General features: G+C 39.1%; 10 protein-coding genes, 2 long non-coding RNA genes, 1 other non-coding gene and 1 pseudogene across 16 annotated transcripts; 4 read left to right on the top strand and 10 right to left on the bottom strand.

Moving 5' to 3' along the window:
* Positions 1 to 9873: 9873 nt before the first annotated feature.
* Positions 9874 to 11004, bottom strand: LOC131304212 (uncharacterized). Its single transcript, XM_058331361.1, has one exon. The coding sequence runs from the start codon at positions 10846 to 10848 to the stop codon at positions 10267 to 10269; it is 582 nt and encodes a 193-aa protein (XP_058187344.1). The 5' UTR covers positions 10849 to 11004; the 3' UTR covers positions 9874 to 10266.
* Positions 11005 to 19237: 8233 nt separating this feature from the next.
* TRNAK-CUU (transfer RNA lysine (anticodon CUU)) lies at positions 19238 to 19310 on the top strand. The gene has a single exon. It is a non-coding gene; the product is annotated as a tRNA-Lys (tRNA).
* A 696-nt stretch (positions 19311 to 20006) lies between these two features.
* Positions 20007 to 24516, bottom strand: LOC131304720 (mitochondrial phosphate carrier protein 3, mitochondrial-like; annotated as a pseudogene).
* Positions 24517 to 24649: 133 nt separating this feature from the next.
* On the bottom strand, positions 24650 to 27625 carry LOC131304715 (pentatricopeptide repeat-containing protein At3g26782, mitochondrial). The gene is made up of 2 exons (XM_058332055.1): positions 26601 to 27625; positions 24650 to 26387 (listed from the first exon to the last, which is right to left on the bottom strand). Exons 1-2 carry the CDS (start codon positions 27543 to 27545, stop codon positions 25344 to 25346), a joined length of 1989 nt encoding a protein of 662 aa, XP_058188038.1. The 5' UTR covers positions 27546 to 27625; the 3' UTR covers positions 24650 to 25343.
* A 595-nt stretch (positions 27626 to 28220) lies between these two features.
* On the bottom strand, positions 28221 to 28882 carry LOC131304718 (uncharacterized). The gene has a single exon (XM_058332057.1). It carries the CDS (start codon positions 28716 to 28718, stop codon positions 28383 to 28385), a length of 336 nt encoding a protein of 111 aa, XP_058188040.1. The 5' UTR covers positions 28719 to 28882; the 3' UTR covers positions 28221 to 28382.
* Positions 28883 to 29021: 139 nt separating this feature from the next.
* On the bottom strand, positions 29022 to 33239 carry LOC131304717 (uncharacterized). Its single transcript, XM_058332056.1, has 2 exons — positions 32285 to 33239; positions 29022 to 30126 (listed from the first exon to the last, which is right to left on the bottom strand). The coding sequence occupies exons 1-2, from the start codon at positions 32828 to 32830 to the stop codon at positions 29407 to 29409; spliced, it is 1266 nt and encodes a 421-aa protein (XP_058188039.1). The 5' UTR covers positions 32831 to 33239; the 3' UTR covers positions 29022 to 29406.
* Positions 33240 to 35330: 2091 nt separating this feature from the next.
* LOC131304719 (putative pentatricopeptide repeat-containing protein At2g01510) lies at positions 35331 to 49293 on the bottom strand. The gene is made up of 3 exons (XM_058332058.1): positions 46949 to 49293; position 46373; positions 35331 to 36304 (listed from the first exon to the last, which is right to left on the bottom strand). The coding sequence occupies exons 1-3, from the start codon at positions 49238 to 49240 to the stop codon at positions 36111 to 36113; spliced, it is 2487 nt and encodes an 828-aa protein (XP_058188041.1). The 5' UTR covers positions 49241 to 49293; the 3' UTR covers positions 35331 to 36110.
* A 1375-nt stretch (positions 49294 to 50668) lies between these two features.
* LOC131304714 (uncharacterized) lies at positions 50669 to 56811 on the bottom strand. Of its 2 annotated transcripts, none has more exons than XM_058332053.1 (9): positions 56456 to 56811; positions 56256 to 56302; positions 54783 to 55985; positions 53291 to 53379; positions 52324 to 52426; positions 52135 to 52239; positions 51608 to 51725; positions 51340 to 51516; positions 50669 to 51100 (listed from the first exon to the last, which is right to left on the bottom strand). In XM_058332053.1, the coding sequence occupies exons 1-9, from the start codon at positions 56661 to 56663 to the stop codon at positions 50946 to 50948; spliced, it is 2205 nt and encodes a 734-aa protein (XP_058188036.1). In that variant the 5' UTR covers positions 56664 to 56811; the 3' UTR covers positions 50669 to 50945. The 2 variants fall into 2 exon arrangements, with proteins under 2 accessions (XP_058188036.1, XP_058188037.1); XM_058332054.1 differs by having other exon boundaries at positions 51394 to 51516; positions 56456 to 56765.
* Positions 56812 to 59142: 2331 nt separating this feature from the next.
* Positions 59143 to 61053, top strand: LOC131303971 (uncharacterized). Of its 2 annotated transcripts, none has more exons than XM_058331056.1 (2): positions 59143 to 60225; positions 60543 to 61053. In XM_058331056.1, the coding sequence occupies exon 1, from the start codon at positions 59157 to 59159 to the stop codon at positions 59958 to 59960; it is 804 nt and encodes a 267-aa protein (XP_058187039.1). In that variant the 5' UTR covers positions 59143 to 59156; the 3' UTR covers positions 59961 to 60225; positions 60543 to 61053. The 2 variants fall into 2 exon arrangements, with proteins under 2 accessions (XP_058187039.1, XP_058187038.1); XM_058331055.1 differs by having other exon boundaries at positions 59143 to 60249.
* Positions 61054 to 62164: 1111 nt separating this feature from the next.
* Positions 62165 to 63433, top strand: LOC131304453 (uncharacterized mitochondrial protein AtMg00810-like). The gene has a single exon (XM_058331695.1). It carries the CDS (start codon positions 62165 to 62167, stop codon positions 63431 to 63433), a length of 1269 nt encoding a protein of 422 aa, XP_058187678.1.
* A 700-nt stretch (positions 63434 to 64133) lies between these two features.
* On the bottom strand, positions 64134 to 76165 carry LOC131303236 (alpha-mannosidase At3g26720). 2 transcript variants are annotated; one of them, XM_058330013.1, is made up of 29 exons: positions 75726 to 76165; positions 75476 to 75559; positions 75228 to 75316; positions 74856 to 75030; positions 74468 to 74587; positions 74183 to 74266; positions 74036 to 74107; positions 73509 to 73622; positions 73299 to 73399; positions 73115 to 73208; positions 72841 to 73008; positions 72613 to 72702; positions 72189 to 72254; positions 72020 to 72076; positions 70330 to 70549; positions 70064 to 70197; positions 69697 to 69765; positions 69529 to 69588; positions 69377 to 69448; positions 68464 to 68511; positions 68258 to 68377; positions 67904 to 67969; positions 67217 to 67329; positions 67025 to 67109; positions 65814 to 65924; positions 65639 to 65734; positions 65459 to 65506; positions 64662 to 64730; positions 64134 to 64571 (listed from the first exon to the last, which is right to left on the bottom strand). In XM_058330013.1, exons 1-29 carry the CDS (start codon positions 75930 to 75932, stop codon positions 64353 to 64355), a joined length of 3051 nt encoding a protein of 1016 aa, XP_058185996.1. In that variant the 5' UTR covers positions 75933 to 76165; the 3' UTR covers positions 64134 to 64352. The 2 variants fall into 2 exon arrangements, with proteins under 2 accessions (XP_058185996.1, XP_058185997.1); XM_058330014.1 differs by lacking the exons at positions 75476 to 75559; positions 75726 to 76165 and having other exon boundaries at positions 74468 to 74540.
* A 4701-nt stretch (positions 76166 to 80866) lies between these two features.
* On the bottom strand, positions 80867 to 99019 carry LOC131303880 (histone-lysine N-methyltransferase, H3 lysine-9 specific SUVH4-like). The gene is made up of 15 exons (XM_058330941.1): positions 98223 to 99019; positions 97668 to 97748; positions 95237 to 95305; positions 94469 to 94523; positions 93853 to 93959; positions 93109 to 93285; positions 89809 to 89907; positions 88562 to 88660; positions 87070 to 87119; positions 86888 to 86976; positions 83490 to 83649; positions 82804 to 82909; positions 82518 to 82700; positions 82183 to 82413; positions 80867 to 81247 (listed from the first exon to the last, which is right to left on the bottom strand). Exons 1-15 carry the CDS (start codon positions 98766 to 98768, stop codon positions 81134 to 81136), a joined length of 2166 nt encoding a protein of 721 aa, XP_058186924.1. The 5' UTR covers positions 98769 to 99019; the 3' UTR covers positions 80867 to 81133.
* Positions 99020 to 100726: 1707 nt separating this feature from the next.
* Positions 100727 to 110302, top strand: LOC131303904 (uncharacterized). The gene is made up of 6 exons (XR_009192254.1): positions 100727 to 100970; positions 103487 to 103805; positions 104399 to 104503; positions 104622 to 107609; positions 109880 to 110215; positions 110250 to 110302. It is a non-coding gene; the product is annotated as an uncharacterized LOC131303904 (long non-coding RNA).
* A 5090-nt stretch (positions 110303 to 115392) lies between these two features.
* Positions 115393 to 116356, bottom strand: LOC131303970 (uncharacterized). The gene is made up of 3 exons (XR_009192273.1): positions 116336 to 116356; positions 115754 to 115920; positions 115393 to 115652 (listed from the first exon to the last, which is right to left on the bottom strand). It is a non-coding gene; the product is annotated as an uncharacterized LOC131303970 (long non-coding RNA).
* Positions 116357 to 128604: the final 12248 nt, after the last annotated feature.

Genomic DNA, 128604 nt, shown 5'->3' with positions numbered 1-128604 from the left:
TTATAAATTACAAGATATAATTAATTGAAAAATGACATGAACTCTAAAAATGACAAGTAAATTGGGACGGGGGAGTACGTACTAGCTTCAACATAGATTGTAATGCGATTTTTGAATAAAAATTACAATTATCATCTACTCCTACTTAAGAGTTTATTAAGAGTGGAAAATCCTCAAATTGTAGGTTCCATACAGTTATAAATTATGTTAGTTTATCTTCGGTTTTGGAACTTATGGCTCTCATGGTAATGCACATACCATTTGGCGTTGTGGGGTGTTTTTTTATTTTATGTTTAAGGTGTAATTCTTTTTAAAAGTCTGATTTTTTTGGTTTTTCGATCTATATTTTACTCCTTTCGTCTCTTTTTAAATGTCCAGTAACTCCACCTTATTAAAAAAATATCACCATTACAAATTTCACATCAACTTTTACCTCTATTTTTCCTATTTACCTTCTATAGAGACATCATCATTACATTTTTACTCTTTAACTTTTCAAAATAGAATCCACTTTTAAAGATAAAATAGAAAATGCACCAATTTTTACCCTACAAAATGGACACTTATTAAAGAACAGCCCAAAATAGAATACTGGACTCTAAAAAATGGACGGATAGTGTATTATTAGTATTTTTTTTTATCTTTTATCTGTTTTTATATTTTTTTGATTTTTCTAATCCTGACGAAAGATGTGATGTAAAGATTTGATCCTAATAAAATTAAAAGACAACAGCCGAAAAAATCAAGTCAAAGTACGCCCCGGATGAGATCTCGGTCGTTCATTGCCGAAATAAGATCTGAGCTGTCATATGGCCTAACAGTAGCCCAATTGTGCACAGCACGGTACCGTGGGACATTTGAGTGCATAACACGTTACTCCATAATCTTTGTTCTTAGGAATACTTGTACTGGATTAATATGGTCTGGTCTGATCTGGTGGTACACACCCAATAGTACATAACTAGTTGTGGCAAGACATGTTGGGGGCATATATACTCCTAAATAGTACAGTAGTAAAATCTGTCGCATTAAAATTTCGGTTTTGCTATTGTCAGCCCAAGCTGACGATAAACACATTAAAAGACAAAAAAATATGTATTTTTGTGTATTTTTGATACCCTTTAATATACATTCACATATTCACTATTGTCGTTCCATTGAGTTGATTTTAGAATTTTCTATAAAACTTTACTTGTGTTTGTTTTTTATGCAGCAAGTATATAGTACTAAGTTGTCCCGTCCAGTCAAAATGGGTTAAGATTAGAGAGTACTAGTGCTACTACGTTGCGCCTGGAGGGAGAGGGAGTCCATTCTTTGAGGGACGATTCCAGTTGGCCAGTGGTGGTCCACTTGGTTAGCAGCCAAGTGTGAGATCAAAATGAAATTAATATAGTAGTACTACACTACTTACCGAGATTCTAACTTTATGGTTAACATTTGTTCATAAATAATTGACCAACCCCTCCCTCCATCTAGGCGCAGTTCAAAAAAAAAAAGAACCCCTTGATCTAGGCCAAGAGTGAGATCTAGGGGTTTTTTTGTGTGTGGCAGTTGGGTCATGTCCAGAATTGGAAAATATGCGTTTTCTCTCTCTCTCTCTCTCTCTCGGTAAATGAACGATGTGTTAAAAAAGACTTATAAAAGTTTACATGGCCGTTCCACTTGTGTGGAAAAAGAAGGCAATTTCAATTTTAAAAATTATGTGTTAACGCAAATAATTTTTGTATAAATATGAATCTTGTTTGATAGATCTCATTAAGATCTTAACGGTACGAAAAAAATTGAAAAAGTATTTTTCGTTTTCATTATATTTGAATTTGAAATTACCTTCGTTTGAAAAAAAAAGTACTTTTTGAAAAAGTGGAACACCCCCGTAAAAGTTTACATACCTGGGGTATTTAACCCTAATCAAATCTGCATAAGCTAAGCTTGCAATACAATTAGAAATACAATGGTAAATGTATAAATCTTCCATCGAAATCGGGACATCATTTGCCAATTCATCCACATAACAATTTGTTTCACCGTAGATATGCTTGATCGACACTGTTTTAAATTCCTCCATGAGTGACCTGCAATCAAGAAGAATATTACAAGTGGATGATATGCTGTGTTGCGATCGTTTAGGAGTTGTAGAACACCCAAAGCATCAATTTCGATTTCCAGATTATGCACATTTCTGTCCTTCGCAAGAGCTAGGCCGTCGCACAAGGCCCAGATTTCAGCCATGAGGCTGGAATTAGCAGCCATATTCCGATGGAAACCACCAAGCCAAGCCCCACAGTGATCACGAAGAAGACCACCCGTGGACGCTGTCCCTGTTGCCAAGTTAAAAGCTCCATCCGTGTTTAGTTTGAAAAAAATTTCTCTTGGTGGAACCCAACCCACACCAACATCATTCTTTTTTCTAGAACCCTTCTAATGCACAATGAAGAGCCACTCCAAGGACTTACTCAAGATCGACTTGACTGTTGCTTCCGGTGAAATCGAGTTGGAATTTGGTTCAAGAGACGTTTGTTACGGTCAATCCAAATGTTCCAACTTGCAAAGCGAGAGATTATACTCCAAGGGGTACCCGAACAATGGGAACCCCCAACATTTGAATTGGACAAAATCCAATCAAAAGGATTATCAGAGTCATTGATCAAAGGAAATTGAAGGGACGTCCAAATAACCAAGGCACGGTTGCAGTCGCGAAGGACATGGCAGGCTGTTTCCGTAGAGGAGGTGCACCATTCACAAGCAGGAGAGGTGATAATATGGCAGAGACACAAGTTGTTACGGGTTGAGAGCCGATCCTAAACCGCAAGCCAAACAAAGCGTTAGAGCAGTAAGAGCAAGGAAGCCTCCAAGTCCAAGTCCATGGGCTGATTTGCAACTGAAACCATTAGAAGTGAGATTCCAAATGGTGTGATCAGGGGACGGATTAAACCATTGGAAGGAGATACTACGGATCTCTCTCTCTCTCTCCCCCCGGCAGAATTTTAAAAATAAATATATTTTCAGTTTATTATTTTGAGTTAACAGTTCATCAGATCTTGTAGTTTGAGAAAAGATTGTCTAAATATAGCCATATAGGTGTATTAAATCAAGGTTGATTCAATTTCTTCCATTTTATAGTATATGTTTTACTTCATCTACAAGACTAAAATTTTGGGACCTAAGTTTAGTTTCCTTTTTGGTACTTTTAGGAATCTTTCACACGTTAAACTGTATGGATGTTAGTTTAAGACCACTTGAGTTTATTGTCAGTAAATAGAACTGTTGAAAGTTTTCTCTTTATATCCCAAATTCTTTGTTAATTTGGCGAATTGGCAAATGAGAAAAGTGTTTAATTAATGTCTTTATTAGCAAATATTCTTACACTAATAAACAAGCTTAGAGATTTTTTTTAATACACTATGTATTCCTTGTGATTAAACGGATTTCAGACTCTCTTCAAGATTGTACTACATCATACACACTCACTCTTTCTACATTTATGTCGATAGGTAGATAAACATTTATTGCTGAACTATTCAACATTATGGGATCAAATAATCTAAAGTAAAACAGTAAGTTGCAATAACTTAAATAAGCGCAATGGCAACATTAGTAGCCATCCTTGCTTTGATGGGGTAAAAATTACATTGTATTTTGACGAAATTTTATATATATGCAATTGCCTGAATGCAACATGGGCGATTAACTCCTCTTTGACTCTCTCTTTTTTCCATATAGAATGGTGGGGAGAGGAAGTCGGCATAACGAGTCCCTTGGGTGTGATCATTAGGGTTTTCAACCAATTATGAAAAATACTCTTAAGAGGTAGCCACTGAACTGGCCGAAACAACCCATCACCAAACCACAGCCCCATTAGGACACGAGCTGCATTCGGGTGTCGTCTCAATCGGCATCCATTTCACAAAAATTACTACCATATGCGAATTTGAACTTGCAACCACATAAAGAGGGAGGAAATTTCACCTCACACCCTTGCCAACTCGGCCACCACCCTTGGTGGTGGACCATTGACAACTCAGCTCTAATTAAAAATCTCCTACCGATACTACCCCCACTGTTATCAGCGCTGCTTATATCGGGCGCTGACAACCATACTCTCTCTCTCTAGAGACAGCCTGAGGTTTATCAAGCTAAGAACAAAGTCCATTTTGACGCTTGGATTGGATCCCCGGGATCAAACTAGAATATGAGACTTCTGTACGCAAGCTATATAGCTACATGAAGAGAGGGATATGATGTCACAAAATTCCTCTCCTTTTCTTTTCTTGATAAATTAAGAACTAAAACAGCCGTAAAGAGTATACATAGGGTAAAGGAAAAATGAATCATATCACACTAAGTGATCCTCTTTGTGTGCTTGTTAAATAAAGATATCTTCGATAGTAAAGAAAAGTGAAAAAGGTACAAGCCTAGTTGGTGTAGTTTTCAACAAATAAACTTAAAAAAATCAATCTTCAGCTGAGTATTTATATAAATATCAATAAGAAGAAAGGAAGAGCATTTGCATATTGGATGAATACAAGGAAGTTGATAAAAAGATGAGTTAAAATAACAGGCATTGGCAATCACTTTGTTTAAGAATGAGAGAACAATATAACGTGTGCTATAATATGAAGGAAGGCATTTTGTTGATTAGACAAAAGAGAGTTTCCTTTGGGGATTGGGAAATCCTGTAGTGCAAGGCCCTGCAAAGCACCATGTAGGGCGTACACGGGCCATTGATCTTAACAATAAATGGTTGGATATAATCCGAGCTTCTACAAATCCTACCCATCTATTGTTTGGATGAAGATCATAGCCGTCCATTGCCGAGATGGATGGCCGGATTGGCCACACTACACCTGCAGTGCGGAAGGTGCACTACTGCACCTCCGGGTCCCCAAAACTGGAGGGGTTTTGTAAGCTGGCAAAATTTGTCCTGGCATGCATTAGACAAATAGATAGTATCTGCACAAATTAATCAACTAGGAAGATAGATACGTAATCAGTGATGACGATGATTGGAGCACGAATTAATCAAAACAAAAGGATTAATTAATGTAGTAATTTATAATTTTTGCAATGTAAAGGGAGCAGAGTGGTTAGGCCTAAAAGGAAGTAGTACTACATTAGTAGTATTATTATCATTATCATTCATAGCCCCTCACTACCAAAATTCTACTAACAACTAGAAGAAGGAACATCATTGATAACGTACGCACGTAATTTAAGGCCGCCCAAAATGGAGTACAAATTAATACTACTACTGGGCTTTTATTTAAAGGAGGGCTACTTAAGAGTCGACTAGCTCCTTGACTCATTATCATCTCCATCTCCCATCTGCCCTCTTCCATCATTTGGTAGAATTGCAACCATGTCAATTATTATTAATACTAAGTAAAAAAGGTCATAGCGGCTTAATTAACTAACGTAATTGAATTAACAACTCCTTAATTATACACAATTAAGTACATTAATTACATGACAAGTAAGAAGCCGTACGTCTATTAATTTTGAGAACCAATAGCTATAAGATGCTGTTCAAATTGGGGACATATGTAACATAGTAATAATTTAGATGCAAAGGGTGCACGCACCTTTGCCTTTGGTACCCACCCCCACACCACAAGACATCCAAGATTTTGCATGCGCCAATTTTTAGAGCGCATGGTTTGTGTTGTGGTCCTAAAAGCCAGAGACATCCGTATGGTATATATGTGTTGTCCCCGAATTGCTAGCTGAATGAAACCTTTGATCAGGATTCATAAATAAGGAAGTATACTGTTGTATTGGACCACATATGATCAGATGGCTAGCCCCATTATACACTCACACACATGTTTCCAATGGTCCACGTTGTTGCGAGTTCAGTTGGACGATCAATTGAAGTTCGTTATTCCAAGGAAACAAAACAAGTGGTGTGTTCCTTTGGTTTAAAAACTAAAAGTATGACGCAATCACTTTACATTACAACGTTGTATTAGGAAGAGAGAGATGTTATAACTTGTTCAAAAAGCAAGATGTAACATAACTAGTTAATCGCTTGCGGAAGGCTTTTCCAAATATTGATCTTTTGGCTTGTGATAGAGATGCAAATTAGATTATCTTCTACTTTATGATGGGGCAACATTTTGGGACATCCGGTTGAGAAGGCATGTTCACGATGGGGAGGAGGAAGAGTTGTTGACCTTGTTGTCTAGAGTGTATGTCATGCATGGGATAGGAGAAGGGGGAGACGAGATGCGCAGGAATCTGTCAAAATCAGGATTTTTTTCAAGTGAAGTTTTATAATCAAGGTTTATTTAGGAGTGGTAACTCTGTTCTTCCTTGACAAGCGATTTGAAAAACGACAGACATCATTAAAATTAAGTATTTTTGTTTGGTGTGCAGCGCAAGAGAAGATTCTTACCATTGATAATTTGATCCGAAGGTGGAGAATTATTGTTAATTGGTATGGTATGTTCATAAGGGATGCATCTCTTAATCCATTGTCCGATGGCTTGAGATCTTTTGTCGGTTGTGTTGTGTTGGTTCGCTTTACAATGGGCTATTTCGAGGAGCGTTATGGAACTTTTTAATAACTTGAAGGGGTGCTAAAGGAAGGAAGCGAGTTTAGGACATGATTCCACTTTGTTTAATGTAGAATATCTAGAGTGAGAGGAATTTGAAATGCTTTGAAATTTAAGAAAAACTTTTATTTAAAACTAAAAGTTTTGTACTTAGTAGTTTGTATAGCTGGGATGAAGAAGAATGTAGTCCATCTCTTGATCAATTTTGTAGACTGGTTTGAGTGGTTTACCTCACATGGTAATGTATAGGGCCTTTTTGTCTTTGACCCATTTTTTTGCCTACGGGCAGCATTTTCTTAATGCTTTTTTTTTAATATAATTATTTACTTATAAAAAATACTCCTAAAAAAGGAAGAGGAGGAAAGGAAGTGTACGCAAAGTAGCCGACGGCAGCATGAGACTTTTTTGTGGACGTGGAGAGCATTAGGGGTGAGCATGGATCGGATTGGTCTGATTTTATAGTAATCCAATAACCAAATCACTATTTACGGATTATGAATTTAGAGAACCAAATCAATCCATAAAATTTATAAAACCAAATCAATCCAAACCATTCAAAGGCGGTTTGGTTTCGGTTTTAAACCACGGTTCGTTTAAAATTGAAATATCATTACTATAAACTATTTTAAGTACTTAAAATTGCATAGATAACTTAAACTAAAAGTTATATTGAAATTAATATATTAAAATCATCAAATCTCACTAACATCAATCAACTAAATAAGAATAGAATACATTAGAAAGTAAGTTACCGAGATAAATGAGTAGGAAATCACTTTACTAAGCCCAAACCATGTATGTTTAGCGTAATGAAATTGTAGGAATAGGAAGTTTAGGAAATTAATATTGAAAGTGAAAGAAAAGAATAGGGTGGTGGAATAGAGTATTAGATAAGGAAATTAAGTATATCTAAACAGATTATATACTATATGTGTGTGTGTCTATCACACGGTTCGGATTGGTTTGGAACCAGAACCATTAACGTAAATTCATAAACCAAACCATTTAACACGGTTTTTATTTTTTTTAAACCAAGACCTAACCACATCATTAAAAAACCAAACCAAATTATTCGGTTTGGATTGGTTTGGACTGGATTCACGGTTTCATGGTTATTTTGCTCACCCCTAGAGAGCATCAAGTCGCCGGCTGCCGGCCTAATTAGGCCTTGAGTAATCCCAGGAAAATGGATTTCGACTTTATGCAGGCTGAAAGTGGGCCTCACTCAATAATTATTAGTGGGCCCAGATCCACCATTGATATTGTCCCCACAGTCACAAGGCTATTACAGAATCAGATGAGATCAAGACAAACCCATGGCCCATACATATGACTCTAGACCAACTACTGCCAGGGAAAAAGGGGATGAAACCGAACATCAAACGACTTATGGCTTCATGTAAGGATGGAAACAACTTCTCTCTAATAGTCAGACTAAAGCTTCCAAAGAGAAACCAGTGGCCAGGTTCGAGATGTGTTGATTTGGTCCGCTTGAGCTTGAGTTGGATTGGGTTCACAGAATTAAGCCACAGGCCGACAGCATAAGCAAGGGCCACCATTGGTGGTAGTAAAGATTAAAGTTGGTTTGAATGGAATCAAATAACAATGCAAAGTGTGCCAGATACATGAAGTGGTGAACTGAACGTAATGCAAATAACCATCCTTTATTTATGGCAAACATTCAATATAATTAGACTTATGAAGGGCCATGAATTCACGAAGGTGCCGGAGCAGCAAGAAAATGATGGAAAGTAGGACTGCATTGGCTCATAGTAGGGCAAGGGGTTTTGAAGGGACAAACTTCAGGCATGTAATGAAAGTTGACCTCTTAAGATAGAGTGACCCTGCTTTGATAAAACAAATCTTAACAGTAACAGGTAACCCATGGTCAAGGCGTCAAGCAGTTAAAAGTTTCACGAAACAAAGAATGACTTCATGAATCACTTAAGTAGATAAAGTGATAAACCCAAACAAAGGGGGAAAAAAACAATAAATCGTTTGTCACAACAAATATATTGTGCCTGCTTGACCAAACTAATGTAGAAAGGGGCACCATAGCATTGTGGATCAATCCCCATCAGCTTAAGTAAAAACTTTTGCCACCAAAGCTGAAGTCTCAGGTATCCGAACTTGCATTAAGGCAAAGTATCTCAAGGAGACTGCATCGTAGAATATGCCCCAAAAAACAGGCCAATAGCATGAGAAATGAGGTCAAGCTTCCCCACAATCAACAAGTTTTTACGAGGATATTAACAAGTTTTTTCATGAAATCCTCCACACGAAGGTCAATATTCCCCTTCATGTTGAAACTTTTAATCGTTTATATTGTACGACTGAATAATGCTAAATTTTATGATGCATTGAAAGAACTTTTTAGATGTTGATTTAAAGCTTGATGACACTTAATAGAAGCAATTTTTCCATTCTGAATTGAGTGGACGTGTTAGAGTTTGACAAGGCTCTTTTTCAAGGCAAAGTGCCAACACCCTTTGAGAGTGTGGATTTCATAAATCAGCAAAAAGAGTGTTGACGCCTCCAGTAGTATGTGTCAACCACATGTTCAAGAAGATGGCTACCCAGAAAGAGTAGCAACACCTTTGTTAGGAAATGTGAATTACGTTTTCCAGAATGCCAAAAAGGTGTCAATTTTGTTGAAAAAATAGAAATAAAAAGTCGTCAATGCCTTTTGACGAGTTATAATATCCTCAATTGAGGTCATTTAATCTTCAAACCGCTACTAAACAAGTGGTTATACACTTGGTATAATAGTTGAGTGTTTTGAGATTAAAAAAACAACTTCTTGACAGATCCCCGGACCAGATCAGTTGAGTTGCTCCCACTAGGATTGCTTCTCTAAAGGGGTACCCCGAAATGGGGGTACCCAGAACGGGCATTCCTTCCTGGTTGCTAACTTTGCAATCTGAGGGCTGAAATACTACAATACAAGTTGAGAGGCCCAAGGGTGGCTGAGAACCCTTCCTCACTCACGCCATCAATAAGATAAAAAAACTGAGAAGAAGATCCATGGTGGACAGAACAAATAATCATGATTTAGGAGTGTGCAGCTCTTTCTGCTTGCAACTGAAGGAATCATGATTTGTTCCGGAAAGAAGTGTCATGGATAGGTGATATATATAGGATTTTAGAAGTCAGACCAGAGAAACATCTCGGAAATTTTTTCAATAGAATCTAGAATCTACAAATCAATCTTCGGTGCAAGTTGCAGAAATTACTATGTGCTAACCAAATACAACTAAGGTTGCACAATAAGGACCCCAAAATCAAACAGAAACGACTAATCTCAAAACATCTAAACAAGTAGTTTGGATGAACATTGAATCAGAATTCCTCTTACTAAATAACAATGTCACGTGTTGTTGACAACACTTCCTTCCACCCATCATCATACTGTCTTCAGAGTGACTACCACAGTTGATAAAAACAACCAAATTGCTTAGTCCAAAACTAACTAAAGAACAGGCTGAAAGCCAAATTTAAGCATATGAAGAAGGGGACATTGGATGAAACAGAAACTTCCCTCGCATAAGGGAAACTCACTAAACGAAATTGTCAAAATGCCCAATCTGCATTGCATATGAAACCACCACATTGGCTGATACCCATAACAAGCAAGCAATTCGCAGAATCTACCAAACTAAAGTTACCTCAGCATGAAAATACAAGTTACCGCTTAGTTTGTACTAACCTCCTTGAATTAAGCATCAGCATTTTTGCGGGGATCCTTGGAAAGGCAAACTCCGGGGTGATAAGCGGTGCTGCGGCGGCGTGTCCTGGAGGGAAGAATGTTGTCCAAATCGACCTCTGCAAGGGGATCTTCAGAGAGATCGCTGCTGTTTCCGTCAGATTCACCACCACCACCACCGTCGTCGTCACTCGAATCATCATCGTCAGACTCTTGAATCAATTTCCCTTTCCCCTTCTTGTCTTCTGTCAAAATACCTTTGCCCTTACGATCAATCTCTACTACTTCCCCGTTCGAATGCTCCTCGTCGAAGTCTTCATCCTCATCCTCATCGTCCTCATCTTCGTCCTCGTCGTCTTCTTGTTCGTAGTCCTCTTCTTCGTCGTCGTCTTCCTCATCGATCTTGGTCTCAGAACAGTTTTTGTCAGCAGAGGAGTTTTCCGATCTCTGCTTTTTCCCGTTATCGTCAATGTCTTGTTCGTCTACGAAGGTGAGTTCCGTTTTTCGCTTCGGAGGGATTCCGTGTGCATCATGTTGTTGTTGCTGCTGCTGCTGCTGCTGTACTTCTTCGTCTTCGTTCTTTAATTCTGCCATTACATCGACTAATTCTTCTTCTTCTTCTTCTATCTTCGACTCTCCTCCTCTAAAATTTGTAGGGTTTTGGGGGGAGTGTTCTAAGTGAAGAAAGTGAAACCAACCATTCAGGAAACGAAAAGGGCATTGATTTCGAGTCAGTGATAAGTGATTGTCTTCGCTGTTTATGACGGGCTTGGTCTTCTGAAGCAACTTGGTTCACTGGGCCGAGAGATGTTTTGGGTTGGGTTGTCTGGAACTCGAAGCATATGCCCAAATTCAACTAACAAGTAGTAACAACTAACAAGCAAGGGTCAGGTTAGTTTGGGGTCTGGAAATTATGGGCTGGTTAAATCTCAAGTTTCGATCTTAGTCACATACTGTAACTAATTAAAATATTCTACATTTCCACTCTCATTTCTCGTACTGCAATCGAGCTCTAAGTCCTCCCTCTCACGACTTTAAGTAATTTGAGATGTCAGTAAAAGACGCTTTGTGCTCGCATTCCCACACTTGTACTCAAATTATGTGATTTAAGTTTGAATAAAGTTCTCTCCATTTCGAAAATAAGTTAAGAAAATGGTTTCCCATGACGAGCCACACTTTCCATATTTTAAGATGTTACAACTTACACCAGCCCTTACAAGATTTTGGCATCATCGAAGCATCTTTGTTTTTTTTTTTTTTTTTAAACTATGAGCATTGAGCGATGATCAAGATTTTGACATCATCACCTTAATATTTGACATCATCACCTTAATATATAGGCACATATATGACTTACCATTTGCTCACCTCATGCCTTTATTTTTCGAACATGACCTAGTTTTGTTTACTACTCCCTCCGTCCCAATTTAAGTAGTCAAAATTTTTGCTTTAGATTTTCAAAATTAACCTTACAAATTATGATGTTAATTATATGAATTTAAATTGCTTATATCTTTCAATATGAATCTTAAAAAATATGAATCTTGTAAAAAGTTCACACATCTACTTTGAAACTATTTTATGGATTTGGCATTTCACAATGCCCTCAATGTTGCATATTTCCGGCTACTCCACTGTTTTTTATTGTGTGATGCTCTCGCCTGTGAAAAAGGTGTTATAAATTACCTACTGCAGTAAAAAACACATTTGAATATCTTCTTATGAATGGATTCTTTCTTAACTTCTAAGTTCTGACATGCCAACGTGTGAAAAGATATATGGGTGATAAGTAGACAATCCTCCTTTTGAATTTGCTGGTCCATCTTTATAATATCCTAAATGTGATAGTGTGGGCACGCGCCCCCGGAAATTCCATTTGTGAAATCGGGCGCGGCCCCCTTTGTGTTTGGAAAAGCGCGGCGAAACGCCTCGATTCAGAGTCGCCACTCGAGTTTTAGCGGTGAGAGCACCCAAGGAACCGAACTCGAAAACGTTTGCCACGTTTGTTTGATCTTTGAAAAGGCTTGTAGACTGGACCGTCGTCACCTTCGATATCTGAGGTTCGGAAGCCAGATTACGAGAGGGGAAGGGTTTTATGGCACCCCTCTCGCCCAATCCGGAGATCGGTCTCTACTCGGGCATTTTATAAAACATTTGCATTTTTCTCTCGTTTGATCATTTTTTAGCCAGTTAGAGCGGGGAAACAGATAATGGGGATTAAAGCACTGTAACAAGTTGCAATTATGTGACGAAATGTTTACGAATGGCTTGATTGCAATGCTAAATATAGATTGAGAACAAACACTGAGCAAACTGGACAAGTTGCAGTACGCTGCCCCGCAGGGGCGTGAGCAAGTTCTACCAGCATGCACTGGCCGAGCCACTGCATGTTGATTTGACTTGCGCACGCCACAATAAGACTGGCGTACTCCACTCATCTAGTTTCACAGTCCTTGTTTGCAACCCTCTGGGCTCTGGAAAAGGACCAGCGCACACCCAGGACAGACCATGCAGTTAAATAAGCAGGGTATATATATTTACAGACAGATGAGATGGCTTGAAGCCATGAAAATAGACAAGAGACCCCCTAAACAGAGTGGGGACAGGAAGGAGGCCAAGACTGAACTAAGATGCAAGGGCCAGCCACTGGATCCTAGCTTTAACTGCCGTACGCCAGTCATGGACTGCCGTACGCACGTTTGACTCTAATCCAGTGCTTGGCTTTTGCATCATCTGGGCTCTGGAACATGACCAGAAGGATCCCAGAGGCCTTTTAAGCAGATAAGAAGTGAGTATTGACTACTACATCTAAACAGTTCTAAATATACAGAAAGCGGTAAACTGGTTATTTAGCATGCAAGGGTGATTGACAGGAAGATAAAATGACAGAAATGGTGATCCATGATCCCCACGCCAGTAGTGCTCGTTCTACCATGACTGGCGTACGGCATATGGTTACTGGCGTGCGCCATGTATCACCTCATACGTTTGTCGTATTTTGCCAGTTTGAGGCCAGGACTAGTATTACTTACCAGCCTGGGCCTCACTGGTTCCTCTCAGGGGCCCAAAAACAGAAAGGGACACAAAGGTGGTATACCTTTTTGTTTGAGGAGTGAAGGTAGTGTTGAACTTAAAGCTTGGAGATAGAAGCCTAGATGGTGACTGGATGTCAGTAGGGTGTGTGGAAGTGGGCTGTTTTTCTTTCTCTTTCAATGGGAGAAAAAGAGATGGAGAGCAAGAAAGGAGGAAGAAGAGAGCTTTTTTCTTCTTAATGAGGCCAACCCCTTGCAAATGAATGCAAGGGGGGTATTTATAGGGGAGAGAGACTGAGATCAGTCTGGTGCTAGGGCCTGTTTGGCTGTCTTGGGGCAAGGTTGGAGCCTTCCCATGCATTAAATGCATGGGACTAGTTGATGGGGGGTGTAGGAGAGAGGGGGAGCGGGCCTGGCCGATAAAATCATCAGGGACGCTGTAGCCGACGTCAGGGTGGCAAAAAAGTCCCGCCCAAGTGGCTGAATAAAGTTGATTTGACTGGATTTGACTGGCGTGCGCCACTATTAACTGGCGTGCGCCAGTAAAAGATGGGCCACTGGTCGATGACTGACACGTGGCAGATAACTGGCATACGCCTTCAGGACACTGGCGTATGCCAATTGGGTTTTGCTGGGGCTGTTTGGCTCTGGTTTGAAGGGTTTGAAAAGGGTTTTTGAGAGAGGTTCGGAACGCTCAAAGCTCAACCACACATTTGTCCTTAAACTGTTTTCGACTAAGATCATCATTGGAAAAATAAAAGATCGATAAATAACGCTATCTGGACAGTCTAGAATGGGGTGTCTACAGATAGTCCTCTTGAATAAGTCCAAGTATGAACTATTTAGTGGTGAGATTTTCATAACTTGCCCCCTTTTACTCCCCTTCTTGACCATTTCTAAGAGCATCCGCAATGTAATAATCAAAATTGGATAACCAAAAGTTGCCATATCATCTTTTGATTATCCATTTAAGACATTGCTAAGGTTAGCAATGTAGAGGTCCACAATGTAATAATCAAAATTGGATAACCAAAACTTGACACATCACCTTTTTAAACTACAAAATTCTAAAAACTATTTTTTGACAATAATTTGAATACTCTTTTTGAAAAAAAAATAATAGTTTTTTTTTAAGAAAATAGTTTAGTGAAAAAAAAATTGAAAATAGTTTTTTTCAAAAAGAAAAAAACTGTTAGAATCCGTTTTTTTATTAAAAAATATATTATTTTTTGTGTAAAAACACTTATAATTTTTTTTTTTGTAAATACTGTTTTTTTAAAAGTTTCTGAAAAAAACAGTTTTTAAAAATATTTTTCTGGAAACATTGTTGAGAGAGAAGGTTTTTACGTAATGATGGTTGTACTTAAGTGAGAAATGTGGGGACCATTAAATTTGATTATTGGCAAAAAGGTTGCTAGTTTTGATTATTCAAAGGCCAAAATTTGATGAGTTGCTAAGTGTAACGCCCGATATTTTAAACGAATATCGACAGCATAAATTATTATTTTTCGAAAAAGATTTCTTTAGTCAACCAAATAAACACGGAAGTATCAACATAGGGATTTCTTTATTTTAACTCAAATTGAAAATACAAAACTTTTATTCAAAGGTAAATATTGGTCTGACAAGCATTGAGCCGATTTCTTATGGAAGATACTGACTAAAAAAAAAAAATTATTTAACCTTAATAAAATCTGGCAATTTATTGAAATAACTTCAAAGCGACTCTAGTCCTGATACAGATCCCAAGCATACTCGGTCTCCGCCCCTAGTATTCTTCCTGTGTCAAACTGCTCCACCATTGAATCCTGTATACTCTGGCAAATTGATCGCCGAAGCAACCGATTTACCAGGATACAAACGTATCCGTGAGTGATAATTCACTCAATAGAATAATCCTAACCCTACCAACCCCTTACTTTACAGCTAAGTCGTCTTATCACAATTCATATGGAAATAATAGAACGACCAGCATTAAATAAGTAAATCTATTAGCAAGCCTTTAAATTACCTTCTTTTGAATCTCACATTTTATAATTATACCTACACCATAGTATCCATCGTCTTACGAACTCATATTTTAAACAGAAATGATTCGTGCACAGCAAACTGTGCACAACAGCCCTTTTCTCCCGCCCCGAGTCGCACAAAGATGATCGGAGCCGCTCATTTTGTTCAAAATATGTCATTTAAGGTCTCTATGAAAAATGAGCTTCGTTCGATATAGTTAGAGGCATTAACAAAACACCCAAAAATCACTTCAGAATTTAGCCGTGACTCGGGGCGGGAGAAAAGGGCTGCTGTGCACGTAGCACAGCTCTATTTTAAATGTCCTGTTACCTTCAATATCACGAGGTATTAGTAGACTATCCACTCAATTCAGGTCCATCAGGCTGCCCTCAAGGTCCTGCTAGGCTGTCCTCAATACCTGAGGTCCTGCTTGGCCACCCTAGCAACACCGGGTCTTTCAGGCTACCCTCAAGGTCCTACCAGGCTACCCCCGATCGATACGGGGTCCTGTCAGGCTACCCCTGAGGTCCTGCTAAGCCCACAACCTTCATTTGTTTTTCCTTTTTTTCCTTTTTCATTAACAATTACAACGTCTGCAAAATTCTCATTTGAAACCACCAAGCGAACCAAGTTCTGATCCAACAAATACAACAATCAAGAATCCATAATAACGTAATCAATAAACATGATATGTTTCTATGTGAAAGCAAGCATGACAATTGATAGTGTGCAAGTAAATAATTCCTTAATATTTTATGACTAGGCCGATGCCCATACATTACTACTTGTGCAAGCAATTTTTATTAAACAAGTGACTTAACTTAACTTGTTAATGTTATTAACAAAACTAAACATGATTTCCTCGCATTATAATAACAAAAGGACAAAACTTGTTATAGTCCGAAATTCTAGAGTAAGAAACACAGGAATTAAGGTTAATATGTTATTAATACATCTGGGCTGAAATCATAAACTCAGAAAACCCAAGGGGATAAGTGTAATATCAGCATCTTCTTTTCCAAAAAAAAAAAAAAAAGCTACACATGAACAGTAACAGTTCGAAACAAAAATAGGAAAATACCGTGAGATATTGTGCAACGTTGGGATTGATTTCTCCTACTCCGAAACGTTAAACAACAATATATAAACACTTATTATACTTAGGAGAAGGTAGGATATGGATTATAATACTTTTAATCCGAACAAGGCGATTCGGTGGAGTCCGGTGGATTTTCGTTTAGTGACGAAAGATTGATATTCTAGCAGCAACTTAAAGCTGGAATAACTTGACCAAACATCTGCCGTTTTGGATGATTCTTGTGTCTCTCGCAAAGATCTTGAAACGCTCTACGACTTTCATGAAGAAGTCTAAGCCCGAAAACCACTATAAGTAGTAGAAAAATTGAAGTTTAGAAGGATCGCTAAATCTGCCTGGAAATTAGAATCCGAGAATTTTACCTAACTTTGAATGGCGATAACTCTATCAATTCTTGACCGTTTTGGGCGATTCTTGGGTCGAAATCGAAGCTCTCAACGCCCTCTATAACTTTCGTGAAGAAACTTAGGCCTAAAAGACAGCAACTAGGAGGAAACAGGGACCTGGAGACTCTGCCAAGCAGGGGTGCTTGGCAAGGGTGCTGAGCACATCTCGGCCGCCCAAAAGTGTTTTGGACGGTCCAGATGTAAAGGTACCGAACGGATTTAAAAAAAAAAAAGGAAAAGGAAAAAGATGTTTCGATCTGGGCCATCGATTCCGAGATGAACGACCGGATTGGCCGCTCGGCACCCGCTTGGTAGGGGTGCCGCTCGGCAGGGTCCCCGGGTCCGAGGAAACAGGCCGTGAATAGAGGGACGTGATATGGACGAAAATCGAAAGGGTGTGATCCATCTTTTCTTGTTTTTTTTTGTTTTTGTAGAGGACTAGGAGTGTTGTATTGTGAGAGAGGAGAGAGGTATTTATAGAGGAGAAGTATAGAGGTGGTGGAATTCGGGAGGAGAGAGAGATATAGTTTCAATAGAATTCTAATTTGCGTTTAGATACGAAGTATAAGGGAAGTATAATATGTTTCGAATACGATTTTTTTTTTTGTAATATCAAATATACACATAATAATGAAATTTAATTAATAAATCTAACTAATTATTGAATTAGTTTTAACATTTCAAATTTGTATTAAAAAAAAATAGGACAAAAATCCGGGTCGTTACACTAAGAGGTTGCTAAGTTTGGTTATTACAATGTGAGTACTTTTTTGAGCAATTATTGCTAACTTTAGCAACCTTTTGATTTTGATTATTACATTGTGGATGCTCTAAGCTTTCTTCCTCGGCTTAATTGCACTTCATTCCCACCTTGAATGACATTTGTTGAATTGTTGTAGGTAGGCGAACTTGTGAGTACCCATGGCTTAAAGCAGGGAGACTATATTATAATGTATCAAGATAATCAAAACCACAATTACGTGTGTCAGTGTGTGTGCAGTTCTAGCTAGATCTTTATAACATATATGGAAAACATTCCCAAATGAGAAAAAATTCCGTCACTTATGTTTGCTTTTTAATGATATATAGGTCATCCAAGCAAGGAAAGCTTACAATCAGCATTGACATATTGATTTTGTATTGATTGTTGTGGATGATTTTTTTTCCCTAAAGTTGTTGAGATGAATGACTCTGGTCATGAGATATATTCCTGTGAATCTCTCCACCGTGGATGATAACGAGATGCATTTTGTCTATGAAACTACCATCCCAAGTGATTATGAGACCACCTCCTCCAGGCTCCAATGACCCTATCTAGCTTTATTTAATTTTTGGAGTGGATCAATGGCCTACAACCAATGGCGGAAGTACACTTAGGCTGCACTAGGCTATAGCCTAGGTGCAATTCCTAAGAATTAAAAAAAAAAAAAAAATTATGTATAAAGTTTCGGTCCAAATGAATTTAGCCCAACCCACCATCCTCCCATTCAGCCTAGCTCAATCCACAATCCGTTTAAACAGCGTGAAAATCTTATTTGTTTGATCATTTTATTATAAATTGTCATAATTAATTTTTGTCTCTAGAGCTCTTGTAATCAAGTTTCTACTCTTTATTTGAGATCCTATAGGGTAGATACTTCATTATGAGAGTTCTAGATGAAAATATTAATTATGACTTTTTAGAACAATATGATCAAAAAAATAAGATCTTCGCACTGATTCAAACAGATTGAAAAATGGAGTACTTAATTTTTTAGATAATTTATATATTTAAAAATATGGTTAAAATTAATTATAACCATTTAGAATAATATAATCAGAAAAATAAGCTCTTGAACATATTCGAACGAATGAAAAATTGGAGCACTTAATTTTTTTGAGACTGTTTAATAATATAAGAGAAATCAAGAGAGAGAAGTGAAAAAATAATATAAAAGAAATTGTTAATGAACAGTCGTTCAGTATATATACCGAAGTATTGTAGCGAATGTATTTTACCTAAGCTTTTATCTAATTGTTGCAGGTGGATTTTCTCGGTTTTAGGTGGGTATAATAGCTAATATTTTATTTTTGCTACTCTAGTGTACGTGCTCTAAAGGAACGACAAAATAAAAAAGGAGGAAAAACTCTTTTGTACTTTTGTTTTGTTTATTTTAAAACATTTATATATTTATATACGAGTTTGCCTTCTTTTTGGTTTACATATATAAATTTTGGTTAGCCCAAGACGAAATAAATTCCTGGTTCCGCCCTTGCCTACAACTCAGATGTTGAACCTGTTGGAAGCTATGAAAAAAACAGCTAAAGTAGTGCATGGTACGTGTAAAATGAGTTCTGAACCTTTGCTCTGTTGAACTGCAAACTACCGTACCCAAACGTTTCCAGTATATACTGGAGTAGCTAACAGTTTCTCGAATTCATTGTTTTATTATTTTTAAAAACCATTGACTAAGCAAGAAGCCCGTCTAGCTCAGTTGGTAGAGCGCAAGGCTCTTAACCTTGTGGTCGTGGGTTCGAGCCCCACGGTGGGCGTTCTTAAATTTTGTATTTTTGGAGTTTAAACATAACCTCATTCAACTTTGTGTCAGTTTAGTTTATGTAGCCACCTTCTATACTTGATGTATCGTAATTTAAATATAACCTAATTGATTTTTGCCCATTAGCTACTTTTAAACACTCTACTCTCTTTTCTTCTTTTTCCTTCTTTCATCTTTTTCATGCTTTGAATTTTGAAGTTCATTATATACCACCATAATCTGTTAGTTGAAACTCTATAATCTCTTGCTATTCACATTCAAATGTGCAGTGGTGATTTGGCTCAGTTTATTTATTGCCTCTACACGAGCATCAAACTGGTAGCCTTGCTTAAAAGCAGGAGATTCTGAAACATTTCCATGAACTATAATTTGGAAAATGTTAGCTCTGAGAAAAAGCAAAACTATGTAAAAGTGAATTGACGAACATTACAGACCGGTAAATCACATGTTTGTTATAGCAAATAGGAAGAATGTACTTCACCAACTCTGAGACCCTTCTCCTCAGTGGAGAGCAGATTATAGGGGATTGACTGAAACAGTACAACATAAGAACACTCTAAATAGAAGGGAAAAAAAATGCACTTACAAGAAGAAGCAAAAGAAAAAGGACCACCTGTCGTTACACATTCACATAAATAACAAGCTTGCTAACCCTACTTGATATGCATTGGAAAAATACGAGCACAAGCTGAATCCAACTTGTATTATAATTTAGAGGAGTCCTTAATCAGAACATGGCTCAACTGACAGCCACCCACCCACCACCAGGAACTTCAAAGAAGGCATAAAACCAAATGAGCAGGAATTGAACTTGCAAGCTAACCCAATTCATTGAGTGTTTAGCTTAGTTCATCTATGTCAGGGGTTCAACTCTTGACCACATTCCCTAAACCTCTAACGTCCTAGGTTGTGTTGATTTGTTTGGTCGCAGAGAGAGAGAGAGAGAGAGAGAGAGAGAGAGAGAGAGAGCTGAAGAATGGCGACTAGTATAAAAGTGGAAACATGAATACCTCATATTCCTTCCAATGGCCAAAAACCAGACCTACACACAAATTGTCAGATGGACAAAACTAATGTATGAACCCAAACCTTCCATTATTTCTTCATCTTTCCAGATATAGAAACTTTGAATTTGTTTCTAATCTAGCAACCAGACCGTGCCCCACATTTCGAAATTAAGGCTAGTGTCATCCTCACAATATATCCAAGTTAATGGAAAAGAAACTGTAAAGAATTTCAGGTGCAAAGAATACTCTCGAAAGCTTAGAGGCCATACAAGCAGCACCAGCTATATGCTATGTTGGTTGACCCTTTGGAGAGCTATTATCTCTGGTTCATTGATGAACAAACTATCCACATTGGCTCTAGAACTATGCAAGCTCAGTAGCAGGTTTAGCAGCAGCAGGAGCAACACCACCAGTGGTTGGCCTAGACATCACATGATTCTCCATCAGAATATATGATCCAATTAAGATGCACACAAGATAAGCAATGGGAACTTACAGCCCAACGAAAACTTTGAAGGCATCATATATTCCCCACTGGGCTCCAGTGAGAGTTCTGATCATGACAATATGAAAAGGAAGACCCTGAGTAAAGAGACCCCAGAGCCCAAGCTGCTTCACTGCCTAAACAACAAAGAGAAATTAAATATGCATGGGTAGCAAAGTACATACAGGCCAAAACTATTCCCCAGGATAAGGGGGTCAGTACATGAAAACAAATGTCCAATTCCCCCTACCCATGCATGTTTGTTCGCACAAATTAGTCCCAGGATAGGAAATCTAGATTGGCACTCACATCCCCCGTACAATGGCTTAATGCAGGGGTGGGAGTCCGTCTATGGCGGAAGGCTAATTATGAAATTGCCTTCTCCGAATTTGAAGTCTCTGGATTTAACATCTGGGGATTCCTTTTCCTGCCCTATCCTATTCTGTGGAACAGAGGTGGCCATAGTGAATGGAAGGGCAAGATTCTCTCAAATATATTGAAAAATATCACGAACATCACCAACAGTTGCCCCTTGGCACTGTTAAGGAAAGAGACAAGATTATCAGCGGGATGAGAAAGTACTATTGCACAGAAAACACCAGCAACATATCCACCAGCAAAGCTAACAGCAAGCTGCAGGGGTTTGCTGCACTCATTTTTCGGAGTGGGGATGGCATACTTGTAGAGCAGCTCTACAATGGTCTCAAAGGAGGCAAACTTCATCATCGTATCTGCAAAATAACCAACTTTATTTTCAGAGATCCAAGAACTTGCTAAGTACGGTTGTGACTAGAAATTAAAGACCCACCATAACCTGTACAAATCAGACAGAAATTAAGATAGTAACTCGTAGTCATAACTAATATCAGGGTTTGCTTACACGGAATTTGATGACCCCACAGAGGAACAAGTCCCTTGTACAACCTACACGGGTTGGAAAAAATGTAAACTGCACCTTTATGTTTTAGCAAGCAACTACAAAATATTCTGGCAAATAGCTTTTTAAATGTAAACGAAATATTTCACAAGCATACCCAAGAAGGCCTCCAGATTTAACAAGCTTAGGAAATCCATCAGATAGTCCTCTTGTAAAACCAGGTTGAGTCTGAACACGAACCTTGACTGCCTCAAAGGGGCAAAGAGCAATATCTGCAATAAACTCTGCAGATGCCGAGGCAGCAAGGTAGATTAGAGTTTTGTATTTCGATACATACTCTGGTCCAGCTATGTCAGAGTAGTACTTTTTGAAATACTCATAGAAGCCAAACTTGCAGGCAGCCTGAGCACTATAACCAATCAGCATAGGCGCCCATCCTCTGAAGAGGCCCCTGACACCCTGCTCCTTCAACAACACTAGAAATCCAGACAAGATGCTCTTGTACTTAGAAGGGTCAATCTAGTGAAACAATGCATGGGTTAATCTGCTTGCTCGAGGAAAGAACATGTGAAATTCGTAAAATCAAACACAACTCCTTCATGCACAAATACACAAAACTAAATCGTGATTGATGAATTTCCTCGAGAGGATGAGAGCACCCTAATGAACTAACCAAAAACTCGACATGAAACCATAAAGAAGGAAGAAGGGAAAGGATAGTGTTTCAGTATTATCTTATGTAAAGCCAGAAACAAAAATGATTATCACAATGAAAAAATAAAGAATATCATCAACAACAGGAATTGCTATCTCAGAATCACTATGCATTGAAGCTGAGAAGCATGAGCAAAACAAATTCAACAGATTTTGTTACCTATATAATGAAAGGGTAGAAAAACAGGATTGCATCTTGCTTCAATTAACATAGTTTTGCTAGCTAATTGTGGGAACTGGCAAAGTTGCAGCTAAAATTCCTTCTTTTTTTTTGGAAGGCAAATCGTCATTAAGAAATCCAAAGCGGATCAGAGAAACAAGAATAACAGGATTACAGGGAAGGACTTAAACAAAGCCCACCTAAGTCTACTAGACTTGCAAGCACACCACAAGCAAACACAGAGACTAATCCAAGCTGAAATAGACATCTCTGAACCCTAAGAATTCCTAACAAAGACTGCAAGAGAGGCTGACTCATCCGTGTACAGTTGAATTTTCAGCAATCGTGTAGGGTTTGTTGTAGGAATCTTGAAGGGATCACTGATCATTATTCCCCCATAATAACACACTGGATCATTCGCCTGAGAATAAGCCGACTCCAGGACCACCAGACACCAGCGCAAGGCCAGCCACGACAGAAAACGACCAGACAGACAGCCTTCCGGTTCCATGGACTACTGTCCTGTTAGCTAATTGTGGGAACTAGCAAAGTCGCAGCCAAAATACCTTATAAACACCTTGTAGCAATACATTTAGCTACAATTTATGCTTATTTCAAGGAGAGAGACACAAAAATCAATGCAAGAATGGCATAGGAAGACGGCCTAGATTAAAAAAGAATTTAGATACTACTCCATATTTTAAAAAGTTAAGCAAACAAGGGCCACACCACGGAGTATTACATTTGATTTGAGGAATAGATGAAAGTAGGGACGGAAGTCGGACCTGCATATTACATTTGACGAGGTCAAGAGGAGTAACGGCGGTGTGAGTGAGGCCGCAGCTCAGTATTCCACCGGCAGCAGTACAGGCGGCGTAGTACTAGGGCGAGTACAGCTCTATCTTGGTTTCAGGAGGTTCGATTGGCGCTGGCATGAGAAAGCTGATGATGTTGGACGACGAGAGCCCCCCAGTTCCATTTGCACAAGGTGGTGGCGAGGGACAGAGGGTAGAGCTTGAACATTTCTCAAGAAACAGGGTTGAAGATGATGTTGAACAAGAGTAGAGGAAGCTTGGGATGAGAGATGGCCGACAATTCTCCGGAAAAGCCATGGAGAGAGAGAGAGAGAGAGAGAGAGAGGGAGAGAGAGAGAGAACAAAAGCAGCTTAATGGGTGGGTGGGTCCGTCCGAAGCTGTAACAGAAGTCGATGTGCGGTTTCCCCTGGGCTGGCCAGCCCACTTTCCGCAGTAGGGGAGGAGTAGTACCTGTATGTATGGAGTAACTCCAACGGCCGACCAAAGTGACAAACGACGCAAGCGGTGGTGATGATGTTTGCATGATCAACATATCTATATAATACGAAAACAAAGAAAATGAGTCACCGTCGGTGGTGGAAGTCACTGGCCATCCTTTTCGTGTAAAATTCTAGAGAGAGAGAGAGAGAGAGAAACAAATGTTGTCGTCACCTTTCAACGTGCTTATTAATAAACCAACAAATTAAACTACTCCTATTTAACTTCTCAAAGCATAACAAAAACTTGTCAACCAATATGTCCTTTGACTTCTTTCTCAGTTAGCGGCCCCGGAAGGACTAGAGTTCATCTGGCTATTTGGAATTCAGCTGAAAAATAAGAGCTAAGTTCACAATCATTTACTATTCAATATGCACTCATCTTCTACTCGTAGGTCCGGATAAGCCAAAACAAACAAAATACTACTAGATGGCCCAAGACTTTGGACCCATATCGGAGATCTTTGATTCGGAGCCCCGTACAGTTGACTGAGATTTGAACAAAGGATGTCATAATGACGAGTATTGATTGAGCTAGGAGATGATTAGATCAGGTGACTAAATTTCTGAGCATGGATTTAGGCAGGAAAAATGTACTTGGAGACAATGACAAGGACATCAAAATCCGCCAGTTTCCTCAACAAGGATGATGACACCAGCAACGTCTGTAATTTAGGTAAAAAAATATGGACGGAGATTCGCCTCTGGCTAGTTATGGAGGAGTATCACTTCCAAATGTCAATATAAAATCACACTTTCCAAAGCCCACTCCAATGAATAAAGAATAATTTCAGTTGAAGTGATAACAGTAACAGAATTTTATAACATGAAGGAGAATTTGCAGCAACAGGAAAAAATGGCAAGGACAGACAAGTTCCCAATGATTTACAATCTATTGATTGGAGAAGGATATATTATCAATGATATTGCTTTTCTTCCTTTAAACTTCTACATGAAGCGAGAAGCATCTCAGGTGTTGAGCCTGCACGGACTTCATCAGACTTCAGAGTTTTTTCACCTTGCTCATGATGTTCTCCCTCGCGCTAGGACTTTTGACAAGTCCTCAAATCGTATTCTGCTTGGGAGTTTTGGGTTTCATAATTTACTCCAGGGTCAAGCCAAACATTTTATTCAAGTAGTTAGGTGATTGGTGATCTGCAGATCAAACCCTCTTCTCTATGCTTCATTGTCATCCTCAAATCCCCAAAACACAATGTAGCCAATCCAAAAGTCCAACTTCTATCCAGAATTATTAAAGGAAATGCCAATGCTTCCCCAATGGTTGCTGCTAGATTGAGGAACTGAATTGCTGCTGATTCTTCTATACCTAACAAAATTGACTTGAAACCTTCAGGGACAAATATACCGGCATCTGATCATGGACGCAAAATAGGCTTAAAAACAGTTCTCCCTCAACAAGTCTGGTGAAGAGGTCAAAAATGATCACTTGGTGGCAGTTAACATTAGCTTAAGTTCCCCTTTCTTGTTCAAATATCACCAATAATCCCCACATGAACATAGCCCAAGCCTAAAATGGTGAAACCGCTTTGAATCTCTGACTACTATTTCCCGATTAACAATTTTTGAAATCAACTTAATAGCAGTATGGCAGTCACCACAAACCCTAAGATTCTTAATGACCTGGACTGTGGTGCCAGGAACTGTACTCATTAGTCCAAAGGCTACTGCCAACTTTTCACTGTGAACTCTTAGCGTCATTTCCTTCTCTTCCTCGTCCACGTCATGGAGAACTGAGGTCATATTGGGTACATACCCGACTTCTTGCAGCTTCAGAGTTAATTTTTCCCAGTATTCGTATATCTTCTCATGTTGAGGATGCTCTTTATCGCCAACCAAAAACACATGAATCCTACCTTTAACTTCAACCAAACTGAAACCAGGTGGTTTAACCAGTCCATGATTCTTCATCAATATTCTCATCCTTTCTACGTCTTTCCACCTTCCAGCATCAGCATATACATTTGCAAGCAAGACATAGTACCCACAATTACTTGCGTCCAATTGAAACAATTTCCTTGCGGAAATCTCTGCAAGCTCCACGTTCTTGTGAATCCTACATGCTGCAAGAAGAGAGCCCCAAACCACAAAATCAGGTCTGACCTTCATTTCATTGATCAAATCATAAGCCTCCTTAAGAAAACCAGCACGGCCAAGTAGATCGACCATGCACCCATAATGTTCCAATCCCGGTTCTATACGAAATTTGTTCTCCATGGTTCTAAACCAATGCCAGCCTTCATCCACTAGACCAGCATGGCTACAAGATGCTAGAACTGACACAAAAGTTATATAATTAGGTTTGACCCTCGTCCTTATCATCTCATTGAAGACTTCCAAAGCTTCCCTCACACAGCCGTGCATGCCATAACCAGCAACCAAAGCTGTCCAAGATTTCACATTCTTCTCCTTCATGCGGTCAAAAACTCTCCTGGCCATCTGTACTCTCCCACATTTGCAATACATGTCGACGATTGAAGTTCCCACGAAAACATCCTCTTCCAAGCCCATCTTTATCACCTATAAAATGAAGTACATGGGAGATCATTACACACAAGTTAGGACTAGGAGAATTGCACCGTGCTGATAATGTTATGATGACCATGCTAGGCTTGCAATATTGACCAAATTCACATATCAAAAAGTACTAGTATTTGAAAGTAGTTAGACAAGAGAATTTGCTGATCAAAAAAAAAAAAGTAGCAGTAAGACAAGAGAACAGACTCAAAATACCTGATCATGTATACACTTGCCCACTTGAAGAGCCCCCGAATGTGCACAGGCTAACAAAATAGCAGACAAAGTTACGGCATTATAGCTGACATCTCCATCCCATACCATGTCATGAAAAATTTGCAGTGCCTCTGCTGACAACCCGTTCTGCGCATATACTGCAATCATCGAATTCCAGGACACATCATCCCTTGCAATCATCCGATCAAACACCTTTCTAGACACCCCTACGTCACCGCACTTGGCATACGCATCCATCAAAGTATTCCCAACAACCAAATTGTCCTCAAAGCCCCTCTTTATCACAAACCCATGAACCCCTTCAGTAACGCTCTTCCCTGAAACACGAGAACATGCTGATAGAACTGAAACCATAGCTACTGAATCTATGCACACTTCTTTTACTCCCTCAAAACCACTCTGTTCGATCAAGAACTTTTTGAAAAGTAATAAAGCTCCGGCGGCATTGTCATTTTGGACATACCCAGTGATCATTGAAGTCCAAGAAACGACATTTCTGTGCGGAATTTCATCGAACAGTGTCCTTGCGTCCTGCAATTGGCCACACTTAGAGTACATGTCAATGAGAGCAGAGGATACAAAGAGGTCCAATTCAAAGCCGAAGACCAAAGCTTGTTGGTGGGCTTGTTTGCCCGAATGGAGATCGGAGAGAGCGGAGCAGGATTTGATGGCGCAAGGGAAGGTGGAACGGTCCGGCTTGAGAGAGAGCTTTTGCATGGAGGCGAAGGCTCGGAGGGCTTCTACGGAGTCGCCGCCCCGAGCCAACTCGGCGATGACCGAGTTCCATGAGGAGACGCTGGTTTTATCTACGTATTTGTTGAACAAGGTTGTGAGGTTCTTGGAACAACTGGTTGAATAGCGCCGGGGCCGGTAGAGCTCGCCACGAATAGTGAGTAGAGATGTACTTGAATTTACAATCCTCATTCACACGTTTATGATTAATAATTGATTATTGTTGATAGCTAAGCTTATCTCTCTTCTCATGCTTATTAATCTGAGGAGGAGTAGTATATATATATATATATATTTTTTTTTTGGTGAGGATTTGAACATTCAGTTTAACTGAATGATAATACTCCATAAAACAAGTTAACAACCACCGGACAAAAGGTGAATAATAATAGTGACTTGCTAATCTCCATTTTTAGCTTTAAATTTCAAAAAGGTATAAAATTAGATTAAGAGCAGCGCCGGATCAAAAAAAAAAAAAAAATTATTCATGACAGATTTTTTTGTAAGGCCCACCACGGATCTCACATAAACGATCCGAGTTGTGCATTTTTGTCTGTGTGGGTAGCAGCTTTCTATGGACATGGATGCGAATCGACCATCTAAGTACCATCTTTCTCTTGGCCCCGTTTCACTTAAGTTTTTATTTTTTAAGTATTTATTTTCTGCTTTACGAGACAAGTCATTTTCTAACAATATATCACCTTTAATTAAAAAAATAAGTATTTGTTTTTCAAAATAATACTACGATTTTCTGAGTATTTAATTGCTAAATTAGTGTGGTAAGTAATCATGTAGACACCGAGCTTTCATTCTCAGATGAATCAATGTGAGGAAAGCAGTTGAAGAAGGGAGAGGATAGTCCAGATCTGGACAAAATAAGGGGCTTCAATATTGAAATCATGATTACCATATCTCAGCATATATAAAGAAAGGAAGGAGTGAGTGCTAAATAACTCCACATAAAAAAGCGAATGGAAAAACTCCCCACTCTGTTATTGAATACATCTGATGTGCTCAAAGACCCGAGAACTACTGTCCAAACACCAAATACACCACCAGCAGACCAAATATAGCAATGCTGCTCTCAACCTCAGGCGAACCAGCACAACTCTTCCCAATAAACTCTCCTGAACTTGAAATCGGCACAAGTGCCCCTACACTTGGAGCTACCGCTGCCGCTTCTGGAGGTTGATGGACACGAGGAGATGGGAAAAAAGAGGTCATGTTGGGTGCAGTCGCATAGGGCATAACAGACGGAGAAGCTGAAATAGTTGTAGGCAAATTTTCTGATAACAGGGGATTCAATTTGGCAAAGAAGATAATGAGAATGGATAAGATACCAGAGAATTTGGAGAGAGTAGCCATGGAGATCTAAAAGTTTTAGCTGACAGCTGTGGTGGGAATGTATGATTGAGAGACCACCTGTTTTTTACCCTGACTGATATAATAATGGATATCACGGGATTGACAGTGTCATTGCTTGCTTATTTATGGCATCTGTTTTGTCTCTCTTGGTTTGTCTGGTGGTGAATAATCAGGTATATAAAGATCATATTCTTTGGGTTTGTGAGAGTAGCCATGGTGGACTGAATGCCCACAAAGAGAGTAGTTCTTTCCCACGCTGAAAAGATGCTAAACGTTTATCACACATGATTAATCATCAACCAATGCCCAAAAAAGCCGCTTGAAGATTGTATTAAGCAGAAATCAAACTTCCAGAGGACCGAAACAAATTCCTTATATGCGAAATAAGCAAATATGTCTCTCACTCAAAATCAAAAATTATTGTTAAGGTTACAAATTGAAAGAATCACCCAGGACCAAGATCCAAACTCTGGGATTAGTTATAGTAATTGTCATGCATTCTCTCTCCTTGTTTCTGATGACATATTTGAAGAATCATTTTCTTCTGCGGAGGTGGTCACCCGGAAATAAATCTGAAGTGGTCACAAAGAGCACAAGCATTCCTACCGTGTGAAGCAGCCCTTGCAGAGTTCACTGCAAAATTAGTAGTCTTTTTCCCCTTTGGATAATGATTCTCAAAATGCTCCGACTAGAGAAGCCTAAGATGTGCAGTATCGTTCAATCTCTTAATCTGCCAACCCGTCTTCCAAGAATGTTGCAACACTGTTACGGAAGAATCTTCTATGCAGATCCTATGAGAGATTGCCGGGCTGCACCCAAGGAGGCCAGTTACAAGACATTTGATTGGCACCGAGTGAGAGAAAACGCCAATAGAAGAAGATACACAAGATGAGGAACTCCTGACATTCATTTCGTTAAGACAGTTTTGGGTTGGGGGCTCTCGAGGAGACATTTCGTCATCAGCCTCATGATCTCCAGTTGTGGTGACAATTTGTAGCCTGCTCTTACCGGACTTCTTCTTTGGGAAACTACTTTGCCGCTGCCTGTGAAGCAAGTCCCATTGGGGTGGAGGGAGAGAAGGTCCATCCCGGTCATGAATGGAGTTTGTGGGAGTGTGAGAAGTGTGGCGCGAAAACTCTTGGCTCTCATTCTGAGAGGGTGGGGAGAAATCTGATCTGAATTTTTCAGGCAGTCCGAGAACTGTCCCGTTTAAGAACTGGACCATTCGGAATTCCACCTGCCTCAGTGATTCCCCTGATGGCGCAGAGAAATCAGGCTGGAACCTGTCCATTAAGCTCATTATTTCAGGGGTGTAAACTTCTGATTGGTGACAGCCCTCCCAATGTCCCTGACTCATATCCACAAGTGCATCAGAGGACTGAATTTGTTCCTCTGCAAGTTTCATCTCCTGTATGGTATAAGGGGTGGACATTTAGATCAAATAAAGCTAACAAGTACTAGATGTCAAATGGTAGCAATTTGTATGATAACACAACCCCATGTCATATTCAACTGATCATGTCATAACCACGTATGAAAAGAAAAAGCAATAAATCACAGTTGTTGACAATCAGTCAACTTTCCCAAATCATCCAACCAGTACCCACTAGCCGGTGATTGTCACAAAAAGATAATATATCCATAATGCCCTGATCTTCACAGCCATAAAAAAAATGTACAATATTGATTTAGCTGTGAATTATTTAAGCAGATGCCTGGCTGAAAGCAGGAGGTGAATGCCTGAATGGAGAGTGCCAACAGCATCTATCATCAAATAGCACCTAGCTGATATCCCAAGAATTACAGACACTTTTATCACAGAAGTGTTTGTGTTGGCTGTTTTGGATTTTGCCCAACACTTTGGCTCTCCACCTGAGCTAGATAAATCATGAACTGGTTGACACTTTTAAGAGGCCTCTAACAAATCTTTGAGATTTACAATTTCATACATAATCGCCTATGATGAGTAGCCCCATCGCGCTAATAGTGCAGGGTTTGCAAATTACTCATTCCCCTTGCTATAGTATTTCCCCTGTTTTTTGTGGGATTAATAGTCCAATGGCTAAAAAATCCCTCCTCTAATTGTTGCACTCAAACACCAGAAATGGAGTCCCCTACGATTTATAGTCCAACGGCTAATAAGGCCAATCAAATGGGCCCAGAGATCATACTTTTGTAGGCTGTAAGGGGTTACACTGCTCCAGAAATATTGGTGGAAGATATAGACTGAATAAGTTCGAATGAGTGCCAAAAATTGAAAATAGGCTGTGATTGTGTACTCTAAACTTCCATTTGCCACGATATCTCTAAGAAGGAGGCCCAGCCTTCAAAGATGGGCATGACAGTCTCCATGCAAATCTACAGCTTGAGCTGCTGCAAGCCTGCAACACTGCAACTAAGCTGAAAACAAAAAACATTTACAAGAAGAAATCTTCCATGGGCATTCTACCTTGTAGCTTCGCCTATTAAATGTCATCAAGACCTGCAGGCTGTAGTACATCTCAACACAATAGTGCAGGAAGATACAATCACTAGTTATGGCGATGGAACGTAGAACCCCAGTGTCACTTTAGCTAGAGCCAAAACACTCTTACACATTCAGGAGCTGTAAGTTGGAGACTTGTTACATACTTCAGTCAGCCTTCCCAAATGAAGTACAAACATCAAATGCTTGGCTAGACTAGATGAAGCGTATGTATGGAATTTATCGAAGAGTCATGTAACTTAATCCCTACACAAGATACTTATAAACCTTTTTTTTTATAAACCTATATGCTTACCTAGGGCTACATTTCATATATGCTTAACTAGGGCTACTTTTCATTTCACCAATTCCAACCATACAGTCGCAAAATATTCCCCCCAAGTGAGAGTTGATGACAAGAGGGGGCAACTTTCTAAGGAAAATAAACTCGATTGACAAATGCAACATCCATTTAACAGTGGATGTAATGAAAGAGCCTAGGAAAGAATCACGAAATTTGCCATGCTTTACTGCCAGCGAAAGAATGTGTTGCACCAAAACTATGATCAGGTGTAGCCTCATTAAAATGAAGTTCCATCAAATTGAAGGCAAAGCATAAAGTTGCCGAGAGGTGGTATTATCCCTTAACCGAGGGACTTTATTTTGGGCGCAAATGTTTCATTAGGAAATGTACTTCAGCTAATAGAAGTTTACATTTCTGAAGTGAAGAATCTGAATTATTTCTAAGCTAAATATTCCCGCTCGACACGCTCTATCCTCCACAAGATATATGTCGATTTTCAAGTCCTTATGGAGAAATGCTCAACGTGTCATCACTCTACAATATTTCTCTAGCTTGTAGATGACTAGAAGGTTCATTTCAACCTGAACAATTGAAAGGTAGTATTAATTTCAGCACTCAGCAGTAGAAACATCTGGGCTCTGGCAAACTGGATTGATTATAATTCATACCTATTTACGGATTGATCACGTTTGAACCAACAGACAGATCTACGCCCAAGATGAACAACAAATCAATTGCCGAGAAACAAATGTAACAAAATCTTTAACAAAAAAAAAAGGTAACAAAACAGACATCTACCTGACAAACTGAAACAGCAGTTGCTCGCGCCCGATCCAACGGCGATGTGTAAACAGCACTAAACCGAACCCCGCTCGATTTCAAGAAGACAGCCAAAGCTCTAGCTTGCCGCTTCCCGTTGGGCGTGAGTGCAGCCTCGGGACACCGACCAGCTATCAAATCCGGCCTTAGATTCATGTGCCAGTCTCCGTGGCTGATCAAGAACACCTCTGTATTCGTCTTCCGATCATCGTTGACCGCATCGGACGAGAAAGTGCGCGAGAATGGCGGCGGAGGGGGAGGCGGAGCCAGAACATTGTAAGGGTCCCACACCTTGATGGAAGGACCAAGACGCGGCGTGCCAAAGGAGGAGAGCTGAGGGGAGAGTGGCGATGCGGATGCGTGGCAGGGTAGCATTTCCGGCTCCTGTTCTAGAACCTTCTTCACCAAACTGTTATCTCCTCCAAATTGTCTTCTCTCTTTTTCGCCATTTTCGTCGTCCTCCTCATTTTCGTCTTCTTCTTCCTCCTCATCTTCCACCACTTGTGCGGACTGAGAAGCACCCATCTGAAAGTTTATCGTAGGTAGATGGATCTCTTTGATCAATAAAAGTTACGATCTTTTTTTATTAGATTTGAGAGCACTGCATATTGCAGCATACGATAGAATGATTTCGGGCTAAATTGATCCGCAGGTGTATATGATTATCTATGGAGATGAATAACCTAGGATTGGCGCAAAGATTGAAGCTTTATAATCAGAATATTGCAAAAAAATGCGCAAATTGTGTGCTGCTTTCTGGTATTTGCCCCCTTTTACTTCAACAGGAACAGAAAATGAGATCTGACGAGTGTATGGAACTCACTCTTTCTCTCTCTCTCTCTCTCCCCTGTGTATTTCCCGTAGGATTGGCAGAACGAATCCAATCGGCAAAAGAAACGATAAATTGCAATGACTTCCCCTAAGGTATATAAAGAATACAGATTCAGTCCACTTTCTCGAAATAACACGCCTAATCAAGTTTGTAAATTTGCAGGGTTTCGTGGCCCGGAATCGACTTGGCTTAACCAAAAGGCCTCGTTTGTAGAAGCCCCGCTCGCGAGGAGTCCCACTCGCAGTAGGGTGACTCTCATGTGCCAGTTTGTGGATCATGGTCTCCTATACTCCCTACTTAAAATCGATCATCACGTCGGTCCCTGGGCCACATTCCTAGAAAGGCTCGGCTTCAAAACTCCGCTCCATCTCATACGGCTCCTTTAGGGATGGAGGTAGGCCCAACCCAGGCTTATACAATTAAAGTTGTTTAACACAACCTCAGTCATAACACACACAAAAAGATGCAAAAGACACGATAGAGAACACCCCAAGATATTTGCCTAGTGGTTAAAGTCTAAAACTTAGGGGTTTGCTCCTTCCTAAAGTCTCAAGTTTGAAACCTTACATTGTTATCAACTCTATTAGGATCAATCCATTCGGAGTAATTGCTCAGAGTTTAGTTGGGCTCCCAGCAAGTGAGTGATAGGATTTAGCCCCCATGATTAGTCGAGATGTTTGTAAGCTGAACTGGACACCTTAGTTATAAAAAAAGAAAAGAAAATAAGACATGATAGGGAACATACTTTTCAGTGTTCAAGCTTCATTCGGTAAAAGATATTTTACGTGGCATTGTATAGCATTTTGTTTCAATGTCTTACTAGGAAAATGACTCCATTGCTCAAAGTCATGGCATCAGTGACATGTATGTTTGAATCAGGATCTGGAACCATGTAACGTGTACAGTGCTCAGCCTCTATACCTCAACCTCTCGGAGCCCTCTCCAATATCCTCCTTAATATCGTTAGTGGACGGAGTTCCAATCTAAAAACGTGAGCGGTACACGGTACAAGGTTCGCAGCATAATCCCCAAATGCCCTTTCAACGAGGTGCCATTGGCTTCTATTAGGAACTAAAATCTCCCTCAAATTGAACCTTTAGCTCAACGCCGCAACAAAAAAAAACTCTCTATAGGTTTTCTGCAACCACGCTTCAATCTAGATGACTTAGAAGTTGTCGCACCAAATAAATGTTGAAAATAAATTAAAAAGATCATCGATAACAAAAATAATTTACTGTAAAAGGTATCAACTTGAATCACGTGACGTCGCATTGTCCTGGGGTCCTGAATTTTTCTAAAGCCATAAATTGGCCAATGCAAAAAAAGCTGGAGGGGAAGGAGCGGATGTTTAAAGTCCATGCACATAATTTCGTAGGTACAGGAAAAAGAAAAAAAAAATCAGCAGGGTGAAGAAACTCGTTTAATTATGAAGGTCCAGACAACACACTAATTATGAGCTCCATGACGTGGATTGGGATGCAGGCTACTGGAATCTGATGAGATTCGATAATGAATCCCTGCACTGCAAGCTAATTGTAACTTGTATTTGATCTTATCACAAGTATGTAATCGTTGATTACAGCTTGCTGGATGTCCAGCCCAAGGTTGTCCATAGTCTTCAGGATTGAGAGAAAGAGACCTGATCTGCGGGCACAGACCACGTGGATGTTGCCATCTCTCCCTTTCCTTACAGTAAAATCAACCTACAACAAACATCATCACAAAAGGAAAATGAGAAACACAAAAGGAATGCTTCATTCATCAGACAAGCCAATTACGCATTGCATCAACCTATTTGACTAAATACTACTCTACATTCAGCTAACAATCCAAAAAATACTTGATACATCTTGCCTATCAAAGAATCCGTGTTTCAAGTTAAAGGATTCCACAAGTCCACATGACTCTGAGTGGACAAACACCACTCAATAGGGATCTAAAGTACAAGACACGTTTGGGGGAGAATCAGAGTCTTGAGATGCATTTTCTGCTCATATAATTACATAAGCATCATGCAGCACTGAAAACATGTATCGATCATTGTCCTTGTAAAGGATCAATGATCTCTATAATGAACTTGAGGCTCTCTCTCCCTCTTTCTCCTACTATTTCACCATAGTTCGACTAGTGGCAAAACTTGCCCATAAACCCTTGCAAGGCAAACATTATTTCAGTGCCCATAAACCCTTGCGAGGCAAACTTTATTTCAGTAAAGCATTCTACAATCAGCTGGATACAACGAAGAAATACCCAAGACCTACCAATCTCCCATATGGTGGCTTTTATAAGCTAATTATTGATAACGATCTTACTAACGACTGCCCAATGTGCAGTGGCATGTCCGGTAAGTGGTAGATTATAACTCATTTGGCTTCTCTAGTTTATTTGCCCAAAATAGTGAGACTATTTTAGATCTACTTTGATTTATTTCTTGAAAGTTACTTGGAGAAGTTTGAATAAGTATAGGAGAAAAGGTCCATGTTATTCTTTCTTAATAACCGGAATTCTGGCCACCTAGACAATGAAAATGCTATTTGGTGTCTGGGGGCACATGATTTGTTCTAGAAGAAGGTGTCAATCTTGTTGGGATGATCACTTCAGATCGTTGATGCCTTTTCCTAGTCTCCGTTCAATGTTTGTAATTGTTACTGAGATAAATAAAATTCTTTTCACTGTTCCAATAAAAAAAAGAAAATGCCATTTGACAATTTGTATAATGTTCAACTTCCAATATTACTAGGCATAAAAGTACAACACATTGGAAGTCCTATAAGCAAATAAAGAAAAACGTTTTAGTCTTAAAGGTTGATTTATAAATGGTACTGACCAACTACTTGTTAGACCAAACATCACTGGTCAGCGGAATTTCTGCAGAGCAAGTCATGGCTTCTGCTGTCCCTCAGCTTTACCCTGCTGGTCTGCTGGAAAGGCCTGCTCCAAGGGAAGCAAACCCTCCGATGCGGTACAAACAAATCACCAATAATCGCCACATGAGCAGAGCCCATCTCTAAAATGATGGAACCTATTTGAATCTCTCACTGTAATTTCTCGACCAACAATCTTCGAAATAAGCTTGATGGCAGCATGACAGTCTGTACATGCCCTCAAGTTCTTCATCACCACTATTGGCGACCCCTCAGGTGTACTAATTAGAGCAAAGGCAATGGCTAAGTGATCGTGTCGTTTCCGTATCAAAAATAATTAATAAAACAGAATAATTACTACTACTTAAAAGATAGTGGTAAGTACTCCGAGTATCGTCCTCAGGGATTACGAAGGCTGAGTTGCAATTGTTCTAATCAATTTCTAACTTAATTCAGAAAGAGATTTGATTGTTGATTTCTAAAATATTTAAAGCTGAATAAAAATAAGCAATAAAAAGTGAGAATTTATGAGAGAAAAGATCTAGAGTTTCGAATCCACTCGACCCGTTGTAACAATCTCTATATGATGATAAAGGTCTATTATTCGAATCAATCCAGATATCGTTAGGGTTCGCGGGCCCTCACGGTATCGCCAAAAGATTTCTATGAATCACCGAATAGCATGGGGTATCGCCGCCTAGAACGAACTGTCTTACTAGTACGATCCGTCTCTATGACACGGATCGTCTAATAGCACAATGCGTCTTACGGAGCATAACCCATCTTACCTAGCTATCACAGAACAATTAAGAACTGTTGCATGAACGTGCATAAAAATCTAGAAAATTATACACAAGATTTGATAGAGAAAATTAATACCGCAAATAAATCTTTATATCATACAACCATGATTCGAATAATAAAACACTAAATCAAAGTATAAACATTATTACTCAGAGATCGAGTTTCATCTATACCCTAGAAACGAGTTTAGCCGGACATCGGAAGGGAAAGCATCGCGCTATTGCTTATGTTTTCCAGCGTCTGTCGAAGAAACAATTCTGATCGGCTCTTCGTCTCTGCTTTTCGTTCTCTGATCGCGTGTCTGCAAAAAGTCCCCCCGTTATGCGCATGGTGATTGCTTTTATAGGTTTCTGGAGCCGACTTCGTAAAAGCCCTTGCTCTACTTTTTAATTCCCAGCCGAGCTACCTATTAAAGCCTTGGCCCACCAAGACAATTAACCATTGGGTGGGTATTAAACACTGGGCCCACCATCATGTAGTAGAAGTCCAAGTCTTGGGTCAAAATAAGAAATACTACAATACAATCCTTGGGCCACCAAGACAAGTACTCAAATTGTATTCATCTGTTACACATTCACTTCCAAGAACACATGCACTGCAGGAGCAACAATATTAAAGCCCCTTCAAACGTAAGAACCTCCAAATACCTAAAACACAAAAATCAAGCATTAAGCTCCGAGTAACAATATAAATAGACTTAGTAAGGATAAATTAGTGGGCGCTTATGCGAACATTTACGCGCCTATCACACCCCCCAACTTACACTTTGCTAGTCCCGAGCAAAGAAAACAAAATGCAACTAAAGAAAAGAAATTAAGACTGATAGTTCTTTTAAACCCCCAGGCAGCCCCGGTAGGACGAGTGAAGTCTCGTGAGGGTTTTCAGCAGTGATTACCCACAAAACACAGAGAACCCTTTCACATGGTATCCAAAATCTGTCATACAACTTATTGGTTCATCAAGCAAAGAATATGCAACTACCAGAATGATATAAGAAGGCACAAATAATTCCAAACGCTATCAAGTCCAAAAATAAACCATGGCACATAGTCTTAGCATGTGTGTGATATGGGCATCAACCACAAGTTTGCAATGATTAACCGCTCTTTTCGGTCCGAGTCTCGACTTCAATTCTCACCATGTCATGCACTCACAAAGAAAAACACTCGAAACAAGGTGCATAGTATGAACTCTCAAGTGTGCGGATAGAAGTAATATAAATGAAAGCAAAGCACTCGCACACCATGACACGAAAAGAACGCTTTATATGGTGGACACACGGTCTCATGAATGGAACACCAAGCATTGGAACTCTCTCTCATCCATCAGTCCACTTCCCATCACCCCAAAGATCAAATAGGACTGTAATTTTGGTTCTAATGTGGGGTAAGGAAAAATATTTCAAGGTTAGGGTAAAATATCACGTGTCCGAGAATAGGCAAACAACTTAGGGCTAATTTAACAATGTGAGCCCAATTTTTTTACTTTTTCAACTCTACCTTATCTTTCCTTCTAACCTTTCAACATTTTCCAACCATAAAGCATAATTCCTCCTTTTCAAACATATTGGTGCCCCTTTCATTCTTTTTTTTTTTTCTTTTTTTTTTTTTTTTGTGATGTGTGTTTCTTTTTTAAAGGGGTATCACCAATTCAAGCACAAAATATCTCAATCTATCCAAAAAATTACACCTTTTGCCTTTCTCCAAACACAATATGGAAGGTGGAGCTAACCAAGAAAAGGCTAAGTATATAAGGCTCAAAGTGGCTCGCAAGGGATAAATGTGAACACAAAGGAACGAACTGGCTCAAGCATCAAGAAAATGCCTATAATCCTCTCCCAGGGGTGTAACATCCACATGACTAACCAAAATCGAGAGATAGTATTATGCATTCAAATTCCAACACTCAGCAATTAAGAATAATAAGACCTCAATAAGTTGACTCTTTCCATGACAAACTAAGAGTTTACTTGACACCACTCCAACAAAAAGATAAGGCACAAAAGCTCACTAGGGCATAAGTCTCCACTAATCTAGCCATCAAGAACAGTCAATTCACAACTCACTAGTGATCAAAGCCCAAGTATACGTGAAGTGCAAGAGTGCTAAACCAAAGTGCCATAATCAACTTCTTAAGACAAGCTAGCAAGTAGAACTACCATGCCAAAAACAGATATCATTACGGTAGGCAACACACATCAACTCAGTTTTCCAACAAATAATCACAACTGGTTCAAACCGCATGCAAAAGGGTCCCACTATTTTTTAATTTTTCAAAATTTTTAATTTTTAAGATTTTTAAGAACAAACTACAAAATAGTCCTTCTCCCCAACTTGAACCATTCGATGCCCTCATTGAAAGTAGAAAAATAAAAAGATAGGACAGAAAAGTAAAAGAGAGGAAAGGTATCACCTCGAAAAGGAGGAACATAGCAGACTATTATAGCAAGAGGGAGACCCCCCAACTTAGATTGAACAACCTGCAAAATGTTAGCCTCCAAAACAACAAAATATATACAAGAAAAATAACTAAAGAACATAAATAAAGGCAAGAAGTACAAATAAAATAAAAATCCATCCACTTTCTTCACGCGAAAGACACGGGTACTACTTTTCTCCCTTGTCAAAGACTGTGGTTCCTTACTTGTTGGAAGAGCAATATGCGTAGGATTCAACGATATCTTGAGAAGTGGTGCCATCATCTAATAGGCTGTCACTCCCTCTGGGGCTACCAGATTCCTTACCCACCACTCGGCTTATGAAGCAATCTCCGCCAAGCTGGACACTAAAGTCGGATGGTTCAGACAGATTTCTCGCTGCTAACTACGCGCCTGCCGCCAGACCCAACCTCCTAAGTACTACATACGTAGCTTTGACAAGGTGGCTATACCAGACCGTTGGAAACCATTCGAGCACGGCAAACACTGGAGATATCACAAACTCCATGGATTTTAAGTCTCCTAGACTTCCAATGAAAGCCTTAATCTATATAAATTGGGTCCATCAAAGTAATGGACTCCACTGTAGCACCATCCACCACGCCATCACCAATTCCTTCCACGTAAGGTTTAAGCAATTGGCCATTGATCTTGAAAACATTACCAACACGTGGATCCTTAATCTCTACAGCTCCGTGGGGGAAAACACGAATGACAACATATGGACCATCCCACCGTGACCTCAACTTACCCGGAAAAAGTTTAAGTCTAGAATTAAAGAGCCACACTTTTTGACCAACTTCAAAGGACTTTCTAACAATGTGTTTATCATGAAATGCCTTAGTCCTATCCTTATAAATTCGTGCACTCTCATATGCTTCATTGCGCAACTCTTCCAGTTCAGCAAGCTGGAGCTTACGATTTAACCCGGCAGCGGCCATATCGAAGTTAAACTTCTTAATGGCCCACATAGCTCTATGCTCTAACTCAACAGGCAAATGACACGCCTTACCAAAAACTAACCGGTAAGGAGACATGCCAATAGGGGTCTTATAAGCTGTACGGTAGGCCCATAAAGCATCATCGAGCCTTAAAGACCAATCTTTTCGATCGGGCCTAACCGTCTTTTCAAGTATGCGTTTAATCTCCCTATTTGACACTTCAACCTGCCCACTAGTCTGAGGGTGATAAGGTGTTGCCACCTTATGAGTGATAGAATACTTTCGCACTAGGGCGGCGAAATGTTTATTGAGAAAATGGGTGCCCTCATCACTAATAATCGCCCGCGGATAGCCAAAACGAGTAAAAATATTACTTTGAAGAAACTTGACCACAACTTTGTGGTCATTGGTCTTGGTGGCTACCGCTTCCACCCACTTGGACACGTAGTCCACGGCCACAAGAATATACGCGTTCCCATGCGAACATGGAAACGGACCCATGAAGTCGATCCCCCAAACATCAAACATCTCCACAACAAGGATGGAGGACAATGGCATCATGTCAAGGCGCGAAATATTGCCGGTTTTCTGGCACTTAAGGCATGCCTTGCAAAACACATATGCATCCTTAAACAGAGTGGGCCAATAAAAACCGCTTTGTAAGACCTTCGCCGCCGTCTTCTTCCCACTAAAATGCCCTCCGCACTCAAGTGAATGACAGAAGGTGAGAATGCTATAGTACTCAGTCTCAGGAACGCACCTCCTAATCACCTGGTCCGAACACAACTTAAAGAGTTCTGGATCCTCCCAAAAATAGTGCCTAACCTGCGCAAAGAAACGGTCCTTGTCATGCTTGGACCAATGAGGGGGAAGTGCGCCTGTGGCTAGGTAGTTGACTATGTGTGCATACCATGGGGGTCGCACTTGTGACACCTCAAAGAGTTGCTCATCAGGGAATGAGTCCTTAAAGGGCAAGGTGTCACCAGAGGCATCCACTAGGATCCTCGATAAGTGGTCTGCTACAGAATTTTCAGATCCTTTCTTGTCTCGAATCTCCACATCAAACTCTTGGAGGAGCAGAATCCACCTAATCAACCTAGGTTTGGTCTCCTTCTTAGAAAGCAAATGCCGCAAAGCGGCATGATCAGTGTATACTATGACCTTCGAACCTAAGAGGTAGGACCGAAACTTGTCAAGGGAAAAGACCACAGCGAGTAATTCCTTCTCTGTAGTGGTATAGTTCAACTGCGCACCGGAGAGGGTCTTACTCGCATAATAAATGGCATGAGGGACCTTGTCAACCCGCTGGCCCAAAACTGTACCGACTGCGTAGTCGGATGCATCACACATAATTTCAAATGGTAGAGACCAGTTGGGGGACTGCATGATAGGTGTTGTGGACAACGTCTCACGGAGCTTCACAAAAGCTCTCATACAAGCCTCATCAAAAATGAAGGGGGCGTCCGTAGCCAAAAGATCACACAAAGGCTTAGCAATTTTAGAAAAATCCTTGATAAAACGCCTATAGAACCCAGCGTGTCCCAAGAAAGAGCGAATTTGCTTAACTGATGAGGGGGGAGGAAGTCGAGAAATTAAGTCAACTTTTGCCTTATCAACTTCAATCCCCCTCTTGGACACTACATGGCCCAAAACAATCCCCTCCTGAACCATGAAGTGGCTCTTTTCCCAACTTAGAACCAGGTTAGTTTCCTCACACCGTTTAAGCACCTTTGCAAGATTTTGGAGACATGAATCAAAGGAGGCCCCAAAGACCGAGAAGTCATCCATGAATACTTCTAGAAATTCCTCCACCATGTCATAGAAGATAGCCATCATACACCTTTGAAAGGTCGCAGGTGCATTGCACAAGCCAAAAGGCATGCGCCGATAAGCATAAGTACCGTAGGGACAGGTGAAGGTAGTCTTCTCTTGATCCACTGGGTCAACGGCCACTTGGTTATATCCGGAATAGCCATCCAGAAAACAATAATAGCTCTGGCCCGCTAACCTCTCTAGGATTTGATCAATAAATGGAAGTGGAAAATGATCCTTCCTAGTCATGGAATTGAGCTTCCTATAATCAATACACACACGCCAACCAGTTGTCATGCGTGTGGGCACAAGCTCACCCTTGTCATTCTCAACGACAGTAATGCCTGACTTCTTGGGCACTACTTGAGTGGGACTCACCCACTTGCTATCAGAGATGGGGTATATGATACCCGCATCCAGCAATTTGACCACCTCCTTCATAACGACCTCCTTCATGTTAGGGTTCAACCTCCTTTGCATCTCTCTTGATGGTTTTGCATTTTCCTCGCAATGAATGCGATGCATGCAAACGGAGGGATCAATACCCTTGAGGTCGGCCACTGACCACCCTATCGCACCCTTGTGCTTTTTAAGCACTTTAAGTAATTGACCGTCTTGCTCGGAAGAAAGGTCAGAGGCAATGATCACGGGCAAGGTGTCATCGTGGCCAAGAAAAACATACTTCAGAGAAGCCGGGAGAGGCTTCAACTCAAGCTTCGGTGGGGCTTCTATGGAGGGAAAAGCTGGAGTGCTAGACAAAGCAGGCAAAGGCTCGAAAGGAGTTCGCCAGGTAGGTTTGGCCATACAAGGTGCGAGGTCTAATAAAGAATTGACCTCAGCAATGGATTGGTCAATATCGAACTCCTCATAGCCAAAATGGGCAAGACATGCCTCAAGAGGATCCTCAACCAAAATGTACGGCAACACCTCTTCTACTAACTCATGAACGACATTGACTGCAAAGCAGTCTTCCTCCTCGTGAGGCTGTCGAGCGGCCGAATACATATTCAGACTCAGTTTCATATTGCCAAATGATACCTCCATCACTCCACTCCTCACAGAAATTTGTGCATTGGCCGTGGCTAGAAAGGGACGACCTAAGATGACAGGTGTTTGAGATTTAAAGGATGTGGGATGGACTGGCTCTGTGTCGAGGACAATGAAATCAGCAGGAAAGTAGAAATTGTTCACCTTGACAAGGACATCCTCTAACATGCCTCGTGGGGCTTTCACAGAACGATCGGCCAACTGTAGAGTAACCGATGTGGGCTTCAACTCACCAAGCCCCAACTCCTCATACACAGAGTATGGTAAAAGATTGACACTTGCCCCTAAATCTAAGAGTGCCCTACTAATAAAGTGATTGCCTATGACACAAGAGATTGTGGGCACACCAGGATCAGCAAGCTTGGGGGCAGTGTTAGATTGAAGAACAGAGCTAACTTGGTGAGGAATGGGGATGGGCTCTAAAAACTTGGCTCGAGCCTTCCGCTTGTGAGTGCACAAATCCTTGAGGAACTTGGCATAAGATGGGATTTGCTCAATGGCATCGAGCAATGGGATGTTCATCTTAACTTGCTTGAACACCTCCATGATATTATCAGTGGATACTCCTTTCTTGCGAAAGGGTGAAGGTGCATTCAGGCAAATTGGGAAAGGTGCCTTAGGAATATAAGATGGGGTCTCAGATGACCCCGGAACAACTGTAGACACTGGATCGGTCTCCTTCTCCTTAGACCTCTTATCAACCCTAGACCTCTCAGCGACAGGTGGAGACACTTTCTCCTTCGCTTTGACCTCCTCCGGTCGGGTCTCTACATCTCTCCCATTTCTGAGGGTGACAACTAATTTTGCTTGTTCATGACCTTGCGAATTGTCAATATGGTGCATCCCTCGTGGGTTAGCCACTGGCTGACTCGGTAATCTTCCCTCATCTCGATGGTTAAGAGCATTAGCTAGTTGACCCACTTGGGTTTCCATCTTGGCAATGGATTGAGAGTGGGAGTAAAGCAATTGAGAGTCAGCTTTCATTTGTTGGCAATCTGCTCTCATTTCAGCCATGGCCTTCAACATTTGCTCCTCAAAAGCTGGTGTCCTTTGGGAGGACGCAGGAGGAGCATGAGGTTGTTGGTACTGGGGTGGTGCAGGTGGTGGACAATAGGCCTGTGTGTTGGAAGTATTAGAAAATGAAGGCCTCATAGGTTGGGCAAATGGTTGCCCTTGGTCTGGCTGTCGCCATCCAAAGTTGGGATGTTTCTTCCAGCCGGGGTTGTAAGTATGAGAATAGGGGTCATTCGCTGGCCTACCAAACCCCTGGGCTGCGTTCATATGCTCTTGAAGAAATTCTGGAAATTGAGATGCCATGTGGCACTCATTTATTTGATGGCACGGACTGGAGCACAACTGACAGACCTCCGCAACAGCAGCAGGAGGTGAAGAATGTGAAGGACCATGACCCAAAGATAAGAAAGTGTCAAACTTGCCGGTCAATGCATCTACCTTATAGGAAAGATCATCAGAGCGGCCCACCTCATGAAGACCACTATGTTTTGAAGAGGTAGAAGTTGTCCTATTTGTGCGGGATGATGAGGCTCGGTGTCGTGAATTCTCCGCTAACTGCCCAAATAAATCCCACCCCTGATTCTCGTTCTTAAGCATAAATGTGCCTCCACATGAGGCATCCACCATATATCGGTGTTGTTCGCATAGTCCATCGTAGAAACATTGGACTAATTGCCATTTAGGAACTTGGTGGTGTGGACAACTCCTAATGATATCATTAAGCCTTTCCCATGCTTGGTGAAATTGTTCGCCTTCTTTTTGATAGAAACTAGTGAGTTCTTGGCGAATTTCTTTTGTTTTGCCTATGGAAAAGTACTTTTTCAAAAACTCATTTTTCATTTGATCCCAAGAGTTGATGCTATTCGGTGTCAAAGTATTAAGCCAGTATTTGGCTTTATCTTTAAGTGAGAACGGGAATAACTTCAACCTAAGGGCATTATCAGTGAAGTGCTGAATTTTAACAGTGGAGCAAATCTCTTCAAAGTCCCCTAAATGCCGATATGGGTCCTCGTTATCAAGTCCATAGAATGATGGGAGTGTTTGTAACAAACTGGACTTGATTTCAAATTGTGTTGAGGCTGTGGTAGGCAATGTTATGCATGATGGCGAGGTGTAAGCGGATGGGAGAAAGTACTCTCCGATCGCAGGTGGAACCTCAGCCTCTATTCTTTCAGCCATTCTAACAAGTGAAGTGAGTGAAGACCAAGGGTTACGAGAGGCTGCTCGATTAGCTCTAAAGGTCCGTTCGATCTCTGGGTCAAAATTATCAAGTAATGGGTCCAATGATCGACGACCAAACATATAACACAAAATGCCCCTAACTCAAATAAAAATAAAAACAAATAAATAAATAAAACAAACAAAACACTAAAACCAAGAACAATAAGAAAACTCACAGCGCCTGGAAAAGCCAATTGAATTTATTGTTAAGCTGCAATGTTGCAGCTTACTTCTTGTTCCTGTGTACTACAATTTCTCGATTCCTGTGCTTGACACAATAAAATGCTAACAAAGAAAGAATGCAATTAAACAAATATGAGGAATAATAAATAAAAAAAACTAAAAATACCTAAACTAGGAATTAAAATAAAAATTAACTAAAACAATGCAATCGTGTTTGTAATCCCCGGCAACGGCGCCAAAATTTGATCGTGTCGTTTCCGTATCAAAAATAATTAATAAAACAGAATAATTACTACTACTTAAAAGATAGTGGTAAGTACTCCGAGTATCATCCTCAGGGATTACGAAGGCTGAGTTGCAATTGTTCTAATCAATTTCTAACTTAATTCAGAAAGAGATTTGATTGTTGATTTCTAAAATATTTAAAGCTGAATAAAAATAAGCAATAAAAAGTGAGAATTTATGAGAGAAAAGATCTAGAGTTTCGAATCCACTCGACCCGTTGTAACAATCTCTATACGATGATAAAGGTCTATTATTCGAATCAATCCAGATATCGTTAGGGTTCGCGGGCCCTCACGGTATCGCCAAAAGATTTCTATGAATCACCGAATAGCATGGGGTATCGCCGCCTAGAACGAACTGTCTTACTAGTACGATCCGTCTCTATGACACGGATCGTCTAATAGCACAATGCGTCTTACGGAGCATAACCCATCTTACCTAGCTATCACAGAACAATTAAGAACTGTTGCATGAACGTGCATAAAAATCTAGAAAATTATACACAAGATTTGATAGAGAAAATTAATACCGCAAATAAATCTTTATATCATACAACCATGATTCGAATAATAAAACACTAAATCAAAGTATAAACATTATTACTCAGAGATCGAGTTTCATCTATACCCTAGAAACGAGTTTAGCCGGACATCGGAAGGGAAAGCATCGCGCTATTGCTTATGTTTTCCAGCGTCTGTCGAAGAAACAATTCTGATCGGCTCTTCGTCTCCGCTTTCCGTTCTCTGATCGCGTGTCTGCAAAAAGTCCCCCCGTTATGCGCATGGTGATTGCTTTTATAGGTTTCTGGAGCCGACTTCGTAAAAGCCCTTGCTCTACTTTTTAATTCCCAGCCGAGCTACCTATTAAAGCCTTGGCCCACCAAGACAATTAACCATTGGGTGGGTATTAAACACTGGGCCCACCATCATGTAGTAGAAGTCCAAGTCTTGGGTCAAAATAAGAAATACTACAATACAATCCTTGGGCCACCAAGACAAGTACTCAAATTGTATTCATCTGTTACACATTCACTTCCAAGAACACATGCACTGCAGGAGCAACAATATTAAAGCCCCTTCAAACGTAAGAACCTCCAAATACCTAAAACACAAAAATCAAGCATTAAGTTCCGAGTAACAATATAAATAGACTTAGTAAGGATAAATTAGTGGGCGCTTATGCGAACATTTACGCGCCTATCACTAAGCGTTCGCTGTGATACTTAAGGGACTCCACTTTCATTTCCTCATCCTCATTGTGAAGGGCACAACTTAAGTCGGGCTTGTACCCTTCGTTTTCCATCCGCTGAGTCAACATGTCAATCTTTCTCCTTATCTCCTCTATTTGTGGGTGCGTCTTATCATTTGCCGAGAATACGTGAACGTTGTGCTTAACATCAACCCAGCTATAAGCAGGCACTTTTTTAACTCCTCGCTCCCTCATGGCCTTCTTCACCTTTCCAACATTTTCCCATTGCCCTGCTTCTGCATATACATTAGACATGGTGACATGAGCAGCAGCGTCTCTAAGCTTGTTCATGTTGAATAGATTGTCTGCTGCTCTTTTAGCAAGTTCTTTGTTCTTATGAATTCTACAGGAGTTAAGAATTGATGACCATATAATCTCGTCAGGTTCAAATGGCATATGAGCCATTACCTTCTCTGCTTCATTAAATCTTCCACTTCGGCACAACATATCAACCACCGATGCATAGTGTTCTTTCTTAGGACTCACTTTATAGATTTCAGTCATGGAATTAAAATGCTGCAAACCTTCTTCAATGAGGCCTCGGTGGCTGCAAGCAGTTATCACAGCGAGGAAGCTGACTGAATCTGGTTGGAGACCTGACTCAAACATCTGTTCAAATGAGCTCAATGTGGCCTCGCCGTCGCCAACTAGAGCATAAGCTGAGATCAAAGCATTCCAAGAGACTATATTCCTATCTGGCATTTCTTGAAAAGTCTGAATGGCATCTTTTATGAATCCACATTTTGCGTACATGTCTAAAAGTGCACTACCTGAGAAGACGTTTGACATGAATCCCGATCTGATTATGCACGAATGGAACTGCTTTCCAAGTTGAAGTGAAGCCAAATTTGCCGACGCTCTTAAGACGCTAGCGAAAGTGGCCTGGTCAGGGCTTACACTTGCTCTACTCATATCTTTGAACAAATTAAGGCCTTCTTCAGGAAGTCCTTTTTGAATATAAGCTGAGATCATGGCTGTCCATGGAACTGAGTTTCTGTAGGCCAGATTAGCAAATACCCCATGGGCTTCCTCAAATCTGCCGCATTTAGCATACATGTCAACCAGTGAATTTCCCACCAAAAATTCGTTTTCAGCTGTCGTCACAATTGCTTGTGAATGAATTTGCCTGCCCATATCTAAATCTAAGGTGTTTGCAGCTATGCTCAACATTGTAGCAAAAGGAAATTGTCTCCTGTCGAACCTAGTGTCTTGTAATTCATGGAAGAGATGAAGTGATTCTTCATATTGCCCATCCCATGCATATCCCGTTATTATTATGTTGTAAGAGATACCATCCAATTCTGGCATCTCATCAAAGAGTTTTCTAGTGTCATTTCTGCAATCATGCTTCGAGTAGAAATCCAGCAAAGCATTACCTACAAACACATTCCTATCGAAATTGGTCTTCACCACAAAACCATGAACTTGTTGTCCAAGAGCAACGTTCTCTAGCCCAACGCTGGCACATAACACCGCTGCAAAAGTAAAATCTGTTGGCTTCAAACCCAAAGTTTGCATTTCTATAAATAGCAGTATGGCTTCTTGGTTCTTCACATCTTTAGTGTACCCAGTTATCAAGGCATTGAATGTCACAGAATCTCTGGCTGGCATTTCCTTGAACAGGCCAAAGGCCAGATCAAGACAATGACATTTGCAGTAGGAATCAACCAAACTATTGCAAACAATAAGGGTTGAACTGAGTCCGAATTTGACTATATCGGCATGAACTTGAACCACAACTTTCCCCGATATCGAATCATCACATCCTGATAGGAGAGTGGCAAATGTTACGTGATCAGGAGGGTCTGTACCCCAGCTGCGCATCTCCGCGTAAAGTTCAAAAGCCCGCTTGGGTTGATTATGCTGAGAATATCCACCAATAATAATCGTCCAAGTGACAGCAGTGCGATCAACCATTTGATCAAACAGGTCTTGTGCTTTGGAAAGATTGCCGGACTTAACATAAGACGAAATCAACATGTTGGTAGAGACTACATTTTTGTGAGGCATCTGATCGAACACGTTGCGGACGAGTGAAAAATCGCCCCTTATGAGCAAATTTTGGAGTTGGAAGTTGGAGCGACATGTGTTGGGGTCGAAACCTGTTTTGATCATTCGAGCGTCGACAGCCAAATTGCGATTAGGGTGTTGCTGGTGACATGCTCTTGCTATAAACAGTCGATGAGCAGCAGCAGCAGCAACCAGTAAACGGCTTTGGAATGCTAGGGTGGTGTTACAGCATCCCATGGAGGATACAGCAACAGCAGTCTCATATCACAGGAGGAGGATTAAACAGAGAATCCTTCGATAAAGTGAAATGTTATGTTATATGATATGAAATTCCCTAACCCAAAACGTCAAAAATGCCGCACTAATCTTTCCAGACCTCAGTGGCGGTCCGTCTTTATTAGGGATGGAATTAAGATATGTCCCCGTCCTAATTATGTCCTCTTTTTTCTTTTTTTCTTTTTTCTGCTGTTATGTATGTCCTCTTATTTCTTGGATACTCCGACATGGGATAATTATCATAGGCTTCTTTATTTACTTAACAACACTAATAGCTTAGCTCGCAAAGATTTTTGGTAATTCGTAGTTTCAGAATTCATTTGAAAACATGATCTGCAATGTTTTGAAAATCTAGTCTAATATACACTTATGCAGCGCAGCCTCCTTTTACAAAACTATTTGCAATAAAAGATCACAAACTTGCTTATGTTAAAGATTCTCTTTTTGAAACACAAACGCAAATAAGTATGAACTAGAGATATTCTATATTTGAACACACAATATGAGATAAATCTCAATTTTCTTTATTCAATAACAACCACCTTTAGCCCCTAGGCTTACAACTTAAATAGGTAGAAAATCCTAATCTTAGTTGATTCGTCCAAAAAGAAAGCCGAATCAACTAATTAACAAAAATTACCAAAAAAAGAAAATTCTACTTTGACTGAAAAATCAAATACTAAAAAGAAATATAAGATTGCAAAAACAACTAAAACGAAATTTTCTAACAAAACAATAAACTCAAAATATCGCGTAATTATTAATTAATTTATATTCTTCTATTTCCATTCTGCATCAAACACCCAAACTTTCATTTGTAAAGTTTGGAAGGTATTTTGAAATTTCTCTGGAATACCTTCTAGGATTTGATAACTGGTGCTCTAAGACCTAATTAACAAGCTCAAAATGGTCGTACATTCTTCATGGAAGTGTGACCTAAAAAGAATGTACAATTCCAGTTCAAAAAAAAAAAATGTACCCAAAACCTTTTTTTGGGGGGTAACTCAAATAACCAAAACTTCTATCAACTAATCCCCAAGTTTTTCCTTCTTTTTCACTTTGCAAAGAACATTGCCATTTAGGGTTAAACCTCAGGACGAAAGTGACTATTGCCCTGCGGTAATTGGCCAACATGTTAGGACCCAACTCATACTTGAATGAAAAGACAAACCAAAAAGATATCCTTCCCTTTGCTTGAATAAAGTTCATGACCTAAAAAATAATACACAAATTGCACCGTGCAGAGGCCATAGGTAGTAGCAAGTTAAATAAGTTCTCGCAGCAAGTTAAATAAGTTCTCGCGTCTAATGACACCTTATGATGACAGGTCATGCACAGTTCAGGAATTATGGTCCGAAAATTTGTGGCGCCTATGGATAAAGCTGGAACTTGCGCACAAAAGTGGCGCACTGCGATTGCATGATCTATTATTAATCCGTCAGACAGTCCCCTCAGGGTACTATTAAACAAACATAATCGCTGTTGGTTCCCCCACGGGTTGTTTAATGCGTACACAAGTTTGTTCTTTCTCTTGGCAAAAAAGAGTCTGTTCTTTCTGGTCACATCTTAAGTATGCCTTAGAGCAAACACAAGTATAAGAATACAACTACCATCAGAATTTACAACTTCAAGCCAAGGGCGGAATATCGTTTTGAGGCCATAGTTTTCAGTAGCGACGACCACCAGCTGTTGACAGAAGAACTCTACTCGGTTTCTTCCCTTTCTTCACCATCTCATTCATTTTTGGTGCATCAACATCTTCGGAAGTTTTTGCTCTTGATATTATGTTCGCAAATGACGAGGGACCTGCATTCCTCAGGCCTACACACAAACAAAAGCAAGCGTTGGTGCACAAGTTTTTGTGGAGCAAAATTTCCAATTGCAACCATGATACAGTTATACAAGCTACCAGAATACCATTTGGTATGCTGATTATAATGCCACCTTCCATAATCCATTGCAGGCAGCCAAAACAAACACACATTAGAGGGTTACAAACTACCGTGTAATCGGGGACAATGGACACCTATACATCTGTACTATGGAGAATTAGAGAGTACCATTTAGACCAGAAGAATCACTTGCCACTTCATGTTTAGAAAGAGAATGTGCACCGTCAATTTTCAGTGCTGGAGAGTCATGCCCTGCAGCAAAACCAAGCTTTGCAACACTTGAGAACAGCTTCCTTTCCCCAACAGGAGGAGGACTTGATGACGCAACAGCAGAACTTCCCAAAGCTAAAAATGGGCAAAACAAGAGCAACACGGTATTAGTCATTTTGCAAAAGATGAATCCATCCAAAACTTTGTGCAAAGGAACATAATATACCTTCAAAGTCATCCATGGAAAAGGTAGGGGGATTGTCATAAGAGCATTGTGCAGAATTAAATGGTATGAGCAGAGAGTGAGACAAAGCAACTTCAGCCCTGATTTTCTCCTCCCGTTCCTGGAAAAAGCAAAGGATGTGGAATATAGATTTCCCAACACATGACAGCAGATGCATTAACAATCCCAATGTGCAAAACCAAAGTAGAAATAGAAATAATGCAGAAGAGTCTGAAGAGCATTGTAAATTTGTAATCAAACACCCCGCAAATTCCAACCACCAATGAATAACAAGTGCACAACTACAGAAAGTACAGCTCGGGCAGACAACTATGATTATAATTCATTCTTATGGCACTATGATTATAATTTTGCTTCAGTAGTGTATATTCGTCTGTTTGTGAAAAAAAAAGAGAGGAAATTATGTGCTGAAAATCATTTTGGTTGGCAATCGAAGTCCTTTCTTTTGTACTTTTTTTTATATGCCTTTCTTTCGAACTCTGATACGTGTATCAAACAAGTAATGGTACCTTCCTTGCAAGACGCTTTCTCTGTTTTTCTCTATTCTTAATTTCATCCATATACGGAGAAAGAGCATCAGGAGGCAACAGCTCACTAAGATCAATTTCACAAAGCTGAAAAACAAGGGAATAACCAAATAAGTTACTAGACATGTAAACCCCACCCTGGATTAGAAAGATACTATACAGAAGGCATACCTGAAAGGTTGTCGTCAAAGTGAAATGGCTTAAGAAACGGTAACGCCTCCTTATGGCCTCTGATTGAGTCACTGTCTCCAACTGTAAAATCTTCCCACTGATTCTGCAGTTTATAAATGTAGTTAACAGAACTGATTACCAAAGTAGATCACAGAAAAGACTTTCATCTCATGACACCCAATGACAGAACCCAAGAGATACCTTCTCAGCCTCTGCCTATACACTCCTAATAAGCACACAAATTGAGCAGAAGATGTTTGTAGCCTTGTGGATCTATTGTAAATGGGGAAAAAAATGACACGGAAAACCACCCCTGATCCCCATGTTCCCCTCTCGGACACAAATACAGAAAGTCAGCTACTATCCGATCACTCATCAACTGTGGTTATCCTGTCCCTTGCTTCAAAAACATTTGCATTTACAAGCAATTTAAAAAAAAAAGGCCAATAACTCGTCCCAGAAGAAAACACTGCAAGACCAAAAAGAAGAAAAAGGAAGAGGAAGAATATATACAAATCCCACTTTCAATCTACAGCAATCGTAATTAACTTACATTGTTCGTAAGACTTTCTTCATAACTAATAGTATAATACTATTTTAAAAATTTTCAATTAATGGGCAAATTTAAATCGCCTCAGCATAGGGGGGTCAGAAATATTTCCTAATCTTGATAACATCATGCCTAGAATGTAGAGCCTTCAAAAATTTAGAAACCAGCCCCCACTGGATGCAGGTACTGTTATCAATATTCTAGTCAAATCACCCTGGAGCTTTTTTTATCAACAGCGAGCATGTCAGGTAAAAAAATTACTAATGAGTATACAAGGTAAAACTTCATCAAGAACATGTTACAGCTGCATAAAAGATAACGATAGATGGAATTCTGAAATATACAAGAAGAATCCTATCTTCACTTCCAGTCGAAAGCCAGAAAACATCTACTTGGTAGTATATCAATTCCACAAACCTGTGAGGAAGCATATCATAGCTCCCATAATGATGTAGAAGACACTTCATGTTTAAAGGATGAAGAACGAGGTGCTGACCATCTACTGCCTGAAATAAGCAAGCACGCGTTTGCATGTAAACAAAATGGAGTGACACAATACTATTTAAGTAGGGAACAAAATGGACCTTTATACTTTTCTTTTGATAGGCAACGGGCATATAACAACAAGAGTACATCAACTTATGTAGCCTAATAGTAGGCCAGCCTGCTTACAGAATATAAATTCTCAACCGTCCCACACTAATATCACAAATCCTACCTAATGGATGAACTACCTCCCAAGCAGAAGAGTTGACAACAAGTAGTTACTTGGTTATACTAACAAATAAACAACAGTGTTATGGCCCTATGGGAAAATGTTGTTTGCTAAACCAAGAGTCAATAAAATGTTGTGCCCCTAGATCTCACTACCCTCTCATCACTTGGCACAAAGTAGTTCGGTTCTCAAAAAACTTTCCTAGACATAGTTTTATCCTATGGATTACTGCTATTGGAAATTTAAGAACCAAACACAAGGTCTAGGTACTGGGGGTCATTGATAGTTCTACCTGCTCTATCTGTGACCAGTCTTCTGAAACCCTGGACCACTTCCAACCAAGTATGGGCTGAATTCCATAAGGCCCTGCTCTCTAAAAGTGGACTGGTTCTCTTCTGATTTCAAAGGGAAAGATTTCTCTGACACTCTAAGAAGGCTTGGGCGCAAAATTTTTAGAGGCATCCAACAGCTCCCTTCAGCAGTTGTTGGTCAGATCAAGTATGAAGTCAGGACCAAGCCTTCTCAATGCAGAAATATCAAGCTTACTCCTTTATCTTCTTTGCTCTGCCAAAATTGGTATATTCCCCCTCGTGTATTCTAGCTGTTTTGGTTTTTACTTGTATAGGCTTATGCCTTAATGATTTGTAACTCGTGAGGATCTCCTCTAGTTTGAGCATCCTAATAAATGGTTTGATTACCCAAAAACAAAAAAATTGGCATTCTAACAGAAAAATAACATCCAAAGGCAGTTGCGAAATTAAGGAAACTGTGGTCAAATAACGGGAATTTCAATCAGTTGAAGGATTCACAAAACGTAAATATAGAAAGATTCTGATTTCAAGTATGACAGTACAAAGACATTATTAGACTAGACCGAATCCCACGCAGAACCAAGAGATTCAAGCCTTTACGCATACAGAAGACATTTTTCCGAAAGACTCCTTGGACTGCTCTCAAGCAGAAACATGCAGCAACATCTACTAGTCTAAAGTTTAAACATAACACCTCCAACTAGAAATGCCTTATCCGTGGATACAAATTGGACTTACCATCTTGGAACACATACGATCACCACCCACTATTGGGACACATCAATCATATGAATAATGGTCTATAAAACTCAATGCGTTCTCTCTCCTACAGTGGTAAATTGGAACAATTGAAGATGAATACATGATTTTGATTATCATTTACCTGATAGAAACTGTATGAATCCTTCTCTTTTATATCCCTGAAGACATCAAAGTTCCTTTGCATACTCTTACTATCTTCATATGAAGAAGATAAAGCACCCTCTTGGTCTTCCAATGGTTCAATCACATCAACAATTTGATCCAAACAGACCTCAGCATCCAACTTACCGGGAGTTGGATATCCCACCCACGTGGCTTTACCATTATCACTGGTAGAAAGTGACCCCCATGCAAACTTACAGGATTCGTGATCTGAAGTTGTTGGAGATCCATCCGGTCCTGTCTGAGAATCACTAGATTTATAAGAGGTATTCCCCTGACAAACCCGCTGCTCATTCCAATACTTTCTCCGCTGTTCTAACTGTTCCATTGCCGCACAAACATAAGGAAGTTTCTCCAAGTCATCCACAAGTCCTGAATCTGCTCTTGCTAACCAACTATCTAGATCTGATATGGCCTTCCTAACTGACAGGTCCACATCTGATGTGAAAGTAAACTTGGAAAAGGAATCAGAAGATTCCTCGTTCATACCCACTCCTTGTTTATTTTTCAGAGATAAAGTAAATGAATCTTTCTGACGGGTTAAAAGCATAAATTCAACAGCATCCCCAATGCAGTGCAGCTTAACACTGTCAATGTAGATTGTGTACAAATCCTTTGGAGATATCATCATAAAGCACAAGGGGCACTTTTTCCAGCATTCAACTTTATGATCATCTTCACCCATCGAAAAGTATCGTAAAATGCAAGGGAAACAAAATATGTGGCCGCAAGAGGTTATTTGTGGACAAAGTGGATCATCCAAACAAACAGGACACTGTACAGGAAACGGAGTTGAAAACTTCACACATACAATATCTTCCCACATCAACATTTTATCTGGATCCAGCTGCTCTGGGCCATAGTTTCCACAGTCTAAGACGACAAATTTGTAATTTGCTTGGAGGAACAAATCTTTGTTGTAAGGCTTCCTCTTTTGATGCCTTCGGGGAGGAGGAGGAGCCCTTGACTGTGGACGAGAAATAGGATCATAATAAAAATTTAGCAAGTGGTTTCCATTCACCATCTGGGTTTTCCTTCCAGCAGCGAAAGTACTGCTTGCTTGACAATCGATAGAACCAGATGTCCTTTCACTGTGAGATTTCCTACCATTCTTTTGGTGGGCTACAAATTTCTTACCATTTGGCTTCCCAGATTCATTCACCTAGAAAGGTAGAATGAGACTTGGTAAATGGACAGGTGAAGTGAACAAAAAGTAATCCAACATTAGCTTAGAAAAATAAAACCCACCGTCAGAAATCTAGCACACTGTTTCAACACCATAATCATGTCATTTCAGTGTGGAACGGAGAGGGAAGAATAAAGGCGTATAAACCAATTAATAATTCGTACAAATATAACAACTTGCCGAGTGGATTTTCACAAATGGGCGTCAGACAAACATAAAATTCCAAGTATAAGTTAATCATCGCACCTTTTTGGGAGATCCACGAGAATCTTCTGCCGCTGGAGCAACCGGTTCTGCGAAAAAATAAGCAGAAAAATCAGATAACATAATTCAAACGGTAGCAGGACATGGACGATCTAATATCTCAAGCAATAAAAAAGAAAAAAGCCACGAAAGGCCAAAAAAATCTGAAAAACTTGATTCTTTTCAACGCGAAAAAACAATACCTGAAATAGGGGTGGGGATGTCGATGGAGTTAGAGATCTGGAGAGATGTGGATTGGTAGAAGGGAGAGATGGGAGGAGATTGAGAGAGTCGTTGTCGATGATGATGACGTGGAAAGACGAGTCCATGATTGGAATTAGGGTTTGGGGAAGGAGTCTGAGACGAAGAAGATGATGCTGAACTTAGATCCTTGGAGGGCAAGATGGACATGAAAGTACGCTCTGGAAATTTTGCGGGATTCCTTCGGGGTCGCTTTGGTTCTCTCTCCGTTAGCTTAATGACATTTATTTGGTAAAGGAACGGCTTAACAAAAATACACTTTTTATAGGAGTAGTACTCCTTGCATTTCCAAATCTTGTTCTTCCCCAAATTACACCAAACACCTGTGCGCATTTGACAACGGGCCGACTATTTGCTTGCAGTCTCGTATTTTTTCTTTTAGTCTGTTAAATTTTTTTAATTATATTCAATAATTAGTTATCGAAATTAAGATACATTTTCAGCATATAATTATCGAAATATAATATTTTTTTCAACAGCTATTTATCAAAAATGTATGTTCGACAGTTGTTTACCGAAAGTTGAACATATTTTCGACATGTAGTTACCGAAATATAATTTTATTTTCAATAGCTATTTACCGAAATGTTATATATGATTTTCAACAACTATTTACAGAAATGTAATGGGCTACGGAGCTCCGAATGTCGCCCTCATTTGTCAACCGAATACTATCTCTTTACATAATTTAATGCCCTAACTGCATCGTGCCCCTTGAACTATTGCCTTCTTGTAAATTACTCAATAAACTATAGAACCTTACACTTGACTACCTTAAACTATCTAAACCTTCTAACTCGGCCCCTTATTAATCTTAAGTCGCTTATTGACTATTAAAAATCCTAGAACAAGTTTGCAAATGTTATTTTCCTCTAAATATAGCGAGAATGATATATCTAAATCTGCATATCTCTATCAAAATCAGGGAGTACATTTTTCTCTTTCTTACATGAAACCCTATTTTGCCATCTTGATTAAGGATGCAGGAGTATAAAGAGCTGTTAGTGAGAATAAAACAGACAAAAATTAATGGATGGGGGTAGATGGAAGAAGACAGTTCAATAAATATCTAGTATGTAATTTTGTTAGGTAGTATGAAAGTTTGTATGCATGTCATCATGGCATTAAGCACGAAGTGCTAAACCTTATGCGAATCACCAACTTCGAAAATTGTATGAACCTTCTAAGAATGGTTGAGCGTACAAAGATTCCAGAGGAATGTATTGGTTTCATAGGAACTCCTCACACCACTATAAAGCACAGATTGATAAAAGAAGTATGACTTATATATGTCATATGAACTCTTTACACCACTAATCGCTCCCTGTTGTAATAGATAAATGTATATACGTGTTTTTTGTATATATAAACTTATTTATGTACATAAAAAAAATTATTTGCAGCTCTAGAATTGTATAGAGCATAAATAAATTCTTGGATCGTTAAGACTCATAAACGAGCTCGATCCTTACCTAAGCAAGGTCAGCTCATGCTCGGCTCGTTAAATTTTCATAGAGCAAGAACTTGAGCTTGGGTTCGCTTACTTTTTAACAAACAAACACGAGCATTCTAAAACTTAGCTTGACTCATTTGCAGTCCTGGTGATTTGGAAGCAACCTCCATTTTTATTTAGAGAATGATCTCTTCGATCCCTACTGCTTTGAACAAAAATCACTCCGACCGCCTTAACTTGGGAAAAAAAAAATACTCACCTTTAAAGCCTGCAATTTACATGTGGCACATTCGTTGAAATTGTCGGTATTGTAACTTTTTCAATATTTGTGGTAAGTATGTTTAGTTTTTAGCAAACACACATTGTATCTGTGATAAGTATGGTCACTGAAATTGTAAGTACTTCCGGTTCAAAATTTCAGACTTTAGAAGGTAAACAGGTATAACCTCAACGGTCAAGATTAAATTGCAACATTCAATGACCAGGAACAATTGGGGGCATGTGTGAATATATATTGCTGTATGGGTTCTTTTGTAATATTATTTTATGTTAAGGGTAGTTTAGTCATTATAGTTTTAGGGCTTTTTCCTATGTATTTATCTGGGTTCTCTTTTATTGTAAACTCAAGCCATTGTATTTGAAATGTTCAGTTTCAGTTTCATGGTATCAGAGCAGATTTTCTTGGACCCATCGGCAGCCATCGCCAGTGTTGCACATTAGCATCTCTCCTTCTCTCATACGATAGCAGCATCTCCCTCTCTCTTTCGCTCGTACATCACAGTAGACAGCCTTCATCTCTCCCCATCTCTGGTTCGATTTGATCAGCACCACCACCAACAGCACTGACCACCGACGACCAGTCTCCGACCTCCGGCGACTCTTGTTGGCTCCCCGATTGCACTGGGTCAGCACCGATTGCACTGGGTCAGTACTTTATGCATTCGAAATCAACTGGGCAGTCTTCGATTGTTCTCAAAATCTTCTCTTTGCACTCGAAAATTGACTGTTTGGGTCTCTTAAGGTATGTCGGTCACTACTCTTGCTCCTCTGCACTGTTCATTGCCTGGTATTGTTAGTTTCTGATGTAGTTGAAAACCCTATTCTGGAATCATCTGGCTGTTATTTTCATTTGGTATTAGCAATTTGTGTTTTCATTACTGGTTGTGACTTGCGAGATTTTAGTACTCACTATGTCAAAAGATAAAGTAATTAATGTTCGGCTGAATAGTGGTAATTATTCGTATTGGGCAAGTGTGATGAAAAATTTTCTTGTCGGCAAGGAAGTGTGGGGTCATGTGACGGGCCTTATTGTGAAACCTCCTCCTGTGAATGTGAAAGATGATGATCCTACATATGCGGCGAAACATGCAGAGTATGTCAAAAATTTTGGCAAATGGGAAGTTGCAAATGCACGAATTCTTACATGGTTTCATAATTCTTCCGAACCTAGCATCGGCATGAACTTTTCAAGATATGACACTGCCAAAGAAGTTTGGGATTACCTGAAAAGGATGTATTTTGAGTCCAACTTTGCAAAGCAATATGAACTTGAGGGCTCTATTCAACGGGCTACGCAGGGAGATAAAACCATTCAGGAATTCTACAATGAAATGACTCAATATTGGGATCAATTGATGCTAATGGAACCCGTAGAATTGCAATCTCTTGATTTCTATGTAGCATACCGTGAGAAACAACGTCTTGTACAGTTTCTCATGGCCCTCTGTGATCAATTTGAGCCTCTTCGGGGGGCCATCCTTCATCGTTCTCCCCAACCAACAGTTGATGGTGCCGTTCATGAGCTCATAGCTGAGGAAACTAGGTTCAAGGTTGCATCTGTTGCAGCTCCCTCTCAGTCTGTATTTGTTGCGCCATCGGTTCAGCCTACTTCGTATATGACACCTCTCTTGCTTACACCGTCCTCTCACTTGATTCAGGTTACTGGAAAACCTAAACCTCGTGTTGCTTTGGATGAGTGTAGCTTTTGTCGCTAAAAAGGGCACTGGAAGCATGCATGTCCGAAATTGTTACATATGACAAGTAGCACTCCTCGTTCGAAGCCCACCTCCTCTAGGCCCGCACAGCAACATTCTCGGCCCCCACAGCAGTACGTTCGTCCTCCGGCTGCTTTCGTAGCTCCCGCAACTGATAGTATTCCACATTATCCCTCTTTTGAGCAGTATCAAGAGTATCGTGCATATTTGGCTGCCACCCAAGGAGGTCATTCTCAAGCTTCTGCTATGACCACTACTCCGTCAGGTTTGCATGGTTCCTATACCACATGTATTCTATCTACCACATGGATTTTTGATTCGGGTTGCTCCCACCATATGACTCCTGCTTTGTCATTATTAAGTCATTGTATCTCTCCTGCTTCTCCCATTAGTATTTCCACTGCAAATGGCTCCCCTATGCATGTCGTCTCTATAGGTTCTATTATCCCATCTCCATCTTCCTCCCTGTCTATACCAAATGTGTTCTATGTTCCTCGTTTATCTCTCAGTCTTATTTCTATTAGTCAATTGTCTGATTCCGGCTTTGATGTCTTGTTCTCTTCTTCTGGTTGTATTGTGCAGGATCAGATGTCGAAGAAGCAGATTGGGACCGGGCGTAGAGTTGGCGATCTATATGTTTTGGAGACTTTGCATGTTCCTATTGAGTCTACTACCACTGCTATGTCATCCTTTTGTTTAAATCAGAAGTCTTCCCCCTTTTATCTTTGGCACTCTCACTTAGGGCATTTATCTAGTGAACGTTTGAAACTTTTACTTAAGTCTGGCTATTTGGGAAACATTTCTGCAAGCGATATCTCTTAATGCAGTGGTTGTAAGTTTGTCAAAATGTCTGTTCTACCTTTTAATAGAAGTACTTCTGTTTCTAATTCTCCGTTTCAGCTTGTTTATACGGATTTGTGGGGTCCCTCCCCAATTGTTACTAAAGGTGGTTCTCGATATTATGTCTCTTTTGTTGATGATTATAGTAGGTTTACGTGGGTATATTTGTTGACATGCAAGTCAGATTTTTACCAAGTATATCGCAATTTTCACTCCATGGTTCAAACTCAGTTTTCAACAGAAATCAAAATTCTCCGCTCTGACTTAGGCGGAGAATACTCTCTTGGTGAGTTCACACAACTCTTAGCTTCTCTTGGCACCATTCATCAATCTTCTTGTACCGACACTCCTGCTCAAAACGGGCGTGCTGAACGCAAGCATCGTCACCTTTTAAATACTGCACGGTCTCTTCTTCTTTCCTCTTCTGTGCCTGCTGCCTTTTGGGGTGAGGCTGTGCTCACTACAGCTTATCTTCTCAATCGGATGCCTACTCCGCTTCTCTCTGGTTCCTCTCCTTATGAACGACTCCTTGGTCAGGTTCCTAACTATTCTCTTCTTCGTGTGTTTGGATCCACTTGTTTTGTCCTTCTCCCTAAAAAGGACCGCACTAAGCTTAGTGCTCGTTGTGTCTTATGTGTCTTCTTGGGGTATGGAATCCAACAAAAGGGTTACCGTTGTTATGATCCCGTGACCCGAAAGTTGTATGTGTCTCGGCATGTTACCTTTCTCGAACGGCTCCCCTTCTTCTCTCTCCCATCCAAAGCCTGTTAGTGTTGTCAAAGAGGATCTTGTGCATATTGATCCATTTCCCGCGGATGTTCCTACAGATGAGTATGTTCGTACCCTCGAAGAGCCTGATGTTCCCATTGCCCCTCCTGCTGCTTCTAGTTCCAACCGCATTCCTCCTCTTCCCAAGCATTATGTCCATCGCGATCGTACAACTCCTCGTCCTCCCTTTGCTTCGGAAAACTCTGATCCACCAGAACGCCGCCGGTATCCCTCTCGTGATCGTCGTCCCTCGGTAAAACTTCTTGGCTTTACTAATACTTGTTTTTCCTCTTCTTATCGCAATTTCTTATCTCGCATACATACTCATTTTGAACCATGTTCTTACAAAGAAGCTTGTAATGACCCTAACTCGGTGACTGCCATGAATGACGAGCTCACTACTCTTGCTACTACTCAGACTTAGGACTTGGTTCCTCTCCCGGTTGGTAAGAATCTCATTGGATGCAAATGGGTTTACAAAGTAAAAACTCATTCTGATTGGTTCTTTGGAGCCGTACAAAGCCCGCTTAGTTGCTAAGGGGTTCTCTCAAGAATATGGTATTGATTACGAGGAGACTTTTGCTCCTGTTGCCAAAATGACATCTATTCGTCTTTTGATTTCTGTGGCTGCTACGCACCAATGGCCTCTCCTTCAGCTGGATGTTAAAAATGCCTTCCTCAATGGTCATCTATCTGAGGAAGTTTATATGCGTCCTCCTCCAGGTCTCCCTCATGCCACCGGCCTTGTTTGTTGCCTCCGTCGTGCTCTGTATGGGCTCAAACAGTCCCCTCGTGCTTGGTATGCACGTTTTCATGATGTGGTTTTACAGATTGGTTTTCAGCCTAGCACCCATGAATCTGCTCTTTTTTTTCGTCGAACTTCTCGTGGTTTGGTTCTTATCTTGCTCTATGTTGACGACATGGTCATCACTGGGTCTGACTCTACTGCTATTGATGAAGTGAAACATCACTTGTTTCACGAATTTGAGATGAAGGACTTGGGACTTCTTCAGTATTTTCTTGGCATTGAGGTTGCCTCCTCTCCAAAAGGTTATCTCTTGACCCAGACTAAGTATGTGACTGACATTCTTCATCGTGCTCAACTTACTGATGACAAAAACATTGATACTCCCATTGAGTTACATGTCAAGTTCTCTGATTCTGATGGGGTTCCTCTTGCCGATCCTACCGAGTATCGTGAGCTTGTTGGTTCTCTTGTTTATCTCACCGTCACTCGGCCGGATATTGCCTATGCTGTGCATATTGTTAGTCAGTTTGTTTGTGCCCCTCAGTCTACTCATTGGGCTGCCTTGCTTCGTATCCTTCGTTATGTTCGTGGCACCATGTTTCAGTGTTTATTTCTCTCTTCCTCTTCTTCAGATTTGATTCTTCGGGCCTATGCCGATGCTGATTGGGCAGGTGATATCTCTGATCGAAAGTCTACTTATGGCTTTTGTGTTTTCTTGGGTGATTCCCTTATTTCATGGAAAAGCAAGAAGCAATCCGTTATTGCTCGTTTCACTGCGGAAGCTGAGTATCGTGCCATGGCTCATGCCACCTCTGAAGTTGTTTGGCTCCGTTGGCTTTTATCGGATATGGGTGTCACTATCTCCTCTCCTACACCTCTCTTTTGTGACAATAAAAGTGCCATTCAGATTGCCCATAATTCAGTTTTTCATGAGTGCACAAAGCATATTGAAATTGATTGTCACTTTGTTCGCCATCATCTCCAATCTGGCACAATTGCTCTACCGTTTATCTCCTCCTCTCTTCAGTTAGCCGATTTCTTCACCGAGACGCACACCTCCGCTCGGTTTCGCTTCCTCCTTGGCAAACTTTCGATGCTCTCCGGGCTCGCATCATGAGTTTGAGGGGAGGGGGGGGGGGGGGGGGGTGAATATATATTGTTGTATGGGTTCTTTTGTAATATTATTTTATGTTAAGGGTAGTTTAGTCATTATAGTTTTAGGGCTTTTTCCTATGTATTTATCTGGGTTCTCTTTTATTGTAAACTCAAGCCGTTGTATTTGAAATGTTCAGTTTCAGTTTCAGCATGATGCTCCCAAAACACTCGGGAGCATCATAGCCGGAGCCGCAAAGATGTGTCTGTTGGCCCTTACATGAATGTGAGTGTGCGTACATTGTAGAACGGCTGATACGAGAAAGACCAGCTCTAAAAAGAATCCAAATTCTCGCTGGCTAGAAGTCAATGCACACCGAACCACGAAAGAATCACAAAACTCCAATTGCAAAGCTAACTCGCATAGAATCCATCAACCTGAATATTTGAAACTTTAGAGAATAGGATCCCCTCCAGCCAAGTAGTTGCTTCAGCATCTAGTCACTTTCATGACCATCGAAGCATTAACTCTCCTCTATAGTCAATTGGATGTAACCTCTATTCAAGAGACATGATTCGGAGAAAATCCCCCAGTCCCCTCTACGGTTGACCGTCTTCATAGAAAATCATTTATCATTGCATTTTCAATGACATCCGTGACAGAGATGAGGGATGAAGGAAGCCCCTAGACGATGACCATGGTTATCAATAAAGCAAGCCAAAAATAATAATAAATGTGTTATTTCAGTAGGAACCAAGCCATAACTGTTTGCAATCCAAACCCATCCAAGAGCAACTAAAGCATCAAGAACCAGTTTCCTATAATAATAATAAATAAACAAACCTTAGAAAAAGTGACAACTTGAAAACGGGAGGAACACCAGTCACCAACATGGGTACTTCATCTATTCGCAACTAAATGCAACACTGTAATAACTTGCAATCTAGACAACTGCAACGGAGCCACCGATCTCAAAGTCAATAAAAAACGTGCGGATTTCCATTGGGGCAAGTTCAACCACCAGTTTCGCAGGATCGACAGGTCCTCCCCTCACTACCTTGGCTTCATCTGAAGAGCTTTCTATTTTCCAAACTAGTCTCTTTGTCTCCATTTCAGCTCTCTCTTGATTGGCCGACAAGTTCATCTCTGTCACTTTTTGGATCTGGAACATGTATGTATGGAAACAAAATAAATGTCGTCTATTTCAAGATAAAAATAGCATTTGGGAGAGTTCTGTAAAAACAGGTTTCACCTTCTTGGTTGGGAACAACTTCTTCAATTCCACACTGGTTAGTTTAGAATAATTGCTGTCCTCTCCAGTCTTTGCATGTATCAACCACCACAAAAACATGAATTAGATAATGTGGCAATATTCCAGGTGTGGTCCTAAAGAATTGAAGCTAACGCAGTACCTGCAGGAACACTTTGAGATCCATTACCAATGTAATTAGGAACGCCATCTAATGGCATTAATCATTTCAAACAATGCTCAAAGCCTCAAACTTATAATTTGGTAGTTCAGGGAGAGCCAGTGACCTCTGTAAAACTTGTCATAGGCCTCTTAAAGCATAACTTTCGTCAAATGGAATGCCCCCACCCCCTTTTCTTCAGTTATACAAGGTTAATTGGGAAGGAAAAGCTATAAACTATTGAGAAGGAAAACGATTTGGCTCCTGGGTTGTGATGTACATGAAAATTTACTTTCATAAGAATTTTGGGATGACAAACAAAGGGTTTAAAGAAACAAAATGGGCAGTAAAACGGGTTGGATTTCTCATAAAGGGAAAAAGGAATCTCACTTAGTCCCCAAAGAACGCATAAATCCACAGCCACCCCTTTCTAAGTATGCTGCCCACACAGCAAAGCAAGAATATATGTGGATTCACGCATATAGTGTCGAGTATCCGACGCCGGTATTTTATAACATTCACGCATATAGTGTCGAGTATCCGACACCGGTATTTTATAACATGTAGGAAGATACATGTAATAGACACAAGCAAAATTTGCACTCATTTCATTATATGTCATGCAAATAGGAGAGAAGACCTCATATAGATGAGCTAACCGAAGGAGCACTCTTCCACTTTCAAGTTCCTGGAGGACAACGGGAAAAAATGTATTTCAATTAAGTAGTAGAGTCTGACTAATATGTCTGCAACTCTGTTGATCTCCATCAAGATATAGGGACAATATCCTGAAAGACGTGCATGGTGCTCCCCTGCATACCTGGAGAGTTATCACCGCAATGTTGTTTGGTAAACTATAGGTAGGATCGATCCCAGAAAATGTTGGTACATGAGAATTCGTCCAATTACTTCCATCCTGCAAACAAATAAAATTGAACAATTAAAGAAATGCAGCCCTAAACAGAAAGGAGTCAAATCTGAAGAACTTCTTTCACCAGCTCAGTAAATGCTAGAAGAAGTGGTGAATATATCTCTTGGCCAAATGTGCGACGCCACTTGGCACCATCTCCAAGAGGATCTATTCTGATATAGAATTTTCCCAGGACCTGCAAAACATAGTTAATAAGACGAGAAAACTAAAGCCAATGCTTCACCCATCAGATTAAAATCCGCAATGAAGGTCATAAAGAATCAAGCTTGAAAGTATACAATTCTTAGTTTCGGCATCAATGGTCACCAACAACAACACAGCAATTAAGCAAATTTGGACCCTACTGGAAGACGGTAAAACCATGTAATTCCAGTCAGCTGCATCACCAAAAACAAAGCCAGGGGACAAAACCAGAATACAAGGTGCTCAAAACAAAATTCCATCTATATTGCACACTGGGATTTTTGCTTCTCCGTTGTAAGCAGTCTGATCAGGTGAGGGAAAAACCTCAAATAAGACTTCTTGAAGTCATTATTTTCTAGTTTTAGTAAAAGCCCAAGGCAGCAGTCCATACTTTTCTGAAAGCTACGAACTTTATGAGCGGGCTCTCTGTCATGGTTGCATTAGATAGGCAACATGCAACACCTACCTAGGGAATCAAAGAGTTCCCCGCATCATCATAATAATATAATTGAAGAGTTCCCTGGATCGTATTTTTGCCTTGGTCCCCTCAAAGGCATCAAGTGAATCCGAAAAGCTGATATCCATACCCAAGTATGGAGGTGGAACTTAGCAATGTCTTTGCAACTCTTGCTGTTATGATTGAACTTCATTTAACTCAAGAAAGACCAAAATTGTATACACGACGGATTTAGAATATAAGCAAAATATTGAACAGGTCCTAGGTTGTAGTTTTAAATGAGATTGATGAAAACCGGCAAAAGATAAGGCCCCCTTTGCAGCTGGTTCCAGGCCTATGTGTATATCAGTATGTTCAGGAGCACCACAAGTCAGTTTTGTGTAGGCAGCTGTATCCTAAAGTTGTCTTCCTACTATCATGTCACAAGTCCAGCATATTTCCTAAAAATATTTATGATTCAGCATCCAAGCAACACTAGAAGGACCACAAGGAAAAATAGGTGTGCTTGTAACTCAGTAACAGGAATCTTTTGACAACAACCAAAACCAGACAGCTATGACAATGTAGAGGGAGAAGGCAGGCACCAGATTAGAAATAAGTCTATCTCTTATGTGGAGTCGGTTAAGTATGCTTACTGTTAAACCTTTGCATTCCTCAAGAGCACAAACTTCTTCATTTAGAGCCTCTCCAACACCTCTAGAATCATCATGAAGTAGCCTCCTAAATCATAAAAGCAACATAAATTGGAGATCACGGTAATGCAAATTTGAAATATAATTGAAGCCATGACATAAAATAAACTACGTAATCAGAGACAACAAGGAAACCTATGAAGCATCAGCTCTATTTGACCATCCACCAAACTGGATCCACCCACTGCACGATCCACCAACACTGACAGTTCTGTGCTTTCATCCTTGATATAAATTCCTAGATTAATCTGAAACAAGAGAGATAAAGAGGGAAGATTCAAATGGGTAACAGGGAGAGAGAGAAACACGCATTTTAAACAAAAAGCACATGCACAGAGAGAGAGAGAGAGAGAGAGAGAGAGAGAGAGAGAGAGAGAGTAGCTATCAGATTGCACACCAACCCTCAATATTGCTGTAAAGGATGCATGCCAAATGGACTTCCAAACACGTTAACGAATAATTGATATTTCAAGCATCAACTTGGAATACCATGAGCAAGGTCCATATGGAAATAGTAGACCCAAGCAAAATTGATATTCCAAGAGTTTTTCTTTTTCCAGAAAGATGAATATTTAGGTGCCTAAGTGAATTGTAGCCGATATTTCCGAACTTAAAATAATAGCAAAAAAAACTCGGAAGTGAATTGGCATTGCAGCCCACTTGAATCGCCACCAATACTTCCCAAATACATACAGATACAGAAGCAAGTAAACAAGATTTTGAAACAGCATCCCTTTCTATGAAATGGTTACAAGAAAAAAGGAAAAACAGTTCTACAGATATGCATTTGAGGCTTGTAGACCTGTTAATTCAAGGACATACAGGGTAATAGTTTCCAGCAACACGTTCGTTCACTTGTAGGTCCCAGTCTTCTCTGTAATCTCGAACCTGCAAAACAGCATGTTAGTCAAAGGTAAAGAGTCTTATATTTCCAATTCAGCACCCACAAACATAAATTCCCATCTGATGAATATGAAGTCAAATTGGAATCAAGTGCCTAATCAATATTCTCCTCTTGTAATCAACACATGCAAATGTCTGGTTCTTTATACATTTTCTTAATGAAAAGCAATCAAGAGATGCTAGTTGTCACATAAAAACATTCACCATGGTAAAATAATAACTGAACTTAACACCACAAATTTGCAAAAATGGCATGCACAGAACTTGACATACCCTTTTAATGAAGTCCCGTCCATTAGAATCTGTGAAAAAGGTTTTATTGGTCATCATGGCAGATGTAATTCGAGTTGTTATTTCTTTCCCAACTCCGTCATCAGCAGGTATAGGCCCAATCTGTAGTTCAGAAGATGAAGTCGAGAAACCACAAACTAAACCAGAAAGTTGTTTCACTGGATGTACCTACTGTTATGTAAACTTACATTGAACTCAACTTCAGCATGTTCTTTTGCTTTGTACACCCTGGTGATCTGCACCCAAGCAGTTTTGTTCAACAAAGAGCATAAAACATCACTATGGCAGGACTAAGAATACATATTCTAGTCCTGAAGATGACTAATTAACGAGTTTTCTTGAGGTTGAAGAATGCATAGAATAAGAGTGACTATTTCTTATATCTTGAGTCCATTATCCACAAAGACCGAGAGATTGAGGAGAATGTGCCCTATAGAATGAGTCGGATACACCAAACAGAGGAGTCCAATATGGAATGGAGGAGTGCATCAAGGATAAGGTGATTTTACCATACGTGTTAAGGTGAAGGAGGAGAAAACTAAAACTCTCATAGGGCCTCTTATGAGGTATCATAAAAAAAAAAAATATGTTGAACGGTAACAAAACATGCTTCAAGATTTGTGTAGCTTACATGAAAATGTTGAGGGATGAGCGGTGGTGTAAGAAAAAAGTAGAGCGAGAACTAAATGCATTTGTGGCATAGTCAAAAGTGGAAAAAACTTGACCTAAATGAGGGAAAGGTGTTTGAAATGGCATTGTAAGGGGGAACATATATCAATGTGGCTGTAAGCACACGATTTAGGCCTAAATGAAATTTGTTGAGTTACAAATTGAACTACAAATTTTGAAGCCCCTGTCCTTGGCTTTCCTAGCAAAATATTTTTCTCAACTCAATACTAACATTATCTGATCCATGTAAGGGAGGTAACATAAATACATTGCCATCCAGGATATGAAGAAATATTCAGCTTCTAAACCATGTACCACCATATGGAAACTCTACAGGCCAAAAGAGTGGGGCACAGCCAGAAGTGAGTAAAAGCAAAAGTTTAAATAAAGCTGCAAAAAAGGGAGTAGATATCATATTGACGAGTTTACCACCTGGTATATCCACGGATTGACTTGTTGATGTACTTCATCCATGAGTGGACCCCGCATAACAGATAATGATCTCTGGGAAAAAGCAGTAATCTTATGGTGATAGTATTTAACACAATGACAAGTAAGCAGAGTACACTAGACAGAATGATTACCTGGCCCTCAGAGTCTATGGGGAAAGTGCGATTTGGACGGAAAACGTATGCCCCCGAAGCCTTCAAACAATAGAGTTACAACTATTTTCAATCATTGGATTGGAACAAAAGTCCTTGCATACAGAACAAGTCAGCAAATCATGCCTACAAAATTCACGGCATTTATACCTGGGGATCTTTGTCAGTTCCATTGTATGCAGAGTAGTAACTGTACGTTTGCTGAGCAGATGTTGTAACCTTCAGTAATGAACAACACAAAAAATAAAATGTAGGACAACATATCACTAGGTATAGTCTGTTTTTTACAACTCCAATGAAACGCTAAATTAAGGTTTGTATACTTTTCCTCAACTTGCTGTAATGTATCTTTTAGAAAGCTTATTCTTGTCATGACTATTAGAAGGAAAAAGAAAATTCCTGATTAAAAGGGAAAACAGAACAATAAAGCTCAATAGGTGGAAACGCAAAAAAAAAAATAAATAATAAATAACGATAATAATAATCACAAGTTGGGAACTACAAAAACATGACATACCAAACTTCTGCCATTACTGTAGTGAATAAGATTTCCCCCATGGGCAGTATAAAGCAGCTTTAAATTTCCTTGGCCAACTTCTACTGTATAATCCCCATTTCCTTCTGGATTATATACTTCGGATTTTGATGCACCTACTTGTCAAAATATAAAGAAACAATGACAGAACAACCAAATAACCCTCTCTGTCAGCAACACAGTGATTTTCCACTGTTCATTTGAGTTTATATTAACAACACACTAGATGCTAAAGCAATGTTGTTAACCTGTCCCTTTGGCACTTGCGACAGTGTAAGTGCTGAAACCAAGCGGTGGTACAGATACAGAAAAGGCAAGCCAGTATTTCATTGTTTCACCAGGAGATCTACCCAAATATGCTTTTACATGGTAATTTCTGATGCTCAAAGAGGCATTGGACAGAGGAAGAAGTTGAGATTCAATTTCTCTTCCAGCAGAATCCATGACTATTACCCCCTCAGAGGAAACCTGTAGCATGAAAAATCTGTCGGTAGTGAGTATTGTACAAGAAACTCAATAACTCAACAAAGCACGAAAAAGCATATGTTTACCATGATTGACACTATTGCAAATACAGTTAAATTCGAGATTTTGAGACTTTGTTTGTTTTGAGTTTCCAAAACCACCCCTCACTCGTAGCACGGTTCCCAATAAGTTTTCTCCCCAATTATTACTCTCAGCTTTCTATCTCTCTCTCTACTTCTTCCTCCCAAAACCTCCCTCAAAACCTAAACCCAACAAACACTGAGTGACCAACAAAAAGCATTTAATCTGTGATCGAAAAGACAATGAACAAAAAATTGCAGTAGCACCTCCCCTTTTTTGTTTCGTTTCACGTGCTTTTGAAGTAGCAGCAAATCTAACAATGAAACAGCCCTGGAGTTTGATATTCCATGCTCTACACAGAATCCATGGATTCTTATTCTACTTTTCCAACTTGGTTTGAAATTTATAGATTCCACATCACAGCCGCTAACATGTTGAATTGATATGAGTGGTAGCCAAGAATAAGATACCATAAAAGGTGGTAAAAGGAATTGCAAGTGGCAGTGTTTGGTGAACACATTTCCTGAAGAATGAAATGAAGTGAATTGCTTGCAAAGTAATGTTCATCCTATGAACAAAAGCTTGATAAAGCCTATCATTAGATGACAAAGAATTACACAAACCATGGTCAAATCTTGAATTGCTCAATCACCGAGCTAACAAAAGTTCTTCAACCACCTACACCTTAATATCAAGGAACAGGAACAAAAGAACAGGAACAAGCTGAAGAAAGGTGCACGAGAGAGAGTGAGTGAGAGTTGATACTCCCTCTTCCACAAGTAGGTGAAGAGAAGGAGGGCCGGAAACCCCCAAAAGCTAAGACAGAATAGAATTAACCATTTCTCTATCATGTAAAAATCCCCCAGACTACAGAAATCCTTCATATGCGTATTGAATTCCTAGAGTAAGGGGTGAAGGAATGAACCTTCCACTTCTACAAATAAGACATCTTCAATAAATTATTTATCAAAAAAGGTCCTTAACCCCTTAAAAACCAATGCAATTATTCGTCAGGTCTCTGACTCTAAAGCGGGTGAAATCAGAGATGGGTTTATTGCTTGATAATCCAATGCCTCAAAGTGCTATACCCCCCAATAATGCTTTCAAGAAATAAGGTGCTCTTCTCATTTAACTGTTAATAACTTAATACTTCACATTCCACATTCTAGAATTACATGGTAGAGGGGGGGAAACCCAACAAGATCTTTCTGGTTTCCACAGTCTGTACCTTCACAAGGTGTCTCTGACACAGGCACCCTACCCATTTCCAACCGTTGAATGTGAAGTCTGCAACCGCGTAGTGTTCTAAGTTTGATCGTTAAAAAAACATAACCACTATATATAACATGACTTCCAAAATGACAGTGAACTAGGGAAAAGTTGGGCACTCACGGGAATCCGAATTGCTTCCTCTCTCTTCCATCCTAAAGGATTGTAGACTATGATGACCTACAAAAGAGTACAAATAAAATGATTGTTGACCCAAATGTCAGCTCAAAGCTTCACGACAACAAAAATTTAATCAAATACAAAGTAAACTAAAGTTGAATTTCATCCTCACCAAGCTCTTCCCGTTGGACAATGCCGCTTCTGATGGAGGACAGTAACTTATATTAAGGAGGGGGCACTAAAAAGGGAAAACCAAAAAATCAGATATCAGATTATGAATTTGTAAAATAAAGTCCATACATTTCGAAGCAAAAAGAATAAAAGAGACCCAATTGCAGAGATGGTAGAATTAGAACCTATAACACAGAGAGGAATCTAGTTTATGATGTAGAGTACATAAGTGCATGCACTTTGTTTTAAGAAATATAATCAAATACACATCGGAGAAAGTAAAGGATTATATGAAGGTCATATATGCTAAAGATCTACAAGTGCTGTAATTCCTTTCTGACAGCATGAAACAAAATGAAATTACAGGCTACCAATAATTCTAGTTACACGGATATGAAGTTCAAACGTATGTAAGCATATATTGCCTGCTGGAACTTGGTGAGCGAGTCTTCTTGACTGGTATTTAATCTTGACTTTGCTAATAAAGCAAGAGATGATGCAACCACCTTTTCAGCCTGAGAAAAGTAATACATTAAATATTGGAACATAACAAGCCAGCAGCATAAGAAGATAATGACTAAATCACTTGCAGTATCAATGGATAACTCTATGATGCTATGATAAAGCTGATGGTGAATCAAACTGTTCAGCACCTCTGCATAGCCAATAGAAAGTCGCAGAGAATAGTCAGAAGCTACATGTTGTCTTTGAGTTCCACTCACGGCATCATGATGCTGAGCGATTGCCAATGCATCAGCCAGTGCATCTACATTTGGCCCTGAACTGCTCCTGCCCTTAAAAAATTCCAGCTGCCTTGCTGCCTGATTGTGTTATGAAACCAAACCAAAATAATAAAAAAATTAGACAACCGTGACAATTGAACACAGGCCCAACACTTTCAAATCAAGATAAGGCTGAATATCTTACTAAGTAGTAACCACTCATCATTCTGACATAACCTTTAAAGGCCGGCCTACTTGTAAAATAACCAGTCCAATATGCATTTTCACGATCTGCATACCTAACAAAACATACTACTCTTCAGTTTAAATTTGAAAGTAACTATCTGTATGGATCAGTTCATTGCAATTGTCATTTACATTAGACTTACGGGAAGAAATCACCAGTTTTAAGAGGCCATAACTCCTTTGCTGCATGCTTTGAATCAGTGTAGATGGACGGGGTTGAGTATAGAGCATTTACACGCCCATCCTGATATCGCTCCAAGGGTAATCCATTAAGAAGGGTTAAAAATAACAACAGGACACAAAGAGGATGTAAAACCCCTAAAAGTGAGCAAGGCATATAAGAAAATCATTACCAGGTTGACGTAATGAATGAATTTGTCAATCTGCCTGAACCATGAATTTGCATACTGATACCGAAAATCCGTACCCATGAGCCACATTATATGGTTTGTCCTGGTTACATTTGCCTAAAAAGGAAATACACAGTATGCGTGTTAAAAGCAATGGGTATAGAATTAGACAAATCTTGAGGCAGAAATTGAATTCTCCTTTAGAATTTTGAATGTCTATGTTAAACCTGAATTGCAAGAATGAATAAGTAACTGCCAAGATCTGGAAATAGAATAAAAATCCAGCGAATATGTACGCCCTGAGAGAATATACCCCACCAATCTTGTATTCCCATATAGCTCATCAGATGAAACTTGGAATCCATTTAACTGTATTCATATGTAAACAAAAAACAACCTAACCTACTTTCTCATTTTTTTGTCCTTCTCCGGGGAAAAAAGGAGAGATGAGTGGGGAAGAAGTTGATATGCTATTCATACTGATGAAACACGAAAATGAGGTGAAACCTTGCATAGATGATAGATCGTACCTGTGCCACTGCAGCAGCTACAAAGTCATCCACACGGTCTTTGACGTTATAGTCAAACAGGAGAACATCATCCTTCAAACAAAAAAGTTAGAGGAGAAGATGTTCTTAGACAAAGTCAATGCACTCTACATGTCCTTTATCAATCACCTGAATAGGAGGAGACACGTCATTTATTTCGAAGGTGAAACCATCAGGAGGATCATAATGCCTGGGGAATATACCAGTGAATATCTGCAGATAAATTAGATAATGAGAAGAAAATAAATAAGCTCAAGTAATAGCAGCCATATCTTAGCTCTAGCTACAAACTAAAAACAAAATCATGAGCATGAAGTGAAGTGAAGGCTAGTAGGCTACTAGGACATAACACTCAATTCTTGAGACAAACATCATAAAAGGAGAACAGTTTAAAAAAAATATAAAGTGTCTGACCTGTGAAGATGAACCAAGGGATTTTGAACCCTGCCAAACAACCTCGAGAGTCTTCTCAGCCCTCCGCTTAGCTCTGTCTTGGTAATCAATTCGTGCAAAAAAGAGAGAGTCAAATCCTAGCTGCAACCAAGAAACGAATCAAATGGTACCCAAAGCTTACATAACACAGCGTCCAAATTGCTACTACAACTCAAAAGAAGCAGAGTGGAACGGGGAGTGTTGGCCCTCAATTTTTTGGTGTGTAAATCATACAGAAGATAAATTGATGAAATTAGTTTCACCAAAATGGAGACGAACCGGAATAACGTCCGATCTTGTATCTAGATTGAGTGGAAAAGGGAAAGCATGTAAAGTACAATGTGAATAAAAGATCGAAGAAAGTCCATACCTCTGCACCCAACAAATAAGCTTGAACAGCAGAATGTCCGAAAGGATCAATCTGCCAACCAACTCTGGGTCTCTGACCAAATTCATTTTTGATAAATTGATGCCCCAGAGTTGTCTGATCAATTAGGTCAATGTAATGTGGGGTTGCCTCATCATGCATACTCATTCCTCCATTTCTGACACAAAAGAAAGAACAACCAAAGGGGGGAAAATTCAATCAGATTGTGAAGAAAAATAGCTATAGGTGCAATTGCATTACAAAAGTTAGTCAACAAGAAGAAGTAATGAGCTATCACTAATTTTTCTCGCACTCTGCAGATTAATAGAACTATGATATTTACGAAGATCAACACAAAGTACAAGCAAAATTTACATGAACTCTAGTTGACCGGAGCTGATGAGTTCCTTGACTTTGATCTTGAGTACCTCACTCTGCTGTCTCCACCAGCGCTGGAAGAATGCCTGCAAAAATCATAGGAAATTGCTACTCCTCCTCGATCAACGGAAACTTAAGAAACATACTGGACACGTACAATCATAAAATCCATGTTCGAGTGTGCGTGTGTGTCATATTCAAGCTCAACTCAATATACAACAGAAAGAACAAAGAAGAGTATTTACCATTTCAACATAGATGAATTTCCGATTCTTGTCATCCAACAAAGACGAAATTACAGAATCCAAGACGTTCTGAACACACGCTCCCTATTCAATAAACAAACAGAACTTAGTTTACCAAATTTGGAAACACGTTTATCCGTCCCGTGCCATTTCTGGAGAGGGAGATAGTATTTAACAAGGAATGAAATTATTAAGATTACACTATGTGGGTAGAAAGGCATGAATAAACAGAAAGAAAGAAAGAAGGTACCCGGATGGAGTTGTTGGCACCGACATAGTACTGATCGACGGTCTTCAACCATCCAACGTCATCGTGGGAGTGAGGTACCAGATGGACGTTAATTTTCCCGGGGACGATCCTGTGTGATGTGTTGTATTCTATGTACTTGGATTCCACAAGGACAATACTAATATTTAATGCCAAGATAATTGAACACAAGATCTTCATCTCCGCCATTGGTACGATCGAGCTAGCTTCTCAAGCTTCCTAGGTGCACCCAATTGATGGGTCCGGAGTTGAAGATGATCAGATTACTAGAAGGAGTATCATTTTTCGTCAGAATAACATTTGGGCTTTTCTGGTTAGGTGAAGCTCTCTTTCAAGTTTCAATTCCTCTCCATCTCTTCTCCTCCGGTTCTCTTTCTTTAGAAGCAAAGATTTCGGGGAATGTCAGAAGCAAAGTGGGGATGAGCTTTGACTTTACTTGCTGGATAAAGACCCAAGTGAATTGTTTTTTTAGTTGTTTTTTAACCAATGAACCAAGTGATTTCTATGTGTTTCATCGACACCCTTAATTTAAAATTGTCTGTTAATGAAACGAGTGAAAAGTAATTTATATTTAAAATTCAATATTTTTTTATCATAAAAAGTAAAAAAAAATATTAATTCACTTATTTTGAATCAAAATAACTTTTTCTACCTATTGAATGAGCTATTTTGACCCAAAAAAGGGATTAAATTTATTAACAACAATATTTGTGTTTTACTACTCGAAATAATAGGTTTTTTTTTCAGAAATTAAAAATTTAGTGTTTTTGGTTTAAAAAATGAGAATTGAGAGTTTTTAATTATTAATTCTGATACTAAAAGAGTGAATTTGTCAATATAAGACATTTTTGGCTAATTCTCTGATGTGCTTTGTCAAATAGTTATTGGTTGGGTGCCAATGACATGAATATTGAAACAATATAGAATTCATAGTCATTTCTCATACGTGAATAGTGTATCTCTATTATTAAGCCAAACCTCATGGGGGTGACTGTGAAATTTAGTAGTTTACCCTTTATTTATTTAAACCGTTCATTCCTGCAATTTTTTTTTTTATGGGAGTACATTCGTGCATTTTGACAGGCAAACAGATTGTGAAGTGAAGGGCTATATAGTTTATTGGGACTGGGAGACCCTGCCAAGCAGGGTGCTCCGCAGGGGTGCTGAGCGCATCTCGACCGTCCAAAAGTGTTTTGGACGGTCCGGATGTAAAGATACCGAATGGATTTAAAAAAAAAAGAAAAGGAAAAGGAAAAGATGTTTCGATCTGGGCCGTCGATTTTGACATGAACGGCCGGATTGGCCGCTCGGCACCCGCTCGGCAGGGTCTCCGGGTCCAGTTTATTGTAGGAGAATTTTGAAGAAATTATTCCATGCTTCGAGAGCATTGCTCCACATGGCCTTTGAACCACATGGACCAATGTTTTTGGAGCATGAAACAATCACTCGAGTATTTAACAGTAGAATTAGGCTTGAATCAATATGTTTGTTCAATTGGCCGCCTGCGTACTGTTCCGAATGGGATGTGAGGGAGTCAATCCTTGCCCAAAGCACAAATTATTTCTTTCCTCAGTAGAATTAGGCTTGAATCAATATGTTTGTTCAATTGGCCACCTGCGTACTGTTCCGAATGGGATGTGAGGGAGTCAATCCTTGCCCAAAGCACAGATTATTTCTTTCCTGAGAATTCTTTGTTTACTTTTGGAAAATAATTTTGACACTTCACATTTTGATAAACACACTCCAAAAGCTGTATTTTAATAATTTATACATAGCACAATTCCCAAAGCACATTAAAAGATAAATTTTGAAGTGCAATCAATCAAAAAATGGAGTGCTAAAATCATTTTCGTTACATTTTTGTTGTCTTAATGAGGCTACCACTCAGGCTTTGTGTGATTGTGGGCTTTAATTATATACTATTTGATGTAGTTTACATATTTGTATTCTACAAAGTACTAGTAATTACTCAAAACGTGTATGTCCAAGACTGAACCATTGGATGTGCAGAACGTGAGATTATTTTTTGGTTCAAAAGGAGAACGGAGGAATGCATGATTATGCATGCATGCCTAAAAGATGTTTGTGTTAAGATTGAGATCAGTTAAGTACTCCTCCTTAGGTCTCTCTCTCTCTCTCTCTCTCTCTCTCTCTCTCTAAAAGAAAAACCCCCTTCTGAGCTGTCGCCGCTGGGGGAGGAGGCCTCCGCCTCTCCTCCTCCTCCTCTCTCTCTTCCACCGTCTTCGGCATCTCGCTCTCCCTGTCTAGAGCGTCCGTTGAGTTTGGCCTAGCGTGGTCCCCTTACGACGGCTCTGTCCGCCGACCAGTGGTGTCCCCCAGCCAGTTGGCCCTCTCGGCGTTTCCAGATCTGTGTTGCTCGGGGCCAGCGGTGGTAATCAGGCGTGCGGTTGTTTGGGGTTAGGATTTCTTTGTTTTCCTATTTTCCGGTCGTTCTTGGCTCGGGTTCTACCAGCGGGTCTCCCCTGTTCAGTCTGTGCCGGTCTAGTTCGCTAGATCTGGTGGGTGAATAAATCTTTTAGTTAGGCTTTTGGTGGCTGGCCGGAGTAGTGGTTTCCAATGGTTCAACAAGAGTTTTGGTTGTGTTCTGGTTTATCTTGGCATCGGCAGCGGTTGTGTTGGGGTGTGCGGGGATTCGATCTGGTACTCTGGTTAGCTGTGGTTTTCCTATTTGGTTGGTGGTCAGCAACAGATCTTGCGGAATGGAGTTTTTGTTCTTCGACCGCCGTGGGCGTGTTAGGCTTGCCGGAGTTTCTTCCTCGGCGTTGCCTTGGTCTTCGCACCCGGTGCCTCGCGTGGCAGCGGAGGTTTGCCTCAGAGCCCCCTTGGTGGACTCCACAGCTCTGGATTGGGTCTCCTGGTCTAGTTCCGGCCGGCAGCCGTTGAGGCGTGTCCTTGGGAACAGATATTTCGTTTCGCCTGTATTAGTTGTTGTGTGATTACATCTGTGCTTAGTGTTTAATGGTTTGTGCTGGGATTCTTTTTTGGTATCTCTCTGCCTAGTCCCGGACAGGATTTGTGTCGGGTGCTTTTGCAAGGTGTCCTTGAGTCTGTTGCTTGTTGTGCTTAATGCAGTACTTGTGGGATTAGATAGTTTGGTGCACTCCTGTTCTTGCGATGTAATCTTTGCCTTCGGATATGAATTAATGAATTGCCTGTTTTCAAAAAAAAAGTACTCCTCCTTGGTTTGCTACCTTTTACTGGTTCATCAGATGAAGACAAGGAATATTTCTACGAAGTCTAATTCCCTTTCCCCTATAGGTTGAAGTAGTATGCTATATATGCAGTTGTCTTGTTCAAAGAATATTACTGCACGTAATTCTGCTTGGGCAATTATAGACCAACTGTGATTATCACCAGAAGTCAGCAGGCCCATTAATTGTTGCTAGTTGACGAAACACTAATGTATCACGTTCAGATGGCAATTATTAAAAGTACTCACGCAACCTAATGAGATTTTAGTACCCCATTGCTTAAACACATACTAATAAAATACTACTCCTACATAAATTCTTCTGAACGGCGAAAGTCAGTATTATCAGAATAGTAAAATTAGCATCTTGGAAGAGGACCTCCTTATTCCTGACATCTACGTACATCTTTATGTCATTGAGCCAAAGACTTCTCACCAAAATACTACCAGTATATAGAATTAGATGGGTGAAAACTTGAATTTGTTTTGAAAAAAGGGAATGCAGTAACCAAGAGAACATTGTAGGCGAATAAATTGTTGCTTGTGTTTCGGTATTTATGGACCAGCTGAGACGACAAAATTCATTCTTCATCGCTTCGCTTCGCTTGTGAACAAAGCTGGCTGCAATGGGCCTGCTAATATTGGGTCGACTTCTTTTTCTTTTTGTTAACGTGTGTGTTCATCAAAAAGCGGAAAAAGTGTTACTATTAGTATTTGGTTTGATGAGGAATTGCTGTACTTGTCATCCCATAAGCCTATAACCAAGCAATTTTTACAAAATTAGTGAACCTGACGCCACAAAATAATTTGTTTCTTGGTTTATACTATGAGAGATACTTAAAGGGAAAGCAATAGATGCTTTGTTTTTAACAATATTGTAAGCGTTGTCACTTGCCTAAACAACTACTAACCTTATTGACTATGGGAATAAAGAGAAAAATTGAGCAAAAATACATAGTAGCAATCCCTCATCGATTTTACAACTACTAACAACACATGCAATAATTTTATCAAGAGAAAAAGTTTAAACACGAGGAAAAGTTTGAAAGGTTTTTATTTTCCTGTCAAGTTAAATGAACAGAGGGGAGGTGAACATTATTAAATGAGGTGATTTTTTTATTAAGAGAACACGATGCGTATCATATACTTGCTTGGAATATAATTCAGGCATATAAATATAATGAGTTTTCTTTCATTTCTATGTTATTTTTGGTTACATGTTTTGTTAAATCTGTATTTTTTGTTGCATGTTAGCTCTGAGTTGCTACTCCCTTCCCCATCCGTCCATTGAATGATTAAATTACTTAATCATCGTTAACTCAATCTCTTTAAGACTGTTGGTTCATGCCAGGATACATAATTACCAGCGTCCAGCGCCTCCCAAAATTGTCAAAGCCAACATTGAAATTTAACTTTAAACCAAAACCTATCATAAAATCAACCACTGTATTACGATAACATCATCCGTGGAAAGGGAGTTCCCGAGGTTATTACAAGGAACCTTACACCGGAAAACACTTGTGTCCCGTCATCAGCTAATTCTCCAGGCGAAAACCAAAGACAGCTAAACACGCTGGCAAATGCCCTCTCCAGCAAGTATCAATTACTCGGTTCAAAACAGAGTCCACTCCATTTCTTCCCGAGGAGGGGCGTGAATATGAACTCAATTCCATCCAAGAAAACGGCATGCCAAACACATAGCTTGCGGAGAATTATCAATTGTCCACAGAACACACAGAGAACCAATGATTTCATAAATGCCTACAAGCTAATGAAACGTTATTTGACTTCTTCATCACCTAATACAGGCCATCACTGGGTAGTAGAAAAGGTCATCTGCTAAAACACAACATGTCCTCCATCTTATGACAGTCAAAAACTCAAAACTAAATGTTTATAGCACAAAGATTCATAGTTTCAAATCAGTTCCAAAATGGCCATATCATATCTTTGATTCCTTGGAATACAGAGGAATATGTTCTGCATTTGACGCAATTCACCATGGAAAAATCCCCAAGAGAAGGGGTGGTAACGTACATCAGCTATAACAGTTAATGCAAATACAGCCACCAACTACTTGCCTACACCCACCAGTATATGAGATCGACGGAGAGAGCAGAGACAAAAGCATGTACCAGTAATATAAACAAAAAAAAAAGAAGGATGGCAATGCAGCAGCCTAAAACAAACGCTTCCGACAATCAGCTGCACCGCAGTGACAAAGCAATTGTCTTACCTTTCCATCAGGACCCATCACACTATCCAGGGCATACCCATAATCATAGTTAAGCTCCTACACAAAATGAAAAAGAGGCAAAAGTTAGTTACCTCGTAATCCAACAATCAATTTAGTACCAGCAATGTAACAGATGTCTTTCTGAAGATCAATTAGAACTCAAAGAAGGGATTATCAAGACCATGCAGCAGATTAGGAGAACAAGATCATCAATCGATAAGCGACTTGTAGGATAGTCTACAGAAGGATTTTCGAACTAGAAAAGAACATTTTACGCTGGATACTTTTGCTAAGGGAAATGTAGACAATAATGCTGTTAGAGTCATGAACTCTTAAAAAAATTAAGGATCCACAATGAAACATGAAACTGCCCAACACCTCGCAGTATCCCAATACACAGGTATTTAATATTAATGTACGAAAATGCTCGTGATTGCAAAATTACAAATAGCAACCATTAGACAATTCCGTACAATAGATACATGTATAGACTAGTCAACTGCTTATAAGCTCAGAGAAGGCTTACACAACACATACTTTTGTACGCTTGAATCTAGAAAACTACTTATCGTACAAGCTATATATGTGGGTCTGTGACCAAATCCTTTCCTAAATCGTTCTTCTCCTTTTTCCCAGCAAGTATACCCTGGACCACATAGATCGAAGTTAACAAACTAAACTCAATGGAGGCATTGTGTGGTTATTTCACGCAGCTTAACAGTCACAAATGGCAGTTTATTCAGTTTAATCCTTAAACTCCGTCAGTAGATTTCCAAATCACATGTTCAGAAGACATAGTGCGCCACAACCCCTTTTTTTCTTGATAACGTTATGGAACACGAGAATAGGTGATCAGTGGTCACCAGAAATGATTAAAGATTTTCAAATAATTAAAGCGCATACTTTCCAATGGAAGCCCATGGTTTATGAAGAAATTGTACAGTAAATTATCCAAAAAATTATAGAAAAACCACACACACAGAGTACAGAACCTTCAATGGAGGTATGTTGTCCGCTGCAAATAGAACTACTCTAGCAAGCTTGATGTCATGGTGTGAGCTCAGAACACACTGAACGAAAAGATTAGGTTGGCAACTGTGGTTGATGAATCTGGCAATGTTCCCAGTCGAACCTGCATCAATGCAGAACTCTGGCCCGTCGTCAGATCTATGATCGTCACTTTTGTCCAAGCATGTGGGAATAGATACATCTCGTAATCGTCTCTGTCAAAAAAACTAGCAGTATCAGTTATATAACACCAACAACAACCAGGGAGACGGGAAAAAAGAAAAACCACCACTTTTAGTCTTCCTATGTGAATGTCTACCTCTCTTCCATCCAGTCCCTTCATTGTTTGTAAACAATCAATATCAAAAATGTAGTCATTTTCATATGCAGTGTCCACATCATCCGTCTTCATGAGCTTTCCTATGTATTCACATATTGGTGCCCCAGAAGGTATATGATCCCACGATCTCACACCCCAGCCTTTCTTTGGAGTGCGGAAAACCTACAAAGTTGGGTTATTATAGTCTAGACATCTGCAAGCCAAAGAATATTGAAGAGTCTACAGCCAAATTATGCACAACACAGAACGGTTATGGTTATAAAACCTCAAGTCGGTATCTCATCCCTTTCTGAGATGTTCGATTGACACAATCAGGTCCACAACCGCAATTAGGACCACATTCAAAGACAACGCCCATTGGTGCAACTAATCTGGAAGAAAAAGTCAATAAAAGCATTAGATAAATACATTGACTAATTAAAAGAAGTCATGCATGCATGTATCAGTCACTACAAAGATCCTCCAAAAGTCACTACTAGCAGTTGCCTCTATGTGAAGTTCCTATGATTCGAGGAAATCATCTACTTTCTACCAGCGTAAAGTCATCCTTCAGGTAAAGCTTGCTAAGAAACTACCCGAAACATTGACTAATGAAGACAATTAAATTGACTCAACCCAAAACAAAGTACCAATCAACTGGACCACGACCATCTAGCAAATCAATGAACTTCGAAACTATCCTAGGTTTCTAAAACCACAAAAAAACAGACAAATATTATCACATACAACGTCCTAATGCAAACCAATAAGATCTAAGACTTCAACTAAGCAAATATTCTACCAAATTACCGAGGTCCTACGCAAGCTCCAGATAAAATTCTCCATTATTCTTCCACAAAGAAGAGTGAAAGTATGAATCAAGTGCAAACTCATCTTTCTATGATTTCTCCAACATTTTATATACTAAGCAGACCCTATCAGAACATTTGGTGCAATTTATTTCTTTCCTACCTGCCACCATCACGATGCACATATGGAAAATCTGAGCCATTAAGTCTTGCACAAGTACAACTCTTGGGATTTGTGCACCTGTCTTTGCAATCGCACCCAGTCGCGTTCTGAGGTATCTTCACGCTTCCTGCTACTTGTAGGCTTTTGCAATATGTGAAACCTGATATTTTAAAAATTCAACACCAAAAGAGATCTAAGATAACAAGGACGGACATGATGCAGCCTGGCTATTAGACACTTAATCAGAGAGTAAGCCCTCTGCCTATATAGAATATAGTTCACAACTTCTTCTTTTTTGATAAGTAAATAATTATATATAAAAAGGGATTGCCACCCAAATACAAAAAGAGGCCACAGAATATAGTTCACAGCTTGACTGCCCTCAAAACGTGTATATAAGATCCTTAAATAGACTTTTGAAGAAGCCCAGAAATATCATTTCAACTCAACTCTATGCCTCGTTTGTTACTTAATAACTGTCTTCGATTTCAATTTTATATCTTGACTCGTGACACACCATGCTCATCCTGATTTCCAGAAGGCAGCAACAGTTACTGTGCATGCTGTTCGAATTCCTCCCGGGTAGGTTGGTAAAAACTCAGCCACTAGTTTCAAAACTAGAATGCTGTTCTGAATACCTTGAGGTTAAGTTTGGTACGTGCAATTGAAATGAAGACATTAAGGACCTGTTTGTTGGGACGTAGACCGGGATATACCCTTACGACTGGATATACGGAGGTTTGAAAAACCCGTAGACCCCAAAATTTCCTTTTTCCCACCTCAATTTTCACAACTCCCAAGTTTGGTTGTCCTCTAAAACAAAATTTCCAACATCCCTGTTGACCTAGTCAACTTGGTGCAACAATCCCATAACAAACAATGTGATGAATCCCGTTCTTTAATTCATGGAAATATCCTACCCCAAAATGAACACAGCCAATTTAGAACGATAACTTAGACTATCCCATTCCTTGTCCTACCCATTACTCACCCTCTCCTGTGTATCGCATATCTCCCTTATCTCATTCATATCTTCCCATCTGGCTTTTAGCTCTTAAATCAACCAATATACAAGGAGATTGGCTACTTCTTACCTAGGGAGATCAACCAAGTAGTTTGAGGACATTTACTTTATGGAATCCTCATGACAGCCCAGACCCTAATGAAAATCATCTTCACAAAACTGAACATGGAATCCCATTCCTCATTGGCTAAATTCCATATATTTCCTATTTTAGCAAATATAACTATATCATTTGTCTCTTTCTTCCTATCCCAACATTATAAAATAAGCCTCAATAAAAAGGTGAAGTGAGTTGGATACGTCTCAGGCGCAATATTTGCCTGGAACTGCATACAGAAACACGTAAGTATGAACATATTTTAGATATTAAAGCCACCGGAGATTGGGACAGATACGATTTGAGGATGTTACAACTTACAAGCAAATGGAGTGCAGTGGTTTTGGGAGTGACAAGAAAAAAAAATTGACGAGGGAGCGAAGTCCACTGGAGTTGAGTGGCAGAGGCTCAGCCACCAGGCCGGCGGAGTATCCAGAAGGCACCAAATTTCTCTCTCAAGTTGCAAAATGGATCACTAGACTTGCAATTCGCTAGAAACTAGAAGAGCATAATTGGTAAAAGGGTTGCGCCTGAGTCAAACAAGGCCAAGTTCAATGTTTGCTCATAAATTTAAGCTCGTTAATCTCATTGGCCAATTGAATCCTGTGACAGGGCAAGATGTGGACATCAGGGCTACTGGGGACTAAGGTTGGGCCAAACATGAGTACGGCAACTCAGCGTCCAGCAACCAGAAGCCATAGAAGACCCAAGCAACCAAGCCTAGAACTTCTGGTAGATCTAGAGTTGTTTAGTATTCGGGTCAAATAAATTATTCTTGCACTTGGACTGTGAAGTGGATTGGATTGCCATGGTTATTAGTTAACAAGGCTGGAGGAAATAAATATGGGCTCGTTCTCGAGACATTGATGCAGCCAGAAAGAACAATGAGTTGCAGCTTGAAGAACACAAGTTATGAGGTGAGTTGGTGGTCCCAAGGGTTTGAGGCACAATTAAGGCAAGGCCTATTCTTTAAGGTTGAGGAATTGAAGGATCTTAGGCCCTTGCCTTATACTAAATTCCTTTCATCGTAACAGAAGTGCAGCTATGGGGTCTCATATTGAGAAGCAAATGTAATACGGAGAGAGCAGAAGAGTGATTACTGAATTAAAATCTAGTACTTCGTGATCTCTGGACGGTGGGGATGGACTTCATAATTTTGGAAACACCGTAAGTGTCAAGTTACCAATTGTCACAAAAGCACAAGTTGTTACGAAATGAGCCAAACAGTATAAATCAAGTCATCTAACACCATCAATAAAGGAGACTTGAACCCAATACCTCTCAGAAACCAAAGCTTCATACCATGTTAAGTTCCAAAAGCTTGAGCTGTTAGGAAATGGACCAAGAATGTACCTCTTGTTATCAAAATACTAAGATCAAAGGGGACGGATAGAAATGGTATCTCCTAAGCATGCTCCTTGACCGGAAAAATCATTCTAGAAAGTGGATTTCATTCTTGGGATAAACAGGAGGGGAGCGTTGAACATAGAGTGAGAACATCGAGAAGCTCTAATGCTTTGGGAGGTTTGCTAGAGAGGGATGCAAAAGCTAGTTGTGTAGGATTGGAGGAGGATAGTAAAGTGCAGTTTGCGCAGAAGATCAAAGTAAGAAGCCTGTCAATGCCTTATCTGAGATCAAGGACGAGTTTAGGGAGTAATGCCAAGAGAAAAGTCTAAACAACAACGTGTTGACGTGATGAAAAATGCTTATTTTCTGTTGGTATATCTGGTTGAATAATGAACAGATGTAGGTTGATGAAACAAGCCTATCAGCCTATATAGTAAAAACTCGAGCATGAGCATCGAGCGACTGGGTGAGGATATGTCTCAGACTCAGATTAATCTAAACTTATGCCAACACAAGACACATGGTTCTAAATAATGGCCATTACATAACGGGGCTTTTGGACCTCTGACTCCGCTAGTCACCTATGTATTAGCCGGTAATGTCTGATCTGATATCATCCCTTGTATAGCATATAATAGTCCCATTTTTCTTTTTCTTTTTTATCAGCAAGCATATAATAGTCCATTGGGCCAGAGGATGGAGGGAGAGAGGTAGAGGAGGGGCTTGCATCAGGTTGCCCTGGCTTGTTAGGATTGGGTGTGCCTCATTATTTGGATTCTTAGAACCTCTTATAGTTCCTTATTTATTCTCTTATTCTTTTTGACTTTTTCCTTTATAATACTTGACAGTTGACACCTTTTTCAATACAGTTCTCGATTGATAGTAAAAATGTAGATGATATATTAGCAGTGAACAAAATCACACACTTGCCTGAGGGTGCAACAGGTGGGTCATCAACCAAATTGGTAGCAGGGATGGGAATATTCTCTTGACCCCCACTGATGTCCTCACATACCAACCTAATTTATTGAAACAGAAAATTCATGTCACACCACAGTGATTACCAACTATGAAGTGTTACCATCTGATTATAAAACACTTCTTCAACGTACCCTCGTATTTCTGCAATGGATTTAGGGATTTGACCACGAGCATTTAGAACCTGTCATGAAAAGCAATAGGAAAAATGATGAAACCATCCAAAGAAGGTAGTACTTCACTGGCTCCTTACCCCTGCCATAGGACTAATCTAACATGTTTAAATCATGAAAATAGCAAAAAAACAAACATATCCAAAACAAAGTTCAGCAAGTCCACCATTAGGCTTTGTTTGGAAGTTAGGGAAAGAAAGGGAAAAGGAAAGAAAATAATGAAGGGGAAAGTGAGGGAAAATTGAAGAAAAATTGAGAGGAAAGTTGAGTTAGAATTTAAAATTTTCCCTCTCCTTTTTTAAGAACCAAACAAGGGTAGGGAAAATTTTAAAATTTTCCTTTCCTTTCCACAACTTCCAAACAAACCCTTTAATGAGCTCCCAGGAGCAAAATTGCACTCAGGAGATTAAGAAACTAATAGTTGCCACAAAGTTAACAAGGTGTACCGCCATCAATCATATCACGTCAAAAAGAAATAGTAAGCTTGAAAAGAACTCCAATACAGAAAGATTCGAGTATAAGGGAAATGGGAAAGCAGCATAAAGACTAACACACAATCACATCACAAAGAAGAAAATAGTTGTGCTTGATTTGGACATCCAAGAAATATTGATCTTGACCCAACATGCACTCCAATTATATATACTCAGCACGTGTTGACTAAGATTGAGCATCGTTGCATTACAAAAATACATATACAATCGTGCATATCCTAACAAACTTAACATAGTATAGACTTGTACAAGACCTGAACCAAGCATTTCGATCTCATTTATGTCAGATTCCAGACAACTAGTCACTGGAAAACATAGAGGTAGTACGAATGGATGTGCTCAAACTTGTTGACGCGTTTTACATTCCCAAACAGATTCCAGTTTTACCAAGAGAATAGTTGCATGTTGCAATTATGAACAGGGAACACCATCATCTGAATCATCTCATCCCAGGGATCACATGTTAGTTTAAAATGGTTAAAGGTACTCCATCAAGCCTCTAAACCAAAAACGCAAGTATATACCTGTTTACCCCGAAAAGTGCTCAAACTTGGAATTAAACACGACAAGAGACGTGCACATCCACTCAGAGTGTAAGAACTAAAAAGTGATAAATCAAATGTGAAGATGTTTCTGTTTACCCCTAAAAGTATGATTCCACCCAGATGGGATGCCCATTCACATTTAAGAATCTAGTTTTCTTATGAGAACAAGAGGAATCTTTATTGTACCTGCACATTTCTCAAATTGTTTATTTGTATAATTTCAAGTACCTTGACAACTACAATAGTGGGTTGCACTACCTGGGTTTCTGGCTTGAAATATAAATTTCTTGTTAGTCGCATTTAACTACATTAGGCTTATACAATACCTAATCCACCCACCAGCAAAGTTCTTGTGTCAAACGTTTAAATGTTATAAAAATAGCTTCTGAATACAAATAGGAAAAGGTACAAAACCTGATTGGTGGTCAGTACAGGTTGTCCAACAACCCGCTTCAACTGGAACTTAAAAACAGTGAATCCAGAAACACCTTTCTCTGCCCAGTACTTGACTACCTGGAAAATACCGAAAATTGAAAACAGTGAATCCAGAAAAGCCTTTCTCTGCCCAGTACTTCACTACCAGCAAAATTCTTGGAACAGAAATCCTGCAGTTCTGCAACATATATGCACAAAATACCACAACAACAGAAATACTATGCATCTAAACAATATAGGCAGTAGACAACCATCAAAAGCCCAAGTATATAAGAAAAGGATGGCTAAAGTACTTAAGTTCATCTTCAACCTCCTAAATTCTGGATGCTTAAATGGCATAAATATCTCCAGTGTTGTTGTTCTGCTCCAACTTGATCTCCAGATAAGGAAAGGAAACAAGATGAAACACTTCGTCGCTTACCTCTCTTTCCTCTAACCTAAGCCAATTGGTCTCAATTAAAATTCTTTGCCATGTCAATATCTACCCACCTTTCCTTCTCGTGTATTACTTTCTTTTTTGCCTGATTTCCTCATTCCAGTGTTCCAAAAGCAATAAACCAGCAAAGCCCAATCCCGTCAATACGGAATCAGGATTGTAAATCCAATGACATAAATCTCTCCAATGCTGGTATATTCTCAGAGATGTCATCTACAATGCCCTCTGTGCTGGTAATTTGTAGTTTTAATAATTATCAAAGTTTGAAGGAATTTTCTATTCAGACCTCATTTGGTTCCATGCATTTAGTTCGATCTGTAAAATGGTATTCATAGGGTCAATTTGCTTGTTTACAACACGGACTTGTCAAGTCCATGGTCTGCCATTAAATTCCATTCATAACATGCGTATCTCCACATCCAACATAGTGACTAAGTCTTTGGATGAATTCAACAATACCTTCCAGGGATGCCAAAGCTGAATCAGAATAATCAAACACATAATCAAAAAATACTACAGAACATTCTTATCAGTAGACCATTCTTATCATTTATCCATGTGAACTTCAGGCGCAAGCGTTGGTTGCATAGCTTGCATCTCCAAAATCAAACTAAAAAGGTCTTAGATGACCATCAGCAACAGACCAATGAATTTGAATAACTCTTGGTATCTACTGAAACATGAGCACAACTCTGCCATAGTAATGCAAACGAAGGTTGTGAAACTTGGAAACCGTGTTGACTGAAACAACACGTGTTGCAAATAGGACAAATTGATTCCATTTAGCTACCTTGTATAAGCCATCGTATGTGTAAACCTTGCCAACATAACTGTCTGCGGACTTATGGCCACGAACAACTCTAACTGGTGTATTTTGCTGGATACAATTCTGCAGTAAAACATAAAACTTAATGATTACCAATTAATGGACAATGCACGAAGAATATTCGTCAACTACAACCCCACGGCCCAACCCAACAATTTTTAAACCTAAATGCCATGCTTGCATAATACAGAAGATTCCACAAGCAGGTACTGGTCTTTGTGCTCTGGATCCCAAGCTTGCTCCGAACCCTCAAAGATCTCATTTATCAGTTATCACATAATAGAATTCTATCAGCAAGAAAACAAATAAGGTGCAGAAACAACTTGTTGCATCAGTGTTACTGGCAATCTAAACATTGCCACTTCTTCCATTATATATTAATCATTTTTTTATTGAAGCCTCCTACACAGTGGTAGCACAGCTTAATAAAGGCTAGCTTCCAATCTCCACCAGATGAGCACAAAAATTTAAATAGAAAAGAAGAAGAATACAAAGTGGTTATACAGATTCTCTAAAAGCTTGCATAACCTATCAAAGCGTCTCTCCTGGATTTGTTAGGAAAGAATGAGTTATGTCTTGAAGTCGATTAGGCTAGTTAAGCTAATCCACTTCTTGAATCACATAAAGAGGTTCCTAATCGGTCAAAGAAATGAGAATTTGTAGTTTGGTTGGCAGGGACTTGGCCATTCAGGATTGATCCTAGAAGGCCAACTTCTAATCGTATAAACGAATTTTCTCACTTTCCATTCGGGTATTATCAGTCAATTGAATGTGTTTCCTAAGCTTTCTTCTAAGCCCAGTAACAAAACTTCTTTTCGAGCTAGAAAGAATGAAATAGTCGAAACGGAAGCTATCGAGTAGCGCACCAGTAGTCTAAAAGGTTGTAGTAAGGAGATGCACTCAAGCTGAAAAAGCAACGATTCTGCTTGAACGGGGCCAGTCCTATTGTCTTTGTTTGTTCTGTGCACCTGTGCCGGTTAATTCCTTCTTCCTTTGAAGGAACTGTTCTAGCGTTGAAAGCCAAAAGAGAAAGAGAAAGAGAAAATAGAGCTAGTTGTGAACCAGGAAAGTGATAAGACAGTTCGAGGAAGTAGAACCCATTTAGTAATTCTTTTGTAGGCAATTTCACTCGGCAAGTGAATCTGCTATTTTTATTTTACTTTTAGGCTCAATTGAATCCACGAGCAGTTTTGTGGAAAACTTCATCAAGCCAACTTCAGCTTCAAGTCTAGATCATTCAAAAAGAAGCTGGTTAGCAGAAAGGTAAAACTCATGCATGGCATTACTAAGCGAGTGCTATTCTTTGTTAAGTTTTTCGGTTCGGTTAATGAGTTCAGGACCCTACATAATTTAACTGCGGACAACATGCCAAATTGAACTTATTTTGGTTAAACTTAACTTTGTCCTTAAGTTTTTCATTAGCTTACACGTTTTGGGAAGGCAAAAATGTCTTGAAAAATAGACATATTCTATCTTACAAATGACAGAATTGGTTTCCAACAGAAATTGTTTAATTGCCAAATACAAAGTGGAAAGGATTTCTCGTTTTGAATCTTTAGAATTGGTTTGACAGAACATAGAAACTGATTTGTTTTCTAAAATATGCTACGGCAGACTTGAACTTCGAGGCCTTATATTACATGTGAGAATCAATTTGCTTTGGCCATACAAGTCTTGGGAGATGCTAATTTATGGAGGTTTGGATAGTCAATGTAGTTGCCTTTCGTGATATTCTTAGTAGTGATTTCAGTCATCAACGAGTACATGTTTGGATGACTGCGAGTTTCTCATCCAAAAGTGGGACATTTCATCGAGAAAATGATTTCCAAACTGACATCGACCGCGTTCAAAGGCATTCATGATCGTCTGTATGTTCATCTATGCGAATGTGGACCAGAACTTTTTGTTGTTTGCTTTTCCGTTTCCATACATAGAAGCCTTGACTTTACTAATAAGGACCGAAGATTATCCGGCGTGCAGTGAGTGGTAGGGAGAATTGAGAGAGCTTTTTCTTGTAGTCAAGAACATTTATTCCTACATAGTTTTTGAAAGATTTACGAAGATTAGGTACATCTTTATAGTTTTGCTAGGGTGAGCATAAATGGGAGACAGGGTTGACTTGGGAGTTGGGACGTTTGCATGCATATGGTGGTTATTCATGTGCATGATCGAATGTGGTGACACAGAGATCTTGGCGTGCAGAGTTTTGACATGGCTATTCAAGATCGCAAAGAGCTTAGCGGCTGGAGGAGGCGTGCCAGGAAGATTGTCTATGTACTGCTTGTGGGTTATTGAGAATGTGGTCTTCGGCACATGGGGTATTGAGATGGTGGTCTTCGGTCAATTGGTCTTGTACGTACTTCATACTGGATTGGAATCCATCGTTTTTCCCAAGTTTGGTTTTTCCACATAAAATCCTTTCTCTTTGTGACCAGTGCTCTTTTTCTTTTTTTCTGCATATGTGTATTGTTTGAATAACTCTTAATTAATGCAAATTACTCTATATTAATTGGATAATTATTTAAGAAAAACATAATCTAAATAATTCAGGGTGATAGATTCCTATGAAGTGGTTTTAACAGAAAAATTATACAAGATATTCTGCACAACTTTTTGACTCCAAACTTTGATTTCCAAAGGCCATTCTTCACCTTGAATCAAAAGCCACAATTCTTATTAAAACCATATGCTACAAATCTTCAAAAAAAAAAAATTATGATATCATTTATTTTGACCTTAACATCGTCCTCTTCCAAGTTTTGGCCTGGATGATATTGCAACACAATAGTGCAGCTACTTGTCTCATTGTAGATGACCACCCATGTTAATTTAGTTTCTCAGATCTCATGTTCAACTAGCTCTTAAGGATCCGAGAAGAAGCCCTTTGCAAGTCAAGACTCCTTTACTGTCTTTAAAACGATTATAATGACATATAAGAAACAAATTTTCTCTTCAGCAAGGCACCATGGCCTATTAATTTTCTACTATAATTTCAACTTAGTCATGAGGTTTAACCATAACCCAAATTAATCATTCCCCATTTAGAATCATCTACTCAAGCGATTGCTCGCCCTATTTCATTAAGAAGAGAACACATTTGAGACGCTTTAAGGCAGCTTATCATAAATTTACAAGAGAAATAGGAACTCCTCACCGCATGTTTAGTTTAACAAATTGCCAACGACAAATATGTGATATGGACGCAAGACAATCTATTCCAAAACGCGACAACAATCGAGAGTAAGAATCGAAAGCTACACTCACCTTCAATGCCAAATTACCACGTTCCATTACTTGATCCTTCACTTGGCGCCTATTGCCAAGTAAATTATTCCCACCTTGACCAGTGTACACAATATCTTCACAATTATCTAGATCATCCTCATACTGACCAGACAAAACAATGGCAATTGCAAGGGGTAATTTGTACCCACTATAGTCCTGAAAAACCACGAGAAAACTTGAATCGCTTTTGATTATGTGATAAGGCGATAACTGTCAGATAAAGACAGATTGAAACTAAGTCAAGGAAGGGCCTCGTACATCAAAGTTCTAGGTTAAAAATCAACCAAAATGTCACATTGAATTTAGCACAAATGAGATCGCACCACCCAACTATTAAACTAAACATGATCTACTATGATTTAGCACACTAAGCAAAAAAAAGAAATCATTCAGTCATTCATTTAACCAATCCACACATTTGTTAAGCTTCAGATGTTCTTGGTTAAAAATCAACCAAAATGTCACATTGAATTTAGCACAAATGAGATCGTACCACCCAACTATAAAACCAAACATGATCTACTATGATTTAGTACACTAAGCAAAAAAAAATCATTCAGTCATTCATTTAACCAATCCACACATTTGTTAAGCTTCAAATGAATATCAAACTCCAGCAAAGTTCAAAATACTGAGCTCCACAAGTCATAAAAAATATAGATGTTCAAATAACCAAGACTCAAAAACAGTAGCAGTTGCAATCCCTCCTACATAATATCTCACCTTGCTGCCATTTTGCCCAATGTAATCAATTCCATTAAGCCAGTGGCTGTGAAAACCGACAACCACCATCTCAGCCCGTGAAAAGAACTTATGCCCCACATCAATACCTGCCATCATACAAGCAAGATCAGCATCAACATCGAGTTCAAGCTGTTCAAACCTGTCCCAAACTAAAGTGATGCTAACAATGGATACTCTAGAAAACCAAGCCCTTTAATAGTTCACCCATGTGCGTCATATGTCTGAAAGACTATGTTTATATGGACTATTTTAAATGAACCAAATACCTGTGTCCTACACTCGACACTCAAATAAGAGTATGGCAACTGTGTTCGATGTGTTTAGTTGGACACTCACCTAACAACCATATTTTGTAGTTCCTATTTACCAAAATTGTATGCATGAGACTCTTATCTAATTCATGGAAAGACCTAAGGCGCATCGTAAACACCATCTGCCCCACAGGATAAAGGAAATGTACCACACAATGAGTATTTTAGCATGCACCCATGTCCTTGAGACAGCAATTAGCTAAATTCAACACATAACCACACCCAACACGTGTTCCCCAGTCCATGTAAAATAGCTGAAAACAACACAAGTACAGGCCACCAACCTGGAATGGAACCAAATCTTTTATTTGGATTCAGTATGGCATTAGTCTCCGTCATCTGCCACAATTATCACGTAGAAATATCTTATGTTTTACATCAGGGTAAAGCAGAAGCAGGCCAACTTATAATCAATCACTTGTAACATGAACTAGGCAGAAGCATTTACGATTAACACTACGGAAAAAGAACAATAACAAGGGTGTCAAATTGCTTAATAGCATATGCGCAAAAAGCAAAAATTGAATATTAACAAGGCTTCAAAAACATATTGGCTTAAGGTTCAACTCCAAAACAACACAATTTCATTGTCAAACTTTTATCCAGGTAAAAAACTCTTCTAAACATCTAAACAGAACAGATGTCAAACATTAAAAGCTTACAATTGAAAATTTAATTAATACACTTGCTTTAAGTATGCAGGACAGCAATGAGTATGCACTTACCAGCACAAAAACAGAAGGCAAAAAGAGTCCTCTGTAAAGCCTTTGCGCTTATGGTGACCAGTGTAACTCAATGATACCAAAGGGGACGCTTAGTTTCAGTTTTATTCCTTTCTATGAAGGGTTGTTATTGCAAAGAGAGATCATTTAAACAAAATGAGAATAGTTAACATTCACATGAAACCAAATTATGGAACAAGGCTAGGCATCAGAAACAGTAAAATCTGTGAACTGGTGGCAACAATGCAAAATTAAAAAATGCAACAAGACTTTAAAGGGAGCAATAGTATGTTTCCCTTATTGTATTCAACCCATTCAAGTTTGGCTTGCCTTGGTTATTGCCTTCAGATCAGGTCGTTGTGCACTACGCTTTGTGTCATCTTCAGGTGCATTCCGTTTCTGCATCAGTTTATACACGAGCATAATCAATGAAAAAACAAAGAGACTTACAACTGGAAATCAGCATCTAAATTGGTTTCTCATTACTGACAAGTTGATGTGCCAAAACAGAACAAATGAATGTCAACTGATCCACACTACAAAAAGCCAAAGACATCGATTCTATTTCTGTTATTATACCATATCATCTAGACTTCTATATGTTAAACCAAGTGTTTTTAGGCAAAGGTATATATGGGAGCTAGGATTGAAAACAAAACATCCTATAGTGAGCAATTATGACAGGTAAGCTTGATTATGCATGGTGGGGTTAATACTGGACGATAAAGGTACAAAAAAGTGCTGGTGTAATAGAATTAAAGCAGGATGAGGTAAGTGGAGGAATGCTTCAAGTGTATAATGTGATCAACAGCAACCTATAAATCCAATGAAAACTCCAACAAGGCAGCTCTATAGCTACGGGTGTTGTATTTTGCATTTGCCATATGACATCACCACTTGATCGCCACAACCCCGTTCGTTTTGGGATTTTGGATTTGGATTTGTAGGTAATTAGTGTAGAGAGAAATAGAATAATAATTGAAAATAGGATTAATGATTGGAGAGAGATAGAGAGAAAAATGAGAGTAATAATTGGAGAGAAATAGGATAATGATTAGAATTCAAAATCCAAAACCCAAAAACGAACAAGGCCCCACATGTATTGGCCTATTGAGATGACCCATCGTCCATTGGCACATCTTTGTGAACATATGTGAAGGATTTGAGTCCACATCGGATAAATGAATAACGGGTTGGACCTTATACAATTTGTTGCTCACCACTTACAAGGCTTAAGCTTTTAAGTGGACTTGGGTCATTCAATATGTATTTTGCGCAAGGCGCAGGTGATGTGGTGTCGACTGTGGATACTACAGCTCTAAATGGTGTAACATTCCCATCCACTACAACACTATGTCCAATCTTTGAGGCCTAACAGTTAACGTACCCAGTACAATGACTCAGATAACACACCTCCCTCTCCCAACCTTAAAAACTTGCAATTTTCAACCTCTCTCTCCCTCTAAGATATACTCTCATATACCCACCTACGATATTCCCTGGCCATTCTTAAGGAGCTTCTTATATTTCAGCTTTGCAACTCATATTGCAACATGAGAGATCTACGTGGCAAACAATCACTCACTTCAAAGAGGTATGCAAAAACCTAGGGCTTAGTTTCAAGCTCCCACCTGTTTATTTCAAGGGTATTGATCTAAAATAGAAACAGGATAAAAAATCTTGAGAGTTAAGAAGGCATTTGAGGCAAATCCCGTCTTCAAATTGAACACCTTCAAAGGAGTCAAGGACTTATTAAACATTAGAAGAAAATTGGTATAAAGTAAATGTAACTCTCGTCAATGAAACCCTAATGACCAACAATCGACAACTAAATAAACAGATCCAAAATGTCTAGTCCTATAAAAAATAAAAAATAAAAATCAGGAAAAAACACAGAAGTGCTCTCAAAGACATGGTGAAATAAAAAGTGGCCTTATTGCACCTTGACACCATTAAAAAAAAGGCTCAAAAGAATGGCCTTAGAGCAAGTCCATCCATGAGCCATTTAGGCAACCAAAGCTATCAGTTGGCAGATTTTTTGACAAATTCCAAGTCCACCCTTTTGCTAAAAATGGCAAAGCCATCTTTGGTGCGAAATTTGGCACCAAATATGGATTTGCCAAATCTCCCACATCATCCAGGCTAATTGATCTGCATCAAAAAATGAGATAATTTAAGTCCAATAGTTTGGATTTGATATTGTGCCAAAATTACACCAAACCGGTGCATAAACATCGCAATTAGACACTGTACAAGTCAAAATGGCTTTCTCAAAGTCTTTTTTTGGTACCAACAGGTGGACTTCCTCTAAGAAATTAAGGACATGACTTTCTTGAATTGAAGTAGATTAAGTCAGAAGAGATTCCAAGTCAGGAAGTGGCTTCCACAAACCAAGTATTATTCAGATTTTAGGTAATGCCTAAAGAAACTCAAGTTGCCAATTCAATTATTGGATAAAACATAATAAAACTTCCAATCATAAAGCTTGGCATTGGAATAGCCATCTTAGTGAGAGGGACACTAAAACTTAAAAAGTATTATTCATGATCCAATAAAGTAACTAGGTACGTAGCGAAATCTATACGAGAAGCTAGACCAAGTGATCACATAAACATGCACAACTGTACAAAGTTCCAAGGAAAAGGAATAACAAAATGTAAAAAAAAAAATGTAAAATGATAGAAGAGTAAAAGATAATTATGGTGAACAATAAATCGGATATCCAGATAACAATACAGATGTAAAAGCAACAATTGTTAACCTTAGACTTTGAACCCTTGGACTTTGAACCCTTGGTTGTTTTTTGATCATTTTCTCCTCTTTTGCACCTCTTTTCCTCTTCCTGTGTACAATTATAACCAAGTCATGTTAATTTTTGTCATCACCTAGGAATGGGAAATTTTCTCACATAACTTTAAGCAAAAAATGGATTTGCATTTATGAACTCCACTCGTAAAAATGCATGCAAGTACAGCTTAGAGATAGCTAGGAGCAAGAGAACTATTTGCATGGTTGCCTTTCTAAAGGATGAGAAAAGATTGAAGACATAAAATGTAAGAGGGATACGCACAAATTGGTTGAAATGACTAGTTGTTCTAATAACAAGTAGTCAAGGACAGTGAAAATAAGTACTGAAAGAATAAGTGTAAAATGTAAATAAAACGTCTACCATTCTACTAATTTTTTGCATTCATTCGTGAAGCTTTGAAATAGGACTCGCTCAAATAAGATCAAAGGAGAAGCACCATTTAGACGTAAGCAAGCATATAGAAGTTTCATAGGATTGATTACGTTGGGATAGGAACAGAAAACAAACCTGAACAAAGTGAAGGAAATGCCTGCTAAAAGACCTCAAAGTCTCGGTAACAAGGGCACATGCACTTTTCCCACCCCCAATCCCCGTCTCTTCTGCAACCTCTATCGAGCGACTCACCCGAGCTGCTTCCTTAACATTAGAAGAACAGCCATTGCTCTTCTTATTATTATTTGACCCCAAAACCACCTTGTTAGCGTTACCCTCAGAAGATTTGTTATCATCACCGACGTGATCTGGTTGACCCCCTTTTCTTCGTTCGTACAACCTAATCTTCTTCCGAACAACTTTCTCTTCCGGGTTATTCGACCTACCACGAAGGCGTACAGCTTTCTCACTATTTAATTTCTGAATCCTAGCGCTGCTCCTCCTCTCCGTAACTGGGCTAACTTGCTCGCATTTTACTTTTACAGTAGTATCATCATCGCCCACAGAAACCTCCGAAACGACCACATGGTGATCCTCGGCTGTAAGACGAACTCCATTGTCGAGACTAGTACCATTGCTACCATTTCCACATCTACTAATGCGAACCGGCTTCACCACCATTCTTCAACCCCAGAGATAACGAATGTGCAAAATGGAACACGAGGACTGCAGAGTAAGGAAACAGAATAGGGTTGGGGACTTTGGAACTAGGGTTGGAGCTCTCACCCCCGGGCACTCCAAAGGGTAGGAAGGGGAGAGCAACAAAGTGTGTGAGAGAGAGAGTTGTTACCAAAAAAAAAAAAAAGAGAGAGAGAGAGAGAGAGATGTCTCTCAGTTCCACTACCTAGGAACAAGGGAAATGATGGAAATGTTCATCAAATGGAAAGACGGGGCAATATGCAATTTTCTGTGTAAAATCTATACAAAAACCTAGTTCAACTATTAAAATTTATACACATAAGACTTATGGTTGAAATTTACGAGGTTTTATTCGTTTAATTTTACTATCCAAGCAAATTTCCTATTTATACACATAAATCTTAGGGTTGAAATTTACAAAGTTTCATCCGTGTAATTTTACTACCTAAACAAATTTTCTTTTACTGCTTACCAATAACAAGTTTCGGAGAGTATTTAAATTCTTTCTGGAAATATAATCTTTCCAAATGTTTAAACTTTATTTTATACATAATTGACTACTTTTACATGTTTTCTACGATTTTCTTTTCAATTCACTTCTATAATTAGTTGATTACATTTATATGGGTTAATCATTATAAAAAAAAAGATTGATTACCCATAAATAGGTTGCTAACATTTAAAACGTTCTATGTTATGTTTGGATGAGTTTTAAAAAAATTTATAGAGTTATAAGTGGAGAAAGAAATGAGAGTAACGATTGGAAGTAGAGGTAATGATTGAAGAGAGATAAAGAGAGAAATGAAAATAATAATTAGAGATAGGGGTGAATAATAATTGAAAGCAATGGTAATTAGTGTTTTTTGAGTTAAGAATTTTTTTTTCAAAAAGCAATCATTCAAGCAGTGGCATGGGCATGCACTAGAGCTAGAATAACCTTGTTTGAACCTAATTTTTTTAAAAAAAACTTCCCATAAATCAACTTCGTTGGCGAGAATGGTCAATAATTGCGTAATTCATTTTAAAAGATTTTTCTCAAATACATTCTAATACATGTCACCTTTAAGTAACCAAGCAAAAAGATACTCTATACTAGTACATTGTCTTACAAAAAGATTGTTTCACTTTTCATTATCCTCCCTCAATAAAAACATTTACCATTCCTTTTATTTCTCTGACATCCTCGAGAGAGACATAACACGGTATGATCTACAAGTGTGATCGACGAAGAGACTCTAAATGTATTTAGTACAAACGCAGTACCGATTTTATGAGCTTGGACACACACTCGAGTCTCGAGTATAGCCCACGAGTTAAGTCCTTTTGCACTCTAGAGTCAGTGAGAAGAAGGGAAAGCACAAGAATTAGTAAAGGTCCGTTTGGTTGTCATGTTGACTTGATTATTTATTGCTTTTTAAAAGAATAATTACGTAAAAAAAAAGTAAAATCGTATGACATCCAATTATTTATTTGCTTGATGCGCGCAAGGGGCATAATAACAAATTTACAATCCATTATAATTTTCATGCGTAAATAAATCATTAAATCTGAATATTAGGAATATCATACAATATATGGTTAATACCGTGGGGAAAAACACAAGTGATTACAAGAAATAAAATAAAGGTACTTGATTGCCCAGGGAAAAAAAAGATACTATTTGGTTCTAAATATACGAGTACGAGCCAAGTTTTGCATATTTTTTAAGTTAAGTGTAGGAGAATTCTTTTACCACGAAAAATCCATGTCATTAGGAATTTATTAGCGGTTATTTTTGGTCTCTAATAGTAACGACTTCTAGTTGCTTCTTGTCGGTTGACATCATCATCAGTAAATAAAACAATGGGGCCGCAGATACCATGGCCGCTCTGTTGTTTTTCAATTTCATACTGCTCAGAATTTAATTTAAGTTCCCCGATTTGGACATAATCTCTCGAATCTTTCTTTGATGGAATAAAGGCTTTCTTGAAAGACACTGAAGCAATAACCTCCTCGAGGATAACTGCGAATCCACCAAAAACCAGTTATATTTGTTCCTTTTTCTTCTTGATCGTCTTGAGAGAGAGAGAGAGAGAGAGAGAGATTAGAGAATGGAGAAGAAGAAAGACGTGGTTCGATTGGAGCGGGAGTCTGTAATTCCAATTTTGAAGCCGAAACTCATCATGAGGTTGGCCAACCTCATTGGTATTTCCGCACTTACCCCCCCTCCTCCTCCCTTCCTCTGACTTCTCTGTTAAATTCTTCTTTTTATTTGTTCATGTTCCTATACTTTCGCTTTATGTCTATAACATAATCGAATTAATGTTCATGAAAATTAGCGATCCAACGCGGTGGCGCCAGAATTTTTTAAACAAAATGGCTTAAGTAGTTCTATAATCTTAGCGTTCTTTTTCACATTTGATCCCATACATATTTTCCAATTTTAATTTTGGTCATATGTCATAACAAACTATAGAATGACTCTTGGTTCCAAAAAAACAAAAAAACTATAGATGACTCTTAAGTAATTGATCCCGCTAGAATTCCTTGCTCCGCCCTTGGATATTACAGTCGCCTTTGTCAAGTTTTTAAACTTTAGAATTAGGAAAATAGTTGTTACACTCTCCATTTGATCTGTACCATCTGCACGTGCTCAAAACTGATTTTTCATTTACTATATAGTTTTTAAATTTTAGTGAAAATATTGCATATATTTGATTTTGCTAAAATACTGTCACTGATTTTATTGATCAATAAGAGTATCCACAATGCTATAATCAAAAGTAAAAGGTTTTTAAAGTTAACAATGTTGGTGCAAAATATGGCTCACAATGTTATAATTAAACTTAACAACCTCCTTAGAAAAATAATCAAATTTTAGGCTTTGGATAACCAAAACTAGCAACCTTTTTGACAATAACCAAATTTAATAGACCCTATAAGTTCTTAATCAAATACATCAATCATTATACAAAAACATTCTATCTCTCTTCCTTTTTCCTCTCTCTTTCTTTTCGAACAATATTTTTGAAAAAATTATTTTACTAAAAAATTATTTTTTTAGAAAAATAGTTTTTTTTTATAAAAAGTTTCAAAAACTATATTCTATTTCTAGTAAATAGTTTTTATTAGTTTCAAAATTATTTCTGGAAAAACTATTTGTTACTGTTCACAGTTTTTAGTTTTTTGTAGTTTAAAAAGATGATGTGACAAATTTTGGTTATCCAATTTTGATTATGCCATTGTAGACATCTATATTGTTAACCTTAGCAATCTCTTAAATGAATAATCAAAAGCTGATGTGGCAACTTTTGACTATCAAATTTTGATTATAGCATTGTGGATACCCTAAGATCAACCCCCTCAATCATGGCGTTAGCGGACTTTACTATACTTATCATGCTCCTTTTTGTTCATAAACCTGGCAAATCTTTTCACTAAAATTAAAAAGATCGATGGTGGACAGACAAAAGTAAGAGCCTGGGCGGTGGATGGCCGTTGAGGTTCCCTACACAGAGGGTTATATTGCTTTGGGGTGTTTGGTTTATAGTATTAGAAGTAGAGGGTATATTGGTCTTTTAATGGTGTGCAGGAGATACCTCAAACTCTTTTTTATACTCCAGTAAGAGCATCCACATTGTAATAAGCAAATTGGTATGGTTAAGCAAACTTAACAACAATGCTAAAAATATAGCTCACATTGTAATAAGCAAAGTTACAAGTCTTTTAGAAAATAACCAAATTCCACCCATTCCATAACCAAACTTAACAACTTTTACCAATAACAAAAACTCAATAATCAAACCCAATAACCAAATTCAAAACTAAAAAACTAAAAAACACCCCACATTAGAATCGTTTCATCGAGAAAAATAATTTGGTGTGGTCGGGTGCGTGATTAGAACTCGTTTGTAATTGGACATAGGTGTATTGCGTATTGTGGGGTTTTTTTTATAGGGATGCAAAAATAACCAATGCGAAGGTAAAGTTTGTTAAGTTTGATTATGAACTAAATGGATAATCAAATGCTGACGTGGCACATTTTGATTATTGAATTTGATTATTCCCATTGCGGATGCTCTAAGTAGTAGATTCATGCGAATGTACAAAACAGGTTTAAGTGGGTGTTCTAAACACCAGGCTGGTGATATTATATCAATTATCATTCCATACATAAACAAAACGAGGGTATTCAAGTGTATACCTTTGGTTCTCAAAAAAAGAAGAAGGTGAATACCTTCTTCAGAGTTTTTCAATGTGTCTGCTCCAACAGATATAACTGACCCACACGCCCGTTCATTCACATCTGATCATATGGTGGGGGCATTATGGAAGTGATAATGCTGCACTGAACATTCTCATTTTCAGAAAGCTATAGAAAATCGGACTGGGCATTTCTAATATAGATTATGTTTTCCAGACAAGTCGGTATATTATCTCTTTTAATATCAATATATCATCTGTGTAACTTCATAAAAACTTTTCCCTTTGACAATGCAAGCCGGAGTTATCTTCTTCTTTCCCCACAGTAGACAGATCATGAACAAAATGAAAGATTGTTTTCATTTGTGTAGACAAATGAACTCCCCCTCCTTCATCTCTCTCGCGCACATGCACACAAACACATAGACACACATAAGGAGGTTGATTTGCTGTTTTCCGATTTCTGACAAGGTTATGAAAGACCTAATTGACTTTGGCATATATGAAACCTTTCGCAGAATGCAGTTCTGACAGAGCTGAATTTTTGAAGCTCTGCAAAAGAGTTGAATACACTATCCGTGCTTGGTATCTTCTGCAACTTGAGGATCTGATGGTTTGTCTCAATTTTGTGCCAAATGAAGTCTATAGTCCCCTTAAGTGTTTTCATCTGAGTATCTTATATCTATTGATCCAAATGGCCCTTCTATGTTATTGTGCCCGCAACAATTATACTCTCTCTTTGATCCTGTCCATGGGACTCAGAAATTAGAGCAGCAGAACCTAATCCCAGATGCGGTTGACATTCTTGAAGAGAATTTCCTCACTTACTTGTTTCAGGTATCGTTGCTGCTGCATCCTAAATTAACTCCTTTGACATCCTGAAAACTGAATTGTGAGTCTCTGCAATCTTGTTTTGATTTTCATACATGCATGCAGGAGGGAAGGGAGGGAGGGGAACTGATAGGGGCCTTGTCCCCTCCAAGATTGTGATAGAACAGCATATGTAGGGATTGGTTTAACACTACATGGAATGGTAAACTTTCTCTAGTAGTGCAGCCTCACCTCCCAAAGCCAAAATAGTTTGTCATATTTGTACTTTATATAAAATACTGAAGAAAGAGTATTATATCAATGATAGGAGTTCTAAAGATCAAGAAGGCCCTGCCAAAATTAATTCCCGTAGTTCTTTTTGTTTGATTAGTATAATGTTATGATTGAAATTTTCTATGAGAGGCTCTCTGGAGTGTATCATGCATCCTTTTTTTTGCATTGCTGATTTCAGCAACAGTCTTATCTAATATCTTAAAACCTTTCCGACTAGAGAGGAGTGTGTTGCAATCCTTGAAATTTATTTCTTTGAACGTCACTTTTCTTGCCTTAATTTTTCATAAATATTTCAATTTTATGTTTCTATCTCTTACTCCATGCAGGTAATGAATAAGAGCAATTTCAAGATAGCTACTGATGATGAGATTGATGTTGCATATTCAGCGTAGTATCTTCTAAATCTTCCAATAACAGTTGATGAATCTAAGGTTTGCAATTGCTCGTCTTTGTCTACTGTGAAAGATGGAGATTTGCGTTCCCAGAAATGCCCATTTATATACATACTTAATACTTGATATGCTCATTTATCTTTTCAATGAATTACAGCTTGACAATAAGCTTTTGAAGCGGTACCTCATGAAAATCTTCCGGACTTCGCTGATAAGGTATGGTTGTAAACTTACATTACAAGAACTGGAGTTAGTTGATAGCTCTTGTAAACGTAAGTGTAACTGGTATTGTAGGTACTAGTAGACCTTTCTTGTGGTTTGGGGGAAGGTTTTTACTCACAGTTGGAGAGGTTTTTATTCCTTCATTGTGTGTGCGCGCTGGTGGAGGTGTCGGCGGCTTTACAATGCTTCCTTTGCTAGATAGGGCACGTGGATTGCCATCTATGTTCGAGGGGATTGGAATTGCATGTTGAATCTACATCCACGTCCTCTTCCAGAGGACCACTCAATCATGAATCCTGGTTAAAGCCCAGGCCCCAGTTACATGGAATTGCAAAACTATTCAAACCTCTTCCTTTAGCTGATTGGGAATGGAGTTTTTATTTTTTTCCAATCACTAACTTTCTCCTTTAATCTGAATGGAAGCCCACCTTCTGAGGAACTACAACTCTATTGAGACAAAAAACTTCCATTCCGTTTTATATCTTTCGTCAATCCTTCCCTCTCCCTCCGTTCTAAGAAAAATTATACGTGTCAGACCTAGGAATGGCTCGTTTCCTTAATGCTTCTCCAGCTCAGTAGATGTACAGTTGTGCCCCAGGGGTGACAGCACATGCAAGGAAATGAGAGAAAAACTCACTATATATATCAACCATATACAAAGATGAAAAAACTCTCCGGGGGAGAACCACCGGCTCCCCCTCTCCCCCTCTGACCTCACTCTCTCTTAGACTAAATTGCTACACCACACCACCACCTCTCTCTGATGAGTACCTAAATACACAAGAGAAAGACCAAGCCTTAAAGGCTTTCTGCGTGAATCGGTTGGGATCTGTTGGCACAGTGTCCTGCCGACACTAGGGAAGTAATCCTCTACGACTTGCACATGGGTTTGCTCCCACTTGGGGGGAGTAATATCCAACAATCGGCCCCCTCCGACCAAGTGTGAAACCCAAACGTCACTTTTTCTCAACCACACTATCCTTTGTCAATCTCATGTTCCAGAGAATCATCTCAGCATCCCTCTACTCACACCAGAGGCTCCATTCGCCAGATGGGCTCACACCCTGCCTGGAAAGAGTCTGAATCCTATCTCTGTTGACATGCCACATCCCCCATTTAGCTTCACAGCACACCAAACCGAGATACACCACTCATCTATCCAGGATGTCTTCCTGATTTGCTAGATCTCTGTGGCTCACACCGACTTCATCGCCGATATATTCTGCACCCCCGAAAAAGAGTGCCCGCATCCTCACCCGGATGCTCCTGGTCTGCCATCTACGATAACAATGTAGTGTGCACCTGATCTCCCGCAGAACCCGATGGAACACCACTTGCTTAACATCCTCCACCCGTCTCTGAAAAAAATTCACGGAATGGTTCGTCACATTTGAACTTAGATTACTTGCATCTTTAACCGAGATGTCTCAGTAAAACTTGCCATCAACCATTGGAATTCCCAGGAAAGAATGGTGGGGTTGATCAGACCCACTCAAATACCACCCTCTTCCAACACTGTAGTTTTGCAAGAATTTACTTCATATCTACAATAGAGTCCACTTGTATCTACGCTCCTCCGTTGCTTGAGCGCATGCATTACACTTGGAATGCCAATATTCGTGTCTGTCAATAATCGAACACTCGTTCCCAGTCACAGTCGTCACCATCTCAATTCCCCTGTTCGGACCCCAATTAACACCCTAGCAAGCTGTTGCAATCATGGTTGCAGCATTTCACCCGCAATCTGATTCGCTATGAGGCACATCTGTACATCTCAGGTCGCGACTCTCGTACTCCTATGCCTATTCTATGAGACTCTGCAACTGCTACTCATCTTGTTCATTGTTGATCAACACCCATACTACTTGACTGTGCCTTGCATTAGCTCCATCTGCCACTGCACTTCCACAAGCCTGTATTGGTGGCCCCTCATCCGTTGGATTGGAAATCACCATTCGATCAGCTCACCTGCAGCCCGAATCATAGTTTCATCTCCGGATGATAGGTTCAAAATTGAGCCAAACTGCCTTCAATTACTGTTGACCATCTTCGCAATCACTAGTTCACCCAGATCAACCTTAAGATCTCTGCCGAGTGTGTCAATCCTCCTTGGTGGGTAGCATCCGTGCACTGTCCGCCTTTCTCGTCTCCTTCCTCGAACCTCCTGCCACTCTCGTCAACTCTCACAGGTCATCTCCTGCCTCCTCGTTCATCCTTGTTCCATTCCCCGGCTTTTGCAGTCAGATCATCATGGTTTGCCTCTGAAACAAATCTCCCAACTGACCTTGACCAATCCCGATCATCCTCGATATCACTAGGTCACCCAGCCAGCCAGACGTTCAGATGGTTGGTGGTTGGTGATGTTACCATGGCACGGGGTGGCATGCGCGCCAACTTAGCCACCTAGGCAGGCACTCCCCTATTACACTACAATGGTAAACCCTAATAACTTAGCTATCAAGTATGCTCTCTCCTTGAGTTGAAACTAACTTGGTCATCGAAGTGCCCACAAGCCACCTTCGGCCGGTTGGCACTAATCGTTTGCTACTTGTGGAGTGAACGGAAGGGAGAAGTGGGCTAGAAGATCAAACCACAAAACAAGCAACCCAGATCTGAGAGAGAGAGGCCCAACCTAGAAGAGTGAACACCATCCCATAGTGATTATGACACATCTTTCACCTCTTTACCAACCAAAAGACAAGCAATTTGACTCATTCAACTATGTCTTGAATTGATGTTCTTTGAGGATCAGGAGATTTAGTTTTGACAATAGTTTTGTATGGAGTTTGTTCCATCTTCTTCATTGGCATGTTTCATCTGTTATGGGGTACAAAAATGATAAAATCTTGAATTTCTCCATCATGTGGGGTCTTTCTCTCATACAGCCAAGGATGCCCCAACAAGATATGGCACACCTCTAGAGGTACTACATCACCCCAGACTTTATCTCTAATATTCCCGCAACTGGAAAACTTCATAGACATCAATGGTTGACTAGGACTTCCACTCCTTTCCTGAACCAAGCCACGTTGTTGGTTTGACTAACTTCTCAATTTCCAAGCTAAGCTTGTTCATTATTTCACCAAAGGCAAAGTTTGAAGCTACCACACAACTTTCCCAGGCTCACCTGTGCAAGTAGTGCGGAAATGACTTCATGTGAACCTTTTGTCATCAAACCAGGCCTTAGGAGCTATCATGGCATATGATTAACTTTGACACTAGAAAGCCCTTTCCTAAGCAACTCCAACACTTGCTTGTATAACTCCTTAAGCACTAGCAGACTGTAATGAGGTAAGCTAGCAACACATGTGTGATGTTGGATATCCCTAATGGGAGTAAGTCCGGGACTTCCTCAGGGGCGCATTTCTTAAACTCTCAGTTTGGCACAAAAAATTATTGTATGGTCCTGGACTGCCACTTGGTCCAGGAAAATGTCAACCACACAATACCGTGGGGACCACCAGGTGGCAATGGTCCCAGACCATCCAATAACTTCTCTTCTGGCACATCTTTCTCTTCTTTACCCACCAAAGGACAAGCAACTTGAGTGTCATTTAATTCCATCTTGTATGATGTTCATCATGCCAGATTTAGGTTTCACGCTAGTCTCATATGAAGCTCCACCTTCTTTGGTATCTTTGCATCTCTTTAAGGGTACAATGTAATCTTACATTCGTTCTTCATGAAGGCCTAGGTGTTCTTTTCTCTATTATGTGGGGTCTTTCTATCATTCTACCAAGGACGCCCTAACAAGATATGGTACACCTCTGCTCCTCTAGAAGTACTACGTCACACCAGACCTCATCCCTATAATTCTTTCCAATGGAAAACTTCACTAGACATCAATGGGTGACTTGGACTTTCCCTTCTTAACCAGGCCAGGTTGTAAGGTTTGATTAACTTCTAGGTTTCCAAACTAAGCTTGTTCATTAATTCATTCAAGATGAAGATCTCAGTGCTTCCACCATTAAATACAACTGGACACAATTGTCACCAAGGCCCAAAAGACTTCGTCTCAGCCTTCTTCCATCAGATGAGGCCTTCAGAGCTATCATGACATGATTAACTTTGACACTAATAATCCCTTTCCTTAAGTAAACAACACTCCCTGATTTTCTGCACTCCATTTTGTGGTTTATATCCTAAGGGAGAAGGAAACGAGGGGGAGAAGAGAGACAACAAGCAGCTAGGGTGTTGTTTACATTTTATGCTCCCAATAAATGAGAGGGATAGTGTGTTTATATTGGAAAACAAAAGAAAAACCCTAACTTCCTCACTAGGTGTCACAATCCTATTGGCGACCTCTAGACATTAAAGATCAGGTGCACCTCATGTGACAACTGACAAATAAAAAGTGGACAACCCCCACAAATAAGTCAGTAAATAAACAAAAGATAGATTCTGAACAAATAAAATCAAACAAATAAATAACTAAACTGAAGTAAATCATAATCTAAGTCACTTTTTTGTTGATAAATTACATCATAAGTTACATCACATATGAGGAATTTTGTGTAAATATTGCTTACTTGTTGAGACTGCTAGCACAGAGAATTACCCTATGCAGCAGGAACAACATGAGCACCTGAGTCTTTAGATTCAAGATGAAGAGAAACGTGTTTGTTTGAATTTTATGGTGTGGTGTTAGAACCTGGGGTTTTAAGGTGAGGAAGAACTAAGAAGGGAAACGTCCAAAGTTCAAATCAACTTTCTTCACTGTCTACCTAATTTGTATTAAGTTGCATAGTGTGAGCACATGCTATTATGTTTCAGATGTCATCTTGATTAATGTTTTAAAAGGTGTAATCGCCCCAAACCATTTATTTTGTTATTTATGGATCTTGTATCCGCAGATTCTTCTATAGATGCATGTCAGTCATTTTGTCTTGGTTAAGGTTTATGCCTAAACAGCGCAACCGTTGTTTTTCTTTGTTTCTTTTCACTTTGGTTCAAGACCACCGCTTTCTTACAGCAACCATTGCCCTATGATGATAAATGGCTCAGCCTTTCTATGAATGCAGCCTTTATTATATGCCAATTAATATTGAGGGTCCAGTTTCTTGGAGGTTTATGTTCAAGTTTAACTTCAAACATGGCATTGCACTTTGCATTGGTTACCCCGTTTTTGTTCCCTTGGTGGTTGTAAAAGTTCCCGTCCCTGTTTTGGAGTGTGATGAATTTTTTGTATCGTAGGTTACTCCAAGAAGAAGACGAGGGATGTGAATCTAGTCAGTGTCGGGCAACGCAACATGTGGTAGTTGATGGGTCCAAGGTGAATTCATCAATTCCAGGGCCAAGCTCGTCTTCCGATAGGGATAAAAAGTTTGGGTTGACATTTGAAAACTTGTCTGCTGAGGGAAAGGCCCGCTGGCCTAATTTGTTTTCCGGCATTGGAAATCAGTGAGGTTTGTGTATCAGGACATATATGGACTTCAATTGGGTACCATTGTTCACCTGCCTTGCACCTTAATCGCCTATGGTTTGTGTTTATTGCTTTTCAGTTATATCTTGAAAGGGACTGGTGGAGGTGTGTTCACTTTTATTTAAAGGATGGACTGTGGAGTGCGTCACTTTTATTTAAAGGATAGACTGTGGAGCGCGTCGCTCTTCTATCTTGGATACAGTTTCCTTGGTTTTAGATTTTCTCTAATGTATTATTAGTAATCTGCATTCCTTGTTTGTATGGAGTATTTTGGGTTATTAATCCACTATTAGAAATTACTACGTTGTGGCATACTTTTTTTTTTTTTTTTGCAATATCAAAAAGTGTATTTCCCTTCCCTTGTTATTTCTCTCATTACAAGGTGGGGGGGAATTCCTTGCATTGCTAATTGTTAAAAGCTTCCGTCGTTGTTGGATAACCGTTAGCGCTGGAATAGTAGGGTACTTTCCTACAAAGTGACCACTGTCAAATTTTTGTTTGGACAACGAAGGTCTATTTTTCAGAACTTAAGCGCAAGTCCTAATCTTTAAAACAGTATATTTCTTTTCTAACTTTTCCCTTTTTAATTAGAAGATAGCTCACACCAGTTAGATATTTTCATCTCAAATAATATACTCCCTCCGTCCTTTTTTTAGAGTCCAGTATTTCATTTTGGACTGTTCCTTAATAAGTGTCCATTTTGTAAAGTTAGTGAATAAAAGTTGGTGCATTGCCTATTTTGTCCCTAAAAGTATATTCCATTTTGAAAAGTTAGTGAGTAAAAGTGTAATGATGATGGGTAAGTATGAAAAATGGATGAAAAAGTTGATGTGAAAGGTATAATAATAATGTTGTTTTAATAAATTGAAATTACGAAACAGGACACTTAAAACGGGACGGAGGGAGTATAAGACATAAAAACAATTTCTAACTCCCCAAGTTATAGGAAATACGGCATAAGAGCATGTATGCCAGCCTGGCAAAATTTTTAGCCACAACACGATCCAAAAGTCGCTGTTCTAATTTATTAATGGGAAAAAAACTGTAAAAGTTTTTGTAATTAAGTGTTTGTGTCAATTTGGTCTCTGTAGTTATGATTGGCTCGATTTACACTCTATACTTTCCATTTTGTTTCAATTCGGTCCAATTACTAACTTCCGTTAGTCCTTTAAATAGAAAAATCATATGGCCTCCTTTTTTGGGGTTAAAACAGACCCGTTCGGCTAAATAAGTCAACTTTCTTATTTTTTGTCCTTATTCAAATTTTTTTTCGTATTTGTTAGTTTTTCGTCATTTTTTTTGGGATTATTGCATCGTTATGACGAGAAAAATCTAAAAAGTAAAAAGTTATTATCGAAATTCAATTTTTTTTGAATAAAGACGAAAAAATTGGCTTAGGTTTATTTTTCAACATTCGTAGTCAGGAATCAGTACATGGGAGAAGGGTAAGAAAATGAATAGAATGACAGAGCACTATTTCTTGTAACCACTTGGACTGTTAAGTTAGGTTTATTGTAACCTAGTTGAGTGATTTGTTATGTCTATGTATTAGGTTATAACATAGTAATAACCTTAGTCACATACATTATCATTCAAAATACCATACGCTCCCAAAGTACTTTAGTCATGTTACCCATTAGTAATTGGAGACAAAAGTACTTTAGTCATGTTACCCATTAGTAATTGGAGACAACATAATAACCTTAGTCACATACATTATCCTTCAAAATACCATACGCTCCCACTCTTAGTCCTTGCATTGCACTCTCCACGCTCGCACTCCCACACACACAGTGAATTATGTGACTTTGAACTGAGTTTATATAATATTCTGACTTTTGGACATGGTTATTTATCATGTTGTGACTTTTGGATCTATATCATGTTCTGACTTTTGGACATGATTCTATATGCATTTTCAGTATTATGCAGAAAAATAAGGCATCTCAGTATTTGTCCACAAGTTGAACATGTAGACAATATCAGTGGTTATGATGCCTCATGGCTGATCATGAAAATACTGAATTCGATGGTAACTTTTTGTAGAAAATTATAACCAAATTTCTTCCCAAGTGCCTCCTTATCAATGGAGAATGGAAGAATGAGTTGTATTGGTTCAGAGATATATAAGGGCAAGAGGGGAATGAGTAACCTCATTCAGCTAAATAAGCCAACTGGCTTATTTTTGTCTTTATTTAAATTTTTTTCGTATTTGTTAGTTTTTCGTCATTTTTTTGAGAATTATTGCATCGTCATAACAAGAGAAATCTAAAAAGTAAAAAATTACGATCGAAACCTAATTTTTTTGAATAAAGACAAAAATAAGCCAATAAGCCAATTTTTTCGTCTTTATTCAAAAAAAAATTGAATTTCGATCGTAATTTTTTACTTTTTAGATTCCTCTCGTCATGACAATGCAATAACCCAAAAAAATTGACGAAAAACTTATAAATACGAAAAAAATTTCAATAAGGATAAAAAATTAAGCCAGTTGGTTTATTTAGCCAAACGAGTCTATTTTAACCCCAAAAAAGAGGGCCATATGATTTTGTTGTTTAAAGGACTAACGGCGGACTAACGGAAGTTAGTAATTGGACCAAATTGAAACAAAATGAAAAGTACAGAGTGTAAATCGAGCCAATTACAACTATAAGGACCAAATTGATACAAATACTTAACTACTGGGACTATTTCAGTTTTTTTCCTTTTATTAATCCGTTGGGCACTTTTTAGAAAATGTGGTACCAGCCTCTTTATTTTAACTCTACTTTTTTCAAATACTCTTTAATCATTTCTTTACTCAAAAAATAAATAACATTATACTATTTTAAGTGTATGGTGCCGGAAGTGAACCAGGATCCACGATGATGTGACCTGACTCGCTCATATCGTAGTCGTTAGAATATCATATCGTTAGTGTTAAAGGTGATTTCGATTTGGTTCGGGGTGAAAATTCTGAAAATCAATTCGGTTCGATCCAAGTATTTCTAGGATCAATCCTGACCGAAGTTGAGTTTGGTTTAGGGTGGGATCGATTCGGTCGGGGATTTCAGTCAGCCCAAAATATAAAATTTCTTTTTAATTTTAAGTGTGTGTGTGTGTGTGTATATATATATATATATATATATGTGTATACGTGTGTGTGTATATATATATAATTGTTTGGTTCGGTTCGGTCTGGTCTGGAAAAATTTCGCCGTCTGACCGAAAATCGAATCGATCGGTCGGTTTTTTGGATTTTTCCGGTCCGTCAATTTTTGTAACACCCCTAGTTAGTGTTGTTATCGGATATCAATATGTATCAAACATCATAAATTTAAAGTAATCTTTTCGTTTAGATATCGATGAAGACAATTTTTTTAAATAAATAAATTTCTTAACAAGTCCTACAAAATGACCTATTCAGATCATTCAATTAAGTAATCGTTATATGCTTACAAATTAATTACAAGTGAAAAATGCCATGAGTTATCCACGTGTCGGACTCGGACCCAAAAAGAAAGAAGTGTCAGAGCATGTATAGCAGCATCGGTATTGGGCTGCCTTGAGGTAAAATAGAGAGCTAAAGCCTAGAATGGAGGCTGTAGTAGATTAGCTACCATGTAGGTAAAATACATTTCACTCCCATGATTTGGTATAAATACCGAGGAGTTGTTCATCACCAATCCATTAAAAATGGGCTGTGCTACATGCACAGACTGCTGTGCACAGCAGCCTTTTTCTCCCGCCTCTGGTTGCACAAAGATGATCGGAGCCGCTCATTTTGTTCAAAATATATCGTTTAAGGTCTCTGTAAAAAATGAGTTTCGTTCGATATCGTTTGAGGCGTTAACAAAACACCCAAAATCACTTCAGAATTTAGGCTCATTTTTTACAGAGACCTTGAACGATATATTTTGAACAAAATGAGCGGCTCCGATCATCTTTGTGCAACCCGAGGCGGGAGAAAAAGGCTGCTGTGCACAGCTTGCTGTGCACGAATCATTTCTGATTAAAAATACTATTGTTCTTCCTCTCTCTCTCCTCTCATCAATCCATTAAAATACTCTTGAATAATATTTATATAGTATTTTATAAAAATAGAGATGATAATAGAGAGGATTGATGTAGGTTTGAGATAGATTTGAGTAGGTAAAATGAAAAAAATGGATTGTTGAATAGGTAAATTAGCTTTTGCTTGGTGTACACGCTCTTAGTTTCTAGTATATGCGAGAATACTGACTCGGCTGAAGAACCAAGTCACGGTTCATATCTTATGTATTCTGTAAAATGCCGAGGAGGATAAAGAGACCGGTGGACCTCCATGTTTTATGTTTGCCTGGGTATTCGACCCCGTTCCGGATTGCCCCCTTAAAAAATACTGTAAGTATTTATTTGCAAAGCTTAAAAATAATAAGTTTACTGAAATAAAAAATATGCAATATGGATCTAGTTTTATAGATTTCGTAAATCTATTATTTTTAAATTTGAAAATAGGTTCTTATTTTTTTAAAACCTTTTTTAAGAATCTAGAACGGAGCTTTAGTAGTATTTATGTACTTACTCGAAAGAGATCTTTTGGGCTCAGTGTCTACGGTCCGCTATGAGCTATGAAAGAGATTTTCTTTTGGGCTTAAGATTGAAGCAAGTATTTATTTGAAATTTTTAAACTTAAAAATAATAATTTACTATGAATCTTATTTGATAGATCTCGGTAAGATTTTTTGATGGTGCAAAAAAATTGAAAATATATTTTTGTAAATACAATATTTTAATATTTAAAAATTTCAAATAAATACTTATTTTTTAAGAACCCTTAACAAAACAAGGATTACAAGAAGCTTGCGTGGACAGCAATGTTAAATATCTTAATCATGTTGCAAATCACCAACATTTAAACCATTAGCCATCTAATATTATTGAGAAAAACTTAGTTGATGTATATTTTCTTGGTTAATATTGCAGCGTGGAGTTGAAATGTCAACACAAATTGGACTTAATTGTCAAGTTCACAGAAAAAAACGTTCGTCGTTGAAATAAAAACTTGATGGTCACTTTGTAAGGTAGGTCCTATTGGATATTTCTCTATAGGAAAACCTAAAACGAGATCCATCAGACGGCACCAGCATAGGAGGTGAGAAACCTGGAAGCTTATTCCGACTGTCGTATGACAGCTCTTAAGCTGATACACCCATTACCTACAGCTCTCACAAACTGATTCATTGGTTCAGTTATAATCTCCTCTCAGTGACATTGTCCCACAATTTCAAAAAGGAAAAACGACTTAAATCTGCTAAAAACCATCGATCAAACATTAGCCGAGAACTAGATTAATTGTTGCATTCTGTCCAGTCGATTACACATACAGCCTTGTTTCCGTGGACACCATCTGACTTTGATATGTTACATGGACAGAATCTGTGTGGAATACTGTAGGTTTTACAACTTGGGCAATCTTAGACTGAATGTCACTACTATTAGCTGAAGAACAGTTAATCACTTGATCAGCTTGCGCCAATCGTGCACTCAAAAATCTCTCTATCATGAACAAGCACCTCTAAACACCTGTACATAATCGAATCAGTCAGCACAAGGTAAATTGGCTGAACTTCCATAATTTCATTGAAACGACTTCAAAGAAATTCACAATGCTTTATGCCAAATACCTTTTATGAAGCGCAAAACAGTCTCAGTTAATTCAGCTTGGTGTGAAGTGTAACCATGATCTGCTCCTTTTTCAATGTGTATTTTGTGATTACTTATGATCCTGGCAAACTCCAATCCGTCTCCGAATGGAATGATTTCAACCTTAGATCCATGGATAGTCAATACCCTAATACAACGGTTAATGTAAAATAATGGTTATGTGAACAAAACCACCCATAAATCAATCAACTAAAATATAGATGGGAATACGAAATATCCAGTACAACGTGGAACATCAAATATGTTCCAGATTATGTGAATAAAACCAAGCAAAAAGCAGATCAGACTGCAAGAATATGCAAGTCTCTGATCCATATCAAGTCAGAATGTTCAGGTAAAAACCTAACTCAAATGCACCAGAAATTTCAATTGCAAGAGCTAAATTCAGTGACCTATGTCAGACAGCATATTCATGGCAACAATTTATTATGAATACACTCTTCTTTCTGAGAGAGTTTCCTACGGCAAATGATCGCCATGATCAATCGAAACAGCAGATATACAGATATGTTCTGCAAAAGGAAATTGATTTTACTTCTGACCTGCATTTTTTGTCGATCATACATGTTCATATTCAGTACATCAGTCAAATTTTTCAGTGTAACTCAACAAGAAACTTTTCCTGCAAAACGATCAACCATCAAATGCATATAGTGAAATACATGTCCATGTCAACCATCATTGGTGATTTTTGATTAATCCGAATGCGGTATTGTCATGCTTGTCTTCATGTGTTAATAACCTAACATGTTTCCCTAAAGAGTCTGAAACAAACAAAGAGAAAGGAGAACTTGCAATAGGGGTCAGTGGGCCGGCAAGGGAACATTGTGTGCATCTTATTGCCAGTCCCTAGTGAAAACAAATTGTAAACGGGAATAATCTAACACAAATTAATAATACAAATATGCATTTGAAAACGTGCATTTCTTTAATTCCCCATGTTTAATCAAAAGAAGAAGAAAAACCAAAATATCCATAATAGGACATGCAAACAATAATAACTTCGACAAGCACAGAGTGAAACATGTAAAAAAATGGCTGATTGTAAGTACACATGTAAAAAAAAAAGGTGATAAAGAATATAAAGCTCATCAGATAACAAGAAAAACTGATAACATAATGATTATGACCCAAAAAAGGAGTGAATAGTGAGCCATTCCAATTATATTATTATTGTTAAGTGGCCCAGCTAAATTTCAATTCAGAGGTAAAAGAAAATGAAGAGCAAGATAGTGCATATCTGAATGTGAACACATACATACCTGTTTCACTTTTGACATTGAAATATGTATCCTTCTTGATCAGATCATAGAAGTCTTTACCCATGCACTCGTCAAAGTGTCTCCTCAAATCATAACAACCAGAAACATTGACGACGGTGGAGATATCATGGTACTTTGATGCATAGAGGAACGCCACATTTCCTCCTGCAAGATTCATATTTAGTCATATGGTCAAGGAAAACATGTATTCATGTGTACTTTATTTCACCTTTTAATATACATTCACAAACTTGTTATTGTTTCCTTAGTCATAAAGTAGTCTATAAAATAAAATAAAAAATAAAAAAAACAAGAATTACATGGAACTTCATCCAATAAGACAGGTCGGAAGCTAGAACCTATAGAGGGACTGGCTCAGTTATTTTGAGGAGAAGAGGACTTAATTTCGTGAGGGGGAACGCAAATAGGAAGTTTGCACAAAAAAGGTGAGTTACCTCACAGGTCCATCCAAACATTTCAACACCCTAGAAGGCCCAGACAGTAGTCACACTAAAGTTGACATGACCTTATTCAAACCCATAAACAGATAGACAACAGCTTTGGCATTGTTATGGACTCTACATCTAAACCTTGAGAAAGAAAAAAGAAAAATAAGCGCTGCACTAATAACATCTATTGGCTTCGACCCATTATACATGAAAAGAACATATCTGTGTATATCTTTTAATGGTGATCCAAAATTTTGCCCTTGACACGTTTTGGGCGACTGTAATCAAGTATTGGAAAGTTTACATTTTCGCAGAGTTCTTCTCCATGAATTGCGAGGAAAGCAAAGACTAGCATTTGGACTGAAGAGCAACTCTTGAAACATACTTGAATTATATCCTAATTCTCGGAAGACTAGAAAATCTTGAGGAAGAAGAAGTAATTATTATACAATCGAACGTTGATCTGTTGACCCAAACAGTGCTATGTTGACTGACAAGCAATTAGAGGTTGTATGCCACACTAAACGTCAGTGGTGGGCAGCATTCCACAGGTTCAATGATACTAATTTCTCGTGGCTCCTGAATTTCAGTTGCCGAAGTTACTGATAGCCCCCTCAAGTGGAAATCACTCTTACCCTTCTTTTCCTTGCCATAGAACCATTAAATTAGCTTCTAGCTAGTGCTGCCACCCATTAGATATTTCGCAGTACATATTACGGAAAGCCTGTTGGTAAAAAATACAAGGCTATATTTGGATCCACACAATAAATTTAGAAATCCTGAAATGTAACAGAGAATAAAACATTCTAGGAACTGATTGACGATGAACCAACAGGAAAGTAGAATTTGAAAACAAAACCAAAAGCCGTAGTAGAGAACCTCTTGCTTCTTCTTCTTGTTGAATTCATCCATGGCGAATTCCGCATTAGTTCGAGCATCATCATCGTTGGTAACCCCATAAACCCGATCAAGAGTTGACATCAACTGATAATTCTTCGTGGTATTATGCCAAAGAGGCATCCCGTAAAATGCCTCAAAGATCTTGCGGCCTTCATCATCAACGTCCTGAGTAACTTGCACCTTCGCAGGAATCCATTCGCCCCCCACCCGCCGACGGGTATACCACAGACGCCATTGATGAATTCGCCCAGGTTTTTACGGAGTTGCCCTAGAGAAAACCAAAACCAGTTTGCTAATGAAAAGCCACAGACCCCATAAGCAAGTAGATCAGGTGGGGTAAATTGGCTTTATTGCTATTTTACAGTAGGAAAATCCAAAAAACAAGAGAAAATAACAGTTTAGGACGTGTGTTTTGATAATTAATACATATTAACGAGAAATTAATTAGCGGGTATTAATTATCAAAACACGTCATTGGCCGTCATTTTCTCAAAAACAAGCAGCAGCAGAAGAGGTAAAAGAGGAGGTAAATTGGCTTTGATGAAATGGTTCGGTAAATGGACCTAAGCCCTGCTCACAAGCTTTCCCATTTCTGCATAATGTCACTCGCAAATTTTGCTGTGTATAATTTTTGTATTAAAAGACAAATTTTAGAATTTCATCATAAAAAAAGGTAAAGTGTTAAAATAATTTCCCAAAGAAAAAGGATAAGGGTAGAAAATACGGCCCGATGGAAACCAAGCTTATACACACCTATAAGAACATCTCCATTTCTTACTCAAATTTGAGTAAAAATCACCCAAAATACCATTCTACCTTTTACTCAAACTCATACTAAATTTAAGTTTTACTCAAATTTTGAAGACTACTTTCTCCCCCTCAAATTTACAACTTTCATTAATGAAACATTTACTAAAATTAATGTCTACATTTATATTTGTCCTTTTGATTGCTTCATATCAAATGAAGCTTTTACTCAAATTTGAGTAAGAAGTGGAGATGCTCAACTATCCAAATTTAACACTAAAAAAGAATAGCAGGATTAAATTTTTCCTCTGGTTGTGTTTTGTGAACAATACAATCTTTATCTCTTTCTTCTTTTCTTTTCTTTTTTTATTTTAGAAAAACATCATAAAAACACCTAAACTTTTTACAGATCTCAAAACATACCTAGACTTTTGAAAATATCAAAAAAAATCTGAATCTGTTATTTTATCAACAATTAGGCTCCACTATCCCATTTTGTCGATTTGTAATGAAAGGTGTTAACCTTTTTTTTTTTTAATTTTTTACTTCAAAAATTTACTTTAACTCTTTTTTAGTAGTAAATAAATATGAAATAAAATCTTTTTTTATTATTTATCAAAAATTACTTTAACCTCTCTTTTTTTACTATTTAGGAAAAATTACTTTAACCCATTTTTTACTTTCAAATTTTACCCCTCTTTCCCTCTTTTCTCTCCACCAGTGAAAATCTTCCCTCCCTCTTCTCTCCATCAATTAGCCTCCATCTCTTTTTGTGTGTCCAATCCCCTCTCACTCACTCACTCACTCACTCACTTTGGACTAAAACTCTCTTTTCCTTATCTGGGTTTGGATTTGGGGAATTCCGAAATTTCCCTTTCTTCCTCGTACGATATCTAGACAGATATGGAAGAAATTGATATGTATTTACTACTAAAAAAATGAATGAGTTAAAAGTAATTTTTGGAAGTAAAAAAATAGGGAAAAAAATGAAAGTTAACGCCTTCTGTTAGCACTACCTGTTTCAAATTGACGAAATGCAATGGCGGGACTTAATTGCTAACGGAATAACAAATTCAGGTGTGTTTTTTCTTTTTGATATTTTCAAAAGTTCAAGTGTTTTTTTAGAATGTGTAAAAAAGTCTGGGGTTTTTAAAAAATTTCTCCATTTTTATCCCACTACTCTCAAGTTACCAACACAGTAGAGTGGTAAACGTGGGGGTTTGTGCGAATTTAGGAAGGTTGAAATAAGTTAAATATGGGTGAATCGAATACAGATTAATAACAGGCGGGTTGAATATGTACGAGTCAAACATGGGGTCAAAGTCATACTCCCCCGTTTAGTTCCCTAGACCTCCCTATTAGATTAGGGAAAATTTAAATAATTATCATCTTTATTTATGCCATGTAAGAATTTATCTCACCCACTTTGCATGCTTATGTTTTTATCCTTTCAATGCGTGAGTTACCCTTTTACTATGATATCCATATAGATATATACATTTATAGTTTCCTAAATTAAGAGAATTGAGATGAATATCAATCTCTACAATTAAATGAGATATCATAGGAGGATTTTCAAGATTTTAAATTTTCAAATTATTTTTAATGATGTCTAAGCCGATATCATGGTAAATAAATCATCTGCATTTACAACATGAAATATTTAGAACATAGACAAACAATTAATTAACCGTGAAATAGTTTCATGGTAAACGGTCCAAATAATTAACCATGAAATGATAGGAACATAGACAAACATATTTCATGGTAAATAAAGTAAATAATTTACCATGAATTAATAGAATAAAACTAAACTAAACTAAAATTGAAAAACCCATATAATGGCCTTCTGGCATTAACTCGGACCGCGTCCACCATCGCGACCGCGACGTTCTCCTTCCACGGACTTCAATTACTTCGCAATAATTGAGGCCGGACTAGTTTCATGGCAAACGGTCCAAATAATTGTGGGTACGCGCCCCAAAATCTTCGATTTTTGTTTTAAAATCGGGTGCGGCCCTCTTTGAAAAGCGCGGCGAAACGCTTCGATTCAGAGTCGCCACTCGGGTTTTCGCGGTATGCACCCAAGGAACCGAACTCGAAAACGTTTGCTACGTTTGTTTGATTTTGAAAAGGTGTAGACCGGTTCGTCGTCACCTTCGATATCTGAGGTTCGGGAGCCAGGTTACGAGAGGGGAAGGATTTTATGGCACCCCTCTCGCCCAATCCGAAGATCGGTCTCTACTCGGGCATTTTGTGAAACTTTTGCATTTTTCTCTCATTAATAATTTTTCAGCCAATTAGGGCGGGAAAACAGTTAATGGGGGATTAAAACTGTGACAAGTTGTAGTTATGTGACAAAATGTTTATGGATGATGATTTACTTGCAATGATGAACATAGATTGAGAACAAGCACTGAGAGCAGTCTGAATAAGTTGGAGTACGCTACTTTGGAGGGACGTGAGCAGATACCGCACCAGCATGCACTGGCCGAACCACTGCATGTTGATACGACCTGCGCATGCCACCACATGACTGGCGTACTCCACTTATCTGATCTCACAGTCTTTGTTTGCAACCCTCTGGGCTCTGGAAAGGGACCAGCGCACACCCAGGACAAACCACGCAGTTGATATATCAGCGGTTATATAATTACAGACAGATGAAATGGCTTTAAACCATGAAAATAAACAGGACACACCCCTAAACAGTGTGGGGACATAAGAGAGGCCAAGACTAAGCTGAGATGCAAGGGCCAGCCACTGGATCTTGGCATAACTGTCGTACGCCGGTCAAATGAGACCGTACGCCAGATACCCCCCTTTTTACCCAGTGCTTGGCTTTGCATCATCTGGGCTCCGAAACATGACCAGAAAGATCCCAAAAGCCCTCCAAAGCAGATAAAAGTAAATATTGAATGCTACATCTAAACAATTCTAGGATACGGAAAGCTGTAAATCTGGTTATTAGCATGCTAAAGTGATGACAGAAGTGTAAGCAAGTAAAAAAAATGGACGATCAATGATCCTCACGCTAGCAGTGCTCGTACTGCCATGACCGGCGCACGGCATGACCATACTGGCGTGCACTATGTTTCATCTCACACGATTGTTATATTTTACCAGTTTAAGGTCAGGACTAGTATTTATTACTAGCCTGGACCTTACTGGTCCCCCTCAGGGGTCGAAAATAGAAAGCCACACAAATGTGGTATACCTTTTTGGTGTTGAGGTTTGAAGATGGTTTTGAGCTTTAAGGTTGAAGATGGAGGTTGGATGGTGGCTGGATGACAATGGGGTGTATGGAAGTGGGCTCTTCTTCTTTCTCTTTCAATGGAGGAGAAGAGATAGAGAACAAGAGAGGAGAGTAAAAAAAAAAGGGTTGGATTCTTTAATGTGTCTAACCCCTTGCAAATGAATGCAAGGGGAGTATTTATAGAGGAGACAGGGACTGAGGAAGGGCCTTAACCAGTTGGGTTAGGGCTGGTTTGGTTAAGGGGTGAGCCTCCCATGCATTAAATGCATGGGACTTGGCTTGATAGAAGGTGTAGGAGAGAGGGGGAACGGGCCAGCCGAATGTAATCATCAGGGACTGTAGCCCACGTCAGGGTGGCACAAAAATCTCGTCCATGTAGCTGAATAAAGTTGATTTGACTGGGCTTGACTGGCGTGCGCCATGTTTTGACATGCGTGCGCCAATGATAACTGAGTCAACGGTCGATGACCGACACGTGGCAGTTCACTGGCGTACGTCAGCACAGTACTGGCGTAAGCCAGTTTGGGTTTTGCTGGGGCCGTTTGGTTCTGGTTTGAAGGGTTTAAAATGGGTTTAAATGAGGTTCAGAACGCTCAAAACTCAAACACACCATCGTCCTCAGACTGTTCTTGACCTTTAATCATCATTGGGGCAACAAAAAAAAGACCGTAAGATAGGTTTATCCGGATAGCTTAGAATAGGGTGTCTACAATAATTAACCATGAAATAGTATCATGATAAAGGGTTCAAATAATTAACCATGAAATAGTTTCATGGTAAACTGTCTAAATAATTAACCATGAAATTATAAGAATATAAACAAATATATTTCATGGCAAATGAACCAAATAATTTACCATGAAAGCGAATAACAACAATATTACTTCCCGATCTTATGCCAAAAAAGAAGGAACTCCTACATCAATGTTCCACCACAGTGCATCGAAGAAGGGAGATTAAGCATAATATGTATTTGAAAATATTTATTAAGGGTCTACAATTGTAATCAAACCGATGTTTGCATGTGAGATCGACAAGCAAGAGGAAAGCCACAGGCAGATCAGATAGACGGCGATGGCACATCGACGACACTACTTGACCCGAATCGGCGATGAAAAAAGATCAACGAAGGGCATACAACAAGGGCGGCGACGGCGACTAGTTGATTGACGACGGTGACTGGTTGATCGGCAACGTGGTGATGGGAGGGGTTGGATTTCCAGGGCGATTGCATGCCCCAATTTTCTTCACCGGACGTGACAACAATGGAGGACTGCTTTGGGTTTTTCGGATTAAAGTTTTACGAATTAGAGTTTTAGCCAAATGAGGGAATGAGAATTTGATTGGGAGTTTCCGTTTTGTGGGGAGAGTGATCAATATATTTTGCCGAAATTTTCGGGACGGTGTGACCTAATCTATGGGGACTGTTCGCATACATAAACATTGGGCAAACATGATATTATTAAAAGTGGGAATAAAAATATAAGTTTTTAAAATAACTGAGATCAAAACATAAATTGGATATGAGCGAAGGAGGATGGATAATTATGTACCCCTCCATTAGTCGCCACAACAACTTGCTTTTTTCCACTCGAAACAACAGATCTCCCCACCTTCCACCAATCTAGGCGTTTTAGGTTTGGGAATGGGATTTACTAATACGGTGCTGAAATGCTATGTTGTTTGAGTAAAACTCAAATTTATCCACCACACCTTTATCAGAAACCAAAACACCCTTCTCTTTCTCTCTCTCATGAGTTCACCAAAGTCCAAAACCCTTCTCTCTCCATTTCTAACCACCGCCATGGACACCCCAACCCCACGCCAACACCACCGATGCCCACTCCCACTCCCACGACACCGATACTGGTCCGATCGCCGCCGGTTCGTCTTCTGCCACTACCGGACCATTGCTTCTGTGCTTCCACCGCATCAACACTAGACAACATAGAGCCAGATTTCGGATCTTGAGAAAAGCCATCCTCAAAACTCATTCCTGTTGCGCAACACCCCACACAAGCATCCACTGTCAAGCTCTAGAGACGCCACCGACCACCACTCACTGCCACGACGCCAATGAACTGTTGGAACATTTTTAATAAAATAAATGTTAAATATTAATTCCTCAATTATAATCCTCATTATTCTTCCATTACACAATTATGTTTATATTAAACCAAAATCGATTACAAGAATAAAGGGAATTTATGATTGTTATTATGTCTATTAATACCTATTACATCTATATATAGGTGCTTCATACAAGTGTGAGAGGTATGGAAAACAAAGGAAGGATAAGGAGAGTATACACAAAAAACTGTAAGAGAGTTTTAGAATATTCACATACGGAGTACTATTTTCTATAGAGTTGGGCAACTCGGTTCGTGACTCGTTCAAACCTCCCGATAGTCGTGAACATCGAATGAGGAATGCTTGTGAGCTCTTGGGTTTAATCTTGGGGCTAGTAATGGAACCTTCACGAGGGGAGGAATATTAGTCTTAAGACAGTAACTACACGACTCTCATTCTCACAGGCAACATCTTTCTTACTTTCACTACTTGAATATTCTCTCGCATTTACTTGTTATGTTTTTATATTTATGTGTACCTATATAATTCTTGTGATAAATATATATTTGTGAATAAAAGTTCTAACATGAACACCAGAGACAGCCGGATATTGCCACCGGCAACTGAACTTCACCCACCGCCATTGAGCACTTCAGCTCCAACTACCATTTCTTAGAGCATCCACAATGGTAATAATTAAAATCAATAACCAAAATGTGTCACGTCAGCATTTGATTATCCATTTAGTCCATAATTAAACTTAACAACATCTACTTCCACATTGGTTATTTTTGCATCCCTAACCCAAAAAAAAATCCATAATACATGATGCACATTTGTCCGATTGCAAACGAGTTCCAATCACGCACCTAACCGCACCAAATTATTCGTCTCAATGAGACGGTTCCAATGTGGGGTGTTTTTGAGTTTTTGAGTTTTGAGTTTCGTTATTGAGCTTTGGTTATTGGGAAAAGTTGTTAAGTTTGGTCATGGAATGGTTGAAATTTGGTTATTTGCTAAAAGACTTGTAACTTATTACAATGTGAGGTGTTTTTTGAGTATTATTGTTAAATTTGCTTGTCCACACCTATTTGCTTATTACAATAGGGATGCTCTTATGTTTCACCGGTTTTTGTGAGCATTTACCCCCAGGAAAAGAACTCTGCTTGCCTTTCGTTGTCTGCGAAAAATGTTTGTTTCACCATGTGCGAAAAATTCCCAGATCTAAAAATTTGTTTCGAAATATGGGTTTGTTTGGAAACATTAATAGCGAGAACCCACTAGATTACCCACTCACGCTTAGCCCCCCACCGAGCGTAAGGGTCGGTTTTTTTCTTTCTGGAGGCAGAGTATCGTATGGCCATGAAAGACTAACAACCGTGTCCGATTCTTTTATAGCCCCTTTGGCAATGGAGGTGAGAAAAGAAAAGAGAGGAGAGTGGTCTTCCTTATTAGTGAGAAAATAGAAGAAAGGATTGTGGTTTTTCACCTACCCATCCAAACAATCGAGAGAAATCAAACTCTCTCCACATCTCCAACGACTTCAACTCCATCTCCAGTGACCTCAATTCCATCTCCGGCGACCTGAAACTCTCTGTTTCTCCAGCGACTGGAACCCCATCTCTGGTGATTAGTCCGAAATCAAAGTGTTCAAAACGCAGTTTTGATTACAGAAGTTGCTTCTCCTTGACAAGATGAAGACAACGGTGCAAGTACGACGACGATCCGACGACAGGGTGGTGTAAACTTAAATTACAGGATCTAGAATATCATGCATTTTCACTATCAAATACATACTGCAAAAATATTTAAAGGGATTTGCATAAAAGCTACTAACCTAGATCCATGTAGATATATTAGATAAGAGATAAGATCCAAGCTCTTAATAGAAGAGATAATAAGTGCAGCCGTTAATCCAATCCGTCATACAAGAGCAAAGCAAGCTCTTGAAGGAAGAAGGGTTTCTCTTTTTCCTCTCTATACAATATGTTCAGTGTAGTTGCTTACGTTGATAGGAAGAAACTGAATACATTCTTTTAATAGGTAGAGAGAGGATCCACGCCACTTAAGTTTTTTCACCTCCCCATCTACCATCATCAATAGGGAGATAAACATCACATTGCACCATTGATCATACTAATAATGCAAACTGATCATAAGGGTGTGTGCATTTGGTGGGGAACATATGGGGCACATTCTTATATTCTTTCACTTGGCCTATATGATCACTTACGTTATGGCTTCATACAGTAACATTAAGTGTGCAATAATCCGTATTTAGTTATGCTTCAACTTATCACAATCATAACACCAGATGGGTATTTCCAATTTAGGCTTGGGTCCTCAGTTTTGAATTACCTATTTACTTCAACTGACAGAAAACAAGTCCATATGTCATGCATTAAGATATAGACCAAAATCCCAAATTTCACATCAACATGGAACCCTAATTTTTTGTGGTTTGAACAAGTTCTAGTATGAATTTCTTGTGGAGAAACTGAAGTTCTACTTCCTAGAGAGAGAGATCTTAGTGGTGGTTTGGCGTCAATGGCAACTAAGGGGTGTCGTCTGGGGAGGCTATTTTCGCGAAGGGAGGCGTCAGTGGTCGCCGTAGGTGGAGGTTGAGTCGATGCCGGTGGTGGTCTTCGTCCTTCCTCCTCCTCCTCCCCTTTCTCTTTGTTAAACACCAGAAGTCCTCTTGATTTTTTTTAAAAAATTTCCTATTGCCAACGTGGGGCCCACTACCATGTCAGCATTAGGAACTAGGTCGGGCACCAATGATCGGGAACCGTAGACTTATTGTTTGAACTTTGTCCTAAAGGAACCCTATTGGCCCCTATAGCCACTGATTCAAAAGAAGGAAACTTTTCGTCACACACAAAGAAATCAATTCGGGGCATATATATTTGAGGAGTGATTTTGCCACTCCATTTTTTGTTAATAGCACTCTCGTTAGTGTCTTTACTAGATGATTTATTTTGTGAGAGAAGGGAAGTGACATTAACAAAAAGAGAAGTGACAAAATCAATTCTCGTTTTAAGGGTACAAATGATTCCAAGATATAAGGGAAAGCAGCCGTGACTACGAGAGGCGATGATTCCTATTTCTATGGCCGGCTAACTCCATTCTCTTGGAGGAAGATGAAGCTCTGTGCCAAGTAACTTTGTATTTGCATATGTTGGGGTTTTTATTCGAATCGGTTTATGTGTTCAAAAACTCTCTTCTATAATATTCATGGAATGATTTTTAATTCTTTCAATATGTTGGTATTTGTATCCATGGTTTTCAAATACCGTTCACATAATAATGTTCATTGTTTGCAATTCGGGTGACTGAGATGGGTTATGCTCGTGAGATGGACTGTACCGTTAGGCAGCTAGACCGTGCTAGTGAGACAGTCCATGCTGTGGGATAGTCCATACCGGTTGGCAGATTGTAGAAATTTACTTGGCCACTATCGATAAGGATTGCAAGCCCTAACGATAGTGATTTGTGATTCGAGTGTCAACTAAGTCTATGTGATACACAGTTATGCGGTTGGGTTGGATTCTAAACCCTAAACATTTCCTCCATCGTTTTCAAACCTTTTAATTAATTGCTCTAGTTTAATTAGCTTACTCAAAGCAATCCAAATCAATCAATCTTTTCCCTTCCGAATTAATCTGAAAGTTAATCGAATTCTAAGTAACTTAGCCAATCTGTCCTTGCGGATCGACACTCAGTCTTGACCACTATTCTACGGAGTAATAGTTAACTCCAAATTTTTATAAATTTATTTTTGACACGGAACGACGCAGTCAGTAAGTGTCCTCCTTCTAGCGTCAACATTGTTTACCTAATATTTTCCCCAACTGAGATCGTTAGATTTTGTGAGGAAACAAGAATTGGAATGCTAAAACGTGATTGTTACTAAGTGGATGAATGGTACACTGATGTTTTCAGGATTTATTGGGAAACAAGCACAACTTAAAAGAACAACGGTAGTGTTTGGTTGGGAGTTTAGTTTAGTTTAGTTTTGGTAGTGGATAGAGAGAGAAATAGAGTAATGATTGAAGATAAGAGTAATGATTGGAGAGAGATAGAGAGAGATGTGAAAGTAATAATTGGAGAAATAGGATAATGATTGA

This window comes from Rhododendron vialii, chromosome 10a (assembly GCF_030253575.1).
Source record: "Rhododendron vialii isolate Sample 1 chromosome 10a, ASM3025357v1".
Taxonomy (NCBI): domain Eukaryota; kingdom Viridiplantae; phylum Streptophyta; class Magnoliopsida; order Ericales; family Ericaceae; genus Rhododendron; species Rhododendron vialii.
Note: the sequence above shows the minus strand (reverse complement) of the source record. Positions and strands in the feature narration are given on the sequence as shown.

What these genes read in the sequence shown, in the direction of transcription:
- LOC131303880 (XM_058330941.1), bottom strand. Translation starts at nt 98,768, where the DNA reads ATGGTGGTGAAGCCGGTTCGCATTAGTAGATGTGGAAATGGTAGCAAT. An exon ending in ATTTCCTTCACTTTGTTCAG is followed by an intron (nt 97,749 to 98,222) that starts GTTTGTTTTCTG and finishes AATTGTACACAG; the next exon opens with GAAGAGGAAAAGAGGTGCAA. An exon ending in ACAACATACCTCCATTGAAG is followed by an intron (nt 81,248 to 82,182) that starts GTTCTGTACTCT and finishes CATTTTGTGTAG; the next exon opens with GAGCTTAACTATGATTATGG.
- LOC131303236 (XM_058330013.1), bottom strand. Translation starts at nt 75,932, where the DNA reads ATGGCGGAGATGAAGATCTTGTGTTCAATTATCTTGGCATTAAATATT. An exon ending in AGGAATGCAAAGGTTTAACA is followed by an intron (nt 65,925 to 67,024) that starts GTAAGCATACTT and finishes TATGTTTTGCAG; the next exon opens with GTCCTGGGAAAATTCTATAT. An exon ending in GGTTAGCTCATCTATATGAG is followed by an intron (nt 64,731 to 65,458) that starts GTCTTCTCTCCT and finishes ATACATGCAAAG; the next exon opens with ACTGGAGAGGACAGCAATTA.
- LOC131304719 (XM_058332058.1), bottom strand. Translation starts at nt 49,240, where the DNA reads ATGGGATGCTGTAACACCACCCTAGCATTCCAAAGCCGTTTACTGGTT.
- LOC131304453 (XM_058331695.1), top strand. Translation starts at nt 62,165, where the DNA reads ATGACATCTATTCGTCTTTTGATTTCTGTGGCTGCTACGCACCAATGG.
- LOC131304718 (XM_058332057.1), bottom strand. Translation starts at nt 28,718, where the DNA reads ATGGCTACTCTCTCCAAATTCTCTGGTATCTTATCCATTCTCATTATC.
- LOC131304212 (XM_058331361.1), bottom strand. Translation starts at nt 10,848, where the DNA reads ATGGCAGAATTAAAGAACGAAGACGAAGAAGTACAGCAGCAGCAGCAG.
- LOC131303971 (XM_058331056.1), top strand. Translation starts at nt 59,157, where the DNA reads ATGTCAAAAGATAAAGTAATTAATGTTCGGCTGAATAGTGGTAATTAT.
- LOC131304717 (XM_058332056.1), bottom strand. Translation starts at nt 32,830, where the DNA reads ATGGGTGCTTCTCAGTCCGCACAAGTGGTGGAAGATGAGGAGGAAGAA. An exon ending in CTGCTGTTTCAGTTTGTCAG is followed by an intron (nt 30,127 to 32,284) that starts GTAGATGTCTGT and finishes TATACCATACAG; the next exon opens with GAGATGAAACTTGCAGAGGA.
- LOC131304714 (XM_058332053.1), bottom strand. Translation starts at nt 56,663, where the DNA reads ATGTCCATCTTGCCCTCCAAGGATCTAAGTTCAGCATCATCTTCTTCG. An exon ending in GAAAGCGTCTTGCAAGGAAG is followed by an intron (nt 51,726 to 52,134) that starts GTACCATTACTT and finishes TGCTTTTTCCAG; the next exon opens with GAACGGGAGGAGAAAATCAG. An exon ending in TTCCATGGATGACTTTGAAG is followed by an intron (nt 51,517 to 51,607) that starts GTATATTATGTT and finishes GCCCATTTTTAG; the next exon opens with CTTTGGGAAGTTCTGCTGTT.
- LOC131304715 (XM_058332055.1), bottom strand. Translation starts at nt 27,545, where the DNA reads ATGAGGATTGTAAATTCAAGTACATCTCTACTCACTATTCGTGGCGAG. An exon ending in GCAAGTGTATACATGATCAG is followed by an intron (nt 26,388 to 26,600) that starts GTATTTTGAGTC and finishes TTCATTTTATAG; the next exon opens with GTGATAAAGATGGGCTTGGA.